The sequence below is a fragment of the Pezoporus flaviventris genome, unplaced genomic scaffold (assembly GCF_033815535.1).
Source record: "Pezoporus flaviventris isolate CSIRO_AGI_PZ_B2104156 unplaced genomic scaffold, CSIRO_AGI_Pfla_v1 ptg000007l, whole genome shotgun sequence".
Taxonomy (NCBI): domain Eukaryota; kingdom Metazoa; phylum Chordata; class Aves; order Psittaciformes; family Psittacidae; genus Pezoporus; species Pezoporus flaviventris.
The window spans coordinates 87,353,845-87,498,023 of record NW_026892555.1 but is presented as its reverse complement, the minus strand read 5'-3'; the positions used below and the strand labels follow the sequence as shown (position 1 = coordinate 87,498,023).

The following is a 144,179-nucleotide window of genomic DNA, read 5'->3' as shown; positions in this document are numbered from 1 at the left end:
GAAATGCAAACCCAACAATTTCTGTGCTTCCTCCCGCTTCCCCTGCGGGAAGGCAAACACAGCAGGCTGGTAGCAGGCACCAACACGCCTGTCCCTGACGAATTCGGGCACACGGTGAGGTACTGCAGAAAGCAAACCCAGTCATTCACCTGGGGGGCTTGAGCAAGATGTAGAAATGCATGGTGCAACTGGATCCTCTGCAACATTCAATTCCCCTCGCCTCGCTAACTGTTGAGTTTCCAGCTGTGTGGGATGAGCAGTTTGGTACACACACACTCACAGCTCCTCCGGCGTAATTAATTGGAACAATCAAACAAGTGTGAAATCCGTCGGTTTCGGGGTTCCCTGATGCTCACTTTGATGTCAGCTTTTCCTCTTGGATTTTCTTTTTATTTCTTTTTTAATGCTTGTCTTTAAAGTCTATAGCTGACTCTCTGAGTCACTTCCCAAGTGCTGGTGCTTGTGTATGACTGAATCCATCCCCACAAAACCAGGTCAGGTGTTTCAGCAGCAGTAGCCTGGGTAACACACTGAAGCACCCAGGGAGGTGTTTCCCAAGTAAAGTGGGGTATGCATCCCCTAGGGCTACTGCAGATGTTCTTCTAAAACAGCAGGTACTCCTTTGCCAGGAATTTTGTGAGAGGTGAGGGAAACCACCCTGCCAGGAGGAGGCAATCAGCTCTGCTCCCACCTCCTCTGATTTCCAGCACCACCAGACCTTCAAACTAACACAGCCATCAACCTTGTCTCATTAATGAGACCTCCCCTTCCTTCTCCCCATGCCTGCAGCCAGGTCTGGCACAGGCAAGCAGAAGGGCCTAGGCTCCAAGCTGCTGCACTGAGATGCACCTTGACATGGTGTGAGTCATGTCTTCAAGAGCTAAGGCTGCCATCCCAGCACAATAGACATGTGCCTGGCTCTAAAAGTGTAAAGCACATCATCTCCAAGGTCTGTAAAGTGATGTCCTGGCTCCATGCTGTCAGGAGGGCCCATTCAGAAGTGTCAGACACCCTGTGAAATGCCCTGTGATATGCCCTGTGATGACAGCTGCCAATACACATTTTTGGTTTACTATTAAGAGACTTCCTGGCATGAGGTTGGAGGACCTGTGTCGTCCTGTCTTTATACGCCTGGGTACCACTGACCATGCTGTTTCATAGTACCTTGGATCAGGCAGCTGGCTATACAGGTTGTCTGCATAGGGCTGACTGAGTGTTCCTTGAATTTCCATCCTTTCTGGTGCACCTCAGAGCATGCACAACCTCTGTGGGCAAGGACACTGGCAGAGGTGGGAGCGAAGATTGTGCTTGTCTGTAATCCTAAACATGTCCCAATAATCCCAGCCTATGACTCAGAGCTGGGGGGATGCAGAGGGTCAGTGTCACCCGCTCATCCACCACAGTGAGTCATTGCATTCCAAGAGAAAAGGAGCCTTAAAGCCTCACTCTGACCACTGTGAATGATGGCAACAGGACACATTGCCCAAAGTGTAGTAAATCAAAGGTGATTCTGTTATGCAATACATTACAATACCTGGTCCCTATAGTGTCTCACTTAACAGATGGCAGGAGCTGAGTCTGATTAAACAGGGTTTTCCCAATCACTTGCAGAGATAACTGAGAGGCAGGCAAAAGCGTAAAGTGACACATAGCCTGGAGTGCCTTCTGGATCTTTGTGGGTTTCTCCACAATTCAACGCGCTTTCCTTGATACAGCATTCAAACATAGATCAGATGAACTAGTTGGAGTGAGTTCATGGTCTTTCCTGTGCCTATCAAAGATGCTGCTGGACTCTCCACTGCTAGCTCTGACACTGACTCAGCCTCAAGCAGTGCTGCAAGCCTGCCTGCGCTTGATGCAGAAAACCTGGTGAAACCAGTAAGGCAGTAAAGACATTGATGCTCCCTTTTTCCCTGAAATTCCCATCACAGAAATAATCAGCCTGCAAATCTCTTATTCATGTAGGGTCTTAGAAAGTTGAAGTGGGTCACACACATCTGTGAGTAGCTGGGGGGAAGGGAGGAAGGGGGAAGGAGGACAGGCAAAGCAGATCTGCTTTGGCAACTCTGGGTGCTCAAAGATTGCAGATGAGGCAGATGAGCTTTTGGTTTTCTTCACAAGAAATCTTAATCCCTGATGGGGAATGGTACAGGCTCAAATGATGAGGCATCCGAATAATGTCCACAGAAGTAGTTACAACCTGAATGCTTTACAAGTTACTGAAATGCCTGCAAATCTCAAGAGTCGGGGGGTCTTTAGTGCTCTTTTTGATAATTCCGCTTGGGAGGCCAAACCTGGAGGCCCTACAGAAAACAGCACCAGTTAGGTCTCCAAGCCCAGCTCCCCAGCATCCAGGCTGCATCTCAGTAGAACACCTGATGGGGCATGGAAGCACAAGTAGGCACTGCCTGATTTTACCTGCGGTCTTGGTGTGAACTTGGCGTGTGCTAAGGAAGCCTAAAGGAAGACAGTGCAAGGGAGCTTTCAAGCCTTTTCTGACTCTGGCTCTGATTCAGCTGCAAATGGTCCAGGGATGCCCTTTCCAGATGTGGACTGACACCATGGCTGTCCAGGGAAGCTGGGGGAGGGAAGGGACAGGGGGCATGGTTATTCAGCTTAAAAATGAGGGGAGGTTTGTGAGGGTTCTGCAAGGTCTCCCTCCTGCAGGGAGCGTGTTTTTAGAGGTGCCTCTGGCTGTGGATTGCGAGTGGCTGGTCGGCACTGCGGTGAGCTGCTGCTGCCTCGCAAAGCCGCAGCGGCATTGTGAGGCTGCAGACGTGCAGAACAGCTCACGCCAAGGCTGTGCGCTCACAGGTGATCTCTTGGTCTGTACATTTTCCAGTGGAGCTGGCAGCAGCTCCTGCGGTGTGCATGCTTCGTTGGCTATCCAAAGAAGGAATGGGGCGGGCATTGATCCAGCTGAGGCGGTTTCAAGGAGGGAAGGCAGGAAGGAAAATTACCAACTTTGACATATGTAGCTCCCTGCAGGTCTCTCTTATTGTAGCCTGGCGGGATGTCAGGGTGCACAGACACGACCCAGAGCTGTAGCACCCTATGGCTGCTTTGCCTCCCTTCCCACCCCTTTCACACAGGCAGCAGTGACAAGCCCATTTTTGGCATACCAGGAAATCCTGGTTCTCGCTGTTATCAAGGAGGGAGAGCGCAGTTATACAACTTCGAGCTGCCATCAGTGGGACTCACAGGAGGGAGGGGGGGAATAGTTCGCTTGGAAAGGAATGCTGCAGTGTAGGGCAGTGGTTTTGACATGCTGGAGTGAAACTTGGCATAGGGGAACAGAGGGAATTCATTCGCCCAGTTGACGTGGCACTTGAGCAAGAGATTAAATGAAATGGCAGTGGAAATCTTGAAAGATCATAAGAGGCGGAAAGTTAGCATGAGGCATGTGTCTGCAGCCCTTAACACAGGTTTCATCATTCTGGGTGTCCGCAGCTTTCTAACAACTATTACTTATCTGACTCTCTCACCCTTTTTTCCTGCCAGCACACATGAGAAGCCAACTGTGTGCATAGTCCTACCCAGGACAGGGCCTCCAACTTGACAAGAAGAAATGAAGACCCAGGGTTCAGCGGCCTGAAGTGTTTGTCAGCCATCTGCGATGGCAGAAACCTACTTACTTTTCTGAGCATATTTATCTACTCCAGTGTGCCAGGAAGAACGTAGCGTGGCATAGCAGCCACGCACAACGATGGCAAATATTTGTTCCTGGTAAAAATTTGCTTGCCACATGTCTTCATTTGCAGTAGATCTCCTGTCTTAGAGCAGATGGGGAGGGGTCTGGAGTGTTCTGAAATGCCACTCATTAATGACTGAGACTTAAAGAGAGCACTTACGTGGAAAGGCTGGGAGAAATACACATGTGCACCAAGAAGCTTTAGGTGTACATTGGATTAACACCTTTCGTTCTCCCCCCCACTTTCCCAACAAGTCCCTGCCAAGGGCTTGACATCTAAACAAAACATGTTAAACCTTTGTCTTGGTAGATTATTTCTTCTGGGGCAAGTTCCCCATCGCTCTCTTTCACGGTGTGCTTTCAGCCGTTGTTTTTGCAGTCTGTCAGCACAACCTTGAGAAAAAGGACTTTGGCTGAGAGCTGAACACACAGTACCAGCTGTACTGATTTCCACCTCCTGGTATGTAGCAGTGGACTTTCACACTGTGCCTTCTTTGCCTCCCCCAGGCTGAAATCTCTCACCAAGGCTTCTGCTCTTCTGCGTGCCTGAATCAACTCAGCCACAAGAAGCATCAGGTTTAGGTTCTCGCAGCCCCACTGTTAGGATGGGAGCCTCTTGTCAGGGTGCAGACAGCCACGTGGGATGAGGGGCTGAAGGCATCAGAGGAATGCTGATGTTCCAACAAACTTTGGGATGAGCAAGGGAAGCTGGAATGCACAAGTGGATCAGGGAAGAGGAGGAAGTGAGCGGAAAAGGGAGACACCGTTTGATAGATGGCATGGAGAGCAAAAGGGCAGCGTGAAATCACGGAGGGGATGGGCAGGATCTGAAGAATAAGGCAATAAAAGATGAGGGAGTTTTATAAGTGTCTAACTCTCCTGGGAGCTAGTAAGAAATCACACATATCCCCCTCCATCGCTGACTTAGACTGTAATTTGAGAAGAAGAAAACCTCAAGAGATTTCAGTGACTACCTTTTTCTGTTGTGGAATCAGGTTCTTGCACTATGAGGTGTTTTTTTCTTCGCATTCCTCTGGTTATAGTGGTGAAGTAGATTAAAACCAAAAGCACCATATTTTGCACTTTGCCACATGCTTTGTTGCCTTGTCCTTTTCTCCTTTCTTCTGCTCTTGCATGGAGGGGCTCAAAGTCTTCTCAGACTTCTCCTCCTTAGCAGCAGTTTTACACTGACCTCATCACCTGCATAGGGCAGTGTTGTTACCTGGCAGTTATGATGCTCTTAAACAAGGGTTTATGAGAGACACAGGTCCTTTGTGTGAATAGAAGGAAACAGGATGAAGAAATTGAGTAATGCCAGAATAGCAGCATGCCTGTAACAAAGGCTTGGAAGGCTGATGAGGGAAGGGGGATGCTACAGCCTCCCCCTCAAACATTCTCTGGGCATTGGGACATGATCTGGAAAGTCCTCATTGTCCTAGTGTCACTCAGCTGTAAAGCCTCCTCATCCCATCATGTGGCCTGCAGATACTGGTGACCATCGACTTTTCTCACCTACTTTGCCTCTGCATGTCTCAGAAAAGGCTGTCAAACTGTATTTCTACCCTCTCTCCCCTCTTGCTACTGTTTGTCTTTCTAAAACGTACCGAGCACACCTATTTTCTTTGGCAGTGTGTTGATGAACTTCTATTTGTATCCCAGGGGACTTACAAGAATTAGGGTCAGCTTGACATGAGTGGTGTACTGTACAGAGATATTTACAGCTGCTTGCAATGCTTGTGTTGAGTATGAGACCAGAAGCAATTAGGATCCAGGCCAGTGCCTTCAGTGAATAATAGTCTTGGTTACTTGGAAATATCAGATGGCTTCAGCTTTATGCAGTTGCTATGAGGAAAAAAAGTTAGGTAAACAAAGAAAAAGAATAAGAGGAGGGAGTGGTGGTTTTTTATTGGCATAGTCAAGAAGGGCAGTCAAAAAGAGAGAAAGAAACTAGAAAACAATACCCTGGGTCTTCTCTTGCAGCCCACAGCACAGAACAAACATTTTCTTTGCGTGCCTTGATGTTCAGTATCCTTGTCCATGGGCACTTTTGGTTCCTGTCCCTCAGAGTGCCCCTGAAGGCCACTTTTGCTATTTGGGTGCTTCACTGTTAAGATTTGTTTCTAATGCCTAACATACTATCTCCATCACCTTGCTGTCCTGGGACCTTATCCCTCCACATCTCATAGCCTCCATGGCAGCTGACAGTACTCAAAAGCGTGTTCCTGGGATCAGCATTCAGCAGTTGTCTCTCTTTTGTGAGGTGTGTCTGAATAGTCCACTTGGCTTCCTCTGGGGAATTGAAGATGGGAGATCCTGAGATGGAAAGGGAGATTGTTTCTGGAGGTTTTATGGATCTGCTACACTGCCTGTTGCATAGATATCTTCCACTACTATAGATAATGGAGGAACACTTTCAGATTCCTGGAAATATTTTATCTTTCCTTGGATAAATAAGATAACCTGAGGGAACCAATCATGCCCTGTTTCTTGGTGCCTAGCTGTGCAAACAGGTGCTCAACCACCTTTGCCAGACTGGTCTCAGAGACTGCAGTCTTTTATACTTCTGACTGGCAGTGTGGGTCCTGCATGGACCCAGAAGCCGTGCAAGTAGCTCCTGTGAGTCAGGGTCCTCCATCTGGAGTTTGGAGCTCATCCCTCTTTTCTGGTGCAGTCTAGCCCTGAGCACAAAGGTGGGCACAAGCCTTCCTCAGCACACCGCTGTTCAGAAATAACGTGAGCCTGTTTTGCCACCCTGCAAGAAGACCTCTGAGAGCTCTGAGGTGAGGCAGGAATTATCCTCCTCACAGCTTGTTTTCCCTGCCTGCAGCAGGGGTTGCCTCCTCTCACAGCATTCCCCGCAGTGGCCTGTGTTTCTCTCTGGAGATGCAGCCAGTAATGAGATCAAGATGGTGGGACAGCCTTTTAGCAACCCTTTGGACTGCTGTAGCAAAGGAGGAGGGCTGTCAGTACACCCATCAGTGGGACAAGGTTGGGGTAGTCTTGCCTTCGAGCAGCGATGGAGCTGGTCCTTCCAGGGCACTGTACTCTTGCTTGTGATGACACCAAAAAAGCCTTGGCTCCTTGCAGGGTGCTGGCACACATGGCTCACTAGAGCACTGGCAAGTTTTTAAGCATTTGTCAGATGGGAACAGTGGTGGAGAAAAGAAAAGTGAAACCAGATGTTGTTCCTTACAGTTGCTTCATATTCATATGGGGGGGGGGAAGAGAGGCCATAAAAATGTCATAACCCTTGATCTCTGAGGCTCAGCATTACGCTCTGCAAAAGCCAGTGCTGTAAATCCGCATCTCTGCCTTGGCAGCAGTGGGTCCTGATGGGGAGATACCCTTGTGATAGCTGGGGGGAGGGTGGGCAGAGCCTTTGCGTTTTTTCAGCACAGACTGGAGGAAAAAGCCTTTGGAAGTCAGCACTAATAGGTTTCTTTTATGGAATCAGTTATTTTTTCAGATTTCTCTGGGGATGCATCAGTGCTGAGTCCTGAGGCTGACCGGCAGGCTTAGAAATTTGGGATGTGTCTGCACCGCAATCAATCTATCCTGCAGGCTGTGCCGATGGAGTGGAGTTAACTTTATCTTCCCCAGTCCAGGCTCGTCTGTCAGCACAGCCAGGGGAGCACAGTGCTGGGGTGAGGATTCATCAATGAAGAATTCACCTAACTTTCCTGGTGGGCTTCTACAGCCCTTGCTGCTCTGCACTGCTGCAGCTACACAGCTCCCTGTCACCTCGGCACCCAGCCTGGGTACCAGTGCAGTGCAGTGCAGTGCCAGCAGCTTTGTAGAAGCATTTCTGGTTGGAGGCTCTGGCTGGCACTACAGGAGAGCTGCTAGATGACTCCAGTCATCTCCTTTTATACATCAGTGAGGCTACTTGTTGTAGTCAGAAAGCAACCTTGAGGAGTGCCCAGCAGCCCCGTTCCAGGGAAATGTGCACTTGGGTGAATGCAGAGATGGAGAAGACGAAATGAAAGTTGTGTATACACATGCCTGGAGCCAAACAAGGATTTAAAAAGAAAGCAGCTAGGCCTTTTCTGCCCTGTGCAACAAGGACTGTGACAACCAGATATGTTTTCTTGATATTTTATGTTATTTCCTTGCTCAGTTTCTGCCTACACATCAGCAGCGAAGGAAGGCTTTCCCTAATCTGATGCAGACTGTGTAGGCCCGCATCTGCCTTGTAGGGGTTGAGGTGGGAGGTGGCTTTAGCTGCCAGCCCAGATTCTGAATCTGAATTTCCCTGCAAGGTCAAAAGTGACTAGGTTTAGCCCAATTTTTTGGGGGGTAAGCTGTGTTACCTCCCATAGGATTGCTGGGCTTGGCAATGTATAGTTACAGCACTACTTGCACTAATGGGTGAACAGGAACAAGAACAGTATGGAAGGTGGAGGGTGTATGAAGAGAGCAGTGGGCATGATCTCTGAAGATTTCATTTTGGATCTCAATTCAGCCAAAGACCCCTGTGGTTTCTGTAGTCAAATCATGTAAACCAGGTTTTGGAACCATCTGCACTTGGTAGTCTCTGCTGAGACTACCTGAGATTGCACACTGCTCAGGTGTTATGACAGCATAGCCCAATAGGTTGGGATAATTTTAAAAAGTATTCCTGTAAAATAATTTAATGGAAGGACTGCAACATGTTTTACTCACAAAGTGACCAGAAGTTTGTTCTCCTTGCAACAGGAATTGCAGACATTTTAACTCACTGCTTGATTTCTCCATCGTCACACCAAGTGATGGAAAGTTGGAGACACTTGCAAGCTGTCTGGCATTGTCATCATACTACTTCTGTGGACACTGGCACCCTGGGCATCCTAATGTGCTGCGGCTATCAAAAATAGATTATTCTGTACACAACTGTGCTTACACCAATTTGGTATTGACTGGGATGTTCTCAGACAGACGCAGTTCTTCTGGTCCTTCATCACTGCCCCAGTTTTCTAGACCTCTGTTTATCTCATGCCTCTCTTCTGGACTCTTTCCAGTTGGTTGGTGTTGATGTGTTGTGTCGAAAACCAGAGAGCAGTCCAGCTCCAGCCTGGATAGCCCTGGGTGGAAGGATTACTTCACTTGTCCCTAGGGCTTTTCTCCTGTTTATAGATCCAGCATGTTGTTTGCCTTTTTCCCAACGGTGTTGCCCTGTTGACTGACATTCAGCACATGACCCCGATCCTTCCCTGCAGAATGTGTACTGAGATGGTGGCATCTCCATCCTGGATCTGGGAACTGATGTATTTCTCCCACTGTATAGTTCCTAATGCTTGGCCTACTAAAAATCCACTTTGTGACCACTTCTTCAGTTTTCCTGTGGCTGATGGAAAAGAACTTTAATGATTGGTTCAGATGGTTGATTAATGCTCATCTGGGGAAGGCTGGCTTGGGTGATGAAGCAGTGGCAGGCTAGAGCACTGGGAGACAGAGGCAGATGTTACAGGCAAGACTGAAATGTAGTGGCTGATGTTACAGTTCTCAGTGGTGAGAATACTAGTTAGGTCTATCAAAAAATGGGTGTTGCTGACCAGCTTTAGAAGTAATTACAAAAGATTGCCTGGTTGTAGAAATGAACGTAAGAATGGTTTTGCATCTCTCTTAGAGTTAGGGAGTTAGTAATAGCCAGAGGGTGAGGATTTCATCTGCATACCTATTATCTCCTGGCATTTTGCAAAATGACTGAAAACTTCAGCCAGTTTGCGAAATGACTGGTTTCACAATACGAGAACATAACGTATGGCTACTGTGTCTGAAGCAGAGCAGTAACTCAACAGCACCTTTAGTCACTGAGAGATGAAACTTGTCTGAAGAGAGAGGAGTCTGCTCCCTCTGTCAGATGCCCCACTTGCAGCTGAGCACTTTGAAGGCATTAGAAAGGACAGAGTGGCCTTTACACTTCTGTTAACCTGGAAACTCCCCTAGTACTGCATGATTTTTGCTGTTGTCAAAGAACTCTTCCCCTTGCACCCAGCTGCTTCTCCCTGCTTCTTTTGCTTTAGTTCAGCACAGCAGAACTTCTCCAGCATTAAAAAACACTCCTTCTGCCATGCAAGTGTTGGGAGAGGAGGGTGACTGCTGGGCAACTGATGAGTTGGGGCAAAACGGTGTTGGGAAAGAGAGTACAATGTTCTTTTGCATTTATGGAAAGTGATATATTACTGTAGACCACAGTAATCCAGGGTCTGCTCTTAGCTACTTCACAATCAGCAAACAGGCCCCACTTGTGCTGCACCGACCATTTGTGCAGCTGTGGTAGGGCACGAGGATGTCAATTAATCTTGATTTGTGCTGTAGGATTACTTCATATGAGAGGAAATTTATCATCAGCTTTGGTTGCAGTGTATGTACATGGACATCATGCTACCTTTGCAGGGAAAGAACGGGCTTCTGCTGTGCCAGGAAAGCCACTGGTCCTTGCTGGAACTTCCTGGCAAATTCCTCCACTTCTCGGGATCCCAAATTCAGTCTAAAAGATGGAGCAATCAGCACACAGTACAAAACGTTTTGCAAACTTTGCCCAGTCTGTCCCTGTGTCACACCCATTTTAGGGAAAAGAAAATTAAGGCTTTTGCTCAGACACGTAAACAGTTGTAATGATTATCTGCAGGGAAGCTCAAACTGTGAGATGCAGGGTAAACAGAATCAGGTGCAGCCCTGGTTCTGCATCACTCACCACAAAGCCTGCTTAAGCCTCCACAAGATATAGGCAAGCACACCGTCCAAACCTAGACATTTCTTGTCTCTTGATATTCCTTCTGCCACTATCCTGAAGCAGAGAAAAATTAATTTACCTCCAAAACTGCAAGGCTCAGAGTAATAAATACAGAGCAAACCACAGATGTGGTATTCTTCTTACTGGCTTCTTTTGCAAGGTGATGTTTGTGCAGAAGAACGGAGCTCTTGTCTCCGAGGTGTGATGAAAAAACATGGAATCACCTGACTTGTGACAAAACCATGACACCTGCTGAACTGTTTGTCAGTCTGGTGCCCAAGTGTCCCTGTTCTCCTTTACCCAGCATATCAGTCCCTGTTGCATGAAGCCACGTTGCCATGTTCCCCAGGGACCAGGCTGCTCCGAAATGGGTGCAAGACAGCACATGCTAGCTGATGTACTCAGTACAGGTCAAAGCAGGGAAGAGCAGCAAGGACTTCAGCAAAAAACAGTTCAGGGACCTAGAGAACTGGCTGCCTGTGTGAGCTGGGGCTGAAGTCCTCGCTGCTATGCCTCTGCCGTACTTGCTCCCTGCCTGACCCCACTCGACTGCAGCTAGCTCAAGTATGCCAGCCATGCTGATTGTGGAGATCACTGTGTGCAAGCCAGAGGAGAAAATAGCTGGGCAGATGGTGCTATATTAAGGAGAGCATCTCAGAATTGTCTGCTGGGATTCTCCAGGGGCAAGGGACCATCTTGGCCTCACTTGCTCTCTGCCTTCCCAGTGCCTCCTCCTTTTCTACCCCTTTTCTCCCTCATAGACACTCCCTTGCTGAGGATGCTGTGGGGTGATGCATGACCCAAGGGGTGTTACCTCCAGCTGGAATCTGGGGGAAGACGAAACCTGGTTATACAAAACCTGTGCCACATGCATGCTCAAGCAAGCCGGAGGCCCCTCATTCCCATGCCCCGGTCCAGCTCCCTGCTCTGCCACAGGACCCAGGGCAGGACCAAAGAGGCAATTTTCTGCAGGGATGGGCTGGCACGGGTGAGGGAGTGCCCCCTAATCTTCCCTGTCAGCAATCAGCTTTTTTCTCTTCAGACTCCATGGGGGAAGGACTTGCAGCAGCATGTTTTTCATCTTCCTCTCCCAGCCTCATCTCCTCTCCTTTCCCCACTCCCACCACTCCCAGCCAGTACCAGCCCTGCTCCTCACCCTTGCCAGTTGTCTCTGCCTCCCTCCCAGCGCTCCCCTCCGGTTCCCAGCTAAGCTCCAGCGAGCAGGGCAGCAGGCAGGGGCCGGAGCGGAGGACAGGGACAAGACACAGCTGCCGGCTGCTCTTAGCAGCTCTGAGAGTGGCCCCTAGTGACCAGCAGCAGCGCGGGCTGGGCACGGGCGGCTGCATGGCAGGACGGGGGGCACTGATGTCCCCTCGGGAGGTCAGTGCACACTCACCCGGGGTCACTCTTTGTAAACAACCGAGAGCCATCCAGTATGGAAAACAAATGAGAGAAGAAAAACACTTGGGTTGATGATGCCATTGAAGGGCCTGAAGATTTGTGGCTTTGCACTATTACCCTTAAACTTTTTTGGTGGCACTAGGACTATTCCCTAGTGCAGAGAGGTCTCACAAGCGAGCTGGGCAGAAGTTCCCTTGCCCCATCCTCTCTCTTCCCCAGCTTTGCTGGAAAACAGAGTCCAGGTGTTATGTGACTTTTCCAGCCCTTCAAAACATCCTAATGGATAGTATGAAGACCGTAGCTGAAAGCACTTGGAACGGTCATCCTCCTTTATCTGTGCAGGCATCTGGTGTTTGGGGGGCTCAGAAAGGAACAGAGCTGCCTGGTCAGATGTGATATGAGCTCCAGTGCAGTATATCTGGGCTGTGCCTAGGATCCCTAGAAGGTCACCCCAGAAAAATGGGGTGCAGAGAAGCCCTGGAATTGCTCTAAATAATGAATGTTCAGGTTTCTACATGTACAGAGAGAAAACTGGCTCCCTTCACCAGTTACAGTCTGGAAGGATCAAAGATGGAAATACTGGGGTTGAATAGAGTAAGTGCCAAAAGGGATGCTGGAAGATGAAGAAGCACAGCAGCCGCACGGGAACAGTCATGCAGTCACTCAGAGACACTGGCATGTGGGACAGTGGCCATCATTTTCTCTTTATAGCACACATCTTACTTTGTTAGCTCTTCTGTTGTAAGAATAATTTTACTGCCTGTGAATGGTTTTTGTGACACACCTTTTCCACACAGCCCTTTCACAATGTTTTTTCCATATTAAACTTGACAGGTTTTTAAGTGCAAGATTGCCACAGAAAAAAGAATTTTGATCTTTTCTAGCTCTAAACATTTACAAAATCTTGTCCACAGCATTGCTCCCAAATAATTTCTCCTGGTTGTTAAAATATGATGCTTCTCTGTTTACATAATGTGCTTCTTCATATCACTGTTACCAAGTGCTATTTTGTCCCTGAACATCGTGGTCCTCTCAGGACCCAGTCTGTTATTTAAGATGACTCTGTGTCTGTGAGGAAAGAGGCAGGTGAGGTCGCTGGCTTCCTGGTGTAAAGTGCCTGTGCTTGAGAGGGGGAAATAGTAATTCTGTTGTAGAAAGCGATGTGACATGCCATCTGCACAATGCAGGGCAGTTATGGTCATTCACGTTCAAAAAAGATTGATTCACGCTGGAACAGGTGCAAAAAAAGGCAGCAGGAGGAGTAAGGCATCGAAGAGCTGAGGTTATAAAAGTAGACTAAAAGACCTTGGCTTATTTAGTCCAGCACCACGAAGGCTGAGAGAGGGATACGATCGCTCTCTATAAATACATCCTGGAGGTTAATGCTAAGGAGGAAGAGGAGCTATTTCAGTTAAAGGACAATGCTGACACAAAAGCAAATAGGCATCATAAACCTGGCATGCAGAAACCAAGGTGGGAAGTTAGATGTCAGGCCGAGGACAGGGTGAGAGCAAGGGTCTCAGGATGCACTGGTTTGGCTACCTGTGCATGCAGGCTGGGCATTCAGTGAGCTGTCTGATGCCTGAGGCTGGCACTGCCTTCCCTGGGCTTGCGGGGCTGTGGGACAGGCCACTACCACCCATGGCTGCCCCACTGCTGGGAGTGAGCAGTGCTGATCTCCACACAGAGATTTCACCAGCCCGTCAGTTACAATGGCCATAATAGCCTCAGTTTGCCTGCCTGGAGAGGGAAGAGGTTCCACTGGGACAGGGCGCACTGGCACCCACTTTACTTTGTTGTTGGGGGAGGAGAGGTTTCCTTGTAATGGCTTCCAAGGGGTATTTTGGGGTATGGAAGGAGGTGGCTGGCCCAACCTGCTGTTGTCTGTAGGGCCAGGGCCTGGGAGCACAGCCAGCTCCCCAGGGCTGGTGCTGCAGCAGTGCAGGACATCCCCATGAGGCCATGGACATTCTGTTCCTGGCACAGAGCGTGGTCTGCTGCTGGAGTTAGCCCATGGCTGGGAAGCTCTCTCTGGATGCTCTGTCACTTGAAATCCCTCGTATCATGTTGTGCTTCAAATCTCTGACTTGGGCTTAAGATCTCGCTGCCTAAAAATGTTGGCAATGAGTGTGCAGGAGTGAGCTGCTCTCGGTGATGTGAGCCAAGTGGCTGCTGGAATGACAGTCCAGTTTTATTTCCACCCCACACCATACGCTCTCTGAGAGACTTCACCTTCCCATCGGTGGGATGGAGAGGAGCTGCCAGTGGAACTGTGCCTCCTGCTGAAACACGCTTGGCCAGGGCAGGAGTCCTGCCTTTCCTACCTGGAAAGATGCTGCTGCTGGTTCTGGGAATGCTCTGCTGATCCAGTGCTCAGAGCACACACAACCTTCCGTGGCCAGGCCACCCACCTGGGGACCAGGTGACATAAAAAGCAATGGAGGCCATACCTAGCCAGTAGGGTTAGCCTTTGTTGCTCCTTGCAAAACAAATAACATTATGGTCACAAGTATCCCAGCTCATGTGTTTTTGGACTTCCCCACCTTTTCTATTTTCATTGCTCTCATTGCTTGAGGGCAGCCCATGGGATGAATATTTCACTCCAGACTTCCATTCAGCTGTAAAGTCAGGATGCTTGCCAGAAACGTAATTCTTTCTTATATCTCCAGGATAATAGCTGGGCAGGATGGCTGCTGGCTCATTCAGGGCGAGACATTACAACACTTTGATTCCTGGCATAGGATGGTATGTGGCTGTACTGCCTGTGGGTAGGTGCTTGGCTAACAGGGTTTCTTTACGGAGACACTTCTTTTCCTTTCTTTTTTTTTTTTTTTCCCCTATTGAATAACTTCTCTTGCTTTTCCCAGGGAGCTCTCCTGGTTGGAACATCCTGTATCAGAAAAGGGACCCGTCCAGGCGTGTGTTAGATACCTGCTGCCCTCTAATGGCTGCCTGTCCCCGCGAGCCTTGCTTGGGACAGCGCAGGTTTTGTGCATTCAGGGAAAGAAATCTGCTTAGCTCAGAGGTTTTTCCAGCGATTTCGTAGTATGAGACCAGTCTCTGGAGAGAGAGTGTGGAGAGATCTCTTCGTTACTTTTCACTCTATAACGTGCCTCTTCTTCTTCCCTGCACTCAGTGCGAACCCCATCATTTGCTCCTTGCCTCTGCCACATTCCACCCTGCTTTGATTCCTGTTGGTGAAGTACTTGCCATTCCTAACAGCTTTAGATGCAGTTTAGAAGATGGACAAAGAATAACAACAGCACAATCCTTGAACTCCATGAGCTTTCTGCAGACCATAGGAGACCTGCAGAACATAGTCAGAGAGACAGTGCTCTGGACTTCTCGTACACTTGGAGAGGGTTCAGACAGCATTATTTGTGAAATGCTTTGCTGTGGTAATGAAGACACATAGTGTCAGCTTCTGCTAGCTCACTACCAGACATGTGATAATGTCTGCTCTGTTCTGAGAAAGCTGTCGGTGCGCTGCCTGCCTTGTTGACTTAGAGGGATTGCATTTCTTACCAAGTGAGGACCATGCAGTTCCCTGCTGAACGACTTGCTGCTGCTTATCTGCAGGCAAGGTACTCTTGGGAGCATTTCCTGAACCAGTACAGGCTCCCTGGAAAGCCTGGTGCTCGTAGAGTGTTGGGGAATTTTCTCCCCAAAACCAAAATCTTTTAGACTGTATGGAAGTACATGGCTGTATTGGAGCAGCACAAGGGAAGCAGTAAGATATCTGGAAGGAATTTTGCAGATGAGTTAATAATGAGTATGAAGAATGGTACCGACACAGCCTGCATCTCTTTGCCAAGGAATCTAGCATCCTACTGAGGACTGGAGGCTGTAAGTGACAGGGGAAAATGGAAGATGAATTGCAGTTAAGCAGAAAAACAAGCACTCTGAGCCATCTTGCAGGAAAGTTCCAGGCTGAAACCTAACTTCATTCACAGCTTTCTCCCTCTTTTAACTACTTTAGATAATTTTGCTAACAATCTCAATGAGAACACAGGATCACAACTGTTGTTTCATCACAGTTAGCCAGCCTCGGTGAAACTTCAATGAAAACAGCAAGGCTGCAATCTTTGATGTTCCCTCTTCTATCCAGCCTGGACAGAATGATTTTTGTGCTTTATTTATGAAATGTATTTTAAATCTGAGTTTGTACATTCTGGAAGGTGGGGGGTGGAAGCCTGACTTCATTCAAATCAGTGGGAGTTTTGCTGTGATTTGCATGGGCCAGAATTTCATCCTTGTTTATGTAGTTTTGCAGCCAGGCTGAAGAACTATTAGGATGCCTGGGCCAGAAAAAGAAACCTTGGGCCAGAAAAAGAAACCTTGAATCGTAACACTGCATGCAAACCGTTGGGGTAAAACTGCTGGGAAAGTCCCAAGGAAATTGAACTGGCATAAAAGTCATGTGTTTAGCTGGCCATGTTTTATACGGGTTTTTTGTGCTCTCCATCTCCTCTCTCGCTGCCTGAGCTGCGAATGATGTGCTACAGAGCAACCTGATCTGCAGAGAGCTGCAATTCTGACACGTAGCCATCTGCGATGCCTTCACCGACGGGGGAATGACGGGTAGCTTTTCGAGATCAGATAATAGGAGGGTGCAAGACAACCAGAAGTCTGAACATACTTAGTAAGCAATGTTCCTGACTAATGTAGGCAGCAGTCAGTTTAATAGCAATCCACACTAGGTAGCCAAAGCGCTACGGGATGTGCTTGGATCAGGTTTGGGCATGCATCAGGTTAAAAAACTGCTCTGTTAGATGGATAGCTTTTTCTAAGCTGCCATTATAGGTCAGTGCAATATGCTGAACTAGGAACCACGTGTGAAAAGGATTTCTAGGTCACATCTCCGTGGCTATGAATTTGCACCCTTGGGGTTTTCGGGTGGTCTTTCTGTATCTAGTAGCACTCATCAGCTTCTAAATTCCCCAGTCTGTGTCTGTGCAGCAAAGAGCATGTGCAGCTGTTCATTTCATTAGACAAATCCTACACCTCATATTCCAGAATAACAGTCAACACACTTAAAATTTCTATTTTGGATAGAACAGCGAAACCAATAAATTGCAGTGTAGTTTTTCCCCCAGAAGCTGCACTTTAAAAATGGTTACATCTGCACAGCTTCTTCAGCTAAAACACTGGGATGCAAGGTGCCGTACAAAGGAACCCGAACATCCACACACATCTGTAACACATTAAAGTGGTTGTGTGAGTTTAAACTAATTTAGTTTAATATTGTACCACCCAAGTGTGGAGAGAAAATTTCACAGGTACCACCAAGGGCTGTGCTGGGCTGTTAAAACAGGCAACCCTTTAGGTAGAGCTTTGAGCTAAAAATAAGTCTCTCAGTCCAAGTGTCCACATAAGGTTGTGCTATGCTCTGTAGCTTATCTGGTAGCAGTGACTTCAGAGGAACTACACTGAAGAACGCAAGAAGAAAATTTGGTCCCAGGCTCTGATCTCACAATGTACTGTAGGCTGCGGAAGTGCATAAAGCAAACACTGATGCTCGTTTGGTCCAACACTGTCCCTTCTTTCCGCAGAATTTGTCTCAGATGAATGAGGATCCGGTCAAGTACAGACTAATCCTGGACCCAAATACGATGGCTGAGGAGTTGCTGGACTGGATCCTACAGGCCTTGTTTAAAACAAACCAAAACAGACAAACCCAACAGTCCTGCTGACACAAGGTGGATTTTTGCCTGAGGGAGACCCACCAGGTTTGACACTTGGTGAATGAAAAGGGAAATTGTTGGGATGACTTTCCTGTTTTCTTCAAATAAACACACCTGACACTCCTATCAAAAGCAGTGCTCTGCACAGAACCAGTTTGGCTTCCTCTTCTAGACAGGACCCACCAGAGAGAAATCAGTCAAATCTTGTCAAGATGCTGCTGGCTGTAATAAGCAGGATATAAGCTGGGCAAAGGGACAGCCCATGGTCCTTCCTTTGCCCCTACCGGTGGAAAAGGGATGGTTGAGATGTCCCTGCTGTTGTTCAGCTGTTGGTTAACAGAAGAAGCTGTTTTCCATTTGGTTTTGCGCTGGTTGAGCAGTCCTGTCTGCAGATGTATCGTGTTACATGCTGTTATGCAATCCCATCCTCTCTTGCAAACAATGACAGGAGCAACCTAAATCATGAAACATAAAGACTATAATTAAAGAGGGGAAAGTGCTTATTTTGCATTCAGATACCCACAGCCAATTCAGATTAGCTGAACTAGCAAATCGCTTGGCACAGGCTTAATGAGGATAACATTTGCACTGGACTACACGGTGGCTGTTTCACCCCACTGTTGGCCAAGACACTAGTGTAACCTGACTGGTGCTGCCATGGCTTGAACAGTTCTGTTCTTAACAGACAGTGAGATTTACACCAGGAACAGGAGGAGCCCTGCAGTTAAACCTGCCTCAGGTTCTCAAACCATTAGCATCTGAGGAAGCTCTGGGCCAGGATGATGCTTCAGGTCTGCTTCTTAGGATTGGAAGTTTACAGGTCTACAGATCTGACCACTATCTGCTCAGACTATGCTCTGTGTTTCCGTGCTGGGCTTATCCTCTTCACTGGTTGTGGGGTTCATGCATCCATGCAGCTTGCTATTGCAGTTGGCTATGAAAAGTGGAAACCACCTGCTAAGAACTTGAAAAGAGAGTGTGCAACTGTGGAAAGTCTCTGAAAGCTTTGGAAAGTGTTTCTGAATCCCCTACTCTCTCCCTCCCACTTCATAAGGAAAAAAGAAGCACAGTTTTTGAGATCTGATATTTCTTTCAGATTTTTCTTGCTGGAGGTCTTCCTTGGGGAATCCAGATTTGTAGCTTATGCAAGCATTACTGGAACAGCAGCTGTTTAATGTTAAACAAAGAGAGATTTTCATCCAACTGATTGCTAGATATTTAAGTTAAATAAGAATTAATTAAGAATAAAGGCCCCGCTTCCCTTTTAGCTTGCAACTTTAACTCTGGTGAACATCTCCAAGGGACTCAGTTGAGTTTTCTGGTTTGTGCCACAGTCATCAGGACTCCAGAAGTTTTAAGTAAGCTAAGAAAAACAAAGGTGAATGTTTTCATGTTGCTGCCTTTGGGAGTATGAAAACATATACACCTGCTGGATCTTCAGTTGACCCTAGGGATATCTAGCGGGGGAAGGAAAAGAGCTTAAGTTTAAAATGTAAAATATGGGGAAGATGAATCAGCACAATTTTGATGCTGGTCGCTCCACCTCCCTGTTTTAATGACGAATCTTCTCCTTTTTCCTGCTATAGTCATTCTCTGCACGTGGTAAGAATTCTTTTACAGATCACTGAATGCCAGAACTTATGCAAGTTATGCTGTTCCAGTATCAGTGACACCCACATCTTGCTAATTTATATTGGATATGAAGATAATTACCCATGACTTTGGGAAAGGAGGTCAACAGTTTAGTTTATGGAGAGTTCTGCAAAACACTGATGACAAAACACTGCAGCACCTTGTACCACTGGTTACATAGCAAACACTCTCTTGTCCCACTGCTGTCCAAACCTCTGCATTATCCCTTTCCACAGCCATCCCATCACAGCCAAAAGCTTGTCTATCTGAAGAGTCAGGCAGCTCTTCAAATGGGAAGACATTGCATGATATAGAATAACAGCTCTGTTTCTCCATATGCATACATTTTTCACAGTTAATCTCTCATTCCTTTGCCTCAGTCTCTGGGAGGAAAAGTTCAGGCATCTTAGCCTTGGAAATAGCTTTGTGTTGCCAGTTAGCTAAATTTGAGATGCAACAGGTTATTCCACAAAAGCATCATTCAGGCTAGGGACTGTGCTTACCAGGAAGGCACAATACTACATTTTACTGACTGAAGTATCAGTCAGACACAAGACACTGACTCTGCTGACACAGCACAGTGAGCCAGTTCTCCAGCTTATGGGTATCTATAGCCCAGCTTCGTCTCAGAACCTCACAACCAAAGATGTTTCTTTAACACCTCCCACCCCCACCTTGATTGCAGGAGTGTCATTGTTTTGTACATGATGGGGTAAGAAACTCAGCAGCCCTGAGCCAACCTAGCGCTGCTTCTGCTTGGCTTTGCTGTAGGCTTTGGGTGAGTACCAGGATGATTTTGCATACTAACAAGCCCTTAATTGCACTTGCATTTAGATGCCTCCTCTGGTTAGCTTAGCTGAGCTCACAGCATAAGTTTCATCACCTGCCTGAATGTATAGCAGGTGACCAGTCTCACATGCTGACAGAGAGGAGCTTATTTACAGCTGGGACCATTTCTAAGCTATAAGGCCCAACAGAGCCCGGACAGGTTTGTCTGAGGTGGGAGGTGTGGGGATTTATAAAATGGGGCTAATAGGGTTAATTCAGCACTCCCTTGCCTCTAAGATGCTTGCCTGCTTTTACTCAAGTGATGAAGCAGTCGCTGGTGCAACCCGCTATTTTAATCAGCTTTATATCTGGCCCTCCAGAAATCATGAGAGTTTGGACTTGGTTTTACAGTCAGCTTTAGTTTTTAGTTTAGGAAAGATGGAGGTGGAAGTTGATGGGTCTGTAAACACTGCTTGTAGTGCAGGTTCTGTCTTCTCCTTCATGAAGAGATAGGCTGACCAGATATGCCCTCCATCTGCAGGAGCAACTCTGAGTCTGAAGGTACTGTTATGAGGCAGTTTTTAAAGAAGTGTATTATTTGTTTTGAACTCTCTAAATATGCTCTTAAGATCATAGATAGTTGTCCTTTTTATTGCCTTTACTTAAAAAAGAAAAAGCTACTTTGGGACTACTTAGACCTAGATAGATGCTCACTATCAGAATTAGGCTCTGGGTGATGCTGCTGCAAGGAGCACAGGGAAAAACAGCTGCTTATGAACTATGAAAGAAAGGCTCTTTACCAGTCAGTGGTGTCACTCCTGGGAAAACTGTTTCCATGGATGGGCAGTGCCTCGTTGGATGGAGGAGCAGTTGGGTATTTGATACTTCTTCAGAAGTCATGTACTTATGAAGTCAGATGCTGACATCAAGTATTTGGTAACTTCAGAAGATGGAATTGTGGGTTATGTTGGTGTATTCTGCTTTTTCCTCTCTGTCTTCTCTCCTTCTGGACTACCAGTATGTTTTGTACTTTAATGATGCTAGAAACTTTTTCTCTTTTTTCAGCTTTCAGTGATTGGTCCAGTTCAAAGAGTTAATCTCTTCTACATATGTTAAATACAAAAGTTCTCTTCTGGCTCAAGTGCTGCTGTGCTGAAGCCTGTCCTTTCTTTTCTCTATTTTTTGGAATCAAATTTATGGTTGCCTCTCCACAGAGTATGAAAGTTTCTTTTTATTATTATTTTAAGTAAAAAACACAACTGCCGTGGTGTCCCACTTCCTGGATGACATTGGCAACTTTATGTGTGGCTACTGACATTTCAAGAGAACCATCTTATACAGGCAGCCTGCGTTTGGCTAAATTTAGCAAGTCACAGATCAAGTGGCAAGTATGTTCCACCCTGAAACCTATTTTAGGGAGGAACTCTGCACAGGCACCAAGAGGTTAAAAAGCTGTGTGGGGGAGAAGGGGAGGGAGACAAGAAGTAAAATATTTTGCAAGAATTGTTGCTATGTTCTGAGCTTCAGCTCTTGGACACTGGGCTCTGAATCACATTCACTGGGGAAACAGCTGCAGCTGTTTAAGATGCTACTGCTCTTCAGCTGTTTGTTACCTTCCTTTTGCAGGCTGTGGTCTGAGCACAAGCCCTCTCCCTTGGCAGCTTAGGCTTAAGGTACTGGCTCCTAACCTGAAGCAGCCAGAAGAATAAAACCCAGGCATGTACTGGGAAAGCACAGCAAGAGAGATGAGTTGGGCCTGGATAGTGTAAATGCAGCACTTTCAAACCCACTGCAGAAGCTTGCTGGGACTGCCTGAGAGTCCTGAGTGTACTCTGCTGTCCCAGATCACAAAAAATGTTTCTGCATAATCAGTTGTGAGTGGCTAGTTAAAATACTTTGGAAAATTGACTTGGCTACATCACAGAGAAACCATGGTGTGGACATGCTGGTTGGTAATTAATTGATGAGCGCTAACCAGATAAAAACCGGTTGTCAGCTCGCTTAAGTGCATTCATATGGGTTTGTGCCTGTTTAGCCAAAAGGGTTCAAACCCTGTTTGGTTCAACTGCTTCTACACACTTGTTTATTTACTCCTATAAAAGCACAAAGGAGATGTAATGCTGTCCCAGAACAGAGGTGTACCACTGCGTGCCCATCCTCTCCAAGCTGCCAGGGATGCCTGTGATGGACGATGCAAAGCAGACTGCCTCCCTGGGAGCCCTGCCAGTGGCTGACTCAAGGTGAAGTACCTCGGGGCTGGCTGTAATGGGTAAGGGCTGCACCCGGGCTGGTTGAGCAGCACACCTGGTGCTGTCTGCTCTGGCAACGACTTGGAAAGACGCTGGTGTTTGCTGGCATATCCCTGTGATGGTGTGCCTGCGGCTCACGGGCGCTCCAGCTGCAAGCAGGCCTGCGAGCTCACACAGCTTTGACATCTCATGTTGCCCCAGCCTGTGCGGGTGGGGAGGTGGCACAGCTGGCACAGCCCCTCTCCTTCCTCGTTGGAAGAGGGAGATGGATGAAACTAGGCTGGGGGCAGCTGAGTCACAGGCTGGCTCCTTGCTCACTCTTGGGGCAACTTCTTGCTTGATGATCCAGCGCTATGTTAGAAACAGGAAAGGGACGGTGAGTTCCCAGTGGGGATGCTGGTCTGGCATCCTGGAAGTGTCAGAGACTCCCAGCTGTGCTACTGGCCTCAGCTTCCCCTGGAAGCAAGATGGGTCTAATAACTACCGTATCATGAAATTCAAGCTCTGGAATATTGAACGTTACTTAAGGGAGCATTCATGGACTATCGCTTGTTTTGTGTTTCTATTAGCCACACTGGCACTTACTAGAATGGAAATAACCTGGGATCTAGGGATCCCACATAAGCTCTTTGTTGTGTAGTTTGCTGGCTTATTTTACTGAGCACAATCAATTGACAAAATAGTTGAGAGTCTTCTGTGTCAGCTGTTAGTGCAATGTAAGAATAAGCAGGATTAAGATTTTTTTTTTTTTTTAAAGCTTTTGTACCACAGTCATGGGGAAAAAACAAGATATTCCCTTTTGTATTAGGATGTGCTAAATGGGTCCTTATTGCTATTAAATCTTAACACAGAGGTTTTGACCAGCCCAGAAGGCATCCTGGCAATGAGGAAACTAACGCAGTAAGTGCTTCTAGTGCCCAAGTATTTAGGAGGGATGCTTTCTTAAGCATTCAGTACTCTTTCACAAAAGTCCTGAGAATGGTTGGTACTCGGCTGTAAAAGCATCTTATGCCTGCAAAACGAGGGAAGGCCATGTTTAGTTTTCTTCATATTCCTAAAGCTGGAGGAAGGAGGCGAAAATCCCTCCCTCCAAACCTGAAAGGAAGCATGCTTAATACCTCCCACTTTCCCCAATGGGAGAAGATTAAGTATTCATCAAGCCACAAGAAACTCCCTGAAAAAGACCAGAAACTCAATTTAATAATGATGTTTTTGCAAGCAGCCTTGAAATCTCGGCAAGAGAAGACAGAATTAAACCTCTTGAAAACACTGTTTTGACCTTACTTGAGGAAACACAGGTTAGAGTACAGTTTTCAGATCAGACTCATTGTTCCCCAGTTTCACTTCAGTGAAACTGAGCAGAAGTAGAAAGGGCCATTTCAGCCCCTCCTGGCAGGATGCAGCAGTGTTGAAGAGCAGAAAGCAATGCTTTAAGGCTGCTTGGGAAGAGAAGGAATTTAATTCCCACCTTAATGAGTAAAATGGGCTCTTTCCTAATGATTTCAGTGAGGGCTGCTGTAGACACTAGTAGACTGAAATCACAGACAGGCTAAACATTGCTGAAACTGGTGGTAGAGGGAGAATCTGTGGCCTTCCTCCTTGTTTATGGCAGGAGTAGGAAACAGGTAAGGTTGCCAAGGGTATTTGAAAGGTGGAAATACTGGAGCCCCTGCCTCAAACACACTTGCAACAGCAGCAAAGGCTTCAGCCATCTGAATACAAAAGGATTGAGAAGAAAATACAAAAGGATTGGGAAGAGCAGGGAAAAGTGATGATGTCCTTCTAGTGACAGAGTAAGGCTGTCCTAATGCCTACCAGCTGTTGAACCCATCCCCTTTCCTTTGTTCCTCCTTTCTGACTCCCAAGTTGGGAAGACACAAACAGACCCAGCACCTTCCCTGCAGTGATTTTTGTTTATTTATTTCCTCAGTAGGACCAGCTTGCTGTGGGATGGCAGGGATGGACGTACTGACCTGAGAGAGAAGCACAGCTGCAGATGGGTGTTGTGAGGAGGGAAGAGGCAGTGATCTGAGGGCAATTCTCGGGAGAAAAGGAATAAAAACCTGCTGAGTCTTGTGTTGGCAGCTGAAGCTGTTAATGACCTAGCTGTGGATGGGCAGCTATATTAATGCTTGGTGTTGACAGGTCTGCTAGTGCACCAGCCTCTTATTGGAGGTGGCTTGGGAGCAGGTACACATGCTTGGCTGTCCCCTCTGTAGTCATTTCCGGCAGAGGAGGGGTTGGTGGCCACAGCTGGCAGTGCCCTCAAGTCCTGTAGCAAGAATAGCCATGCTGCTGTTGAGGTTTGAAGAGGCTTTTCAAACAGAGTATGGATTTCAGTAGGTGACATGAGAATGCGAGCAAATACATTGCTTCACATTGTTTGATCTCTGCTGTGTTCATGGGGTGGGGAGTGAAAAAGAAAGGAATTCATGAATTCTTTGCAAGGGATGGAGGGAACAACACATTCAGCTACCAAATCCACTTGTAACGGAAATATACCACTCCCTACATTTTTGGCTGGCTGCTGGGGTCAGAAGGGATAACAGTAGCACTGTGCTGGGGTTAGTGTTGCTGTGGTTAATGACAAGGAAGCTCTGCCTAGTTAACATAGGCTAAAATAATATCTTGCTATGGACACGGATGATATTTAAGCCATTAAGACTTCAGTGATAAATATCTTGCATAGTGAAGTCCTAAGAAGGTGGCTTCGATAAAAATCAAGATGATTGCTTGATTGGAAACTTTCTGTTTTCCAAGCACTTGCACTGTGTTGGTGTACAACACTAGACTTCCCCAGCAAGGGGCCCAGCGGGGCAATTTGTAAGGCTTGTGGCTTGGTCCTTGTTGCCTGTCTTGGAGGGTCCTTCAAAGCAGGCAGCAGGCCACTCTCGCACTGCAGGTGACAGCAGAGGTAAGTAGCTGAGCACTGCAGCCCCATCTGTGTTTCATGATAGTCTTTTCCGTATCAGGAAGCCAGGTGTGAACTCTCTGTGGGAGAGAAGGGGCCACCAGGTCCTCAGGAAAGCTGGTAATTGGGTTAGTTTCCAGAAAAAGTGGTGCTTATGGGTAGCTCCTCTAATGAATCCCAGGAGCTTTTAGAAAGTGATGTGTACTGTTATCGCCAGCACAGAACCATTCTCTCCTGATGGTGTTGGTGGGAAGCAGGGTGGTACAGGTTTGAGTGAATGCCTGCAGCAAAGGCAATGTTTCTGAGAGGTGTTGAGCTGAGTGCATGTACACAAGTCAGCTCTGCCACCTGTGTGATGTGCTGTTCAGAAAAGATTAGGTGTGTGGTACTTGTGTGGTGAGAGGAACTTGTGGCCTGTCTCTAGCTGGAAACTTGGGTACCAGTGTCCCAGAGCTTGTAGCTTGCAATGCCTCATTTGCTGGTAGTTTCTGCAATTGTGGCAGAGAAGGGCCAAGTTTCAAGGAGGAAAAAGTGGTTATGAGAACTTCTAAATCGCTAAAAAAGGCACGGACACTGCAATCTTTGTTATGACTCATCTGGGCTGTTACTTGAAAAAGGCAGGCTGAGCAGTTGTGGACCTCCTTGCTCAAGGGAGCAGCATTCATTTGTGAACTTGCTGAAGCCCTGAAAACAGAATTGGTGTAGGTGAGCAGTTCCCATGCCGAGTCTCTAACCACTGATTTCCTTCCAGCCATGGACAGATGTGGCTTAGGGAGTAGCAGGTCATGGCTGACCAGTTTCTTACCACCTGCAACTTCCAGTGCTGCTGAACAAGTTTGAGAAGTAAAAATCCAGCAAAAAAAAGTTCTCATTGTCATCTTTCTCCTGCCAAAAACCAATGACATGGTTACAGGAATATCAGCAGTTCCCGGATGATGGGGCTTTGGGCTGCAACTCACGTGTTGCAAGTGGGGATTGTTTGTGAAGAAAGCTGGTGTCTGCAGTTGTAAGAGTGTGAGGTAATTTCAGGATGTTCTGGCAATGTTTTTCCTACTTTGAATTTTATTCCAGATTCACGCTCAGTCAGAGCACTGCTGTGAACTGCAGCAGCTTGTTCGGTCACCTCCCTTCAGTGAGCAAGCCATGCTGCTGTGGGGCCTTGCTGGGACATGAAAGTGCCGACAGATGAGTTCTGGGAAACCCCACAGCACTGCTGCCTCCTCCCTGGGGATTAGGAATACGCTGGGTCCCAGCAGAAAAGCGTATGTCTCCTCGGGTCAGCAAATCTTAGCGCAAACTGCTGAGGAGGGGAGGGCTGTGCTGTGGCTCTGTCCGGCAGCCCAGGCACTGGGGTGCTGCTGTCCCTGGCCGCTGCTGCTATTTGCTCAGGGAGCGGGAGTCGGGCCAGTAACGTGTCCCTTGATAAAGAGCTTCTGTTTGCCTGCTGGGTCAGAGCTAGGTAGGTGTTTTGCATTGGCGTCGTGCGTTCAGGGTGTAGGCTGTAAAAGATATTAAATAAGGGACTTTGAATGGGCTGGGTCCAGGTGCCAGAGGGTTAAATCGGAGCAGTCCCCGCAGTCGCTGAAGGGAAAAAGCTGTATAACATCACCTTACATCGAGTAAACATCTCCATCTTATCTAGCCAGCCTTTTAAAATCGATGCGAGTGAAACACTCGTGCAGTCAGAACATCATCTGTTTAAGGAGCTTTTATTTATTTCCAGCCTCGTTTTTGCACTGGTGTATCGTCATCCTCAAGGCAGTGAAAAAAGCTTACAGGGAGGAGGTAGGAGGGGGGAAAGGAGGCTGATGGCCAGGCTCAGTAGTTTAACAGTGCCACCTCCTGGATGGCCGTGAGCGGCAGGGATGTCCCGGTGTGCACTGACGTGTCCAACACTTACCAGTTACCAGCAGCAGCAGCAGCAGTAGTCGTGAAGCCGCACACTCAGACTTCTCGCCAGCCCCTGCACGGTGCGGGGCTGCAAAGGGGAAAATCAGCTGCAGTTTACAGCTCTTTAGTGCAGCCGCCAGGAGCAGCCTTTGGTGTGCAAAGGCTGACCCATGCAACGTTTTTCCACTTCATGCAGACACCACAAGTCTTTGGTGTTTTTCATCTGCACGGGATGAAAAGGAGTCCTGATCTCGCCTCCTCTGCCAGGGATGGGGGGCTCAGAACGTGAAGCTCTTTTGGTCTATAGAGGGGCAGATCAATTGTCCAAATGCTGACATTTAAATTTCATAATATGTTAATTAAAGGCAACAGTTATAAAGGTACTTTGAAATGAAAAGTCTCTTTTTATAGCACTGGTTTAAAGGTCTCTCCTTAGGAACAGGATGGGATTTCCTGGTGTGAATGGGTATCCATTGCCCCTGATCTATTAACACCAATTAGAGCAGGACATGGGTCACTGCACAGGGCAGCCCTGGTCTAGCCAGGCAGCAATGGATGCGGCGCAAATGCCTCCTGAGTCAGGATGGTGTGATGGCAGGATAGCTGTGTTCCTCCTCCAGCTGCAGAGCAAGGACTTGCCTGGGATCAAGAAGCTGGAGCTTAGGGTACTATTCAGAAGGCTGCCCCTAGGGAGGGCAGCAGAATAGGGTATCAGCTTTGGAGGAAAGGATTTCCCCAAAGGGTTGGGTTTGCAGCCTTGCCTTCACTGCCTGCACTTGAGTGTCCATGAAGCTGAGCAGGATCCAGGACTGCCTTGCACGTAGGTGTCAGTCCCACAGCAGTTCAGGCAGCTGTTAACCTCCTACCTTGTTTACCCCACTCTGGGCTATGGCACTCCTGCGACCCCAACACAGCCAGTTCAAGAAGCTAAACCTGCAGAAAGCACAAGGCAGAGGTGAGCAGCTTTCAGCTGGTGTGGCTCAGAGCAGGGTGAAGCTAGTGTGGGTGCGAGGAAGGGGATGGGAATGCACAGCTGAGGTGGCATGAGCACAGGCACAGCTCTAGTGGCCTCAGTGCTTTGCTTTGCCCTGCAGCTGTGGCAGGCCTTCAGTAGCAGGGTATACTTCTTAAGGCACATCAGCTGCTTCGTGTGCTCTCAAGAGCACTTGCAGAGGCTCAGGACATTACAGGCAGCATTTACCCTCTCTAAGCGAACAATTTATCTTTGTAGAGGTTCCAGTAATAGCATGGAGTGGTTTATTTTTTTCCAGCTCTAGATGGTAAAAATATAGTCACTTATGCAACCAGCTTTATAATCTTCCCTCTGTTGTACCTCTGGGGATTTATATCTGTATTTCATGGTGTTCCCCGTTCTCCTCGCTTTCATCTCATCCTACGGTGTTCCCTGTGGGTGTAGTTACTACTGAGGAAGCAGGGAGTGGCAGGCACATCTCGAAATGGTTGTGATGGAAAAACCTGGTAGTGTGGTAGTGCCTCCTGCATAGCACGTCAGCCTGTGGTGGGGCAATGCAGAAACCTCAGCAATGCTTTTGATGTGAGGAATGCTGTGTCCTGGGACATCAACTCTTCAGCTGGGCAGAAGGATCTGTGGTACGAACCAGACCAGAGAACTGAGCCTAAAATAAGTGAATAAAGCTACACTGCAAGTCCAGTGTGGTGAAACGACCAGGAATTGATTCAGCCGATTTTGCTACTGAAACCCCCATATCACCAAGATACAGCTTAGTAGTTTTGGACATTCTTCCAAAGAGCTCATGATGAGTATTCTTACTACCAGGCCTTTCTGCTGTGTGATCCCAGTCTGTCTGGAAGGCTCCTCCGTTCAGTCCATCCTATAGACACCACCCTTTACAGATGAAGTGCTTTGCTTTGTCTGCCTGCATCCCCTGCCACTGAGCAATCTTCAGACTTCACTATTTGTCTGTTAGCCCTGTCTCACGTGTGTTTGGGGCTTCATCCTGAGTGGAAGGAAAAATACAGAGAAAATTTGCAGAGAAAATCCCTCTCAGTCCTGGTGGTGATATCAGTTCTGCAAAGGTCTGCACAGGGATTATTTCAGTCAAGCCAACACAGAAAAAATTCCATGAATCATTGTCACAGGTGCACTAGACTGGTTTTTGCCACAGAATACTCTGGTGTGGTTAAGCCAGAGATAGCCAAGAGTTTACTTGAATCCAAGTTTCCTACACTGGCTGTACCTGGGGGTTGTGTCCACGCAGCTCTTTTGCTGGCCGGTGGGAGTAGTTTGTTACTGTAGACACTGCAGTAAGGGAGAACTGTGTGAGCAAGCAGCAGGGATTTAGAGGTGCAAAAATCCTGCAGTGTTGTTTGCTTGCCACCTTCTGCAATTGCAGTACCACAGTTCATTGTAGTAGTGGCTCTAGGCCTGTTTGTTTACTTGTATTCATCATCCACAAGGTACTGATGTATTTTTGAACTCTCATCTCTCTTGTTCTGTGTTTACCCTTGGAGATGTTGATGAAAGAATTAGGATTGGAAAAACATTGTGTATTCCTGATCTGGATCTGCAGTTCCCTAACATCCAGGGAGACCTTGAATTTCATGTTACTTTCCTGTTTCTTAGGGAACAAACCAAGCTATGAATAATAAATACAAGCTCTGGGGCAAAACTGCTTTCCATTCATAAAATTCAACAGTGAAGACTGAGTAGTAATTTCTTAGCCATGCAAAGCAATAGGAACTCCATGTTGGGACTAGAAAGCTACTGACAGCTTCTTCAGCTTTTGCTGTGACACAGTTAATACATTGGTTCAGCTTTGATTTTTTTTTTTATCTAGGTACAACAAAGGTGTCTCCAGCTAAATGATGCAGATTTGTATAGTTTCCAATGTGAGCAGTTTGAACTTGAAAAAAGAAAGGCAAAACAAAGTTCCCGTCCTTCTGTTGGCTTCTCTCTTGGCTTTCAGAATGGGAAATAGCTGGTGCATAACTTGAATAAATCAAGGAGAAACAGCAGATGAAAATTATGGCATTGTGTTTTGGGCTGAATTAAAAGCTATTGTGCAGCCACTGAAGTTTCTGCTTTGGTGATGATGGGATGAGAAATCAAATCGTAGGATGCCAGTAGCTTTCTGTGGTCCCAGTCCTGTAGCTGTTTGTCTTTCAGCATCTGAGCTGCCTTGTAGGAGGCCAGGCAGAGAGCCCTGCTGGGAGGGAGAGGGTGTTAACCACTGTCAGCACAGTGGTGCAAAGGTTGAGGAGGATCTCTGATTTGGGTGCTCTAGTAAAGAGCACCTCAAGCATTCAGTGCGGAAACTTGATTACGATTTGCTCCTGGAGCAGCCGGCTGTTTTTCAAGCTGATGTTTGTCAAGTGGTAGAAGGAGGTGAAGTTTTGCAAGGGGCAAGAGAGCATCCTGGATCAAAGTATTTGGTTTTTCAAGGTAAAGCTGCATAAAACTGGGGAGAAGCAAACTGGCAACAGTGAGGAATAATCTGTGCATTTTATCACACTGCTAACCCCAGCTGTAAAATTTACCATAGGAAAGCTAATAAAATGGGAGCCACACAGGCAAACAGAGGGCACGAGATTATCGGCAAACATTTATTTTGGCTCTGGCGGAGCCACTCTCCTGATCAAAGTGGTTGGAGTTTGAACCTCTTTTAAGTTGTTCCCTGCTCAGTCTGGGAGTGCCCTGCCCTTGCACTGATGGCATCAGTATCCTCTGTGCAGCTGAGTGGAAGAAGAAAAGTATCAGTAAGGAGAAGGAAAGTATGTGTGAGGCTGCTTTACTGCAGTGTGAGACAACAGTAGCTTATTTTAGCTTTGCCAGCTGCTGCCTGGTTTAGGAAAACAACCTAAGGCTTATTGTATAACTAGATAGTACAGGCATTATCCCAGGGCCAACAGGGAATGCTTTACCATCTTGCAGGCTCACGTCTAGCAGGCTCAGTAGCTCTGCAGCCCTTATCAACAAAACACCCCACTGGCAGAAATCACCTTGAGCCTCAGGCTTGGCCCTTCAGGAGCCTCTTCTCTGTCTGATCCCTTTGTTAAGGGCTGCCCTTCTCCCCCAGCTAGAGATGCTTGAATCCTTCTTGACAATTAGTCTCCTGGCTAAAATGAATTGCTCCTCTTGATCCTTGCGGGCTCCATGGTTGGTGTATGGTGGGGTGGGCTCACTTGGTGAATGTGGTGCTCTTGCTCAGTCTCACTGGGGAGATACTTAGAGAGCTTCTGGGAGGAGGTTACATGGGCAAGGAACACATGAGCATTATGGAGAGAGGCAGAGAGAGGAGAAAGATTTAAGGCCTCAGGAATGGGATGTTCTGTGCAAACATCTTGTGTCTTACCTTATATATTCAGAACAGAACAAATGCAGGTTTATTTTTGACTTTTCATGCTTTTTTTTCCTCACCATTTTTGTCTCTTCTGTATTGTTCTTTTTCGTACTCTGTGGCGTGATTGCTGTAGATGCCACTGTGCTTGAGCTCAAGGCTAGCTCCTAGTGTGTTTATATTAGAGAGGCAAGTGGGGAGCTGGGCTTAAATGTACCTGCTATACTGTGGCTCTCCTTGCTGGGTGAGGGTAGTGCTGAAGAACCACAGAATGTCCTTGCCTTGAAGGGGAGGCCAGGCTGAGCAGCAAGAGAAGAGATCAGACAGTAGGAAGTTAATCCTCTGGGTGCTGGTCTGCAGAGTATTGCTTCATAATACCCTTTTTACAATTCTTACTTTTAAATGGCTCTACATTACATAGCCAGAGCTAGGCTAGGGTACTTGTTTATGGGGGCCTCCCTGGAGGTGTGGGTATTGAGAGGAAGCTGGAAGGCTGGCAGAGCAATCCAATCAAGACATTCTCCTTGCCATCCCCCAGTGGACCATGTGTGACTTTTCTGTCCTCATATTTGCCACAGCCAGCTCCTCTGTGCTGTGTGAGGAAAGTACTGCATCCACCACATGAGGTCCAGGGAGGCTTTCCTATTCAAGGCTGGTTGGAGGCCGTGGCGGGGGCCACGTTAGTCTGAAAATTGCCCTCTGAAGGAGCCCCTTCCTACTGCTGCACAGAAGTAAGGGTATCAGCAGTGTACAGCACATAATGAAGCTGGCTGTGTGAGAGCTCGGTTTGTGGGTGGACCTTCATGCTGATCTTGGGGTGTGCTGGTGTAACAGAGTGGTGGGATATCTGTTAGTGTCTGGCGGTCTTGGACTTTGCTGAGATACAGAAGTCTCTGACTAGGTTGTGCATGACTTGGTAGAAACATTGTAGTAGCTGTTTTATCTCAGCTTTAACTGATTAGTGAGTGTATTTGTAGCATGCTGATCATTGTGTTTGCTTGAGCTCTATGAGAGCTCCTGGGGAGCAGACTCCCAGTCCCATCTGTCTTGCTCAAGCATTTGTTAGTCCTGGAAAAGTTAGTTCAGAATAATCCACTGAGAAGACTGGGGTCTATATTCTAGGCAGATTCTTCATCATAGACCATTGCATGAGAGCTTCAGTCTTTACCTTCCCAGTGTCCTCCGGGTCAAAAACTTGATTTTTGTTGGAATGACACCCTTTAGATGTTCCCCTTGCTCCCCTTTCTCATGCTGTAGAGCACCATTAAAAGGATAAAATGGAGCCACCCTCTGACTATTTTAGGGCTACACTGGAGAGTGCAGGGCATGGTGTATGAGAAATATAACTGATGAATCTTTATGGGAAAAAGTAGCATCTTTCAACATAACAGAAGTAACAGCATAAAGACACTTCCAGTTCAGATGATCTTGCCAATAAGGGCTGAAAGCCCAAAATCTGGCCATGGGGTTCATTTATGTCTCATCCCCCTGATTTCAAGGAGGGCTGGCTGGAAATGTGTGGATCCTTGTTTTAGCAAAACACAACTGTCTCCTTGCTCGGGCTGCAAATCCCTGGAGCATGTTGCTCTCGCCCTTGCACAGTTGAGCTATGTTCAGACCCTGGATGTTGCTACAGTGCCTTTACTAAGCATTTTTAGGCTACTTCAGAAAGACATCTGCAAAATAGATTTGAATTCTGGTATAATAGTATGAATACACCACAGACCTTCTGGGACAGCAAGGGATTCATTTAGTTGTGCTGGGATCAATGAAGATGAGCCCTGTTTTTATTGCTTGACCAGGCACAAAGGTGTCTGATTAGAAACAGGAATTCAAGGAAGAAACTGAGACATTTCTTAGGCTGAAGGGGCAGAGCCCTTTATACTTTAGAGAGCAAATAAGACCTGAGTGATTTTTGGACAACGAAGCTCCATGGCTCTGTAGTATGGCAAGCATACTTTTTCTCCTGCTATTTCCAGTTTAAGGCTTGGATTAAGATGGGTTTAAGATTTAGTCTTGGTTCTTCAGCTTAATTCCAAGACAAAAAGGGCAAGTAGCTTTTGTGATAGGAAGCTAAATGTTCAGCTGGTGCTGGGTGAAGCTCTGCAATATCTGTGTATGAGCTGGGCAGTGAAGAGTCAATGATGGAAGATCTTGAGGGTCAGAAGTCTGGTGCTTTAGAGATTAAATTCACATTTTCTGGGCAGCTGAGATCTCCTGAAGCAGTTTCTGCCACAGATGCTCTAGGGGAGCCCTTGCACCATGTGGAGGAGAAGGCTGGCTTGTTTGTTGTGGTGGGCCTGGGGGCTCATTGAGCTGTTGTCCAGGGCATAAGGAGCCTGGAAAATTTGGCTAAGTGGATCTTGACTACTATGGAATTGATTTCAAGTAGAAGTGCTTAAACTAGCATGGGTTTGTTTTTCGTCTGGCGAGTGTTTCATCAGATAACAGACCAAGAAGCTTGGTGGCAGGAATTTGGATTTTAGTCATGCTTTTGTTGTGTGGTTGCGGTGGAGCAGAGCTGAGCAAGTGGACACTTGTGCCTGTGCTGCTGTTGAATGCAGTTTTGTTAGCTTCTTCTCAAGGTATGGCTTTTCTGATACAACATGGGGAGAGGTGAGTCTGAAGAGCTACTGACCTAAGGAGAAAAACTGAGCTTGCTTACGTTTTGTGATGCTCTCATGAGTTATGAAGAGCTAAAACACGGCAATGGTGGTGACTTGGATGAGCTGCTTCCAAAACAGGGCGTAATGGAAATGGGCTGAAACAGCAGTATGTTAAACATGCTGTATCCCATTCTGTGGCACTTGCTGGTCCCTGTTCAACAGTGGTAAGCCTCCCTCATGTGAGTCAGGGCCTCATAGACTTGCTTGCCTTTGCTGGGATGGCAGGCGAGAATTTAGCTGCATGGAAGGGAAACGAGGGCCGCTCCCTTGCCACTAGCTGTTGGCTGCTCTGCGGTTTGGTCATCTGTGCAGCAGAGATGCTCTCGCTGCTCAGGAATTTGTTTGAACTGCAGCATGTGGGCGTGCAGGATGGAGGCCATGTGTCAGAGCTCCTGTGTGGCCAGCTGTGAGCCACAGATGCCTTAGTTGTACATGTTGAACCTCTCCCAGAGGAGGCATGCAGCCCAATGCTCACTACCATCCTTCACAAGCCTGTGCTCAGCTGCAGAACGCTCCTGTGGCTCTGATTCCTGCCCATACCTTTCCGGATTAGATCTCAACCCTACTCCTGATCCTCCCCCTACACTACAAGTCTCCCAAACAGGTGTCCATACTCTCCAGGCCAAAATCCTATTCGTATGTCCTGCCCTGTGCTTGGTTATCCACCTACCCATCAGTTATGCCAGCTGCAAAGGCTCCTGGAATGAGAGGGTTTGGGGATGTGCTGCACCTGGGAGTGTAATTAGTGTTTACTTCTCCTGGGGCTTCATGCTCAAAGCAAGGAACACTTTGTCCTCTGCTAGCATAAAATGTTTGTCAACATGTCTGATATTTCATATTGAACTGCTCATGTAGCTTGTTTCCCTCAATCTCTTCTCCCCTCCTGTTTTTCGCTACTCTAAGCTTTGGATAGATCTAGAACCATGAGGAAAAATAAGAAAATTTCTATTCATTATGAATTTATTGAGAAGCAAGAAGAGCACGTAACACATGGCAGAATGATTCACATGTCACTTAAAAGACATTAAAGAGTGAAATTCTGGGTAGACCCCAGAAGACTTGAGTGATGTGAATCTGGTAACAGGGCATGGATCACTGGGAAAAATCCATGTTCATACTATGTGGTCTTTGTTCTGTGGTATAACAAAATCTATACTAGTGGAAGCTCCAGACAGGCTCTGGAGAAGATTGAAGATGTTGAGTGCTGTAACTGCATGATATGTGATAAAAATGAAAGTCATCTTCAGCCTGTTAGAAATGATATCTCCATAATTTACTGAGGAAAAAAAGAGAAGTTTAGGCTCTTGCCTGTTCTGCCTCACGCTATTTTCATCCCAAGATGAGAATGTTGATATCGGATACTTTCTACTTGCAGCTGTATATATTGGAAGGAAAAAGTAGGCTACAGTGTGCATTTAGAGAGGAAAATTACCACTAGGGGGTCTAGTCACATCTTGAAAATAGTGAATTATGAAGAGGAATAGCATCCGAACCACCACGTGGGGATTATTTCCTTCAGAATCACAGTGGCATGCAAGCAGCTCACTCGGCTTGAATAGCTTTGGTAGCTCTCATGAAATCGGCTTGTTGCTAATAATAATCTAAATAATTTTTCACTGTAACATAGGCACAAGCGACAGTGTCTTGGTCTTCATTAGTCAGCTCTGCTGAAATAGCGTAATCTCCCTGTATGAGACAGACACAAAGCAAGAGATTAGTCCATCAATAGTTTATGACTGCTGCTGTTTCTGTGAGGGAGCCCTCTTCCTGGAAACAGAATAACACTTTCCCAATCCAGTTTCCCCAAAACATTTCCTGTCCAAATGTTTCAGAACTCGTAAAGGACTTGCCCATATTTTCTGCCAAAATAATGTCATCAGGGATGTCAATGCTGACAGCACAAGTTCAAAATTAAAACAGTGCAAGGGGAACAAAATGTTTTGATGCATAAAAATTCATTTCAGATCTGTGTAATTTTTCATGTTTCTTATGATCAAGCACAATACGGCCTGTGCTGTTTAGTAACTTAAGGGAAAGAGGTGTTCTGTCTGGCACTTCTCTTCCTTGGATCTTATTGTTCAGTGCGTACACTGTTATCAATATAACATTTATGAGCTTGGGGGATACGTGTGTATAGATGACTCAATCTGTAATGAATTCCTATATAATAAAACAAGAGGTAGTTTAATTTCAAATTGTGTAGTTAAAATTACTACTTGGGGAGAACATTTTATTGTTGCAGTGCAAAAAAATCTCAACTTGAAACTATGGCTTTTCTGTATTGGTCAAAACTGCTCTTTCCAGACACTTGGAGAAGTAGCAGCACTAGGCAGAGAAGGTAACAAAGCTTATTAAACTCCTGGAGAAGAGGTGAACTAGATGTCATTCCCTCTAGATTACTGGCACTGCAGCATTTCTTTCTGTTTTTTCTGGAGTATGGAGGGGAGCAAAACCTGAGGGAGAAGAGCTTGGCAGCAGTGGCCTTCTGGCTTTGAACCACAGAAAGCTCTTGCCCTGCTCAGAACTCTTCTGGTTGCGGAATGGAAAGAGACACAGTTCGAGTGAGTCAGGTTTTTTGGCATTTGCCTTTTACCATGGGATTTCTAAAGCAATAAGTGGCCTGTGTCCTGACAGAGAGGCTCAAATGTAACATCCAAATTTAAAGAGAGGCCCAATAGCAACATGCTCATGAGAATACAGCCTTGTAATTGCTGTGCAAACTGTGCAAATGCCCATCATGCTGCTCAGATGAGGCTGCTTTTCACAATGAGCAGAAGATGATTAATGCTTGGGATAACTCCTTATTGCTGGCATGGAAGGATTGTGTTATTTGCCTGACTGATTAATTAACAAAAAAGGTTTCCTATTCCCTTTCTCACAAATATGTTAATTCCCCAAAAGCTTCTAGTTTTATTCATGGAAGGGAGTTTATAATAACTCATTTCCATTGCTCATTAGTGATTTAGATTTTTTTTTTCTCCTCCAGAATAATTTTTTGCTCATGGGTAAAAATTGTTATTAAAAGAGGATTGTGAACAGTCTTAGAATTCCTGGCTCCAAGTTCAGCTAATTTACCCAGAACTGGAGTTTTATTGGTCTCTGTGGATGTTTCTAGGGATTTCTCTTGGTCTAAAGACCTATGCCTTTGTTTGTCTAAGGCCTTGGTATGTTAGCAAAGATGCTCTTGGACCATGATGCTGACCGATATGAGCTTGGGCACTCTGGTGTGAGAGATCAAAAGGTTTTGCTCAACACAGCATCTTTAGGCGTAGCCTTTAGGGAAGCAGGCTGGTAAGGGTAGGATAACAGCCTGCATGAGGGGCCCCAGCTCCCTGCGTGAAAGCTTTGGAAAGTGAAGGTTGTGGTTGCTATTATCACCAAGGAAGACTGAGACATATGAGAAAGTAGCTGTTATGAAAGGCTCAATCCACCCAAAAACCAGATATCCTTGTTATCACCTCTGCCAGCCTTGGCAAGCCAGGCTCTCTTGGACTTGATGTCCTTGTTCTATATCCTTGTTCTGATCCTGTTGTCTTTTCCTGCACCTGAACCAATCCAGTGCAGAGCAGGCCCCAGACCTCATGTCTGAGGTTCTGACATAGGTTTTATGTCTGCTGCTGAACTGAGAGCTCAAGCCGTGCTTCTCTTGTGGGAGTAAACCTAAGGAGTGTGTGACTGACCACCTGAACTGTGTGCATTTGCAGTAGTGGCTGTGATGCTTCCTTCACCATGTGCTCAGATACCTCGATGATCCAGATCTTGCCTTTTCCCCTTCAGTCTAGTCTCTTCAGGCATGTGGCTAAAAATTCTTTGTTATTTACTGGTCAAATATGGCTTCATGTTGTGCCCAGTTAAGAGATTCTGGTGCATTAAATGTTTTGAGACATCTCTGCTTTGCAGTGTGATTTGGTTGACCTTCTAGAAGAAGACTTAATTCAGCATGGAGAAGGCTGGTTGTAAAGACCTTCTGTAACGGATGGCCAGGAAATTCAGAGCAGTGACTAGAGTACTGCTCATTTTCTTACCTTCCTAAAAAATTATCTTATTATTTTAAGACTCTGTAAGTCTAGAGAAAGTGTTCCTGGCCTAATAAACTTGTACTTCCAATTGCAACCTAGAAGACCTCTGTCCCTGTATCTAACACCATATATGCTCAGTGGAACTCATACAATTACAACAGTTGAATAAATTACCTTCATAGCTAGTGAGGATGAATGAGCTTCTCCAAATTGTTCAGCCCACTAAGGAGTGAGCTGAATTGCAGCCTTGGTCTCTCAGGAGTCTCCTGGAGCTGCTGCTTTTCTTGCTATTTTAAGAGAAACAGAGGGGGAGCCTACTAAAGAACAGTATGGCTGCATGACTTAGTGCTGGCAGAGGGGACTGCTATCCTAAGAAAACCTGTCTATCTCTCCATAATGCTTTAAGCAAAGCCAATTTAATTTCATATTAAAAAGGATTAGTCATGTAAACACTATCAGATCCAGTGTGCAGTCTGGGGGAGCTTGGAATATGCTGATGTGATTGCTGGTAGTCCTCTGATTATACCTCATCCGGAAAGCCCCTCTGCTTGGGAGAACTTACCTGTGGGATTTCTTTGATGCCCAGTGTGACTGGTCCCTCATAGTAGAGGTGCTCTGAAAAGCAGAAATGGTGGTAGGTGGTTAGACATGCAGCACGTGAAGGAAACAAGCAGCTGATCGTAGATGCTTTTTTGTAATAGTGCTTCAAAGTGCTCCAGTGACAAGTGTTATGGAACTGCAAAGTGCTCTATAGAGCCTTGTAACAGCCCTCCTGAGGAAACATCAGGACGTGTGCTGCCTTATGGAGAAAGCAGGGCTGAGCCTGGGCTCAAGGAGAACCTGCAGCCCCTGAGTGGAGCAGGGAGCATAGCTTTGCCCAACCAGGTGGGTGTTCCCATGTCAGCATGAATCCCACAAATGAGGAAATGAAAGGGGAGGGGGAATTGCCAGAAATAAGTCCTTTAGCATGATCTATTAACCTCCTGCATCTGCAATAATGGAACGGTACTGTTTTGGTAACTTTAATTAAAAACAATTTGAGCTGAGTGTTTCTGTAGGTGTGGACTTCTGACTGCTTGCTGAACGTGACCATGAAGTAATAAAAACATGTCTGTCTCGCTGCTGAGGGAGCTTTCACCGATAAGTTATATGATGTGCTAAAGCCATCACAAGTTGTGTTGGTGACTGGAATAGAGCCCAGGAGCTCCAGCTTCCAATCCTCATCTCCCTAACAGCAAGGCGTGCTTGCTCTTTGCTGTGGAAGAAAGGGCAACTTTGGCATTAATGGACAGAATTAGCAAGCTGTTCTGCAGTTCCTCCTACTTTTTTTCATAGCTTACTGGGCTAAACTGTGCAGACTTGACTGAAAATAAAATTGGTAGATGTTACAGTATTTCAGAATTTCTTGCACAACTTGCCCTCCACAAGTTGTGGAAAAGTCTAAGAACTGTTTAAGGATTCTCTTTTGTAGGTGTCGTGGAACAGTCTTTACTTTGACAGTGACAGAGGAGTGTTTCATGTTTATATGACTATGTGCTGGCGTACTGATGCCTGTCGCTTCTAGAGAGTTGTTTTAGTCCAGTCTCGCTGTGCTGGTTTAAATTGTTTCATGTGAAAGAGTGGATAAAATGTTTGTAACAACATTTTTGTGTCATGTGGTCCATCCCACCGTGCAGTTGGTATTTGACTTGGAACAGAGTCCACAGAAAGTCTTCCTTACACATGCTATGAAATGTTAGTGCCTTGTAGCAAACATGTATGAAAGAATCATAACTGTAAGAAAGAAGCAGGAAAAGAATAGGAGAAACCTGAGACATCACCTATATTCTACACCTTTGCATTAATGATGAGTTTATTAAATGCTCTGATGATCCTGGGAGGTGGAGAAGATGCTGAACTTCTCTCAGTGCTGCCCTGAAAAACCTAATGCCAAAATGGAGAACAGAATGTTTTGGTTTGTAACTCTCAAACTGATCAGCTCTGCTGCAGTACTCGTTCCTCTCTGTGTCCCTGGCTATTTCACCTGTCCACCAAGAAGTCTTTTCAAAGAGCAGTCACCACTGCTGCTTGCTTCTGGGCATGAAGCAGAGCCCTGGAGTCTGACACATCTTCACTGCAGAGAGCAGTGACTCAAGAATTTTAAAAATACAGAGCAGCCCACTTCTCAGCTCACAACTTTAATAGAGTCTAAATGGGAGTTAAAGGCATTGCAAACTGCATGATCTGGGTGATGAGTGTCCTCCGTGGGACTTGAGCTGTATGTGTTGATGTGTGCTAAGCCATACTGTGAGCTGCCTCCTCAGGGTGGTGTGGACCATGCAATGTGTCCTCTCTTTCAGTAGAGAGCCTTCTTTGACTATTTCTCCTTCAATCAACTCTAAGTCTAGAAAATCCTGCATGGCAGCAGAGGAGAGTGGAGAGGACCCTGGGCTGTGAACAGTCACCCTTCCCCAAAGTCCTTCTCCACAGGGATGTGGGGAAAACTCTTGGATCATGCGGTTCATCAGACTCACCTACACCGTCAGAAAGCCATCCAGAATCTAAACATACAGATGCAGCATTCAAGCTCTGCAAAGCCTATATTTTAAAATGAAGTAGGAGTCGTCAGGCCATAAATTTGCTTCTGAAATGATGGCAATGCTAATCTCTCTCCTTGAGTGTAGGTAGAAGCTATTTTTCCCCCCTGTTTTGCTGTGACAAAGTAACAATTACATCAGAGCTAGATAGATGCAGTCTTGGGGCTCTGCTCCAGCCCTCTCTGGGAAGTCTTCCATAGTTTCCCTGATGTGTGGTAGCTATGCCTTTGCTCACTCATCAATGGAATTGCTCTCATGGGCTGTACTATCTTTTAGTGACTGCAGCATCTCTTCAAGGAGAAAAATCTGTGGGAGCTGGGACTGTTTAGCCTAAAGAACAGAAGGATTAGGGGAAAGCCTATCAATATGTACAAACACCTGAAGAGAGGATGTAAAGAGGACAGAGCCAGGCTCTTTCCAGTGGTGCCCAGTGACAGGACAAGAAGGAGTAGGCACAAATTGAAGCTCAGTAGGTTTCACCCTACTATAAGAGTAACTGAGCTCTGGCACAGGTTGCTCAGAGAGGATGTGGAGTGTCCACGCTTGGATGTATTAAAAAACCCCACCTGGACATGGTTCTGGGCAACCAGCTGTAGATGGTCCTGGGTGAAGTACGTGGGAGCTGGACTAAATGACCTTCAGAGAGACTTTTCAACCTTGCCTCAACAATGAAGGGGGCAGGGGAAGGACTATGCTGTTTTGAAAGTATGTCCCAAGGGGAAACCAAGGGCAGTTTTCATTTTCAGCTACTTGAGACTTGCCAGGAAACAATATGGATGCATAGATCTGCTGAATCTTATTCATATTCACTTCAGACCATGGCAACCTGCTCAGTACCTATGCTGGCTGCATCAGGCTTTTCAAAGCCTGTTCAATGTTCCTCTCACATGAGGATTTCTGCTATAATTCCAGAAGTGTAAACATCCTCCAAGGCTTTAAGGACTGTAGTTTATCACAGCATCTTTCATATACATTTTTATCCATGTAGTCATACATTTTTATAATCCTCCATTGAAAGAGGATGAACACATCTGCTGCAGTAAGTGCAACTGTCACAAACACTGAGCCAAGCTCATTGAAAAAATTCTGTGGTTTCTTTTTGGAGCAAACCCAGATGTAGCTGCAAAAAAATGTACAGACATTGGGAACAGCATAAAACATGAGTGAATTTTTCCAATTAAAAATTCTCATATGTCTTTATTAGTCTGTTGGTAAGTTATGATATCTGTCAAGCATGTTGTCATCAATGATAGGCTTTCAATCCACCTTCTATTTTCAGACCTTTTTATTAAAGACTTAACTGAAGCTGATTTCTGTAGAGCATGCTGGAAAATATTTCTAGTGTACCACTGTTTCAAGGTGATGATGTTGTATTTATTGTAACAGCTTTTCACTGTTGTTTCTGCCGAAAATAACTTCAGTCCCTTTCCCTGCAGGTGAGCAGGCCTCTAGTAGTTTCCAATCTGAAGCAGAGCTTTCAAATGTGTAAAAAAACTTACTGAGGATTACTTCAAGTTACTGGTTATCATTTATCGTGAAGATGCCTCTCATTCCTGACAAAACACCTATAATGAAATTCTCACTCCTCTTTCTCAAATCTTCCCTGCACTGAAAATTTTTATACGTTCTCACACTCTTGTACTATATAAAGGCCCTGTACATCTGCACCCACCTCTTCCTTTTTCTGTTTTAAATCTTTTTAGAACTTAAATGCTCCATGTTGGAGTTGTTCTAGGACACGATCTTGCACCCATGCAACTGACACAACTTCTCTGAGTTTAAGGCATGTAGGGATGATCCGAGTAACTGCCAGCTATATCTGTATAGATGAGTGAGAAAAATGTACATAAATACATAGCCAGGTGAGAAACATTCTCTCTCTTTTTACTGAGGAGGAAGAAATGAGATGAAAGGGATTGCATGTCAGCCCAAAGACCTGGTTTTGTGGTGTAGTGGCTTTCTCAGAAACATGTACCTGAACTCTCAATGTGATACCCAGTTCTGTAATTCATGTTATGTTCTTTACTTCTATTCACAAATGCTAGTTTAGAAACTTGCTCACTGTAGCACTTGCCAAAAGAGGCAATAATGCAAAGAATGGAGTTGGCAAGCACAGGGGGTGGTTCTCTATGGTTTGGGAGTATGCACAAGGAATTGTGCAAGTGCTCTGATGGTGCCTTTATCAGTGGAGCCTGAAAGAAAACTTGCGGACTTGCAAAGGATGCAGCTATCTTTTTGTCAGGAAGCTTTGTATAAGCCTGCAAGTTGTGGTTGGCACATTGCTAAATATTACCCTGCCAGGTCTTTTTCTCTGATTTTGGTGATTGTGTTGGGAAATCTGTTAGATCTTATGTAACCTTTTCCTTTGGAGGAAATGAGGAATAACCAGATCCTTCTACTAAAAAAAGAGAAAGACCTGAGTTCATGTTATACCTCAGAACTTAGCAGTTTTGCTGTTGCTCTAAAATGGGCAGCAGCCCATTTCCTTGCAACCTTTGAGCTAACAACTTTACAACAGGCATATAGCTCAAAGAAAAAGATCTTGGAATCCTATTTAGGAGTGCCAGATGTGAATTTTGTGTAACATAAATAGTAAATACTACATGGTTATGATGAACGTTAAACTTCCAGCTATATCAAGTCCCCTAAAGTATTTCCAGTCATGGCAAAAGTGTAGGATTATAGGAGAGCAAAGAAAAATAAAACAACCCCAAACACCAAAGACTCTTACATCCGGCTCTTAGAAGTCTCTTTTCCTTCCAAATTCTGCTCTGCTTGTCCACATGGCTGAGTGGACCAATAAAGCCTGTAGCAGAGCTATGTTCTGTCTCGCTTTGGGAAGGGGAGGAACAGGAAATACTTGGCCTCCTTGTGGAAGGCAAGCAAATGCTGTGTGGAACTATATTTAAACTTGGGTTAGGTCTGACCAGATGTTGGAAATGTTGCCCGTATTACATGGAAAAAGGGGCTCGGCATGAAAAGCTTCAGTTGAAAAGGCTATCTGCTCCACTGTACCTTTGCTAGGCTGCATACTTGGCCATTCACAATATTGTCCTTTCTGCATAGTTATTAGGTCAGATTTAGAGCTGTGCCAATATGGTCAAGTGTGGCTGTGCTGAACTGCCTCATATTGGCCTTCAGCTGATTTCTGTGTCCTAAAACATAGGTTAGAATCAAATGTCATGTAATTAAAAAATACCACATTTTGAGTTTGAACCTTAGTCTGAGAAAGTTTAGTTCTTTCCTGCTGTGGCTTAATTGCTAAATAAAAACAGCTACTGAACAAAAGGTCATGTATTAAAGTGTGCGGCAGAGGTCCTTGCACTAACTGAGGCATGCTTCTAAATGAAGATATATAGTATTATTTAAACCACCAACTATGGCTTTATATCATAATGTACCTCAATTAGTAGAAACAATCACCTGTCAGTTTAAGATTAAGGGACTTGGAAACCCCAGGAGGCTTTGGCTTTGTGGCTTAATGCGTGAATACCAGTTTGTGCTCAGCTCAGGACTGACTCTACTTCTCCTTAATGTATTCTCTAAAGGATGTTATTTAGTACTTCACCAGAATAAGACAGTTTTTCAGTAGGCCTGTGGGTGGTTTTTTCCCTCTTGTAACTCAATACACAATTGAAGAAATCTCTGAATTTAATTTTTTGTCTATCTGGCTTACAGGATTTACATAATTGGTTGCTCATGCAGCATTTCTCTATTATTCTCTGTGATATTTCTATGCTCTCTGAAATTTCTTAGTAATTTTCCAGGGGCTGTCTTAGCAGCAGTTCTGTGAATGGTTTTTAAACTCATAGCCCTTGCACATGAATTATTGCAGCACTATCAGGATGGAGATGCAAGTCAGTGAAGGGAAAGCAGAGCTTCTGAAACTAACTGATGCTCTAACAACTCTGAAACTTCCCTGAAGCTCTACCTCTTTATTTTAAAATCAGCCTAAAGAGATGATCATGATGTAAGAGGGGATTCAAAATAACCATTTAAGATACGTGGATATTACAGTCCAGAGGGATGACTATAGCTTTTCCAGACATACCATAACTACCTTTTCACTACCTGTGTCATGGCAGACAGGACCTCGATGTGCCCAGGTTCACATGGGACCAAAGATGCCTGCTTTTGGGGGCCAGCTAATACCACTGTAAACCAACTAGTGCAAGTCTGCATCAATTGGCAGTTTTACTGGCATGAACTGAAATCATCTGACTGCTGCATAGGCATGTGTTGAGCAGAAACAAGATGCAAACCATAGATAGTATAAAATAGTATTTTGATCCCAATATCCTTATTCAAGCATAATTTCTCCTAAAGTGAGTTAAGAACTGCCTTTAAGGACAGGAAGTGTTACTTGCTTAATAGTAAAGAACATGTTCAGAATGGCTTGTTTGTTTGCTCAGCCATTTATTTTCTAGAACTGGCTTTTATTTTTGTCATACTTCTTGCTCACATGACAACCATGTGGCTATAAATAGGGCTTATGAACCTCTGTGCTGTTGGATGGGGCCACATTACCACAGTTACTTTTTATGGACTTGAAATCCCATGTGCATGTAATATTCTGTGATTAAAAGAAAAGCAAGCAGGTTAGGGGAAAAAAACAGGTTCTGAAATTAAAATGTCTCTGTCCTACTGTGTTTCTGTCATCCATTAACATGCTGTTGAAGTAAACAGAACATTACGATGTATCGGTGAGTTCAACAGCACAGCGGGTGCATCCTGCTTGGAGTATTCAGTAGCCATCAAACACTTAGTGCTACCTAAATTACCTCCTTTCTTCTTTCCACAGAAAATAAGCTTAGAAAGACCCGGCTCACAAAGCGTCTCGGAGTAGGTTAAGACTGTCTTCCCATTTACGATGAGGTTAAGCTTGACATACAGTTCCTTGATGCTGTGTCCTACACACAAAACAGAAGGAGAGCTTGGAGAAAGTGCAAGGGTAAACAGGTTTAATACTTTATTTTTAAAGTTTGTATTCTTTTCCCCTGCTGTTTAAGCCGTTGAATGTCTTCACTAAGGACTCCTAATACATGGAAATCCATGCTTCAGGAACAGGTCCCTAAGTCCCTTAAGGTATATGGAGGGACATAATAGCATATATCTTTATTGTTAAATAAATGCACCCATGACCTTTCTCTAACTTTGAGACCAATTTGCATCATAAATCTAGTGACTTCACATCTAAATTTCTTACTCTAATTAGCAGAGGCACCATGTCCAGTGGACCCCTGGGAGCAGCCTGTGGCCTGTACCTGCTGCCTGGGAAAATAGCTCAAACCTGTGTTTGAGCCAAACCTGTGTCAGGGACCAGCATAGCAGCCTGGCAGTGATGGGAGCTTTCCTGCTTGTGCCTGGCTTCCTAACACAGATACCCAGTGAGGGTACTGGATTTAGAGGGAGATTCTGTAGTCTGAGTTGGTAAAGTATTTGCAAATGCCTGTAATGTGATTTTGCAGGCATGCTTAACTTTGCAGCCACCTGAAAACTGCTGCTCCTAGGCAAAAGGGCAGCATGTCTCACAGGAGGGAGACCTTTTGTATGCAAGGAAGCACTCCCAGTGCTAAAAGACACTTGGCATGTAAACTTACTTTCAGCACTAGGAGCATACAGCAGTGCTCTCATATTTATGCTCTGGTAGTAGAGGTTCTTGATGAGGCCAACAGGGTTGCAAAAAGGTGGCTTTCCTGTGCAAGGGTCACAAAGCAAGCTATGGCTAATACTAGCTTGCACACCCAGCCCATTATCTCAAATGCAGTTCTGCTTTTGACCTTTTACTGCTGATCAGTCAAGTGCTGAAGGGTATAATTTCAGCTAGCACAGGTGCCGAGCTGATGGCATGACTGTGTTGCCTCAGGCTAATGCTTCCCCAGCACTCTCCTAGCATCCTTCTCGCATGCCCAGGTGGGACAGAGAGATGTCTCCACCTTGCTCTGTGGGAGTTCCTTCAGTCTCCCACCTGCAAGGGTCAGCCCTGACAATTTAGTGAGCACTGCTGGTGCTGCCATGAGACTGTGGCTGCTGTAGCTGTCTCGTTCAGCAAGATGCTCCCCAGAAGATTTGGCTGTGAAGACAAGCTTTAGAGCACCCCCCACCTTGGGTATCCATATGTACTAATGAAGGGTAGGAGAGGAATAGAGGCTGAGGGCTGATATGACTTGGTTGGAGTGACATACATAGTCTAAGACCAAGCTGATATCAGAACTGACATTTCTGTAGCCCTGCACAGGTTTTGAAGCTTCTCAGACATGAAGCCCTTTCCTGTTTCATAGGAGGTTGTCACCCTTGCTTGCTTAATACCAGCACTCACACATGAGGTACATGTTTATGGTGTGAGAAAATACCAATTTACTTACTTAGCAAGATTGCAGCTCTGATGTTAAAGGTGTGGGTTGAGACATCAGAACAATGGTCAATGCTGAAAGCAAAATCTTGGTGGGGATCTGTTTGGACACAGAAATTTGCATTTTTAATGAGATACTGACTGTATAGAAGACAGCGATAAAATATGGAAGTATTGTAAATACCAGATTTCATATTCCTTAAAAATCTCCAAGATGTGCTCAAAGCTCCCATACCCCGTGCTTAATAACTACTTCTCTCCTTCCTGCCACTTCAATCTGAAGCATGTTCAGATGATAGCGTATATATGGCTAAAACCTACTGTGTGGTGAAAAAGAGCCAAGTTCAGGGAAGGCAAGTTCTCCGCAGTGGTGGATAGTTAGTACTCATTCAGCAGTGAAGACTTAGCACGTCTGCTCTTCCCGAGATCTTGGATCACTCTTCCTTCCACAGCACTGATGAGCAATTGGTTATGATGATGGGTTTTAATTCATTAGTATCGCAAGATGGCTTGGTGAGGCTGATTGCAAAACTGAATCCTGAAGTGGGATGAGAAGTCCAAGGATTAAAATAAAATGTGTAACTGAGATCCTGCAGTATTTCATGCTGGGTCCACCATCATGTGATATTTATAACCCAGGAAATATTCTACATTTCTTCTCCCTTTCTGAGAGACTGTAGTCAAAGGGAAGCCCTACAGCCCATGACTGATATGAATGTGGCTCTTACTAATTCCTACACTATCCATTTATCCACATCAAGCTCCAAAACTCTTGTACAAACAAAATTGCTTTCCCCTCACTTCTACCTTTTTCCTTGCTAGCCTTCATGAGTCTCTATGCTATGCCTGGAGGCTTGCTAAGGTGTCACTGTCTGGTGACAGGCAGCAGTGACAACTAACAGTTCTGCTCCCACAACCAAAGGCATGTGAAAGTGTTCCAGAACCATGGTTGGAGGAGAAGGATTTTGCCAGTTTGGAAACATATCATCCTGAGCTTTACGGCTTAAATTAGGCATAGGTTTGTCCCTCATGGTGGCTTTCCAGCCAGTCTGTGCATCCAACTTTCTTCTCTGTGGAAACCAGAGAAGAGACTGTGGCAAGTGCAGAAATAGCTGTAGTCTCCCCCATTTGCACGGACTTGGGAATAGAATTCTGGTTTTAAGTTATTGTTGCTTGAGGTAATCTTCTCGCTGAATAGAAAATAATAGGTTGGGAGAATTTTTCTTTGCTGTGGTGTAACTCGTCACGAATGTCTCTGTGACACTGGGGCTGACCTAGCATCTCTGTAGTCTGATCCTGTTTTTCCAGCAGTGCCCAACAGCTGTAGCACCTAGCAGAGAGCAGTCCTGGGTGACTTAGAGGGGAGCATGAAATAAAGTGCTGGGAGAAGCTGGGACTTTAAGCCAGGCTCTGCAGGCATATGGATTATCACTGTGGTCCAAAAGGAGCTCTTGAGTCTTAAGGTCTGTTAAATTAAAATCACTGTTTAAAGGAGGGAGATAAAAAGCACTGGTATTTTCCACAGCTGTGTCCCTTGATGGATTTTGTTCTTCACACCACTAAAGCAGCCTCTGCATCTGCATGATCTGTTTGGGACAAAGAGTTAGTGCCTGCAGTTGTTTATCTGCTCAAGTGTGACAAGAGTCAGAGGGTTGTCTTTCCTCCATTTCCATATTCTTGTCAGTTCTCGTTTTGTTATTGCAGCTTCAGAAGCTGTTGCAATCGGGTAGGAGAGCAGTTTCCTGCTCCAGATGGAAAGCATGTCAAACTTCTCTTTTCTCCTGGACCGTTACGCCTGCTTCCCCTCTGGTGTCTACCACCTCGCAGGGCTTGGTTTCTGCTTTCCTCTGGACTTCTGCAAGAGCCCCTCTTGTTTCTGTTTTGTGTGTGGTACAGTGATAAGCTCCAAGAAGCACTTGCTCAGATTCTGAGAAATTTGGGCATTGATGCCTACAAACAGTGCTGGTTGTCAATAACTGGTCAGGTCCATGATTTCCAAAGACAGCTATGGTCACAAATGGCACTGCATCATATACGATGCTTTTTCTCTTTTCAAAGAGACTAGACTGTGCTTTAGTCAACAAATTAAATCATGGTATTAGGGCGAGGAGTTCAATTTTTAGTTCATTGTCATCAATATCTGTTTGGATGGAAAGGGGATGCTCAAGAAACCAAGCTTCTCTGGAAAGCATGGGGTTCTTACAATGAACCTGACCTCTGGGTTGTTTTAGTTTGGATGTCTCATGCCTATTGCGTTTGGGGTTTTGTGTGTGTGGTATGTTTTGGGTTTCTTTTCTATGGATTGAGCTCTTTTGTCAGACGACATATTTCATGGTGCATTGTAGCCATGGGTGTTTTCTACTGCTAGTGATGCAGCGTAGGACTTTGGTGTATTCAGAGAAGTGTTGCCTGTTCCCCAGAGAGGAAGAGAGCGCGGAAGAACTTACATGAGAAATTACAGCAGAATTTGTGAATTAGAGCACTTGGATTTTGTGTTGTAACTCTGGTGCTGAGAAATGTAAACTTTTCCACTGGCAAAAGGAACACCAATTAATTTTCTGACCATCTCCCTGTGGAAATTCAGGCTATGACTTTGCAATCCAACATCTTAGATATTGTGATGTGTGTGGGGCCTCCTGCTGAAATCAATTGAAAGGATGGCAGTGTTGCTAAAGCAATGGTGCCAGGGGGTCTGGATTCTAAACAATGTAGGCAGAAAGGTTCCTGCAAAAAGGAAATTAAATAAAATAGTGATTTCTTTTTAACCATTTGATAAGTGAAGGTGTCTGTATATTCAGCTGTGCGCTGTGGACTAAGGTAGTGTGCCGTACCCATCTTTTGCTTTAAACGTTGAGGAGTCCCTTGTGTGGCAAAGGCAACTCGAGGCAACTGCCATTTTTGTTTCATCTCAGATACACAACTGTGAGTCATTGTGTGTCTCTTATGGAGGTTTAATACTTATTCTTCCTTGTTTGCCTCAATATGAATTGAGCTGGTTAGACTGGAAAAAAAATACATGTTATGTCTTTCACATGTGCAGAGCAATAACATTTACTGTTAAATCTCTAAAATACGTGGGGCTGCCCTTCAGCCTTCCTCTTCCCTGCAACGTTTCATAGTGCACAGTACTGTATGTTCCCAGACTTCCCTCCACCCACTCCCTTCAATCTGCTCCCTCTTCCATAATTAAAGCTAGAAACTCTTCAACTGGTTGCAGAGTTCTGCTTTTCCAGTTCGGCTTTGATATATCACCAACACTCACAATGTTGCTGGAAATTTTGCAAACATGCTGAGGTTTATCAGTGAAAAATCTGCTTGGGGGGGGGGGAAGGGAAAGGAAAGGGCATTTTTTTTGTCCTTGTGTTTCTAGTGAGAAGGGCTGGGGCTGCAACATAATGTTAGAGCTAACATGAAGGTGCCTGGGAGCAGTGTTTTGTCTCAAGTTTCTCTGTAGCCAGCTCTAAATCTTTCAGGTAACTGCTCTGAGAAAGAGGCTTTTGTAAATCATCGGTGAACTTTCAGATCTCTTAGACCTGTTATTTGAACTTGGTGCTGTGGCTGATGCTGAGCTTTCAACTGTATCTAGTGCTGAACGTACAGCTCCCACTGAAACTGGCTTCTGCAGTAGAGACCTGCTTTGTGAGATGTAAGTTTGGGACAATGCCTGGTATCTTGCCACGGATCGCCTCTTACATGGCATAGTGCCAGCTGACCCCATGCATCCCACCTCCCATTTCACCCTTACCCAAGTATCCTAATGAAGATTTATGGCTATGTTGGCTTGGTATGTGGTTCTCCTTGCACATGACCTGTGGTGGCACCATAGTGCAAGGCTTCAGCCTGGCTTACTATTGCGGAGTGCTCACAGCAATTAATTTGGATGGGCTTTTCTAAAAGACTGAGCAGATGTGTGTAGTACATCCTGAAAGCTCCAACAAATTCCTGAACATTTCTTCCTAGGGTTTCTTTTCCTGCTCTTGGCAGAAGGTTCATAGGTAACTTAGCTCAAACACATTTACAGTCATGTATCTAAGTGACCCTCCCAGCTTCAAGCCTTGTACCTTTGATGGAGATTATTACCCTGGTAACAGGAACAACAGATGGGAACACACATTGATGCCTCAGTTACTGCAGTTCTGGGTGCACCAGCTCAAGCTCCTGCTGAACGTGGATGTGCACCAAGCCACAGGACTGTGAGCTGGGGCTGCCTTCACACCCCACAGCCTTCTGTGCTCTGGGAGGTGATGTCCAGCAGGAAGATGAAGCAGGTAGCTGGAAACGATAGTGTGCTAACCCACAGGGAATATGTCCCTCAGAGCCTGAGCTGCTACATGACTAACTGGGCATTACAGAAACGGTATTACACGGGCAGATGGGAAGCATCTGTTACAGGAATTTTGCTGGGCTGGTGTACAACATCCTCTGTCTCTTATTCTTCTCTCTCCCTCCCCACACCTTGTTAACTATCCTCTACTGGCTTTACTCTCATCTGAATCTGCTTGAAAATCATGTGGTCTCCATATGAGCGTGAAAACCAGTGGTATGAGTTAAAGGAGCAATAAGCAGGGAAGCTTTGCCTGTAGGAGACCATATAAGTTAGTCCTGCAGTGTGAGAAGACTCTCCAAACTGGTAAGCTCTGGGTGTTTCAAAATAACACTTTTGGGAGAAAATAAGCCATAGAATTGAAGGTAATGACATAGCTGCACTTGGCTAGGGTCAAACAAGGATAGACTGGTGCTAGAGGAGCTGGAAATTAGAACAAGGAAGAAGCATATTTAGTAATTACCCAACACTTCTCACCTTCAAAGCTCTTAATAAAATTAAATCATTAGTCCTTATAACATTCAAGGTGATGAAAGGAGAGGGAAAGAATGAGGAACTGTTTGGTATCTCAGACTTCATGCATTCACTTAACAATTTCCTTTAATGTCTGTTTAAATAAATTAACCTGAATGCTCAAGGTTATATTTGACACTGGAATCTACTTATAAGGCACTGAGGAAGAAGCATCAGGTGAATTAGCAGTTTTCAGTTGTGCATCTAAATTTCACTGAGCACCTTCAGTTTAATGAACTTCCCTTTGGGCCTGCATTCACTATGCGCCATTCTGGGAAAAGCAGAGTGACTTGCTTTTAAGGTCACTCAAATTTTAAGACTCAAGTCACACAAATTTTAAGACTCATATTGGCTGTTCCTAGCTTCTCATGAGGATGCTTTATCTCAGGATGCTCACCTTGGATATGATCAGCTCCAGGCTTTTGCCTAGTTTAGAAAGACACTCTGACCTCCCTTGCAGGGGTCATGACATCTTTTATCTCCTGTACCTTTCTGGATTGATTAGGCAGTGTGGAGGTGGATGAATAGGAAGATTAGAGTTCACATATCCTTAATGTCCTGGGGGTACAGACTGTGAGAATTCCCCTTTCCCCTATCAACTTATAGTCTCTGAGGTCTGCTTAAACCTGAAGCTTTTGGAGATGTCCAATTGAGTGAATAACTCTGCTTCCTTTCTGATAAAACTTACACGGCTGTAGAGGGAAGCCTGAAGATTTGGTCTCGGTATCATCTATAAGCTAAAAAAAACCCAGAACACTAGCAGAATAAACTTAAAATATGGTTTAAAAAAGTATTTGTGCAATATTTAAATGATTTCCACTCTGCTCTCAAGGATATTGAACACTGGTAATGCAAAGGGCAATTATATGCTGCTTGGTCAGACTAGGGTATGGGCATTGCTGGCTGGTGTTTATGGCCCTAGTTTTGGAGCAAGACGACTCTAACATCTTGCAGAATTAGTTTAAAGAAAGGATGAAGATTTTGCCTCTTGCTATTCAAATAAAAGTCATTGCTGAGTATAGCCAGTGTCCAAATTTGCAGATATTCACTAACTCAGAAGGCCGATAGTTTCTCCAAACATGTTGCTGGGGCACTGACTGCAGTAGTAGGTACAGCGTGTGAGGAGCAGATATGTGATGGAGGGCTCAGCCTGTGAGCAAAGAGCATGAGGTGTGGCAGATGGAGAAGAGAGGAAGAGATTTTCCTGGAGCTACTGGTGGCCTGGACAAGGAGCTGTTCAGTGTGATGAGCTGGAGGAAGCCCTTGTAAAGACAGCAGGTCTGAGGGGCTCTCTGCAGATGGAGGGCTATGTCTGGGGATGAGTGCCACCAGCATGCACAAAACAGCCTTGCAGAAGGCTTGACCTCAGTCCCCTTGCCTTTTCCTGCCTGAACCATGTTTCTTGGCAGCAGGCTTGTTAGAGCTGTTTGCCAGGGCTCAAGGGGAGCCCCAGAGTCTGAAGGTTCATTGCTTTTGCCAGCAGTGGTATTTGGAAAGGGGGGTTTCTGTGCTTTGTGTGGTATGACAAATCTTTGTCTGAGCCTGTTTGAGAAGACAAAACTGAAAGATGCCAGCTTTGAGAGATAGCACATACAGATCTTTATTTGTGTTTGATAATCCTGATTTGTCCTAGTTAGCTTGAGAGAGACAGGCAGGCAGGGCAGGCTACAGCTACAGCAGTGTAGCAAGAAAATCCTGCATTAATTTGGGCCCAGCAGGGAGCGTATTAGAGATAGAAAGTCTTTGTTCTTCAGTTCTGTGGGTAAGTAAACACCATGCCCTACATGAGTAAGATGCATATAGTAACTGCCTGTATTCTTAATCAGATCTGTCTCTTCTCTCTATGTGTTGTGGGGATTTTGTTGCTTTTTGTTTAAAAAAAAAAATAATCATTCTTTATAGTGCTCTACTTGAGATAGATATTTTGGATATCAGTGCTTGCCAGTATGACTGGGGATTCATAACAGACTTGTACACTTGTGTCAGAAATAGAACCAAACATTGCTAGAAACTGCCCCGCTGTTAGACACATGCCATGCTCTGGGATAGCAGGCTTTACCACTGATTATACAGAACAGTAACAGCAGCATACAAATGGGCTAAATGTTCCCATTTTCCCAGGATGGGTTGAAATCCACCACAGGAGCATGGCAGTGCACTGTCATTGGAATGGCATGCTTGCTCTGCAGAGGAAACTAGCTGGGTTCCTGTCTGCCCGATCACAGCTGGATTATCTGACAGGAGCCATCCATCTTCAGCTGAAGAGGAACCTGGTGCATTGGATTAATTTGTGGTAGCTTTCAAGGTCCTGGCTTTTCACAGCTCAAAGTTCTCCTGAGTTTTAAAGTAGCATCTGGGACAGATCAAAGGCTTTGGATTTGGTATGTGGTGGTTCTGTACCATGGATTTGAATGTCTTGTCCCTGATGGTCATTGTTCCTCCCTAGTTTTAGGCTGCCTAAGCCTCCTTGAAGTCGGTGCAGTGACATGAGCACATAGTAATGTTAAAGTAGTTTTTGCATTTTTCTGAGGTGTGTTAATTATTCTTAAATTATTTGGGATATTTTTGCTGATGGATGTTAAATGGCTGCAAAAACCTGACACAGGCCTCTTTTCTTTGGTAAACTGTAAGCGTTGTAGGTTCCATTTTTGAGGCTTCGATGACAGCTCTAGATGAGATGATGTGGCATTGTCAAGGAGATCTAGCAATTTTTTCATATGATTACTCAGAAAGCTTTACATTGGAACACTTACAAGCAATTGTGGTTTGTTCTTGCTCCTGACTTTATGCAATGAATGTGCCTTTTGATAATTTCTACTTTATGAAATACAGGAGCTAATCTCAAGTTTTTATCAAAGTGTTAATGCAGCTGTGACTCACCTGTTTCATATATATTAGACTGCTCCCTCCATAAAGGCTCACATTCAGCATGCAGCAGCAAATGACAGTTCTGCCTTGCCCACAGTACTTCTGGACTGTAATGCAATATACATTTTTCTAGGTGTGCCTCTCCTATTTGTTTGTAAAGGGAAGAAGCAGGGGCCATTACTCCTCCTGCTTGTAATACCTTGGTGACTTAGTGGCCACAACAACTGAAGATGTGGCAGAAGTCATAGGTGGAAAATATATCTACTAGTTTAGATTTAGCATCTGGAGATAAGCAGGAGGGGCTGCCACACATAAACAACCCTGTTTTGCAGTCCACAATGCAGGACCTTCATTGATTTGGTGAAGAAATTGGCGCTATGAGAAAACCTCTGAGAAGTAAATTATATGGGAAAATTTAAAACATGGTGGGAAAAGTTCAGCCAAGGTTAATTCTCTCCACTACTAGTCTCAGTGAAAGCATTAATATTGATTTTGCTAAATGGTTCAAAGTCTAGATGCTGAACCTAATGTTTTTGCCATATTACCTTGGAGGTATGAAATTGTCTCCTTCTCCTCTTTACCATTTACATTTTAAAGCTTAATAAATACTCTCCCTTCTCTAAAAGAAGAGGTAAAATGAAATCAGAACCATCAGTAAGAAGTCACATAGGAAAAGAAGGTTTTAATCCTCTCTAGTGAATCAGAGAATGAAATAGATGAGGTAGTTTTAATTCATGGAGGGACCAAAATTTTAAAAGAAGATTTGTATGTGCACTCAGATCTATGGTACCTTCATTCTAATGATAGCTGCTGTTTGTTAGGATCTGGTGCTAGAAATATGTGTGTCAACATCTGGCCTTTCCCCTGGAGTAAGTGAGATATAGCAGATGAATTCTGCATCAAGGCTATGGCACTAAGATGGCTTGGACAGAGCAAGCAAACAGCATAAAAATGTTTTCAAGTGGAATTCTTAAGCTCTTTGATTGTTTGCCCATTAGTGATCTATGCAACAAAAGATCAGATGGCAGTTGATGTCGTGTGGCTTTAAATAATTTAGAAGCAGAAGCAATTGCTGGAGACTGCTTGAGGGAAATAAATAAGTTCAAGAGAAGCATCTGGCTCAATCTTTCTGCCAAAAAAAACCCAAAGAATAATGGAAAAAGAACCTTCTTTTACCAAGTGTCTAAGGAACATTTGCCTTGAAGAAGCACGAGGTGAGATTTTCTTTGCAGACATTTCTTTGCCAGCTGAAGCTATTGGATTACTTGTAACCTTTAAATAAAGGATATAAGTGTGTGACCAGGGAGAAAAAGGCCTAATAATATTGGTTGACATAGAAAACAAAGTGATATGCTGTAAAATTCGCGCTGCAATGATAACAATTTAGTGGGACTGTTTACAAGTTGGTATTGCTGATTGAGCAGGGATGGGTGTTACAGGTCTATTTTTTAAAAGAGGAACAAGAGGATTTTAAGATAAATAGAATATTTGATTTCTCAGTATGTAGGAAGAAGGATATGATGGGCTGAGTGTGTGCGTGTGGGGGGGGAGTAAGACTGCAGCTTTTCAGCATGGACAGACAGATCATCAGAAGATTGCAATCTAACCAGTTTCTACTTTTTCTTCTTTCATTTTTCAAGCACAAACAGTTCCCTCAAAGCAATGTTTAAAAGGAAGGTATCTATACTGTGGTATCTGACCAGAGCAAGTTCTGTACCATAATAACCTTGGCGACTTTAAGGTGCCATTTTAATGGAAAATCAAACCTGTGCTCACAAGTTTAAAGAAAAGCCACACAAATGAGAGTTTCTCTACCTGTAAGTGCAATCCAGTGCAAGCTCATACTGAAGTGGGCAGTGCTGCTCTCCTACTGTACCAATGTAGGGCAGAAAAAAGCTTTACAGAAATTACCCTGCTGGAAGCGTGACATAGAGCTATGCAAGCAGTCATTGAGCTCAGTGGATGTAAGTTGAGTCTTTCTTTGCTCTGCTTAGGAGGAGACATTGGCAAGTAAAAATAATTCTCTAGATGACCAGAGGGCCCTGCTTCTTTGTGTAGCAGAAGATGTTAAATAAAGCAAATTGTTACCCGTATCCCTAAACTTATTACATTTTTTAATCTGTGGATATGCAGATATAAAACTTGAAACTGGCTGCACTGTTTACATATTAGGTTCTGGAGTTTAATACAGATTGATTGCTCCTTCTGAAAGTTCACCTAATGGCTGTTAACCTTGCTTCAGATGGAAAAAGCAGAAAAAGCTATCGAAGTCAGACGTGAATTGGGAAATGTTTGTCTGATAGTAAAAAATCCCGTGTCTGAACAGTGTTTTATAAAGCCCAACGAGTATTGCTCAAGATGTCATCTTCAAATACTACTAGCTTGATTCTCCTGAAGATCTCCCCAAAATTCCTTGTTATTTACTCTCACACAGAAGACAAAGTCATTAATGGTTGTTGCTCTCCAGACCCTTTCTAAGAACCTTTCTAAGAACCTTCTGCTGTATCAGTAACCTTTTCTGCACTGTCAAGAAACATACAGTTTCAAGCACCAGGTACTGCTGAAATCTGAGGTCCTAATCTAAAAGTAAAGTTTATTAATCACTGAGCATGCTGGTTTGGGTTTGCTGGTCAAAACAAAAACAGACGTTCTGAAATGCTGATTTTATGTAGGCCCAACTAACATTTCAAGAAAGAGCTGTAAAAATAGTTGGAAAATAGTTTCCATGTGTCTGCAGCAGCAATCACCTGCTTTAGCCTATGAAGAGGGCCCCGTTTGAACACTATATTGGGAGAATGTTTTCACAGCTAATTAAGACAATTAGGCTTACATGAATAGCAGGTAGAATAATAGAAGCAGGTGCTGGTAGACACATAGAGGAGTTACAATTTGTAGTCTCTGAGTGCATTGCACTTTGCACTTTGAGATGGATGCCTGACACTCAAATAACAGTAGAATCTGCTTGGGGCATTTTGCTGCCTCTGCCTTTCCGCCCTTCCCTTCTCAGACAATTGCCTCTTAAAATGTAGCTGGAAAGATCAAAAGTGTTATTACTGTAAAAAATCACTGTGAAATTAAAAGGGATAGGAATCAGCCATTTGTGTAGCAGGTTCTTTTCATGTCTCTGCATAGACTTGCCAATTATGGTTCTCTCTTCTCAGTCAGAGATGTCAACCTGTGTTGCTTTTATCTTGGGACCCCTGCCCAGGTTTCTAAAGTGATTTATGGTCATTTGAGATCTTCCTTCATTTTTGTCACTTCTTCCTTGGAGGAAGAGCGGCGCTGATGGGAAATGTCTTGCTATTTATGGACTGTCTCGGTGTTATGTCTCCTGTGGTTGTATAAAGGAGGCAGCATAGTGTCTATTTGCTTCACTTTTAGACCAAACTTCTTTCATCCTGAGTTTCTCCCCATGGATTTGCTGCTGAGAATTTTTGTCTGATTTTTTTCAGATTACTTTGGGTTTTTTACAAGTGCATTGTATTGATTACTAGCATTTTGTTTAGCCCTTTCTTTTGATGCATACTTTGGTGTCCTTGTTACTGAATGCTTAGTCTGACATGTCTGGGTGGGACAGATCTATAGGATCCAGAACATGGACTGAGGCTGGGGTCTTGATGCATGCCTGTATCTTACGCGCTATAGGGGCAGGATGCAGCTAGAGCAAGTGCTTGTAACAGGGAACTGGGACTTGCTCCTGGCTAAGTATGGAATGTGCTTTATCTGTCTCTCTTCAGTTATCCACCTAAGCTTCTCTGATACATTTATCACAGTTATATTGGCTCATATTTTTGGCTTTAGTCAGATTTTTACTGCATTATAGGAGAGGATCTGATAAACTGCAAACTAAAAATGAACACTTAGTTCCTTTTTAAGTGCTCAGACTGATCTATTAATCTGTTGATAGAGGGCATTCAGCTCCAGAAATAAAGTTGTCAAGTACTTGGCAAAAATTCTCTCAACTTCCTTAAATTTTACTTGATTCAACCCTGATTCACTGATACCAGTTTATAGTAACTCTCTATGGAGTTACTATAGAGCCTATCAGAGGTGAAATCCTGACCCTCTTGGATCCAACAGGAAATCCTTTACCCAAGATTTCATCCTAGATACCTCACTGTGGCCACTTGTATTCCCAAAAATATGTCATCCTCTGGCATCTTCAGTGAGTAGGAAATACCATGGGGATTTCTGAGCCTGGAGGCAAATGAGGAGCAGTCTTCCCCGAAATAGCTAGAGAGTATGGTCAGTTGCCTAGCACTGACTCTGTGCTTGCTGACATTGCAAAGTTGTCATGAGGTTTGTTGGCAAAGGGTCTTGTTAAACCTAGGCATTAGCCTGTCTGTCCTCTCCTGGGTTAAGAACAATAGGTGGGACACCACCTACCCATAGCTGAAGAATGAAGCTATGTTCTGCCCACCTACTTGTGGCTTACAGTGAAATGATGTGGGGACAAAGCTTCCCCATTCCTGAAAAGGTGATCTGCACCTTTGGCAATATTGTGAGCTTGCCAGGAGGCTCAGTAAGATCAATGCCTTCTCTGAAGGGAATGAGAGTAGTGTATGCAGATTTATCCTCCCAACCTGTAGAGTTTTTGGGCTCAGCCCAAAACACCTTGTATTTTTCTGCTTTCTGGAAGCTACCAGACTATGAGCTGCATCAGCAGAGATGCAGATGGTACATCCTGGTCTGATGCTGCAGGTGTGGTAGCCTCTAGAAAAAGGTAGGGCAGAACACTAACAGAAGCTGGGAGTGTTGACACAACTGAACCTGCCAGAGCTGTAAGGGAGTCAGGAATCTGATTTAATTCTTGCATTATTTCCATGTCTGTGTAATCTTATCTCCTATAGCTTTGCCCGGGAGAACAGAAATCTTCTTTCATTGTTGGGCCCTGACCTGCACGATCTCTGGCTTGTGCTTCTGAAGCTGTGAATTCCTCCTGAATGAACGTACGTTTTAACTTTCTGCATGTGGCAAATCAGAATAAGTGACACACAAGCTCTAAACAAATGCATTTTGTTAGCTAGGTCACTGGTGTGCATGGTAAGAAGCAATGCCTGATTGACACGTGCCCAGCAGATAAATTTCATCATCATTTGAATTGACTCAAGCTGTAGCTTGTGCCTCTGTGTCAAGGCATCTCATGTTAACTGAGACCTTCTGTTCAGGGAACAGAATTAACTTATGCAATGAATTCTTACTAAAATAAAGGTAATAATGAAACGTGTATTCAATATCTAATTAAATATTTTCCTAATGCAATATACCTATTTATAATACGTGAAGCCTGACTTTAGTCTCCTGGGAGCAGGCCAGTAAAGAAAGCCATTACAAATATTTATTTGCTTCTCTTGTCCCTCACCGGCTTTATTTTAATGGGTGTGCAAAACCGCATGAAATCTACCAGCGAGAAAAAGCCCCCTGGGAAATCCTTTGTATCAGGATGAATTGGAAAAACAAACTCTAGGGTGCTCAATTGCTATGAATCGCTTTTCACATCACGTGCAGAAAATGAATGAGTCGTCTGTGAATCTAATTCCCTTTGTCCCAGTTGTAAAGCAGATCAGCACAATAGGAAAGGCACAAGGCCAGCAAAGCAAGAGGTGGAAAGCAAGCACCATTCAGTGAATTTATTTTCAGTCATTCCAGTGCCACTTCCTCCTTTTCTTCTCTACAGATTCAAAGAAGAAACAAAACCCTATGGTCCCTGGGAAATGCCTCTGTTAAGTGCTGCTGCTGAAGTCTCACTAAGCACAGTGGCAATGGTGGAGAACATGAATTTCTCCCACTGTCATGCTGGGTCCCTTGTCACTCCAAGTAGGAGGACAGAGAGCATATCACCACAGCCTTGCTGCACATCAGGAAATCAATAGATCAGTGCATTGAAGAATCTGTTTCATCCTGGGGCAAAAAGAAAGATAAAGATCCAGGGTCTTCCTCTTTTTATTTGACCTAACTTTGAGATCAAAATCGTAGTCATCTCTTTCACACAAACTGGATTTTTGACAGCTGTTTATTATTCTGAATTAGGTTACATTATTTTCTCTTTATTATCTCCTATATAAATGCAGTTAGATTTGTGTGTGTGTCAACCAAGCCAGCTGTATTTGAAAGATTAAAAATATTCTAGCCGCGAAACCCAGTGCTCATTTGGGAGCATAGCCCTTCCGTTCACTGCCTGGATTACAACCATCTCTCACTGCATAAGAACAACTTTGTTGCCCAGCTAAAAGGAAAATGGAAATTTAAAAAATCTCACCACAGCTTTTGTAATATATTTCCAAGTTGTCCTCTTTGCAGACTGTGTGCGTAGGCCATTCTGTGCTGGCACTGATGTAAAGCAGGACTAAGATGAGAACAAGAACATTTGATATCTTCATGGTGGTGGTGGTAGTTTGTAGGATTATTTGTCTGTCTCTTGCTAACCCTCTGTGGAGGGAGGTGTTCCTTCCTTTTTCTAAGAGAGACAGGAGTTACAACATTCGTGCCTGCAGAAGGGTTAAGTGAGCCAATGCAGCCGTACTACAGCATGGTATAAACAAGAGGCTAATCAGAATTGGGAGGTGCTATTTCCGTGTGTTTAGACTTCCGCTTTCTGCTTCATGTTAGTTTAAACTAATGACAAATGAGCCAATCATACCTACTTACTGCACAGCATAGCTGTTCCTCTGTGCCTGCTGGAACAATGCAGCAAACTGTTTAGTTTTTCTCTTGCTGCCAGTTTCTTCTCTTGAAGTCAAAGCATCTGGGTCAAAGCTTCAGACAGGCTTAATTTGCCCTTCTGGCTGCAAAACACTGCAATCCAAATCACCCCATCTTAATCACACAAAGTCAGACCAAATTTTGCAAGATGGACACTTTGGTTTCTATGCTCTTCTCAGTAACAAGTGTGTCTGCTAGAGAGAATGGAGGTGTGCCTGATAAAGCTGACACCAAAAAAAGCAACTCTTGAAACTTTCAGGAATGAATCCTTTCCGCTTGACTATGCTAAATAACACATTTACTTTCATCTTGTTCAATTATTTCTGTTTAACAGTACAATCAGGTAAACCTAGACTTAATTTTTTCCCTTTGGTCTTCCTGGTTATTTAACTGCCCACTATTGACACTGTGTGTTTATTTGCACTAGCTTTTTCAAAGCTGTGCCTTATGCAGCAGTCAGTGGCTATTGCAGACATCAGGGGATGATCAGTAAGGAAAGGAAGAAAGGTTGCTTCACCTCCAGTAAACTTCTTCTGTTCAGTTTAAGACCCTGGGTTGGAACAGAATTTCAAACTGCAGTTGCCAAAAAGGTCTTTTCTGGACATAGCACCAACTGGAAAAAAGCTTTAAGCTAAATTCAGCCCTAGAGCAAATATCTGCAATAGTTTTTTTCTGAGTTGGAGGCGAGGAGAAATTGGCTTCAACAGAGCCAATGACAGATTTGGATAAAAGATCATTTTGGCCATCTCAGCCTTTCTTGACCTGAAGGGTGCGAGTATCACTTCCTCTGCCACTGAGTAAAACTGAAGAGGGGAAAGCCTTTAAATACTTTAGCAAGCAAGAAAGCACCCAACAAGAGAATTACAAAATAATGCTAAACATTAGAGCTGTTCCTCAGGCAAAATACTGGCCTGAATGAAGGTAATCCCTTAGAGTAAAGAAGGGGCCAAGGTCTCAGCCATGATGTATTAAATTTAAAAGCCAATTCAATGCAGTTCAGGAGACCTTGCTTAGAATAATGAGGCTCAGGCCTGCTTTGTGGTTTGGATACTATCGTAATAGTAAATTATATGTCCAGGGCCTGGGTGAGAATGCAGGCAACTGTCCTTAGGCAAGGAACATATACAAGTCAGGTAAAGAGATTTGGGTTACAGATCTGTCTGATTTGACTGGACTTCGGTTGTACCCATGATTCTATGATAGTTGATGAAAACAAGCACAATTGCAAAGGCAATTATAAGGAGAGACAAGTCTAGTTTACTTTAATACATTTAAACTGTAATCACATAAAGTGAAAGTCTCTTCCTGCTAAGATCTACAAAGAGAGTGAAAATTTGATGAAGCAATTTATTACAAAATGCAAAGTACTTCAGATCAGGACTGTGGGAATACAACCTCCAGATTTTTTTTTAGGAATGACATCACCAAGGTCTTTCATTTAAAATATCAGCTTAATGCTCAATAACAATGAACAAAGTAAATCAAATGATAGGGCAAATGCTTCAAAGAGACGCCCACTGGGGATCACTAAATAAACAAATCTAATCAGACTCAGAACCTCTCCTGAGATGAAGATCATCGGAAGCTGGGAAAATAAGCAGGAGAAATACCATACATACTTGCCCTGCTCTTTCTCTTCTCTGCTTGTCCACACTGCTGGGAACAGGTTACTGGGTTAAATGAGGCCTTAATCTGGACTGGAATGGTTTACCTTGACACCTGGTAAACTCAGGTTTACCTGGGCTTGTTCTTTACTTTCCCTTTGCCTACCCATCCTGTTGGAACAGTGTTGCTGATGCTCATGGATTTCAAAGTGCTGACTCAAAGCTGGTTTTCGTCTTTGCAGAAGCTCTGTGGTAGCTGCTCTGCAGATATCCAGTAGTCTGTGCCTTGCCTTGCAGAAATTTCAGTCTAAGCACAAGTAGCCTGGGAAAGTGAAGCAGCTCTGGATTTCTGGAAGACACATTCCCCTTCTTCACTGGAAGCAGGATGGTTGGGGTAGATCTAGTGGAAACCAAATATGACTTTGTAGATGATGAGCTCAGGAGCTCTGCTATACACAGGCAAGTGCCTGCACTATTTTCCCGTCTGCTACATAGACTCTTTTGCTCTTTTGAGACAGCTACTTTATCCGTTCTTTTGGCAGTGCTCCTGATACTGATTCAAAATGACAAGTCATAAGATTTCTTTGTGAGTGCGAGGCTGGAAAGTGTGTCTCCAGTAGTTTTTAGGTAGCCAGTGTTCTGAGGGGAAACAGCCATGACAGCTAATGTTTTGGAAAGCCATGCTGTCTCTTCTGCTTTGTCCCACCATGTTGTTCTCAGTGGGAAGGGAATTTTACTTTGACTGGTTCAAGTTTACAACATGTACTCCAGACACTGTTTCACCATTTCGTTCCCTGCGTAATCCTTGTATCTCCTAGAAAGAGCTTTATTACCAACTCCATCTGTTCTGAGAACTGCTTTCCCTTCAAACAGCCGAAGCCTGTGGGCTGAGAAACCACATCTAAACGAAGTGGTATCAGTGCTGGCAGTGGGAATTCTGTTTTGGCAGGTTGCTTAGCTGGCCAACAAGAGTGTTTCTTTATCTGTCTTATTGAAGGATTTGACCATGGAGATAAGCAGCTGAAAAATGCATATAAAAAAGAAGTTACTTACTTAAGGAAGGGCAGTGGCTTTGTATATCTAGAGCATTCTTCCCCTTATTTGGATGCTTATGCAGTATTAGAGTGAGAAGCCTCTTGTTCCTTATCAAGAAGATTATTATATCTGTAATATAATTGGAAAGAGTAAAAGATACAAAGATAGCAAACTAGTAAGGAAATAAATCATACATCAATATCTGTAACATCTTGGGTTGGCTGATACAAGATTGCTGAAATAACTGTATCGGCAAATAACACACTCCCACCACCCCATCCCCAAGTAGATGTTTTGTGCTCACAGCATCCTTGCTCTTGAACTGTTTTAATTACTCCCTGGGTTCCCTGCAGAGGTTTAGCTAGTCACGAGGCTCAGTGTTCCAGCAGGGCCTCTCGCCTGAATGCATACAACTGCACCTACACTATGATTTTTGCCAAAATAGTTAAGGGTATGTTGTTTTTCCAATGCTCCTAGCCAAGTAATTGTGTCTTGCAAAACTTTTTCAAACATAGACCTGGATAGTGCTTTACCTCATCTCAGCAATGGGGTTTCCTCTTAGAAGTTTCTTTTATTTAAAGGTTTGGGTTGGTTTTTTTTTTCCCCTCTTTTGCACAAGTCCATTTTAAGGTGAGTCCTAATCAAAGTTCAAGTTCACTTTTTCAAGCCAAAACTTACTTTTTCTTGCCTTTGGTGTCTTTGTGTACACCCGTGTCATACAATGAAATGTTTCCACAGGGAAAGCTTCACATTAAAACCTTACCTGATTTCTCTTCCTTTTTCTTGCAATTCTCTCTGAACAAAAGCCGCCTGCTTCATATTTCTCAACAGGGTCTCCTGCTAGTGAAAGACAGTAAGCGGAAATTTCTTAGCAGACAGATGAGACTTTTCAAAGGAGATAACTTCACTCTCCAGAAAAGTCAACTTTTCCTACTGTGCTTTTAATAGTGTATTTAATATTTCAGTTAAAACCAACAAGGCCTAGAAATGCAATGTAAGGTTATGTGTTGTCACCACCCCTTTCCAGCGCACCTGAGAGAAGATGAGTTTTGTTTTATGAGATTTCCATAGTGCTTGGGGGTTTTGGAGTGCTGTGCTGTCAGCAGCGTGCTTGAGGGGCTCATGCACTGTGTAAGCAGGAGCAGAGACCAGGGGGCTATGAGCCCCTGAGGCTTCTCTTCCATGGGGTGGAAGGTTTCTGGGACCTACCAACCCAGTTGGCTGCCAATGCAGCCTTGTCTCCTGCAAATACTCCAGGACCAAACCAAGAGCTGGGGCTGAAACTGCTGCAAAGTGACAAAGTTTAGTGCAAACAGGACTTGCTGTTTCGTGCTTTTTCCGAGTCCTGTAAAGCTGAGCTTTCCTGAGCCCAGGCATGGTCTCAGCACAAGCCCTTTGTGGCTGTAGGGTTGAATTGTTGTTCCTCAGGAGAATCTGCTCCTTGTGAAACACTGGTGCTGTTTGTATGTAGCATGAGCCTACGTGATCTTATACAGGTCAGGTTTTAATTTGACACCTTGAATAGTAGCAGACTACTATGTTAGAGACCTTGCTAATTTTAATTGCTCTTTTTAAAATTAAAGCTTTCAGGAAAAGGGAGGAGTGAGTGGAAAGAAGAAAATGTGGGACAAGTTTGTTCTGATGCTCTCTAAAGAGGATAGCCATACTTGTGATGTGGCTAAGGTGACATATGTCTGTGTACAGGGTGAGTGACTGAGAGTTTGGAATGTTATTCTTGGACAAGCGTTGCTGCATTTGTCGACTCATCCGCAGTGTGCACCTTTGAATAAGGGAATGGAAAGGAAGAAAGCAGACTTAGCACCACTTAGAGCAGAGGAAATGATACATGTGCACATTTATTTGTGGTTTGCATTACAGGTTTATGATGGAAATGTATGTGAGCCTAAGGCTGAAAAGAATTTCTGGCCTTGGAATCATGTGGTCTCTCAAATCATAGTAAGGGTGGAAGTGACAAAATGAGCTTTGGTTCAAAGAGAAAAGCATTCATCTGCTTCTGCGTTTCCCCTCCTCTGTTTCACCAACTGATCTCAGTATCTGTGCAGAGTTATTACTGTGGCAGACAGGTTTTGAGGTGGGTGGGAATTTTCTAGTGAACACTGTTCTTCTCAGAAAATACCACTTCACAGAGTCCAAAGCTTCTTTGGAAGTGCTGGTACAACATGGTGGGAATGTGCATGCCAGCAGGGGAGTTTTCTCAGGCCCAGGAGCAAGGTCTGCAGTTAGCAGAAAGCTCCCTTTCCAGAGTAAGGAACCCTGGATAGGTTGAGGGACTTTTACTTCTTGGGAGGCTGGAATTCAAAGCAGGGACTTGACGTCTGGGCTAACAGCCACTGAGGTGCCATGGAGGTTGCCTCCTTTTGTTCAGATGAAGCTCAGAATGGGAGAAGCTTTGAAACCTCGAGCTTCAAAGGGATGAGAAAGGGTGTTTCATGCTGCTGTGCTGTCCCTTCAGCGAACGGCCTCTCAGTGCATGGCAGCAGGAGCAATATGGGGAGGAACTGCTTTGTTAAGCAACCTTTAATTAGCTAAGGAAACAGCCTCTGGCTTAGCATGAACTTGGCAGGTCTCATTATATCAGGAATCAATCTCTCCTGGGTTACTTCATGGCTGCTCTTGTGAGCAGCTCTTTGACCAGGCAATATGTTTAAATCGGTCTTAAATCAGGATCACGGTGGATCAATGGCCTCTATTAAAACCCTGTCGCCCTACTGGATGGACTGAATTTGTTTGCCAACACTGCAGTGCGGGTTTGCAACTTTGGATCAATGCAGATTGGTGTTGGGTAGGCAGTAAGGAGCAGCACACCAGGACAGTTAAACTGAGGCATGGTGTTGGCTTTTGTAACTGGTGAAAATGGGTGTTTCTCCATCCTAGCTAACGGAGTTTTCTGTCCATGAGGAAGTGATTCTGTAGAATAAATTTAGTTTGCTGCCTGAGAAATGCTCAGTGGTGTGTTTGCTCTCTTTTCATAATACCCCCTCTGACCTTGTAATGGAGCAGAGTCAGCAAAGGACTTTAATAAGTTAATGTTTGATGTAAGGAACAGAGTTTCTGGCCCTACAGACAAATTCTATTTACAGGTGACTCAACAGGGCAAGAATTGATATTGAGTATCTATAGCCAAATGTACACAGTGGAATGATGTGAAATTTCGTAGTCGCGTAAGTAGTGTTTTAGGAAACTTGGCAACTCTAGCAGGGTTTTGGATTGAATAATAATCCACAAGCAGGGATAAACATAAGAAATAGCTGCCCTTGTTCTATTGGATCACCTAGCACTGATAGTCTTTCTCTCCTGAAATGATCCAGTTGACTTCCAGACATGAAATCTTTAAAAATGTTATAACTATCATACACTGGCAGGTACGTAAAGAAGTGTCTGTTCACTGAGAATGCTGTAGAAGGGAGAGCAGCTCCAAGTAGAGGCCTCTTACCAGCAACAGATGTTGTGAACAAGCAGCTTGGCCCTTCCATGCAGGAAAGTAGGGCTTAAATTAGACAAGAATTTTGTATTTAATCAACCATCTTTGCTATTTGCTCCCTTTTGGTATTTGAACATTCCCTAACCTATATTTGCTCACATCTGTCTGACTACTGGGTGGTGAGATTGGATTTGTTTGGATGCAAGGGAAAACGGAGGTGGAGGAACTACAGCTGAAGGAGGACTAAACTGGTTTCTGATGGATTTTAGGAGTGAATTGCAGACTGGTCAGCCTACTGCTAGAAAGTTGTCTAATGCAAATGAATTTCATAACTGCCACTGACGTTCTCTCAGCTACATTCTTCCAGCAGAAGCATATCTGCTAAGGGAGTTTGCAGTTGCTCCTAGTGAAGCTATTCCTGAGTTTATCCTGCTGCTTTTAGACTGTAGAAACACAGGGTGTCCCCTTGTCATCAGCACAATGCCAGCAATGAGAACACAGAGGGATCAGTGTCTTGGTGGCTTGTGCTGTTGTTTGGAATACTGCTTTGATGGAAGGTATTGCTTCCTCCGTGTTGAGTGTTCTTGTAATTGTGCAGGGAAGAGCTTGGCTGCTACAACTGAATCTAAACCTGACAGGAGGGAGTAGAGCGTGCTACAGGCTTCTCCTCCTAGGTGGCGGAAAGGACCTGCTACATCCATGCTTTCCTCAGGGGACAGAGCTGCTAGAGGGATGGCTTCAGTCAAGGTGTGTGGGGCTCAGACTTGCTGAAATCAGAGTCCTCTGCTCAGTTTCCTGAGGGCAGCCAGTGCAGTGAGCTGTTCTCCACCCTGCTGCATCAGCCAGGCACTCCAGCAGGAACAGGTTGGTGTGGATTGCATCTGATGTGAGGGTGGGATAGAGCTGAGTGCAATCTGTGATGGGAATTTGCCAACAAGGCAGCAGTTATAGATATGGGATTATATGTGTGGAGGGCCATTACCACTTCTCTAATGTTTCTAAAGAGAATGACAGGAGCCATTTTAGGATGAGACTGCCACTGCTCTGTGTCCAGGGTGGGACAGCAGGGATCCTTCTTTAGTGGCATGAGAAGATGAAGATGTCCAGAAGCAAACAATCGTAATGTGTGCAATACCCCTGGTTGCTGCTGAGACAAAACAGAGAGAAAAGCAGCATCTCTGGTCCAGGTCCTGGCCTGATATCACATTACAGTGGTAACAATGCTATTGTGCCTCTTTGGGAAGCCAAACTTGCTTTCTGTAATAGTCCATGTTTCTAGGGATGGGGCAAGTGATATACTAAGGTAGGCTGCTTTTTCTCAATGGATATTCAGAGAGCATCATCTGGGAGAGCTTCCAGCTCATTCTAGCTTCTGTTTCCTTACTAGAAGTCAGTATGGATCAGAGCCACAAGGTACTTCTAGTATGCAGATTGCCAGAGATCTAAAATTAATGTATGGACCTTCTTGTCCCAAGAGACCGATGTGGCTATCAATAGCTCTCTTCAGAAAAGCCAGATAGATGTATCTGGTTTTGCATGATCGCTTTCCTTCCAGGTAGGCAAATACAGGCTGAGTTAGCAAGGATGTGACAGTTTGGACTAGCTAAGCCCAATTTGGATGTTACTGAGATGAAAAAAATGGATTTTTTTTTTTTTTGAGTTTCCTCTGGCAGAGAAAAGTTTCACTTGCAGTCTTGGTCAAAGCCTGTCTGAATCTGCTTCCTAGCAGAAACGTGCTCATGTTTCCTCCCAGTTCTGCTGCAGTCTCTTCCAGAGGATTGGTGCTGGTGGGAAGGAGCAATCGCATTGGTTTTAAGGACTCGGTTTGCTGTGAGCACCCCAGCCTGAGCTCTGTGCCGGCTGGAAAGAATGACGTGAGGAAATAGGATCGCAGAGCCTGGGGAGAAGCTTTGCAGACCACCTGGTCTTCAAATTCCTGGCACTGCTCAAACTTGTCTCTGTAGGAAATCCATGTTCCAAGTCAAGCTCAGGTCACATGAGAAAATGAATTTGGCAGGAATATCATGAGTCCCTACCGATCTGCCAACAAATCCACCCCAAGCATCTTGCTCCATGGCTCTATGCTTAGAATAGAGCAGCACAACTGACAGCCCAGGATAGAAAAAATGTACTTACAGAAGTGCCTGGAGGTGTCTTCTGCAGGCTTTCCCATGAACCAATGCTGCTGCAAGCTGACTTTCCTTAGCACTGTGCTCTTCTTTTACAGAAGAATAAAAGGCAAGGGCTGAGGAAGGGCTTGAAATCAAGGAGAATGAAGGTGGCAGTAAAAAAGACATTCCTTCTTCTTAGTTTTCTGTATTCCTACTATCCTAGGAAGACTTCGGTTCTCCTGGGTGCTGTTTATTTGCCCCAGAAATGTACAAATGTAGTGACAATTCATACTTCTGTGCCCACCTGACCTCCTCTGACATCATTAGTAGCAACTGGTGAGATGTTGCCGTGTGCATTTAAGTGCCGTTTTGTGCATTGTTTTTCCCAAACTATCTCTGCTTCAGAGCAAGGTGCATAAAAAAAAAAGACAAATTCAAAATTACTTTGGCACAATTATAGTAGAAACAAGCAGCTATTGAGCTTAATGCAGATGCCATGATGGGAAATATAACCTCATTTCCTCTTCTTTTTTAGTTTTGTGTTAGGTGCTCTGTTATCATCCTTATGCAGGATGTTCAGAAATGTTATTGCATTGAGCATATCTGGGAATTGGGAGTCAACTTTATTACAGAAGGCAGAGATTTTTGAGATGGGCTGTCAACAGCTTGCAATGCTATAACATCCCTTCTAGGTGACTGAATGATGCCCCTTGTTACAGAAGTGCCCCTTGGGGTGGTATAACTAGAAACACGGGACTTTGTTTGGGACACAAAGTTTTGAAAATGAGAGGCCTGAAATCAGATGTGTAAATCAACCCCTTTATATGCAGAAGCACAGACATAACTGTGGAAGGTCCTGATTTTGGGGGTTGCTGCTCTCAGATCTAACTGTGGGCAGCAACTCTGAGCTGTGGTGTTTCCTAAAGGAACTGAGTAACCATGCATTTGAATAGTTTTCCTTTAAATTAGTGAACATGACTGTATATGTGTTTATTTGCATATTTGTTTCTGTATCTTACATAAATATAAGACACATAAATATTCAACTTCCATAAGTTAAAATATGTATAAACAAATAAATATACATAAACACGCAGCTAAACATAATTATTTGTATGCATTTCTATTTAAATGGTCTGCTAGGAGATTATTAGAAATACCTAATTATTCACTGGAGTGGAGAACACCCTTAAGGGAAATATTCTAAAATCCAGGTATGAGGATTTTATAATGAGAGAAAAGCAATTGAGACAGCTGCCACGGGTCCCTCCCTTGGTAGTCATGCCAATAGTATGGGTATAGTAGATGCTGCAGCACTGTGGGTGAAACTGTATTTTATTTTCCTTCTGATTGTCTCATCCAATGTTTTCCTGTCTTTATGAGGATAGGTAAGGGTGGCAGGCAGGCTTCTGAGCGCAGAGGTTGTGACACGCCTGAGGTCTGGAGGCTGGGAGCTGAGTTCTCATCTGTTATCTTTGTGTGTTGGGACTGTATCTGCTATGTGACTCTCAGGGGATGGAAGGGGCTCTGCCTCATTAGCGGAAATACTTCTGCTCCTAGTTTGCACTAACCAAATATGCGAGCAGCAAAAGAAGGCAGCAAAGATGCCGAAGGATCCAAGTTATTTCAAAGGCAGTCATTGGTGAAATATCACCTGCTTGAGGCCGAACAAGGCACCCTCCTCTTCTCTATACAGGCAGGAAGAGATGGACGCCGGCAATGGCTGAAAGGGGGGTTGTACACGGGGAGTAGTTTTCAAGGTGAAAATATTGATTTGCCAGTGCTCCCGAAATTTGAAGGTGCCGAGGGAGGGAAGGAAGACTTGTATTCTGCTTAGACAGGCTCTCTGGATGCCAGAGCAGGTAGCCTGTTAACAAGTCAGTTAGACTACCTGATTAAAGCTGATATATATATGGACAAGACATTGAGGACTTGCATTGCAGGGGGGACGGAGCACATTGGAAGTTTTCCCTTTAGGCTTTTCCTGGATGTGCCTCTCTGCCCCTGAAGATTTCTTTTACGGTTTTGGACTCGGATTTTCCCAGGAGGGGCTGTGGGCCGACCCTGCTTTTAAGGTTGGTAGAGGAGAGTGGAGGGATGGCCGGGTCCGGCAGGAGCTGTCCTGGATGGCTCCGCACATTCATTTCCAGGCGAGCCACCTGATGGTGCTGTTTGTTCAAGTTCCTGGCCGCGGTGGGCCCTCCTAGCCTGCAGAGCTGTGGACCTGCACGTAGATCTGCCTTATCACAGGGCGTTTAATTAATAAATAAACGATAAAAGAAGGTCTGCATCGCCCACCTGGCTCTGGCAGTGGGAGCTCACCTCTCTGTGAGACCCCAGAGCAACAAGAGGTGGGCGTGTTAAGCTCTATTTCAGAGGAGCGCCTTGGAAAAGGTCTGGGAGAGGCCAGGCCTGGGTTCCTCTTCCCTTTGTGGAGGCTGACGACAGCTTGCTAGGTTTTCCTCGTTTATTTTGTATTCTCCTCACAGTTTCCATTGTGGAGCTTTCCCGTGCGAGGATTAACCATCACAAGCGGTGCAGTGCAGCGCTGGCAACCTCCCTGGAAATCACGCGTCCTGAATAATGATGAGAGCTGAAAGCAGGACAGAAAATCCACCCTTCTGCTCCCTACAGCAGCACTGGGTAACACCACCCCAAACAGAGCAGCGCTTGGTTATACCCATCCCCACAGCCTGTCCCCCTTGCAAACTTGGCTCCCTTTTTGCAGGGGCTCACATCAAAACATGCAGGCAAGGCAAGAGATGCACACTGCGGGGATGCTCCCACCCAGCATCAGATGCCTGTTGGGAGGGCAGGGCTCCCCATTTGCTCTGGAAGGCATAGGCTTGTGTTTGCCGCCTCAGGGACAAAGCCCCTCAGTTAAGGGCAAGTGGTGTGGTGCTTTGCAGCTTAGGTGCAGGGCATGGGGGTGACTAGTGAGAACAACCAGAGCCAACATGTGGGGGGGAACAAAACAGCTCACCCTCCTGCCTTGCCTGGGTCATTTTCTGGTTGTGACAGAAGGCAGTGAGTAAAACAGCCCAGGTTGCCACGCTCGCTCCCGTCACAGACAGCACAGCCAGTGGGTCCCCCTGAAGTGAACAGGCTGGTTCCTTATTGTCAGGATGATGAGTCCAGCTAGATATCTTTCTGTTTGTGTTTGCTGCTTGTCTGTGCTGACAAAACATGCGTAGTTTCTAGCTCCCTCACTTCTGCTGGCTGCTCTTCCATTTTAATGCAAGGCACTTCGTCAGAGGTCATTTACTCAGTATGTTGCTGGGCCATTTACAAATATGAGCTGATGAATATTTCATCGTCATTCACCAGGAATTCTGTTCAAGTGTAGAGCTTCATGGCAGTGAGTCAGTACATGATGCACTCAACTTGAAATTGTTTCCTTGCTGCATCTCTCATTAGACGTGCTAATTGCTGATGTTGGGGAGGTTAAGTTGGTGAAAGGGAAAGGAATGCATATATGTGTTGATTCAGTAATACTGTTTAACTCACCTTGATTCTACTTAGATATCCCTGGAATCAGCGCTGCTCGGAGGAGAGGCTCTTTCGGTGAAATAAATAGCAAGAGCAGCCATCTTTCCTCATTCATTCTAAGAGCAATAGCCAGGCTGGCTTTCCTTCCTGCAGTGACACACCTCCTGGAGGGAGGCTCTGCTGGACTCAGCGACTCCCTCGTAAGTGCCAGGGAGAGTGACTACTTGCAGCAGAGTAGGTGGTGAGACCGATTTATCTCGATGCAGAACATCCTGGTGTAAGCAGGGCACAGCGTGCAGAGGATGTGTGCTGGTGTTAATGCCTCCTTGAGACTCCAAAGAGCCTGGAGCAATAGTTCTGCAGAGGGAGACCCAAGCCATTTGTCTTGTATTCCCATGGTAATTCATGGAATTAGCATCATTAGGTATTTTATTGTTCAAGACAGAGGCTGGGACAGAGTACCAGGGTGGGCAGCCTGGGTCTATAATGGAAGTTTACCCAGGAGCTGCCAGCTGAGAGGGAGGATGTTGCTGTACCATGGCAATGGTGTGGCAGCAGAAAGTTCCAGCTGGATGGCTCAGATGTGTTGGTGGCAGTGGCTCCCACTTCACCTGCTGACAGGGGAAAAGCCAGTGGGAAGGTGTTCTCCTGTTAGGGTGTTGTTTGTGCCCCTGTAAACCAGTTTGTATGGATTTCTGGGCTATGCATCTTTCATGGTGGATGTCATCTCACTCTGATAACTAGTGCTATTGAGAACGTTAGGGCACACTGCGTTTCACTAGTGAGAAAATAATCCAGCTGAAGAGGTCCTGTAACTTTCTTCAGCCCTCTCCCTTGGTAGTGCTGGAGTCAAGCTCTAGGGGTCTGCCAGTAGCAAATGTTATTGTGACTGTGTCAGACAGAGAAAAGGGAAAGAAAGTCACATACTTGGAAGTTATCTTTCCTTGCATGCTCAGAAGCTTCTGTCTGCTGCCCCAACCAGTGTGATGGGCTGCAAAATGTGACTGTTCCTCATTCACTGCTGGTAGGTAGTATGGTGCTTCCGAATGAGAGCAAAGGAGAGAAGCTGTGAATGTATCGAGTAGCTGTGTAGGAAGTAGAGGGTCATCTTGATATGCAGAGGCGAAAAGTTGGCAGTTTGGAAGTAGGTTCCACAACTCTTCTGAAGAAGAAGAGATAGGCTCCTCTTCTTTTCACTTTTCCCTCTCAGCTTGGTCTGTATTACATGGTTCACACAGCTCTTGATACTGCAGTTCGTCTGGCACGGCATGTGCTTATGCAGCTGGCCATCCCATGCTGTGCTATGGTAAGGTCCTGCAAACTTGGTTGGGTGCCCTGCTTTGAGTGAAACTCTTGCCATACACCATGCAGAACAGAGACAGGATCTGGAAACTGGGCAGATGTGGACTCTGCATAGTGATCCCCAGTCTGCAGGATTTTTGGGACCAAGCAGGAGTTTTGTGCTGGTGGCAGTCTAGTCATGCTGTTCAAGGGGGTCTGGTGTGAACTCATGGTACCTGAGCTGGCCCTCAGCACCAAACTACCTGGAATGAGTTTTAATCTGATCCATGGGGTTTTTACTCTGGGGTATTTTTTGTTTTGTTTAGAAGTCTCTGCCAAGTCTCTATAGGATGGACAGTCCACCACTGCGATATTCAAGTCTGTCTGTGCCTCGGTGTGTGTGTGTGTACATATATATATATATGCTATGTTTTCTCTTATTGCATGTTTTGATGTAGTTTTGGAAAGCAACCAGGAAAGGTCTGGTTATCCTAAGTGCAATGTCATAGCTGTCCTTTGGTTTCTGGGGTTTTCTCCCCCCAGAAAGGGCCTAAACTCAGTGAGGACAGTGAACATTGCTGTAGAAGAAGGGTTAGGCTGGTCTGGACTTATTGTGACTGGAAAAATCTTTGTCTATCAGAAGCTTCACTAATATGTCTGCTTCACGAATATCCAACTGCTTTAAACTCCTCTGTGCTTCATGTCTACTTCTGAGTAGGTTTTGGAAGGTTTTTTGTTTGTCCTTTGTTTTTTTCTTCTTTAAACCTTGCTCAGGTCGTCATGGTTTTTTGGGCTGGTACTCTGTGATACAGAGTGCTTACTGTAAACTGTTGAAGGGCTGGCCAGCTTGTAAAAGGAGGATATAGTTTGGAAGTTAGCGTATGGGAACTTGATGCCAATATTCATGAAATGCAATAAAAGCAGGCAGTGTAAAAAAAAATGTGAGGGCATCCTAGACCCCATCATAGCCTTTATTGGGCTTTTTAGTAGATTTAAAAAAAAATATGACTGGATTTGAGTGTTTATAATGAGGCCGATTCTGTAGCCAGATCTTACAAAACCTGTAGATCTTTAAAATGTAATTAATAACTTTTTGTAGAATGATACTTCTTTTCTGTGGGGGTGCAGGCGTATGTGGGTGGTTACTGAGAATACATGGTACTCGAATCACTTCTTGCTGTCTCTTTTCTACTCTCTCTTTCTGATACACACAGATATTATGGGCCAAAATTTGCCACTTCTGTCATCCCAGAAATAAATAGGACTAGTCATAGGGCAAAACATGACTTACTACAAATACAAGTGACAGAAATTCTACCTGAAGAAGGAACAAATATGGTCATTTTTAATAACACTTCGTTGGTTTCCAAAGTGGAAAGCAAGGGAATGAACTTGTATTATGCTCTAGGAGAAGAAAGAAGTAATATCATGCTAGAGAAACTTGGTGTAGGGAGGGCAATTACAATGGAAATTGCTATTTGAGGCAGAGTGTCTAAATTTTGATTCAGGGTAGGTTTTCTCAGCAGCACAGCTGACATTTCCCAGTTTTCACACTGTGATTTTACAGTACTTCAGCCATGAGCTAAGTCAGTCCAGATATTGCACAAAAAAGTAAATATAGGAGATTTTAGTTTTTTACTTAAAAAGTAGATGCTGCATCTGTCCATGTCCTCCATTATTCAGTTTTCTCTCCAGATATGGATGCTGTGTGCTCTGTCAGTCCATCTGCCAGCTAATGTCTTTGCTTGTCCATCTCTTAAGAAAGCCTGGAAAGAATAAAATAACCAGTGCTACAAAATATGTTTCAAACCTTAGTGTAAACTGGCTTGAGTCCTTCTGCTGTTCTTGGCTGTTTCCAAGGCAGTGGTTGGGCAGGCAGGAGTGATAGTAAGAATCCCAAAGAAACATGGTGGGGGGATTCCCTCTGATTCTCTTCCTGTTACCAACTCATACAGACTTCTTGGCTACTTTCATCTCTGTCAGCCCTGCGTTTGGTGATACTGAAGACCAACTGCAAACTGAGCTGTGTTAGCAGGATCTCGTCCATCAGGTCAAGGGAGGTGGTTATATTCCTTTGTGGCACTTCTTGTGTGGCCATGGCTGGTGTTCTGTGCCCAGTTCTGAGTCTCTAGCACAGGAAGGATATTGGCAAGTTGGAGTGACTCTACTAAGAGGTGTTAGGCAGGTGGATCATATGACATACAAGGAGAAGCAGAGGAAGGACAAGAGACAACAAACACAAGTCACAGAATGAGAAATTTCAGCTAGATATAAGGAAGAAAATCTTTATAAACAAGGTAGTCAAACATTGGAGGAAGCTGTCCAGAAACACTGTGGGATCTCATCTTTGGAGGTATTCAGCTTTGCAAATAGAAGTAGGTGACCTCTAGAGGTCCTTTTGTACCTAAATTATTCTGTGGTTCCATGATTTTGTGCAAGAATTTGAGCAAGTATCTTACACAACCTGTACTGCCTTTGTAATGCACTAGAAAGGCTTCCAAGTAAGCATCTCTGTGCTCCATGTGCAGCTTTGCCACAACTTTGTAGGCTGCCAGTGTACACTGAAATTTGCATTCTCCTGCATGTGAAAATGGCTGTTAGACCCATCTCCAGTTGAAAAAAATCTGCTTTAACAAAGAGCCTGAAATGGTAGAAAATACACCTGAGAACTTCAGCCCAGTGCTTTCCAGGTATTTCCTGTGCTCCTCAACAAATTCTCATGGAAAGCTGTTTCCTCTGGCAAGTCTTACTCAGGGACCTGTGAGGTGAGGGTTCTTCTCTCTTTTCACCAACAGATGTCATTGAACTCTCTCCTCTTTCTCCCCTTCTTCCCCCTTCCCCACAAAGCTTTAGGCCACCAGGCTTTAGCAGACTGAGCAAAACCATTACGTCAACATTTAAAATGAAACAGAGAACTTGGCTGCGGTCTCAAGGTTGAAATGCGGATCCATGCTTTGGGTCGGCCAAATACTGTTTAGTCTGTACCAATGTATCTGAACAGGACACAGGGGAAATAGAAATTTTTCTTTAAGTTTTGGAAAAAATCTCATCTCTTATTCCATAGGAGAAAAAAAAAAATAGAAGACTGTTTATCCACAAGTCTTCCACATTTTCACAGGATCATAGGATAATTGAGGTTGGAATTAACCTTGTGAAATCTGTAGTCCCAACTCTTGCTCAAAGTAGGATAGGCAGTGAGGTTAGACTAGGTTACTCCAGATTACTTAGTTAGATCCTTAAAACCTTCAAGGGCAAAAAACTGCACAACCTCTTTGGGCTAAGACTCTTTCAAAGAGGTCAGTTCTTGCAGATTTTCTGGAAAAAGCCCTCGGTAAGCTGAAGCCCTAGTTCCAAGGAGTATGTTGCCTTGTCAGCAGAGAACTGTGAGCAATCTGACTACAGCTTGAGGAAGTCATTAAAATGTCCTCCAGCTTTCCCTTTGTAAAGTGGATCCGGTAGCACTGGAGGTGCCAGAAAGACTGTACACTAGTTCAAGTTGCAGCTGAGCTTCAATGCAATCCCAAGCGCTGGCACCCTCCTTGTCTTCAGCCCTGGAACTCATACAGTTCTGAGCAAAGTCACACTGGCCTTAAAATCCAGAGCTGAACATGGAGGGTTTTTTTGTTAATCTGGTGGGAATGAGAGAAGCAATTGCTGAAATTGCTCTTGTTAGCAGTCAGTAAAGTACCAAACTGCAAGATTTCTGTTTGAGATCTCATCCAGTGATATGTTAAATTTGCACCTTCTTTCAGAAGCTGCCGTGAGCTGGGAACATTACAGCATATGCCAGTTTAGCAGAAAGCCGCCACAAGTTACTGAGTTTGACCCAGGAGTTTCTGGTCGAAAGATTAAGGCCTGTGCTCTGTAGAAAGCCACACAACTGCCAGGTTTTGGATCAGCAAAGTCCCTGAGCACTGCCTAAGCACTTGCAAAGTTCTCCTTGGCAAGCTTTTTGTGGTCCCAGTGTTAGGGCTGTTTTCATGAGTTTTCATGAGTGAATGGATGTGTGATGAGAGTGTAGAAGAACAGTCTGTCTAGCTCTGTCTGAGCTAACACCAGTTACAGAAGTTTTTTTGAGGCATCTGCTCCAAACACTGACAAAGACCACCTAGTTTTTTTTTTTATAAGATGGATAAAGAAGCAGGAAACTTTTTGCTGTGTCCTTTTCTGTGGACCTGAACTTGATGAAGCACCCTTTCTGGGTCAGCTTCAGCTAGACAGATGGATTTCTGGTGTCTATCTTGATACCCAATGCCACAAAAATATAATAAAAAATTTAATAATTCCTTCTTAATACAGCCCTCCTGTGTCCCTGCTCAGAATAGTCAAGGTCACCAAGTGCTGTTCAAAGGCACGGGAACAGTAAAAGCTGTGCTCTGAATGCTTTCATATACCATGTTTTGTTAAGCTCATAGGTTGCTTTCAAGGACTCCCCGTGACAGCAAATAATAGTAATCTTAATCTGACGTACTCAAATAGCTTCCTTGTTAACTGGGCAAGTACAAGAAACAGCTTGTTGGAACTGATGCACGTTTCCTTTTGATAATGCTGCCCTCCACCAGCCTATTAATAGTAGAAGCAAAGTTTAATCAACAGCTTTCCTACAGCCCTTGTCCCTTTCTGGTCTGTATCTGAGCTCAGGCATGGTGGCTTTCTTTCATTTGTCGATTGCCATAGAGGTCTCTTTGTGTTGTAGAAATGGATGGAGAGCTATTGTTTGTGTTTTGGAATCAGCTAAAGAGATAAATATGTAATACAATCCCTAGCCTGCTGAGTTTACTTCGCTCGGAGTAAAAATCATCAGAAGCGTGTAAATGACACAAACTCCAAATTTAGGTACCAAATTCCATTGATAGTTAACAAGATGTAGACTACCAGGTTTTTTCCAGGATGCTGTACTCAAATGTAGATATTCCCCCCACGCTCTAGTCACAGGACACTGCAGACAAGCTTAGACTTGTTTTCCACAAGGCACAAAGTACTCTTCAGCAGTCATTTAATTTTGTAACGTAGACTTTATTTTTTCTGATTTTCTGATCTTTCCATTTCAAACTGTGCTGCTACGTATCCTTCACAGTTCTGCATGTTGTTCCATGTAGAGGCCAAATCCTTATGAGAGAGATCCATCTGCAGTCACTGATCCCCAGATAGCTCCCTGTAAGATTCATGCAACTTAGTGCATCCATGGTCATATTTTCCTCCTGTTCTGACAACATTCCCACTTTTTACCCTGAGCTCCAAGTTGCAAGGATATTTGCTATTTGTATGCATGCTGGCCCTACTTTTAACTCAGTTTTGTATTGCGTTTTTTATTACCTTTTGCAGATAATCTGCAAGCAAAGTTGCACTTGATAATGACCAGGTAAAACCTTCATTCTACTGAGTAGCGATAGGCCTTTATTTATGGTTTCACATGCAGAGAGCTGTGTTTTAGAAGCAGCAATTTCCACAATAAGTTTTTCCATGTTGACACTGCAAGTAACAATTGATAAAGTTTGGAGACCAGGTCTCTGCCTATAAATACACTCAATGAATCTTTCTTAGCCTCTTCTCAGGTCTTGTAACTTAAACTATGTGGTGAGATCCAGCCACTGAGGATTTATGAAGCTTGGGTAATGGCAATTTATTGACTTCAGTGTTTTTGCTCATTTACAAAGACAGTCAGCTGAAGGAGAAGCATTCATACTTTATTACTCTTCCCTGAACAGTGACATTTTTATTTCTTAAGAATTGTTTTTCTTTTTAATTTAAAGGCAAAACACAATTTTCCTTAATTTGATGCATAACAGAAGATTGGCTTGAGATGCTTTGAATTCTGTTTCTAATAATGACAAAATTCACTGCCAATCTTACTTTCTAATAACATTAGGATTAAAAGTTGAAAAACACACTGCTCAAGGAGAGTAAAAGTCACAGCTGAGATGTTGTCGTTACTCTTTTTTTTCTACAATAAAATAGATATTTTTGCCCGCTCTTTCACAGATCATCCTTATTTCAGTGGATGCTCTGCTGTTACCAATAACTTAAGAAAATAATAGCAACTGTTATGATAATAGCAGAACTAATTAAACTGGATGTCTGTGAGTTTGTGTCCTAAACTGTACACCAGTGCGAAACTGGCAGCTCTGGCAAGAGCAAACGCCAGTGATGCTAGTCTGCCACTGAATACATATGGGTTTGGCTGTCTGAGGTTAGCTGAAATATATAGTGGCTGAGTTTTGCCTACTTTCCCTTAATGGAAAGTACTAATTTTGGTCTTTCTTCCCTCTCCAGCTGCCAGATCCCTGAAACTTATAAAAACATAATTATCTGTGAGACTGCAGCCCTTCTATCAAATTTGGTTAAAATTAGCTAAGGAGAAAATTCACTAAAGGGAGCTGACAGACAGGAATCAGGCCAAAAATACACCAGCCATCATGTCAGTTATGTGTGTCATGGGTAGCTGTTAATTTAATACTCGTTTCTCCCGGACCAGCTTGTGAAGATAGCTACCCCCATGTCCAGGAAGTGTGATTCTTCTGCGCCTGTTTCAGTGAAGAGCTACTCAGAAATGTTTGGATCCATCCCCTCCAGGCTCTGCTCAGTGCTGTGTCATTGCATGCTCTTGAATGGGACTCAGCAGCCTGAGGTTTTCCATTCCTTATGGATTTGGGGTCATACCAGACAGCACAAGGCAGATGGGGATGTCCCACAGGATCTCTTCTGGCTAAAGGCTTTAGGTAAAAGCAGCAGCAAGGCTGTAACAATATATGACCCTTCTCCAGGGGAAGACCTTGGCCCTCAAGAGCCAAGGACAGAGCACCAACCCTCTGTCTACAGGTTGATGTTGCCGTGTTGTTATGGCCAGAAATAACTTTTCGCTTTAGATCAGAGCTAACACAGCGAGACACAGTCCAGCTTTTATGTTTTAAGCCTGTGTGCAGTACGATACATTCAAGTGTGTGGTAAGAGCTGTGTTCAAGGTACAACACTCATTTGTGTTTGGCATTGTCACCCAATAGCATAATATCACACACAGGTTCTGAAGAGCTAGTTCTCTAGCATGAGGGGTTTACAAATTCTAGGCTCTACTGCTGCAGAACACCCATATGCCTGGATGTGATTTTGTGCCTGAGAGCACTTCTGTTGAAATCTCTAGTCATATTCATCTATGCTCATTTAAGCTGCATAAGGTTGTCCTGGGGTCTTTTTGCGAGGTATATTTAACATTCTATATCTGCAAGGGTACCACAGCCACTGTTCTGCTCATATAGAGGAGATAGTGTGATACCTGCCTTTTCAAGGTGTCCTGCATTGTTGAAGACTAAAAAAAGTATCTCTCCATTGTACAGTGCAATTTGGTGAAGAGATATTAGAGAGAGCTCTAAACTAGTTAGCAGTAAATACTGTAAGCAATATAGCTGCATTAGCACAGAACTCAGCTGGGTAAATTAGCATTGTGCAGCGTAGACATATCCTAAATTTCTGGTATGGTTTCCTCAGTGGCACTTTTTCAAACCACAGCTAGAAAATAAAATAGGATTTTTTTCCCACCCTTCCAAAGCGCTGTGCTGGGAAAGCCTGCATACATTTTTCATTATCTCACTATCTCCTTTTTTTAAATAAATTCTAACCTGACTGCTTCATTTTATTTCATTTTATTTTTTTGCTTTTATTGGGGACATCCTCTCATTCATCTGAGCCTGGTCCACTGTAACCAAAGCTGTTTCAGGTGGGGCACTGAAGATACTACTTCTGCATTATGACAGCTATTGTTTCAGTTCTCTCGTGACGTCATGATGGAAGGCTAGACATGATCAGAAAAGGAACGGTGATCTAATATCATTATGTCTCTATATAAATCTATGCAGTTCTGATCATCTCAAATAGGATGCAGTAGGACTTGGAAATGTTCAGAAAAGGGCAAGGAGAAGGATAGATGCTGTAGCTTATATATCATGAGACTAAGTCACATTCTTCAGTCAAGGAAAAAAATGTGACTGTGGGGAGGCATTTGAGGGGTGCCATAGAGGTCAGTTGTGAGCAGCATGGAGAAAGTGAGTAATGAACTGCTATGGGCTGCCATAATGCAGTAAAACCTGGTGAAATTCGCTGTTTGAAATTGAAACTCAAGGTTTTCAAGGAAGAACTCTCCCCACAGTGCTTGATAAGCAGTGGAACTCATTGCCACAAAGTGTGAGCAAGACTAAATGTTTAAAAAGGAGTTAAAATGATGACATGGATGAAGGTAATCACCTTGACAGTAGTTCAGCAATGATTTAGGGTTTTAGCATTTGGAAATCAGGAAAGTAAGGATGGGTTATTCCTCTCAAAAGGAGAATAAGACATTATTTTCCTTTGTCCTTCTAGGAGTAGGTGCTGGCATCACTGGGTAACCCACTAGATTATTCAAGGTATTGAGCTCTCTCTACCTGTGACAGTAAAACTACCATTTTACACAGTGTAAGTTCTTAAGCTAAGGCTTTGAAGAGCAAGGGAGAAATACACAAAACGCTACTGGCTGTGAGGTGTATTTGCTCACTCAGTCTCCCAGGGGGAGAACAGCATCACAACCGTTGTTTGAAAAGACTGTAAGAACATGCTGTGGTGTGTCAGAGATAGGTGCCTATCTTGACATACCTCCCCTGCATCCCACATTCAGGAGCTTCGGGAATTCCTGAGGTTAAAGTTACATCAGGATTGCTCTGCTTATTGAATTACAGTGGCTATTTTGGACCCCTGTAAACAAAGGCAAGGGGAAAATGAGATACGGCCAAGATCATTACATATGAGGCTTCAGTTCTGCAACTGTTTAAACATCCTGTAAAAGGCTGTCTTTCAAGCAACTGCTGAGGAAAAATGTGTTTTTGTAAGGAGAGTCTTGGTTTATAGAGAATGGACCACATTCAATATTTGTTGAAGTCTTATATAGCTAATTTTTCTTAACAGGTTGTAGTTTTCCTTGGCATTTGTTTAATGGCTACATGGTTATTTTCTTCTTCCTGGCTTCACCATCACAAGAATTTCATGAACAAATGGAGTGAAAATCGCAAACTTCTTGGCAATTTTCCATCCTGTGAATTGGTATGAGAAAATTTTAGGTTTATGATTGATATATGGATTTTTGAGTTGATTTCGTGGTTGGGACAGTAAATACAAAGGTTCTGGAATCAGATAATTTCGGCCTATCTGAATGATTAGCAGAAACTGGACCACAGGCAGTAAAATACAGATTTTCAATACAGACTCTAGAGCTGGCTAATAAGATAGCATGACTGACATAAGAAATCTGATCCATGATCTTGGTTATGTGCGAGCAGTCAAAAATAGTGTTATTTTTGCTGGAAGAGTTTGTTCTGTCTCTGCCTTTATACCTGGCAGAGAAGCAGTAACTCTGAGGCACAAATCAGGAACTCCTACACACAGCCCTTGATTGCTTCTTTTTCAACTCACCATGCAATTGCCATATGTGAATCTAGCAAGTGACACTTCCTAAAGTAAAGCACTATCACTTTCCTAAAAGTACAAGCTTAAATAGACAGTATGTTTGTGTAAATGAAATCAATACCAAGTCCAGAATATTAAGAAAGATGGACTTCTAATATGACAAGTGCTCTCTGCTAATAACAAATAGTAGTTACCGATACTGGTGGAAAAAGAATTTGGATGTCACAGAAACCTGGATTCCTGTGTGCGCAGGAAATAAAACCTAGTGAATGCAGGGTATATTGAAATGCTTCTGTGGTGGTCAAGTTTTCCCCATCCTTTCATTTTCATCCTCTGCCTGTTCCGTTTACTAAGATAGTCCACATTTAGATCAGGGCAAAGCAGTAGATAATCACATCTGATCCTTCACTGTGTGCAGCTTTTCCAGTATTTGAAGACCTATCTTTCATGATTCTCTGAGCATCCCAGCACTATGCATGCAACATATATAGAGACTGTTTGCAGATAGTATAAAAAAAATGTGAGGATGCTTGGGAAATGTCTTAGTCTCCTCACCATGGAAAATACAGTGCTTCTTCAGAAAAGATCCAGCATGCACAGGCACTGCAGGGGTGAGTAAGATGGATGCTGTTCTGCTTCTCCAAAGCACCAATAGGTAAATTACAAAGGGCAGAATCTTCATTATGGTGATTTAGGAGGCATAAAGAGACACAACTTGATTTGTGGATCCCAAGTGGAGTTTTCAAGGTTGACAATTAATCATAGGAAATCGACTTGTAAACTGAATCTGACAGAGGGTCATGGAGAGAAAATTAAATTTGGAATCACTAGTGCAATTTTTCTAGTTACTTGTGAGAAAAGTGTGGAACTGTTATTGCAGATACCTTTCTGCTCTCCTTCTGTGCTTTTCTCTTGCTGTCCCACAAAAAATCAAGCCTTTCTTTGGGGACTTAAGTATTTAACTTCTTAATCTTGTAATTAGAAGTAACAAGACAGTTGGATGACATTTTACAACAGGAAAACCATTGAGTCAGCCTCTTGTAACTACACAACAGTTAAAATCCCCATATGACTAACCTCTAATTCCCAGCAGTCTACTGCAAATGAAATAATATATTGAACTGTGCTACTTTAATATCCCAAATAAAGCTCCCACATGGCTTCCAGTCCGGTTCAGAGCCTGGTTATCCTAATACCAGTGATGTTTATATAGATCACAGACTGCATTAAATAAAACTCTCCCTATAAATGTTTGTGGGAGATTATATTAAGATAAACAGTCTATGAATTCTTCTTAGAAATGCAGGGTGCTTGGCCTCTTGTGAAATGGTGTTTAGGAAGATTAAGCCACAACAGTACTTCCGAAAATGTATCTTTGCACTTCCACAACTGAAGGACTAATCTGAAAAAAGAAGATTCCTTTGCCTATGCTGATTTTCAGCCTCTTCCTTTCAAACTTGCATGCAAAGGGCCCTTTGGGAAGCAGCTTGTTTGCTTTGCTCTCCAGATACAAGTTCCCAGGCCCAGGAGATCTCATTTACTCTATTCCTTTCCAACTAGCTGCTCACAGGTGATATTTGGAGATGTATGATATTTGTACTGTTTCACAGTTTCTCTGTTAGCTTTCAAAGTGACGGGATGGTTTCTGAGTTGCAGGCAAATTCAAACAGAGAATCAAGACTTTGCATTTGTAAAGAAGTTATGGTCCATGCTTATTTTTAATAGCACCCAATGCAAAGGTGACGAGAAAGCTGCTTCTGGGCTTCCTGGGGGTTGCAAATTATTAAAGGGCAGCTCTTCTGCACAGCAGAGGAGCTTTCTTCTGTGTGAGGGAGCAACGCGTGGCTCCTCTGCCTGCTTTTAGGGGGACAGGCAGCACCTCTGGCAGGAGCTGTGGCAGGGCTGGCGTCCTCCAGGCCCTCATATGCAGAGAGGTTTGGGGATGGATGCAGACTCTCAGACATAAAGGTGTTTGAGGATGAGGCCCTGGCTGGGGGAGGCTGAGTGAGCAGTAGGAGGCTGGTACATGGTAAATGTAGATTCTGCTGTATGGCTGACTTGCTATATCAAGAAGGCTGACCCTTTCCTTTACTCACCTTACAAAGAAGGGCAGTGATACAATGGCAGTATATTCTGGCTCTGTAACATATACTGTGTTTTCAAAAATGGCTTATATCTTGACTAGCAGATGTGTTTCACTTAAACTGCAGTTTCAACACTTTGTAAAAAAACCTGGGGTGTTAGCAATTACTGTGCTGAGGAAGCTTCCAGCATGCAGTCAGAGCTGCCCTGAATGAGACAACATTAGGCCTTGCATATGTTTCTCTTCACTTAGCAAACACTGCGACTTGAAGGATGACCTGTGCCGATGGATTTTCATGTTATTTTTATTGTGAACACACAAAAGGAGACCTCAGAAGCGCTGCGTGATGTACAGCCTGTATGATTGCTGTCAGCGATATGTTCCCAGTACCCGACGTGGGAAAGGGAAATGCAAATGCAACATTTGTCTTGTCAGAAGAGGCTCTGAACTGCCGGGATTGAAGGGACAGGCTGAGGCTGCTCTCAGGATCAGATCTCTTCTCTATCCATGCAGCGAAGAGCAGGATCTGCCTTTGCACTTCTTGACTGTTGGTACAAATCTGTGGTGCCTGCTCACCAGCTGGTGACATGAGATGGTGGCTCTGGCCCCTTCCCGGGGGGGAGACCCTGCATACAATTAATCAACACTGAAAACTTGGCACCTTTCAGCGGAGAAGCTAAAAAGACACCGGCTCTAAGTCCAACTCCCCTCTGCTGTGATCCCTTTGCATCGGGCTGATTCCAAGGGGAACACACAGCATTGACCACTGCGCCGCAGCTGCTCCAAGCTGCAGTAACATGCTGCTTCAGGGTTGTCAGTCCAGCAGCTGTCACAGTCCCTACGTGGATGCAGACTCTTAAAAAAAGTTGGAAAATGTCAGGGGTTTTATCCAAGTGACCTGCCCCTGCTGTGCAGACCAGACTTGATGCACAGCACAGAAGTGCAGGTAAGATTATGCAAATAATCATTCAGCACACACAAGTACTTTTGATGAGTTTAATGATGAGAGGGAATTTATTTTTAGGACATATGTTCTTTTCTGATGCCTATGCACATGCCTGCACGCCCCAGGCTTTCATCTCCTGACCCTCTGATATATCTGGCATAGCAGCAGGGTATTCATTCACTCCTCCACTTTGGGCTGCTATTTTAGCATTTTTGTCTTAGCACCCCACCCGATTACAGTACCCAGCTGGAACTGCGTTGTCTCTTGTGAGCTGTTTTGCCACCACAGTTCTATAGTGAACAAGGCAGGCAGCAGGACTATCACCTCTTCTCACATCAGATGTAAAAGGACAGATCCCAGTTTAATAGCAATTGTAGTTAAATGCTGAGAGAATGGAGAGGTACCTGCAGAAAGAAAGGAAAAACTCTGAAGGCTGAAGTGACAAACATTTTGATTTTAGCTCTCTGTGTCTTTTCAGGTTTTACTTTGATTTTGTCACTCACACATTTTTCTGAGACCATTTATGCTGCCAGTGAAGATCCAACTTGATCTTTTTCTTGGAAGTAAATATAGTCTAGTTTGACAACACTGGTCAGATGTTCCTAGTTAGAAGGGGAATGGAAGAGAAGAATTCTTTTTTCTTATATAAAACAAGCTTTGGTATCCCCTACCCTCTGGCTTTTTTAGCAGCTAATAGGGCTTAGAGCAGGAATAAATTAATTGGCGTGAATATGTTCTTGGAAGAATAGTACAAGAGGTCTCCCAAGATCTGAAGTTAGTTTTCACGTGGTAGTGTTTTACTGCCTGTGCATCTAGTGTGTTTTGTGGGACATCAAGACTTAGGTCTGTGTGCATATTTCTACTGCCTAGACTCAAAGACAACAATCACAATTTTGTCCTTCACTTAGACTTCCAGATATTGCTTCTGATTTCATTGCAATTGAAGCTTAGGGACCAAGTGTACTGCTTACTGACCTCATGCTATAGCTGCAAGTAGTACAGCTTCTTCTCTGCACCTCCACAGGGTGCTCATGTGAAGAGATGCATTTCCACTCTTACCTGCTGCTTTCCCTACCCTCAAGGGCAGGGATCTCTCACCTTCCTGCTGCCTCTTTTCCCTCCAAAACCAAGGGCTGTCTATATATCTGGTGCTGACGGGTTGTTCTAGATTGTCTACAAAGCTTGTGAAGTTAACAAGTGGAAAGAAGCTATCAAGCTTTATGCATTTATTTTGACTGCGTAACATGGACATCTGCAGCCATGCTCTTTCTTATGACTTTCATATTTCTATTTTTAAAAAGTAAGATTCTGATATTGGTGATAACAAAGAAGAGTTTGATCAACATAAAAAATCTGAAGACAAATCTCCTCCAAATTCATAATTGTTTAAAAAACTGTTCTATTTCTAAAGCAGTCTGATGAGGAACTGAGTCATTAATTTTGTATGCTAATGACTGGTGAGCACTGGTGAGAAGGCTGGGTATACACCCCTATGAATCAGATGTGGCTGAGTTTAATACTGATCAGAAGATCTAGAAATGTTAAGAAAAGCAGATGCACATTTGAGTTTCATTGTAGGAGACCCCACGACTGTGCTATTGAGAAGCTTTTCAGCTAACGAAGTGTGTGGGACATTTCCATGGTGTCTAGCCAAACATGTAAAATACTGCATGAAAGTGTAAGGTAAAGATAGATAAAGACCAAGAAGTTGTTAGTCTTGTATCTGCACTCCCTGGGCACCTGAAAGGTAGGTGGGAGATCCCTTTTGTTCTTGCCTATGGCTGTATCTCAGGTAAGATATATGCCTAAACAGCTGTTTCTGGTATTTTTGAGCATTGCTTTCTAAATTTCTTTTTTCAGTTTGCCCATGCTTTTTTACCCAATTCTTGGCAAGCACATGGGGCCTCAAAGACATGTAAAGTAAAAAAACTTCAAGTTTTTCATCATTTTTCTGCTAAATCTCGATAGAGAACACCACAAGGAATTCATAGAATCATAGAATAGTTAGGGTTGGAAAGGACCTTAAGGTCATCTAGTTCCAACCCCCCTGCTGTGGGCAGGGACACCCTATGCTAAATCATATCACCCAAGGCCTCGTCCAACCTGGTCTTCAGCACTGCCAGGGATGGAGCATTCACAACCTCCCTGGGCAGCCCATTCCAGTGCCTCACCACCCTAACAGGAAAGAATTTCCTCCTTATATCCAACCTAAACTTCCCCTGTTTAAGTTTTAACCCATTACCCCTTGTCCTGTCACTACAGTCTCTAATGAAGAATCCCTCCCCAGCATCCCTATAGCCCCCCTTCAGATACTGGAAGGCTGCTAGGAGGTCTCCACGCAGCCTTCTCTTCTCCAGGCTGAACAGCCCCAACTTCCTCAGCCTGTCTTCATATGGGAGGTGCTCCAGTCCCCTGATCATCCTCGTGGCCCTCCTCTGGACTTGTTCCAACAGTTCCATGTCCTTTTTATGTTGAGGACACCAGAACTGCACACAATACTCCAGGTGAGGTCTCACAAGAGCAGAGTAGAGGGGCAGGATCACCTCCTTCGACCTGCTGGTCACGCTTCTTTTGATGCAGCCCAGGATACGGTTGGCTTTCTGGGCTGCAAGCGCCCACTGAAGCCTGCTCATGTTCATTTTCTCATCAAGCAACATCCCCAGGTCCTTCTCCGCAGGGCTGCTCTGAATCTCTTCTCTGCCCAACCTGTAGCTGTGCCTGGGATTGCTCCGACCCAGGTGTAGGACCTTGGACTTGCCATTGTTAAACTTCATGAGGTTGGCATCAGCCCACCTCACAAGCGTGTCAAGGTCCCTCTGGATGGCATTCCTTCCCTCCAGCGTATCAACCGAACCACACAGCTTGGTGTCATCGGCAAACTTGCTGAGGGTGCACTCAATCCCACTGTCCATGTCAGTGACAAAGATGTTAAACAAGACCGGTCCCAACACCGACCCCTGAGGGACACCACTCGTTACTGGTCTCCAGCCGGACATTGAGCCATTGACCACAACTCTTTGTGTGCGGCCATCCAGCCAGTTCTTTATCCACCGAGTGGTCCATCCATCAAATTGATGTCTCTCCAATTTAGAGACAAGGATGTCGTGTGGGACAGTGTCAAATGCTTTACACAAGTCCAGGTAGATGACATCAACTGATCTACCCCTGTCCATCAGTTCTGTAGCCCCATCATAGAAGGCCACCCAATTGGTCAGGCAGGATTTCCCCTTAGTGAAGCCATGCTGGCTGTCACCAAGCACCTTGTTGATTTTCATGTGCCTTAGCATGCCATCCAGGAGAATCTGCTCCAAGATTTTGCCAGGCACAGAGGTCAGACTGACTGGTCTGTAATTCCCTGGGTCATCCATTTTCCCCTTCTTGAAAATGGGGGTTATATTTCCCTTTTTCCAGTCGTCGGGAACTTCACCTGACTGCCATGATTTCTCAAATATGATGGCCAGCGGCTTCACAACTTCATTCGCCAGCTCCTTCAGGACCCGCGGATGGATCTCATCAGGTCCCATGGACTTGTGCACGTTCAGATTTTTAAGATGGTCTCGAACCAGATCCTCTCCTACAGTGGGCGCAAGGTCTTCATTCTCACAGTCCCTGTGTCTGCCTTCCAAGACTTGGGTGGTTTGGTCAGAGCCTTTGCCAGTGAAGACCAAGGCAAAGAAGTCATTCAGAACCTCAGCCTTCTCCAAATCCCGTGTAGCCAGTTCTCCCGAGAGCTTCCTGAGGGGCCCTACATTCTCCCTAGTCTGTTTTTTTATTTGCTATGTACTTGTAAAATCCCTTCCTGTTAATACCTCTAGCTAAGTTTAATTCTAACTGGGTCTTAGCTTTCCTAACCTGGTCCCTAGCTTCTCGGACAACATCCCTGTACTCTTCCCAGGCTGCCTGTCCTTGCTTCCACTCATTATAAGCCTCTTTTTTCCTTTGAATTTTCCTCAGCAGCTCCTTATCCATCCAAGGAGGTCTCCTGGCCCTCCTGCTGCACTTCCTTCTAGTTGAGATGCAACACTCCTGAGCTTGTAGCAGGTCATCCTTGAATATCAACCAAGAGTCTTGGGCCCCCCTTCCCTCTAGGGCTGTATCCCATGGAACCTTACTAAGCAGGTTCCTGAAGAGGCCAAAGTCTGCTCTTTTGAAGTCCAGCACAGTGAGCTTGCTGCACGCTCTTCTCACTGTCCTGAGGATATGAAATTCGAGCATCTCATGATCGCTGCATCCAAGGCTGCCCTGGAGCATAACATTTCCAACGAGCCCTTCCCTGTTGGAGCACACGAGGTCAAGCATGGCACCTCTCCTTGTCAGCTCCTCTATTACTTGCATATGGAAGTTGTCTTCTACACAATCAAGGAACCTCCTGGATTGCTTGTGCCGGGCCGTACCGTCCTTCCAGCAGATGCCATCTTGTTAAGTCTTTCCTTCAACCCATTTGCTGTTTCCTGATATACTCAGTGAAGAACTACTATGAAGCATCTGATCACATCAAAGTGTTTTTTCCAGCAATATTCATGCAAAGGATCCTGAGCACAGATAAGTTGCCTGATTTTCTGTGCTAAGATTAACAGTGTGGAATAGCAGCCACTCCACAGTAGAAGATTCTTTTGCATTTTTCCCACGTTTTCCCATGTATCTTTGAAATGTCGACAGTCATACTTTTGAACATGATGAGAGACAACAGATGTTGTGAGATGTTTGAGATAAGCACTATTAGAAGCAGTAACCTACCTGGGTGTGAATGAACCGTACGTAGTTTCCACAAAGTAGTTTGTCCTTAATTTTAGGGTAAATCTTGCAGTGTGGATATAATATGGAGGATACTTTCTTCAGACTGATGGACTTAATACTACCTTTATGCTAATGTATGGATTAAGGTCTCGGTCAAGGGCCTCCAGAATCTTCCAGCATGCAAAGACTAGGTCAAGTGCAGGGCAGAGAGTTGGAAACCCTGGAGGGGGATCCACTATGGTAAGTCTGGCAAAATAAAAGCAGAAAAATAGCTTCTTTTGGAGATCGTGTGCTTGTAAGGAGTGGTGGGAGTTTTATGTTATCTCCTACCTACATTCCCAGGCAGAAGGCTGAGCATGCAGTACTTTTTTGCAATCTGTTCTCCTGCTTGAGAATGGTCTTGACAGAGATGCCATATGCACAGCATTGTATTAGAAATCGGTTTAATTATCTCTCATGGCAATATTAGGGCAGTAGATGTGGCAGTTGCAAGAAAAACAGTAAAATCGGTGCACATGGAATCTCATTTCAGTGGATGTTCCTATTCCGCTGCTGCTTCTGCTGCTGGAAGGAAGGTGGCTGTGAGATAACGCAGACTGTGCAGCAGTCTGTCAGCTACCTTTCTTCATTAACTTTGACGGCAATAAAACACAGCTTTTTAAAACAAAGTTCAAGTAGCCAGAGCTCTCTGTGGAAATTAATTTCCTCTGGAAGCTAGTTTCACGTAACTCATCACCTACTTCACTGAACATTATTCAGCCCTGTTGCTGGTGACAGAAGTGCTTGACAGAGCTGCTGAAACTAGGTCATGTGGTGGATAAAATATAGTCTGCTTTCCCAGGCTGTTTTTAGCGTGGACCTCCTGAGGATCACAGTAAATAATATATACCTGAAGGCCACTGGGGGCACTTTGTGCAGTGTTTGGTCCATGAGAGGAAGAGACCATTAATGATATAAACCCATGAAACAGGTTTGCAGGGAGAAACTTTTGGCTGCCTGTCTCTGTTTCTGAGCTGTTACTGTGATAATTTTTTCCCCTAAGTATGGGTAAGTTCATACTGTTGGATGATGCAGTTTCTACCCTCACAGGCCTGATTCCCAGGTTCGGGATGACTATTGAGGACTTCATTGGTGTGGTGGTAATAGTCATTGATCGTCTGTGCTTCAGCAGTCAGACTGAGAAGAGGAGCCCTGAGGGCACTGCCCTTGTTTAAGAACCCAGCTATGCTTGATTACAGGGGTGTAGATGTTTGGCTGTGGGAGCATTAGTTGCTGCCAGAAGAGCCATTTCATGTCTGCCCCAGAGGAAAAGGCTATGGGCCATGTGGAAGTTAATGTCTTTAAGAAGTCTTTATTAAAAGTGCAAAGTAGTGCTGTTAAAGGCTTTTTAAAAGTCGTGTCCTTTACTTGAAAAGAAACCTGCAAAGAACTAAAACAAAAAAAAATCTGTGATCTATTTTTGTGATGTATAATGACCTATTCCTTTCTCTTCCCTTTCCCTTTCCCTTTTCTATGCCTCCCTCAAAAGGTTAGGAGTTTTCCCAGTTATTTTTTAACAGCTTGTTTTCCACCCTGTAAAATGCTGGATTTCAGTGCTTCCCTCACTGGAAGAACCAAGGCACTGAATCATTAATAAGGCTATCCTTTGTGCCAAATGTTTGTTTGTGATTAATGTTAAGCAGATTTAATGAATAAAAATAAAAAATAAAAAAGGTTTAAAAATAACATCTCTCCTAAAATACACATCCTGCAATTTTCTTCCCCCAAAAATGTATGTTTGGACAACTCTATTCACACGTTTTTCTTTTTTCTGTCAAAGTGCACTCCAAAGAATTTTTACCCTTCCTTTCTCATCACTCTGCTTGGATGCCTTCATAGTGATGGGAGGCAACATCTGAGTGATCCCAAAGGTGAAGTTGCATGTTATGGCTGAGTCTTACAAACAACTTACATCTGCTGAGAGGGAGAGATCCTCTTCCTCCTTGTCCTCCCTACCCCTGCTCTTGCTCTCAGTCTTGTGCTGACTCTGCAGCTCGTAAAACTTTTTACTCAACCGATTTCGCCCCTATACTGGCAGAAAATAAATTGCTTTTTCTGAGATAATTTGCTGCTGGATTACTGGGTTGTATCAATTCTCAGTTGCTCCCAGCAAGCACTAGAGCTGGTGGAAGGTAAGCAAGAGAGCATGTCTAAGAGTGATATGGGGAGTGTAGTACTTCCCCTTTTCAACAGTGGCAGCAAAATGTTGGGTGGGTTCAGGTGGCCTGTGCTGCTTCTCCACTGAGGCAGTCACTCATCACTTAAGCCATCATAACTCACGATATGCAAACTCTCAGCCTGTCTCAGGAATGCAAAGTGGATGGACACAGAAATACTGTCCTGAACGTTCAGGTGAGATGAGTGTTTCTGCTGTTTCTCAAGCCACATTTCACCAGGATGAGGACTGCTCTTACAGCAGCTGCTCTCTAGTAGCAGTGTATCTCCTTGGTATGGATGGGAGTATTTCTTTACGGCATTTCTCAGGGTACAGAGAGATGTGGATTTGGTCCTTGCAGATAGCAATTGGTCTGTGGTTAGCCTTGAGGTGATGATAGTCAGAGGAAAAAATGAAGAAGAGGGTCTACCCACATTGGAAGTGGAAATTGGATTAGTAAATACAAATGGGAAAGGACTGTGGAGGTATGAAAGGCAATGCCAGTGGATCAGCTCCCAATAATCTCATCATGCTGACAGCATTTCATCCCCATTGCGTAGGAGTTACATCAGTGTGTTTCCCTGTTACCTCAATACAGGCAAGCAAGGAAGCAGGGATCCCTCCTGGGAAACGACACCTTTGTTAGGCTTCCATCTCAGTGCTACACAAAAGAAAAAAGCAGGAAGGGCTTTAATAGCAAAATAGAGAGCCCCAGCAGTCTGAGCAGCATAAACATTATGTTGGTAGATGGGCACTCTTGCCTTTAATAGAAGCCTGTTTAAATTTCGAAGTGGTGCACGTATTCATGAGGGCTTTTACTGTGTGGGTTCTGATTTTCATGTGGGTTTTGAATGTGTGGGAGAAGCTAATGCATTAAGGACTGCTCATGAATCTCCTGTATTTCCAGTCTTCCCCCTGGGAGCTGTTGATGGTCATTTTATCTTTCTTACATGACTTTTGAAATCGTAAAAAAAAAAAAAAAAGGAAATAAGGCAATGTTTTTCTGGTTGCTTCCCAGTGAGATATCTTGCAAAGAAATACCAGGGCTGAAAATGAGAAGTAGAACGTAAATTCCAAACAGCTTAGATTCAAACCCACAGCTGGGATCCTCAGAAGTTATTTTTACCTAAGTCGCAAATAAAATTAAATCCCTGGGAAAGTAAAAAAAAAAAAATAGCAGAAATAAATGACAATTTTTCTATCGTGATTTGGGGTAAGAGGGCTGAAACAGTTGTGCTGATGCACAATATATTTAGCGATATGACTGGCTTCCAGATGGGAGGTGGGGAACGGTATTAATGAATTACGGGTCTGATGAAAGGTCATTTTTTTTCCCCTATCGCATAGACTTCAAATCAGTCAGTGTGTCTCACTTACTCTTTCTTCAAATGAAAATGCTGTGTATTCGAAAATCTCTTTTCCCTGGTGTTTTGCAGCTAAAGGAATTTCTAATTTGCTTTAAACCTTATTATAGGTATGAAGAAAAGTTTAGTTGTATGGAGAAAATGCTTCTCACTTTGAAGATCTCATTTGAAAGGCTGATAAAGAAATGCCCTGAAATTAAAGATATTCTCAGGTTCAGAGAACAAAGGGGGGAAGCACACAGACCCAAGAAAGAAAGGTAAGCAACTTGTCTACCAGAGAAATTGCCTTGAACTGAAATTATTTCCCCAGAGATAATTTGGTCTTATGAGTCAAATTGTCACTAAACAAAGAGCTAAATCAAGAGCAGCAGATTGATTTTTCTTCCAGTGTCTTTCCTCCATTTTTTCCCTAATTAAAAAGTGAAGAAGGATGTGATAAATTCAGTTGGTTTTTTTTCCTCACTCTTCTTCCTTGAAGAACCTCTTCACTGTATGCATTTTACTAGCGGATTGGAATGAAAGTCCCTAGGTTAAATTTTCAGAGATGAGCACCAATTTAGTTGGAAAAGTGGAAAAGCAATGGTTTTGCAAATAGTGAGCATCTGCATCCTCTGCCTATCATTACAGAAAGTTGTATGTCCCGCACCTATGAGAAAAGAGTCACATATACCAATGTATATGTGAGTAAGCACATATACATATATTGTGGTTTTGGATTCAGTGATCCAGTCAAACACATGCAGAAATTCATGGTGGGGAAGGGAAATGGAAAGTTACAAAAACAAAAAAGAGGAGTTCAGGTCTCTTTGTTCTCAACAAAAGTTTGTATGTGTGCCTTGCAATCATCTGTTTCCTCTCCCGAAGCATGCATGCATAGAGACTACATGTTTCTTCCTGCTTTTTGGTCTTGCACAGCTTTTCTTCACTGCTCCTGGACACTTTAAGCGCTTTGCACAACGTTTCCCTTTTGGCTTCTCATTTTCCCATATCTGATGCCAGCATTTCTCACCAGGTTCCTTCTCTGTTCTTCATTTGTTAAATTAACAGTTTCTCTGCTGAGTTGTATTTTTGTCTTCCCCCCACCCCAGGAGAAAGGATAACAAGGGTGCACAAAGCACATCCAAGTGTTGCTTGCATGTTTGGAGACAAGAAAAGCAAGATGCCAGCTCTAAGGGAAAGCTCAGGGTTTGTGCTGTGTAATTTATGTTTAATGCTGCTGCAGAATCTGTTTTTTGTGTCTGGCTCTTCAAAGATGTAACTTCTGTGACATGTTTTGCAGCTCCTCTTGTGCGTGAGAGAGTAAAGGACACTTTGACTCACTTGAGATCTCTCGAAATGCTAAAAAAAGAAAGGGAAGAAAAAAGTACAAGAAAAGACACTCATGGAACTGCTGAGGTGATGTAACAAGGTGTCTTTTCATGTGTATCCTTTATTTTCCCTTCTATCTCATCAAAAGTAAACAAACTAATTCTATGAAGGATAAAAGCTGTAATGTCTCCATGCCATGTTTCTGTGTTCTGGGCTTTTCTCATGGGTTAGCACTTCAGCTATAATGAGCTTTGAGGTTTGGTGGAAGCAGAGGCAGCAACTATTTACACATAAAATGGTAGAAGACAGTGCCTTTTTCTTGGTGAAGGCATGTTATTCTCACTTTGAGTCACAATGAAATCTTTTCAGTCAGTCATATGGCCCCTTAAAACACCTGAAAATGGGGCGTTTGATTCGGGTTCACTGAGACCTGATTTAATTTTTCTGGGTGCATGGGGAGGGTAGGTGGTGCTGTCAAGAGGGCTCTTCTGCATCTCAGGAGCTGGACTCAGTCTGTTTGTAGCCACATGCCATGAAAAACAAAAGAGAAAAATTTAGGGTACATCTCCCTTGCACTCTGATGCTTACTCCAATTATGAGTTTAATTCAGTGTGTCTCTGTTCACAGCCAAAATAATATGGCCTGAGGTCCCTGCCTGAAGCCCTTTGCAGTATAGTACTGACTTGGCGATTTCCTCCTGTGACTACTAGTTAAAAGAAAACACCCTAAGCCTTAATCCATCCTCTGTTGGGTTTATTCCATTTTGAGATTATCCTGAGTGTAAATGGTAGTTAGTCATGAGGAGTCTGAACAATATGAGAGAGAGTTGGTTACCTCCTACTTCATATGGTTAGATTTTATGTGGCAAAGTCCTGAAACTGAAATTCTGTCATCTTGCAAGCACATAGCACAGACCCTGGCATCACAGGCTCCGTAACTGCTCCATGTGCGAAGAAGAGTTCACTCCTTGTTCATGGCCCTTGTAAAGCAACTTGCAAAGAGTGACAGTGAGTTCTAAGTATAATATTCTTACATGTCTGCCATGGAAAGGGCTGCCTCCTGAAACTGGCTTTTAAAGGTCTAAGTCACTCTGATCTGACCTTCCTAGTTATTTGCAAGCACAGTTTGACATTTGGATAATTAAGAGCATAATTTATGGCTGAAAAGGGAGTGCAGTTTTGGTTTGTTTTATTTTTTTTCCTGGGATCTGACCCAAAATGTAGATAGGTCATACTAATAGGAATCCTTGCGTCTCTTTCTTGACTTCAGTAAACTCACCCTGAATAAGGTCATAAAACTTATAGTCTTGGCTCTGAAAGATAGCAGGTATGGACAATCTCTACTGAAGTGAGTAGATACTGTTGTAGTCAGGGTGCTTCAGGATAGTCTCAAAGAGGTCCCCACTATCCTTTCTTCTACATGAAGACAATGCTTGTATTAATTATTTCTATGGGCAGAAATATTTTCTTTGTGGTTGGTACTATGGTTATACTTTAGCAAGATAACCCATACAGTTCCTGTGAAACCACTATCTTACTGACACAATATCCACTGTGATGAATAATAAGGGTGGTCTGAATCTGAAACGGCTTGACAGGTCTACTTTATTGGTCATGGCATGGACACACAGCTGGGATGGGGGGATCATCTGAGCATGCAATGGGAGCACAACAGTGCAAGCAAACAAGCACCTTTGTCAAAAGAAGACAGGTTCCTGGAGAGAGCTTTCCACCTGCAGAAAGCCACCTTTTGCTGTGTTTCATAAGTTTCCATGTTTTCTATAAGTTTCCTGGTCTACAGAATAAATGCACAAAACTAGTTGTGCTGTCAAAGTTTTTTTCTAAATGTACAGTGTTAGCTAATGCCTAATGGAGAGGCCTCTCAAACCAGCTCTATAGTGTGCTGCAATCTGCTTATGAAAGGGAACTCAGAACTAGTTCTTATATTAGAAATATTCTCTAAAGCTTGTAGTACCAGACCTTGCTTGGGTATGACCTTGTGCTTTTTTAGAGCCACATTTTCCAAACCTCACATCTGTTGCGTAAAAGATGTACTTGAACACCCAGATAGTTTACTGTATGCCCACAGATCAGAAGCACATTTCTGTCACCATCTTAAACACAGTAGCTGTGATATTCCTGAGATCCAGTAAATTTCCTTCAAAGATATGTAGGAAGATTTCTTGGTTTACATTAGATGGCATAAAAAGCCCCATAATGTACAATGCTCTGTTTTGTGAGATAGCTTTAGGGGTGCTGTTATTTCACATATTTCCAATGATGCAACTGGTTCCCCTTTCTGAGTATTACGGTGAGGAGCAGGTCTTGTAACATTTGCCAACACAGTTTCTGTTTTCTCACTAGGATCGTTTCAAGTGAAGGAAAAACGGGCTGGTTTAGGAGGATGGGGTGTTCTCTGCCACTCCTGAGGCGGAAAAGTTCCTACCTTTTGTAAGTGCAGGGATTTTTTGTAACTAGTTTGAAGTCTTCTATTGACATGTCAGTGCATAAGGATTAAAATGGAAAAAAAAAGGGACGAGAATGAACTTTCTTGGCAGTACCCAGTAAAGCTACAAGGCCTTCTTGCCACTCTGTGCTTTGCTTCATGGGACCCAACCCTTTACTTGAACTGCTGAACAAAGATGATCAGGTCAAATGAAGATCTGGCTTATATCTCTGCAAAAAGCCGTTTGTTTTGCAGGCACATTGAATATCTAGGCCTCAGCTGAAGGCTATTTTGAAGCATGATGGTGTGGGGAAAGTACAATAGCTTCTTTTTCTTTCTTTTTTCCTTTTTTTCTTTTGTGGTTTTTTTTTTTTTTTCCACTTCTTGGTTTTCTCATCACCTAATTGCATGAAAAAACATGCAACCAGCTAAGCAGTATTGAATGCTTTTTAGCCTCTAGAACTGAAAACATTCTATGTAATTAATGGTTTGTTTTAGGACCACAGGAAACTACTTGTCACTATCCATTAATGAGCACTTTGCTAGCTGTTGCATCTTCAGAAAAAATAGATCATGAAGCAGAAAACTCCACCTTCCAGAGTGCAATTTTATCCCCCTGGTCAAACTAATACTATGCACAAACCACCATTTTCATTATCAGTGCTTGGTATTTTTTCCCAGTCTCATTAAAACTTGCCAGAATAAGAAAAAATGAGCTAAATCCACAGTAAGCTCATTCTGTCTACAAGAAGAGAGGCTGTTGCTCCTCACAATGGTGGCTGAGTCAAGGCTGGACCCTATTCATTGCAGAAGGTGGAATAACTGCCCTGGTGTATCAGTAGGCATCTGCGGTGCAGGATGGGTTATTTGTCCTAGATTGTATGGGGAAAAAGTGGTAGAGAAGACAGAGAGGCCAAGACACTGACCCTCGTTCACAATCTGGGCATGTAGGCAACATGGCAGCAACCTCATCCCTGCCCAATAGGCATGTCTGGCTGCAACAGCAATAAAAATAATGTAACAGTGAGATTTAGGATCTTCTTTCTCACTGTGGTGTCTTAGATTGTATTCAGTCACATTCACCAAGATAATTGCCCTGAACTTATGTGCTGATGGCATGTTAATGTGCAAGAGTGGAGCTGACATCTTCAGGTCGATGATTAAAAGAGAAAACCTCCCTTCCCATCTTGAAAAAAGTGTGAAAGACTATTTTCAACGGCGCAATGGAATATCTATCTACAGGTTGAATTGGCATCTGTTTGGATTCAAGGCTTTTTGGCTGTACAAGCTGATTGTTTTGCTCATTCTCACAGTAATCAGACCAGTGTGTCAGACTTGATATGTAAACTCCATAGAGAGGAGATTCGGGAATTGCTTTGTTGGGGAAAAAAATGGAGCCATTGCTTGCAGATAAACTATTTATTTTTAAAAATTGGAAAAAATCCCTTTTTGTTTATTTGCTACTCTGAAATAATTGATGTTTTTCTGTTTTCCAGAGCTATTTTCTGACAAGCAAATAGCAATTTATTTTTATGTGGGATAAATCCTTCCTGTGTGCTTCCCACTCTGTGAAATGGGGCTGGAGGAAAATATGCCCTTTTCCATTAAAATACTAGTGACTGAATCAAAGCATGATTCAAGTGGGCACTGTTCTAAGCAATAATATCAAAGTTGTCACAATTGTGTGGGGGCTTTAATGTTCTGGATGGTACTTGCAATTAGTCTGCAGATCCATGAGTCAAGGCAACTGTTGAAATCTCTCAAACATTAGGTGGGGCCCAAATGACTTATTTTTCGAGGTGCTAATAGAGTCATTTGAAGGTATAGCAGAACTGACTGAAAAACAGGGCCCACTGGGAGCATAGGTGATGTAGGTTGTTGCCTTGGGCAGCAGCAGCCTGCCAAGGGCACAGCAAAATGGTCATGTCTTCATTGTTTGCTTTACCTCTGCCTGCACCCAGGGAAATCAGGTTTGCTGCCGCTGCCAGGACAGGGAGTGTGAGACTGAGACCAGCTGCCTTTAGTGGTCACTGCTCTTGCCTGGCAATTTACCTTCTGACAGCAGGAGCTGCCTGAGATGAGATGCATAGGGTCATGATTTAAGGGGATGCTTTTTCCCAGTAAACATACAGATAATCCTTACCAACTGTGATGGCTTGTTCAAATCTTGCAAGACTTGTAGCCTCTATGAGCATGGGTAGAGTCTCTGATATGTTCCTGCTTATAGGCCTGTGGCAGCTCAGCTGGAGGCAGTAACCCTCCTCATCCTCCTCTGTCCTCTGAGCTGAGTTTTGTATGAGTGCCTGGTGTTCCCATGACTGGGATGTGGCGATACAGTTTGGAGCTCTGACAGCTCTGCAGTACGGGCAGGATGGTTATATTTTCCAGCACATGGTGGATGTTGTCAGTACATTTTATAGTGAATTTCAAAGTGAAAATAAAGTAATTTTATTACAGTACATAAAACTCATGTAATGTGAAGAAAACTTCATTAAAAGGCCTGCAAAGATGTGACCCTGACATTCTGGAGTCAGTGTTGCTTGTGACTGGACAGACTCCTTATTGCTTTGACCCTCTCTGTCCATGCTGATTAATCTTGGTAGTTAAGACAACCATTTGACTCCCCTTTACAAAATTGTTGTGTCTTCCATGATCTGCCACAGCACTGGAACTGCGCAGCAAGCGAGTTAGAATCATAGAATGGTTTGGGTTGAAAGGGACCTTTTAAGGCCTCATCTAGTTCCAACCCCCTGCCAAGGCCAAGGACACCTTCCGCTAGACCAGGTTGATCAAAACCCCACCCAGCTTGGCTTTGAACACTGTCAGGGATGGAGCATTTACCACTTCTTTGGGCGGCCTGTGCCAATGCCTCACCACCCTCACGGTAAAGAACTTCTTCCTAATTTCTTCCCTTAGGGAAACCTCCCTGTGATTTCTGGAGACAGAGCCCTGTGCATATCATAAGCATCAGGTCAGAGTGGCTTTCTGGAGGATGCGTTCAACTTTCACCATCTAATTTCATGACTTCTTTCTTCAGTAAGGACTCTTAGTGAAACAGTACAGTCCCAGCAGTGTACTCACAGTCTGAAGCAGATTGCTAAACAGAAGTGGGCAGATGTTCCATCTGGAAAGGTGACATTTTCTGGTAATCCTCACCCAGTGCCTGCACATTCTCTTCAGGCAGTTGTATTAGAACCAGGTGTGGATACACAAGTATTGAATAGTTTCAGGAACAGAATGGAAAGATTTTCTTTGAAAGCCAGAAATAATTTTGCCATTGGCTGTAGGATGGATGTCGTTACTTCTGAAAGCGGCAGTGCAGGGCACTGTAACTGGCTTGGAACAAACATCCCAGGCAAGGCTTGCTCAGGTAATCTTTCTAAACACTTCCTCCCTTTTTTCCTCATAATTAAAGAAGTATTTGTACAGGGGAATATGTTGACCATTTTTAACCCAGATTCCTCTTACTAATGTCACAACAGTCAACTGATACTGCCATAGTGGTATTGCTGGCAGAAAGGGGTGGCAGAGTAGCAGAGAATGGCAAATACAGGGTTGTAAGTGAATTTCTTCTAGTAGATATAAAAGGTAAAAGTTTCTCCTTTGCTGTTCTGAAAGAGTATTCTTCAGCAATCTTACGCATCTTTATTTAGAGATATTTTGTATCATTGCATATTACTAGTTTATTGTGGCTGACCAAGTGAGCTCTCATCAGCCAGCTGAGCTGTGGCTACTGAACCCATACCTTCTTGTAACCTGTCCCAGCTGCTTAGGAGAACATTAGCACAAACTGTTCCCTGGCTGTCTTCAGTATATTAAGTCTCGTATGTGGCATTTTGGTTATGAAGAAAAAAATCCAGGTCACTGGAGCTTTTTGTTGATTGTGGTGAGATTTCAGATGTAACTGCTGTTTACTGGTACTGCAGTAATGAGTGAGGCAGTATATGTTTTTAGCTACATACATTATTGTTTTACATAAATGGGAGCATATTTGATTTTGGGATTATGGTATGTGGGGTGGGTTCATACTTACTTTAAATGTGCAACCTTTTTATTGTAGGAAGTATCTGATTGAAAGTGGTCCCTCAAAAAAGGTGGTGCCTTTTCTGAAAAAGCCCATATATCTCTGATGGATGTGCACATTGCCTGAAAACTCTTTGGACTGCTGCAGATTGATACTTGATCGATCCTAGGAGTGGCCTAGATGACTGTAGCATCAAAGAAGCTTCAGTACCTGGTGGTGAACTTTAAGTCAAAGTGCTGCTTAAAATGAAAATCAGATTTCAAATTGTATATTCCTGGCAAATAAGTTGCAAGTTACTGCCTTATTGCAGAGAAGTGTACTCTCAGTAATTCTAAGGCAGTTATCACTGTTATTTAGGCACTGGTACTGCCACTGCATTGCCTTATGGCAGCAGGAGCAAACAACTGAATGGTGAATATTTAATGAAAAGTCTGACATATATCTACAGTGAATCATTTGCTACAGAATTGTAAATAAAACAGTATTTTTAATTCGCTGCCTAGGGCTATTTGAGTGTACCAGGTATGAGTTATGTCCACAGGTCAGAAAAGCTAAGGTTAGAGTAGCCTGGGCTGCAAATTTGGCATCATATAAATATATATTGTTAACTGCCGGCAGTAGAAGTTGTCTGGGTCAATTTTCAACATAGGGTTGTGTCTCTGTGTGTGTGGTGTTGCCTGTGAAACAAAAGCTGAATGTTTAGATACACCTTATTTAAATTCATCCATCCAAACCCCTGATTTGTCTCACCATCCTTTCCCTCAGATGTGTGTGTGAGTTTCCATTAAGACAGTCTTCAAGTAGGGGTCACACTCACTTTGGACTTCTCACCTCAGTCAAGGCGGTTGGTGCTTTTTCATTTCCTTTTATTTTCCTTTACGTTACTCCATCCTCTGAACCCCACACTGAATACAAACTTCCTTCAGGGACTGCAAATGCTCTGATCATAGTTTCTCTGTTGTTCATGTACACGGGTGGATTTCTCCCCTCAGCTAGCACTCCACTGAAGTGAAGTGGTGTTAGCTCCATCTCATATGTGAGCCTCTGAGATGCAAATGTTAAAGCTGTTACTGCCTGATATGCCCACTCATTTTGGATTCTGTATCTGGGATACAGGGGGTGGGGAAGACCAGGGTACTTGACATTTTATTCCTCTATTTGCCTTTAAAGCATAGCTTCCACTGACCTTCAGTGGGAGGTGGGAATTTGTTATCCGTGTACCAGATGTCCCAAAATGGACACCTGGGAAATGAAACATGGGTACATTTAGGATGCTGGCTTAGGAAAGAACTCTGTGATGCAAGAAAGCTGTGCCCCAGGGAAGGGTGAAAATCTTGTTTTCTAGGGTGACACAGAATACCCAGTACTACAAACTCACCCTTCTAAGGCAATTTGAGAGACAGCTCAATCTGGCTGTCAAAACTGCTGATGGAATTACAGCTTGTCCCCAGCTCAGGTGTTTTAGTTGTGCCCGTCCCTCTGATGTTGACAGTGTGGGCACTTCTTACTGTCAGCCCTCCCTCCACTGCTGAGTTTGAGGGTGAGGACCTCTGGGCCTGACAAGGGAAGATTCTCTTCAAAACCTACAGAATTTCCGTATCTTCCCTGTGGGCTCCTTTCACAGCCCCAGAGGTTCCCACCCACAAGATTTGGCACATAGGTGTTTTTTCCTTCCTGCTTTGCCACACACTCCTAATGGTCTTGCAAGAGGGGACAAGAAGAGGGGCTCTTGCTCTACACTAGGAAGCCTTCAGCTGCTCTGTGGCTATTCAGGAAGGCAGTCTCTGACACATTGCATTTGTACATCCACCTTATTCTCCAGGTTTAACTTTAAAGGGAAGCATCACACATCTCCCAACTTCTGTGACTGTGAATCCTGTCAGAACAGAGACCACTTTAACATGCCCCTCTTTGCATCTAAAGAATTCATGCTATACATTGAAGGAGATTGGAAACTGTGGGAAAATACTATATAATTAGATGTTGGATTCTGGAGTATACAATCCATGGGAAAGAATTAGGGTTTGCATAGGCATCTCCCAGAGGCTAGCATTTGCAACACTTCATTTCTTTGAACTGAGGAAAATGGACTATGTGCCTGGTCTTTCTGAAAGGGAGGGAACTGACCTCTGCAAGCTGCCTGAAAATGAGTCTTTGATTTATTTTTTTTTCTCTCTGTGCTTATGTGATTTCTTAAGACTGAGTTTATTGCTGAACTTGAGCACCTTCCTTGACAAGTAGCCTCACAAGTTCAAAGCAATGTGCTACAAAACAGAACTAGTATGAAGATCAGTATCTGGCCAGACAGGCTGTTTCAAGTGCTGTAGCAAAATAGCAAGAAAATAAGTGTATGTGAGACCAGAAGGCCATTTATCCTACTAGCAAATCTCATATGTGCTCACTCAAGCTTACTGTGACGTACCCTGGGGACTCAGTCTAGTGAGAGAAACATTAAACTTTGGCATTAACGGAATGGACCATGTAAGTTGATTGGCAAAAATAAGGCATATTGTCAGGGAACAGAGATGCCTGTTTAAAGTATGTTAGGAGAAGAGGAACCAGGAGAGATTCAGAAGACATAACTTCAGAATAGTCTAGCGGGTGGGAAAATCTCCAAAGATTATCAAATCCTCCTATTTCAGTAGAAAGTTGGTTGGCAAAATAAGGCTGCTTCATCATAAATATTGCAGGCAAAAATAATAAAACCTCTTGCTTCAGCTTCAGTTTTCTAGGAATAGGCATTGTTTCCTTCTGAGATTCTCTGTTATAAGAAATGTTGATTTAAAGAAACTGCGCAGAAGCAAGCAAACAGTAAATTTCTCAGAAATGTTTCCATTCTGTTTTTCCAAATGTTGTAGGCATCTAAAAATCTGAGATTTTTCTGTGAGACAGGATAAAAACGGAGCTGAAGATCAGTTTGGCTTTTTGGCAAACTGTATATATTGATGGGGCCAAAGAGTGAGAATAACTTGGTATCATACCAGCCAGGGCTCTTAGCAGGGAACAGGCACCTGGTTTAAATATGTTAGGAGAAGAGGAACCAGGAGAAATTCAAAAGCCAGAACTTCAAAATAGTCTAGCAAGTGGGAAAGTCTCTAAAGATTGTCACATCCTGCTCCTATTTCAATAAGAAGGAGAACCCTGCTCTTCAGCGTCCCTGATGAATACCTTAATCGTGGAACTAGTGGAAAACAGAGACTTCCCTAGCCCACTGACTTGGTGTGAAAAGGTCCCCTTCCCCACTTCCCTTATGCTTTGATTCATATAGTAAGTCTGATCCCAGACTGATTTCCTTTTCCTTTCCCTTGAATTTCCATTCTTTCTGAAGGAGATACATCCCAATGTAGTTGACTATCACTTCCTCAAACTGCTGACGCAAGTCATTGCAGCATGGATCCCTGCAGGGCTTGCTGAGCCTTGAGGGGTTGGTATTAAGAGAGTCAGCCAGAGCTGCTTTAGAGAATGCTGCCTTTGAGCTGTTAGTGCTTCAGCTCTCAGCCTGACAGAGAAACAAAATGGAAATCAGTCAGGAGCATGAACCAAAGTGGAGGTGCTCCTGGTACCAGTGGAAGAGGCAACCCAGGTGCCTTTGCAGAGGATTATGGATGTCAGCTTTTGTGTTTCCTTGGTGAATGAGTCACTGTGGCTGTGCATCTTCCTTTTTTAAACATTCATAACAGCATTTTTTTCCATGTTCATATGACTACTTCCAAATACTAACTTCAGATACATCCATGTGGACTTTTGCAAACCTGTCTGAGCCCTCTCTGCTTTCCTAGATAGAAGCCAGCTTTGACCCAGCAGACATTTAACCTTGTTAGTGCGGTCCAAAACTTGGCCTGATCTCTCTGTCAGAGTTTAAAAGCTCAAGATCAGATTTTTCTGGCTGGCTTTCCATTATAATAGTGGTCTTTTGGGCAGATGGATCAAAATAGAGGCAGACAGAGCTTTAGTTACTTGCAAAGTAAGTATGACTTTATCCTATGAATTTGAAGTATAAGAAACAACAAACTTAAATAGCATGGCAGTTCCTGACTTCATTTTTCATTGCTTCTCCTATTCTGGGGAAGCTGCTACCTTGTCAAAATACGATATGTACAAGAGAAAATCCCAAAAGGAAAGTCAAATGACATATGGGACATTCCCATCATGTTGAATTTTGTGGCGCAAAATGGAACTCTGAGACACCATGTACTAGAGATCAGGCCATTGTGCATAACCTTAATTTGAACTTTTTCGTTGCCAGTTTTGTTGTGTCAGTCAGTGTTTGAGTGCTCTGCTGAGTTGGCACTGCCGGAAGCAGGTTGTTCCTTATCAAGTGCTGGCAGGAAATGTTACACCAGAAGGGTGGACACAGAGACCCTGGCTTCTGGGCATTTGCAATGGGAGATAATTTCCTGAGTGTCATGAGACAGTGTGGTTTGTTCATCATGTAAAAAAGCCCAGCTCTTGGGGTATTTTCCTCTGATTGCTAAGTCCACTGCAGAAGAGTAAAAAGATATGATACTTAAAAATAGGATATATCCTGAACTGTTGCAGATGCCATCTGTTCTCAAAGAAACAACTGGCAGAAAAAAATAACCTTGGGTTGAAACCTTGCATGAAGTTGCCATTTAAAATAAGCGGGGTTGGCTTTGTTATTTTTATTTTTTGGAGGTGTAGGAAAAGGGCTGTTTGATGGCAACTGACAGAAAACAGAAATGTGGAACTAGAATGCATGTATTACAGACATGGAGAAAAGTCGTGTTGTGAAGACCTGTTAAATAGCAAACTCGGAGGTCAAAAATCACACTGATACTGAAAAGGACCCATCATGTACTGTTTTAAATGAGCTCATGCAGAAGACTGCAGTAAGATGTCTGCCCACTACCAGAAGGTGGTTTCTAGGGAAAATGTCTGCCTTACTAGTCATAAGCAAGTAAGATCTAATTTTCTAGTTGGGCTCGGTTCTCTGGTGAAAAGCATGGCTTCCTTACCCATTCAAATTTCATCCAGTCTGTCAGCGAGGGGTGGATCAGTAGCCATGGGAATACTGACTCCATCCCCGTATTCTGTTCCCTCATATCACACCCAGAGCCTATGGAACATGAGCAAAGTCTTTTTGGGCTTTGGCTTTGACCTAGCAGTCAGCACTGACTCTTCTGGCTCTGTTGGGGTGTGATTACATGATTGAAAAGAATTGAGTTTTCACACAGTGACAAGTTGCTGTTCCCCAAAGAGCTGCAGTCACTAGCCATGCCATCTGCCCCAAGTCTGACGAAAAATCCCAAGAGACCATTAGTGGACTTGGTCACTTGTGCAGTTTTGGATACCCTTCTGAGAAGTCAAGTGGGATACCTTTATCATATTCCCATGATTTTCTTTGGTATTGGTACAGTCTGAAGGTGAACAACCAGTTACTGAGCTGAGGAGCAACCCACTTGCCTCCTTTTACATGAGCTGTTGTCTTCAGAGCATCTGTGGGCTACATGCAGGTGTAGTAGCATGTGAAATTGGCATGCCACAGTTGAGAGTCTTATACAGGTTAAAGTTCTGAAAATGGCATGCCTGCATTTCAGTGTATTTACTCCTGTTCTACACTAATGTGAAAAGCAGCAGACTTTTATCCAAGACATGTACCAAGAAACTGTATGCAAAGTAAAGAGAATGAAGACGGCATGGTGTTCTCTCAAACAAGAGAGTCATGTTCCAAGGGAGTGTCCTAATCCTGTCAACCTCACTGTTTTTGCTAATCCCAAGTGGCACAGCGTGGTGAGGTAAGACAAGGGGGTTTTAAAGAATAGGCTTGATAGTGATATTTCTGATTCTGTTCTTTTTTTGCATCTCTCAGCCCAGGAATAGCTGCAGTGATGTAATGTTGCTATTTAGATTTTTTCAAAGCATGTTTTGAGTTTGGTGTCTGTAGGATTGATAATTTTACTTTGGAAATGAGTGCACCTAAGGTAAAAGGCTGTGTGCATGCATTTTCAGGCTCTGTCAGTCTACCTGAATTTGATCTGCCATACTTCCAATCCTCTTATCTCCAGTCTGAACATCAGAAGATTTGAATGATACTAGCTTGTGCTCACCTTTGTGACAAGCAGCTGAAGGATGGGACAAATCTACTGAACACATTGTCTGCTGTGCAGGGCAATAAAGCAATAATCTGTTTGCCAGTGCTATGAGCTAGTAGACCTAACTCCTGAGATTAAGACCTTTCGGTATTTGCCTCACAGAATGAGAGATTCTCTTGTGATGTGTTGCCACAGCATGTTTCTGGAGGTAGACCGTAACGTGCTGCAGCAAAACCTGGCTGCATTGCCCTGCAGTAGAGTGAAAAACCACTGCTGCCTCGAGGGTAAAACTCCATGGAAGCATGAGGAGTGATGTGCCTGGAATACTTCACAGTGGGTGGGAGAGCAAGATTCTGATTTCATAAGTGACAACATGACAAAACCCTCAGTTTTGTAGGAACTGTTTCTCCACCGGCCCCCGAAGTATTTTCATACTGAAACAGTGCATCTTACTTACCAGCCCAAGGAGAGAGGTAACACTGAGCCCTGTTTAAGACAAAATATACCGTTCTTGCAACACAGCTCATATTTCTAGATTTGAGCCTTGCATGTGGGTCAACTATAGATAATGTTTTAATAATCTAGCAATATTTCAAAACCACTCTGCTTTTGTTTACAAGCTTTTCCATTCCTTGGCAATGACAGTCTTGATCTCCCATGGCAGACTTTCGATATCTCTGAAGTTGAAGTAAAACCTTGTGTACTCGGAAATATTAGATCAGCCTTTTATTCTTCCTCCTAGCTGTCAAGCTTAATGCATTTTTTAAAGCATTCTGCTTCTTTAAGATACAGCTAAAGTTGTGGGTAGCGAGTATGTAACAGTGTGCATATATTTACTGTACATGTATGTGTTCATGAGAGGCCTGAACTGGAAACTCAGTAAATTTAATAGAAGTTTAGCCCTGCTCCCAGGTTTAGATCTAATTGTGAAGTTTGTAGTTTTGTGGATTTTTATAATGGGTTAAATGAAAACTCAGTTTTTAGGCAATACTACATTTTGGCCCAAAATTTATGAGTTGGTTTGCAGTACATTCCCACTGTGGGCTTCTATGTCTGTATCCTATCACGTTCTCTTCTGTGACTTCCACCTCATATTTGCCATGCTGCCTAATATTTAAATTAGTTCATTAGATACGTCCTTGTTTTAAAAATATAAACTGCATTTTTCAGGCTATGGACCAACATGTTAAAAACCATCTGTGATATCAATTGCTCAACTTATGCTCTCAGAGAAGCCTGTTTTACTTAAGGCAAGTGCTCTGCACTTACAGAAAATGAAGACGGTCATTAAGTACTTCAATTTGCTTTTGAATATTTCAGCTGAGAGTGTATCATTATAGCTTGTATTATATCTAACCCTGTGGGCTCTATTGTTAATGTGACAGGGTCAAGTTCTGTCATTCATTCTAGTTATTTGTGAGCCCGAATGTGGAGTTAGGTGACTGATTTTGAACACATAACCTTGAATACAGGTTCTGAAGTGGTGAGTAACAACTCGAAGAAATTCCACAGCTGGATGCTTAGGCAAAATGTCCCTTTGGCAGTTCAGGTTAATGTGATTACCAGGAGAGGCTTCTTTTTCCTGAAGCATTTATTCCAGATATGCTTTGCTCTCACCTGCTTGGCTGACTGCAATCCATCCTTGCTCTTCTGTATATAAATAAGCTGAATTGTTAGATAGCAAAGTAGGAATTCTCTTCTGCTATCAGAATGGTCTTTAAAGAGCATAAGAATATTTCTGACTATAACAAAATGTATATTTCTAGGTTGTATTTGGTAAGCCACACTGGTATGGCCATGCTGTTGGTTATCTAAAATTGTTTCATTGTAAAATGCAGCAGAACTGACGTAGAAGTGAAGGGGGAAATGCATGTCACACAAAAATTCTGTATTTACAAAGTGACCTTCAGCACTGCAGGGGCATTTTAGAGAGGAACATTAAGGCTGATAAACCTTAGTTGTAAAGCTCTTAAGAATTTTAGTCCTTTAAAACATATTTGATGATCAGTATCTTATGCCATGTGGGAAGAAAAAAGGACTCCTCAACACAACAACTTCAGATAAAAAATCTCTGATGCTTTCTTATTTCATGCTCATTCTGTCCTCATTCACTGGAAGTCACGGGCATCTTGATTTAAGCACTGAAATAGGCAAGTTTTCTGCAGGTCAGTGGGCATTTCTACTCTGTCATTTAGCTCAGAGAGAACAAAAAAAACATACGCCATCACCGCCCACGCCTGGGCTGTGAGTTTTTTAGACTAATGCTTAGATTTAACCCTTGAATAATGTAACCCCACATTCAGGTTCTTCAGTTGTGTCTTCTTTTTTCTCCCCAGAATTTGAGGATTTCAAACTTCTTGAAGAATTCCAAATAGTTTGGAATGGTTGGAGCAGAAGTAATTGCTTCTATTGCATAAATAAATTTCGGCTGACAGCCACACCTTCTCTGCACACACTCTGAAAGCTCTGTATATTCCCTACTGCTCCAAATCCAGCCAGCATGGGGCATGGACAGTGAAAAGTTTGAGCCTATGATAGTCTGTGTACAAGTGCTCTTCTGCATTTCCCAGTTAACACTGTGGCTTGTGTCTGTCTTGCAAAGCTGCTGTCAGCCACTCAAAGTGGCCCATTCTTCCAGTAAAGATTTTAGTTGCCCAGAAGATGTCTTTTGTTGTCAACTGTGGCGTATTGCAACTCTGAAGAATTCCAGTATCTTTGTGCAAGACTGTATTGGCAATTACAATTTGTGTAAGACATTGAATCATCCTGTCCAAACCATCTTTGGGCATGTACAGACTTGGCTGTTCACTGAACTTTGCTCAGCCACCTATTTCCACCAGTTCCTTCCTCAGGTCATGGCTTTGGTCAAGCAAGACTCCAGGCTCACTTCTGTGCTTCTAGTTTTTCCTAGAAATGCCTGTACCCACACTGGATTAGTTTGTTGTCAGCATTCTCTGATTTGTTGTTAGTGCCTTGTTAAGTGAGACACCAGCAGTTTTGGGGCCAGTTTGCTGATGGAGTACAAAAATTAACACATTAATATGAAGCAGCTCTATGCCAGGACTGGGATGGTCCCCACACTTCAAGTTAATGTAGTTGGTTTGTATTTTTATAGAAACGTACGTTGAAAGTTTTCACGAGCCTTACTTGGTTTAGTTCTTACTTGCTACATTTTTTTTTGTGTTTTGGTTTTGGATCACCTTAAAATTTCTCTTTTCATACTAAGTTCCCAGCTTGGCTAAACATGTGAGTGTATCAGCATCCATAATAAAATACAAAGACCTCATTAACACACCTTTCTTTATAAAATAGTTGGGATTGTGAAATTCTGATTGTATAGTTGGTGGATGAGTTACCAAGATAGCAAAGTTTCCTCAGAATGAAGGTCTGCTGCTCTGCCTAGCTGATTAGCTTTCCCATTTCGTGACCACATGGTTACAGCTGGAATTAAAAAGCTAAAGAAAAAATTTACTCCTTCATTTAGCAAGAGCTTGTGGCCAAATTTAATCACCTGGAGCCAGTGACACTGCAGAAGCGCAGAACATTGTTGCTGATAACACTCTCAAATTTGTAGCCATTATCACACTAGCCAAGCATGCAGAAATGGTAGAATTGTGTTAAGTAATATTCTGCTCACTGAGAGAAATGTCTGACCAGAAACACAAAACCCCCTTGTATTGGCTGATGAAGTTGATCGAGGTGCCCAGAAGCAAATGAGATTCTGAAACTGTCACCTTACTAAAGCAAAGAAAAAACCATAATGCTGGGGCTCGATTCATGCTTAGCTATGCTTTACCTGAACAGCTATTTCTGTTCTTACTTTATTTTATGCTAGAAAAGCAGTTTCTGGATAAAGATCTTAAGTTTTCAAACAAAACTTTCTTTTCCAATAAAAGTCTGTGTCCTTCGAAATTTTTTTAAATACAAATATATTTTAAAAAATGTACAAAATACTTTTCTTAAATCAGCTTTCTTCACTTTCAAATATGAATAAAGAAAACAATAGGTTTTGACGAATAGATGTGAATAGGGCACTCAGCCGGAGTGTTGAGTTTGGGGTGAATATGGCCCATTTCAATAAATGCGTAAGAAAAGGGTTATTACACTCAGCTCTGAACCAGGAAATAACGTCCTTGCAGTGACCCCCCTTTCTTTTCAGCCTGTCATCTACAGTTTCAGATGGTAGCAATGATTCTAGTATTTCTTACTGAGAAATGGGGACATTAATATTCTCACAAAGAACTCACAACAGTGACTCTAAATTACATGGCACTCTGCAAACAGAGCAGAAGGTGTTTCCATTGTTGGGCAGTTTAACACAGGGCCTTCATCCCGTACTGTATTATCCATGTTTCACCTCATTTTGAGTAATATCATTGTGTCGAATAACAGTGTTGTGGAAGCTATAGCACATTTCCTCCTGCAGAGAGAGCTGCCAAGAGTGCCTGTCCATGCAGGTGAGCTGTCCTTCATGGTCTGTGGCTTATCCTGTGTGAGAGCAACGAGACATAAGGTCTGGACTGAAATCTTCAATTTTCCTGGTGATTTATCTCCTTGTAGGTAAATCTTGGTTTTTAATGAGATTTATGAGGATTAACTCTTTCTTAGCCTTTAAAATATCTGTCTGCTTTATCGTCTTTACTGACAGTGATGTCAGGTTTGGAGAAGTTTCTTTTGCTTCAACTGGGGCCATTGTTTCGGGTGTGAGATTTTTTTTTGAGTATGGGATTTTTTCTAGATAACCAGAGTATCAGATTGAACATTTTGTGGCCATTAGAGAAGGACCCTGTCGAACAGCCTGCGTTCAATGTGAGGGGAGGACAGTATGTTCAGCTGGCATGTCTGTTTTACAGGGGACCCTCCTAGGAGTTGTTCCTCCTAACAGTGGTAAATAGCAATAACTGTTACTTACTCAGGACAGATGAAGACAAATTTACATAATGACAGTACATTCAGCTGGAGCCAAGTCATTAAGTGGTTCTTAAATTCATATTACAGTCTAAACTTTTGGAAGTTTCCGAGTAATTGTTCAATGAAGATGCAAGACAACAAATGTAATTTTTAATTGTTGAATTTTAAATGTTTTTTTCCCATGTTTTATGTCTCTTGACACTTATTTAGACTAAGGTTTTTAATAGCTTTTCTTTTTACAGCTGTTAAAATAGACCAATTCAGTGTTTATCAAGATGTCTCAGTCCAGATTTTAGCATACTGCTGTTGGCAGGTAGAAGTACAATTTTTTCACATGCTTTAAGTACAGGGGTTTCTCTGCGGGCAGTTTTTCTACACATTCTTGGAAAAGCTGTGACACAACTGTGTTGCTTGGTTACCTGGTTACTGCAGGCATGGACTAGTGACTAGTGGAGAGGGTGGAGGAGGCTACATTCTTGGGTGCTGTCCCATCCTTGGCATGCGGTTCCAGGAATCAGTACTAGCCTTTGCTAGAACAGTACTCATCTTTGAGGTGGGGGACCAAAATGCATGTGGAAATAGAGGTACCAAAGTGCTAGGTTAGGGGGAAACAACCCTCAGAGAAATGGAGGAGTTGGTGGAGTTGGTGGAGCACTGCGTATATTCTTGAGAAGCTCTGCAGGGTTGGGACCTTCCCCACTGTTACTTCTGTATTTCCAAGACCATCCCCATGGGGAAAGGGATGAGGTCTGAATGATGATGTAACTCAGCATTGTTACTGGTTTGATTCCCACCTGAACACTGCCTGTGAAATACTACATCTTCTTGACAATAAATCAGCTGCTGCCTGAAACCTTTGAGTTTGAGGTAAAGGGAAACCTAGAAGTTGTGTGTGTACTTGCACAAGTAAGAGAAGGGCTGGTGGATAATCACAGTCTGTGTGATAAAATGAGTTAAAAAAATACTACTGCAGAGTCTGATTTAGAACAGATCTGACATGTCTTTCAAGTAGGATATTGGGGTGACAGGTAGTTTGGCCACAAATATTTTCTCACTGATATTCTGGATCAGGTGCATTGGTTAATCATGAATGAGAACCAGAAAACATTGTTTAGAAGATCATATGTGTACTTAGAGGAAGAGAGCCAGAGTCTCTACCACCTTAGGACAACAGCTTTATTTTGAAGTTACCTAAGTACGGCTCTGTGCCAACCTGAAACATGAGTCTCTTTTGGCTAATATTACAGAATATTTCCCTTCTGAGGGCAAAATGATGGCTATATGGTTTGGTTTTATGAAGGAAAAGTTGGTAGTTTTAATAGATGGGTATGCTTGTTACAACGCAACTTGTATGTCAGTGAGAACTTGAAAGCACTTACCTTTCTTAACTTTTACATGGTCCTGAGACAAGGGAAAAAAGAATTCTATCAAGCATTTTCATAGCTCTCAGATTGGAAGTCAGTAATGCTCCTATCTTTATTTGGTGTGACATAATGCTATAAAGCCATTCCAGCTTTGAGTGTAAAAATGAGGAGCCTGAGACCCGTGCTTTACCATTTGTCTCCCTGGCAGGGCAGGGCTAGGTTTCCCTGTGCTCTGGAAGGATGCTCACAGAATGATTTTCACAGCCTTGCTGCAGTGTTCTGTCTCTGCTGGCAGAGCAACATGTTGCCACAGGTCTGAGTATTTCCACGCACACTTTGTTTCTCAGCCTGTGCATTCATTTATGCATGCAGAGGAACTGTGGCCAAATGCTGTGCACGAGGTGGACATGGCGGTTCGCTGGGAGACCATGGAGCAAGGCGAGCAGGAGCCTGGGCATGGCTCTGACTGCATGCCAAAAAGTCAAGCTTCTCTTGAATTTAGGTGTGCGGCTAATAAATTAATAGTGCCTAGAAAGCAGCTCTGTGGAAAGGGACCTGGGGGTCCTGGTGGCCAGCACACTCAATATGAGTGAACAGGGTGCAGCTGTGGCAAAGAAAGCCAACAGAATGCTGAGTTGCATCAACAAGGGCATCAACAGCAGAGATAAAGAAGTCATCATCCCGCTCAGTGCTTGTCAGGAATACTGTGTTCAGTTTTTGTTCCTGCTATGCGAAAAGATGCAGACAGGCTGGAGAGGGCCCAGAGATGGGCCACAAAGATGATCAAATGACAGGGAAGCCTGTCGAATGAGGAGAGGCTGAGAGATCTGGATTTGTATAGCCTTGAGAAAAGAAGGCTCAAGGGAGACCTATCTAAAGTTTTTAAAAGGTGGCTACAAAGAAGATGGAGACTCCCTTTTTACAAGGAGTCACATGGAAAAGATGAGGCATAATAGGCATACATTACTCCTGGGGAGATTCCAATTGGACACAGGAAGAAAATTTTTTACAATGAGAACAATCAGCCATTGTAATAATCTCCCCAGGGAAGTGGTGGATTACTCAATATTGGACACTTCTAAGATTCAGCTGGATAGGGTACCGAGTCATCTTGTCTGCACTGTGCTTTTGCGAAGAAAGATTGAACCAATGATCTTTGAGGTCCCTTCCAACCTTGTGACAATCAGCGATCAGTTTCCTTCATTACCTTACTTTTCACCTTTCAGTCTTTGGCTGTGCTGTGTGCTGCATGCTGCTGGTATCAAGGACCATGAGTAAAGTGGAGGTCAGTCTCTCAGCTACTTGTAGTTTAAATGCAGGATGGAGAGAGAGAGAATTGTATCTTTTGAAATACCTTAGCTGCTTCATGGGCAGGCTGCCTGAAATCTGGGAATTTACCTTGCTAAACATACACGGAATGTGGCACTTAGCTTAAAATGAAGACTCCTCTTTCTCCTCCCCTGGAAACCTCTTCAAATCTCAGCACACCCACACACTGAAGGTCGGGCTCATTTGATGTGTACCCAAGATCTCCCTGGGTGGTACAACACCCTGCCTCTGCACAGCTTTCCTCTTAATCTGCTGTGCTGGGCTTTTTTTTGCAGTTTCTCAGAAGCACTTTACACTATTTCTGTGAGAAAAAGGGTGAATTCTTAAAAACTATGTACTGCCTGTCTTTCTAAACAAACATGGGGTTTGTCTTAATGTGAATCTGTAGCCTTTGCTGAAGTATTTGTTGATATGCTAGACATACAAAACCAAAGATTTTTCTCTATGAAACATTCTGTCTTCTAACTCTTACTCTTATGGTAAGCCTCAAGTCCTGCTCAAATTCCCATTTTGGTTATCCAGCCCACTTTCAGCATAATGCTGAAATAGAGTGAAGGCAAATTATGTTATAGCTGTCATAATGAAGACTGCTATTAGCACAGTAATAATGGGATGATTCCTAGTTGGTGGAGTCAATACATTCAGGGCTGAATTATAGTATCTCTTGATAATACTTTTGGTAATCTCATATGAATAGCTTGCATAAAGAGTTCTGGCCATAACTGGAATGTGAGTTAGTTCCAGGGGATGAGAGATGTGAAGATGGATTGCAGCGCTTCTGGAACAAGTTAGAGGCAAATGCCCTGTACATGTTCCAAAGCAGACTTTTGCAATCCCAGCATTTACTGACCTGTGAAGGCAGATAACAATTACTATCCTTCTCAAGATCTTGTTCCACCATGGCAGTGTATCTCTAAGTAGTACAAACCATGGAAGGTCTAAGTATATCTCCAAACAATTATCATGCAGCATTGCTCTATCAAATAGCCACTATTCAATGGTGTCTAGTTTCTAATTCAAGTCTCAGATCTTTTAAAGATCTTGGCACCATTGAAGATGAAGGGTATAAATCATTTTGAGAGAAGCAGATTTAAAGTAGAGACATTTTCTCTGAGGAGACAAATTTAGAAACGCATTTATTGCCATTTATCAATTTTACATCTGAGATGCCTCAGCATATCCTGTTCAATTTTCTCGTCTTGTATGAAGTCTAAAAAGAGTATTTCTTGCTTTTCCAGAAAATTGTAACTAGCTAGGGAAGCACCATTAGGTCAGTTCTTAGACTGATAATAAGATAATAGCCCAAAGTCCCAATGCTGACCACTGAAATGCTTCTTCGAACACCTCTTTTGAATAGTGCTGGCTGTAATGGCAGTAACAATCCCACTTGGAGGTCCACGTGAGGAAAATATGTTTATGTAATAGGTCAGGTTGGTGTTCTCTTTCTCACATCTCATGTAAATACGTATTAAACCGGTAGTCAAGGGGTGAATTTATTAATATGGTTTGTTACTAAGAGCCTCCAGGTGATTCATACAAATGGTGCTTGTTAAGTCGAGCCTTGTAGGGAGAGGTCTTTGGCTGAGCAGATAATATTGTGTTAATGGAAACAGTCATCTCTAAAGAAATTGCATCTCTTGGCACTTTAGTGAAGAAAATAACAGGCTTCAAAGATTAGGCAAAAAATGCAACCGTCACAATTTGCAAGAAAGCATTGCTTAATATCACAGTGCTGTGCAGATGGAGAAAAATTACTGCGATGGTTGGTTGAAAGAAAAAAAACCCAGACCTCTATCACCTCTTGTGATCGATAGTCATTTTTATAAAATCTCAGGTAGAAAAGTTGTTTAGCTCTAAGAGCTGTAAGAAAGCAAGCAGGTGGTGAAAGGAGGTGGCCAGGGTTTTGGAATTCTGTGGAAACACTTGTGTCTTAAATAATAATTTTGAAGCACCATTTGTCAAGTCCTCTTAGGCAGCACCCCACTACTGACTCAATAAATGTATTACTGGTGCTGCTATGCCTCTCCAGAGCACAGGTACCTTTGTGCACGTCTGTTTTGGGTGTTGACTGTGCAACATTAACCACAGCTGTAGCCATAATAGGCTTTCCACAACTCTAACTAGCACCATGCGATTCAAAAGGCATATTAGTCTTTTTTCAGAAGCCATTGTGCTTCCAAGAGCAAACGTAGCCCTTGTCTGAAAGGTTGAGCTCAGCTAGGTTACATGTGGGACTAGGTGTTACTGGTGCTAGCATAGGCAGAAAGTCTCCATACCTTCTCATATCCTCCTTCTTAACCTCTCATACCACCTGTACCCTGGCTTCTGACTAGGTAGCTTTCTTTGTGACTCTGTTTCCTTAACTTAGATTCTAAATTTTTGGCAGATTCCAGGTATTTTCCTGAAGTGCCTTCGTTAATATAGTATGTCACTTCTTTCCTTCTTTTTTTTTAATTAAAAAGAGAAGAGGTTATTTTGAAATGTTTTCTTTGGTATATCATCATGTATTTGTATTGAGAATAGGTAAAAAAAAAGACTTTCTTAAAAAAATTTTGAATTTGAAAAATTATTTTAAATGACATTTTCCCTCGCTGTTTCCCTGCTCAATCCTCTTTATACATACATGCATACATACATATGAAAATAAGAAATGGAAAAATAAGCTTCATTTGAAGGAACGATGCCTATTCAAAAGGATCTCTAAATAGGAACTGGTAAAAAGGAGAATTTCACTTCATTAGTTTGAGTTCTGTTTCCGAGAAAGCAAAAGGAAATTTTTCTATATTTTAGAAGTTTTTGCGAAAGCTTGTTTATACTAATTCTGAAGAACCGGGTAATGCTAATTTGGCAATATTTCTGGAAAATTGAGCAGTTGAAGGGATAAAAATGTTTGCCATGTTTGGTTTTTTACTGTTACTTTGCATAGAGATTGCTATATAAAATTCAGTTACCTTCAAAAGGCCTCACAATCATTATCAATTGCTCAACTACTGTTATATTAATAATTTATTTTGCAAAAGTTGTTTATTATCCAATATCTTACCTAAATAGTACCTGGTCTTATTAGAAAACCGAGCAAAACAGAGATACAAAATTTATAACCCGGGCTTCTTAGGAACTGAAATATTAATTCCACAGGGAATTCTGTTATTTCTAATGCATTTGTTTGAACTTCAAAAGAAAAGCTAAATATTATGTATTTCTTGGAAAAACAAAAATTGCTTGGATTTCAGGTAAAGGGTATGAAGATATTTAGATATGACATCCTTTTTTTTTTTTTTTACTGTGTTTTTATTCATTCTACATGCATTTACTTTTAAGTTATACCAAGATATCAGTAACATTACATGTATGGTAATGGAATGTCCTAAATTAGGCTCTTTGAAACCCAAACTGTGTATTCACTTCTTCAGTGTGCTTTTTTTTCAGGATGAGGGTTTACGGACACAGCCTGGATTGGGACTTGATCTCACAGGAATCAGGGGTGTGAAAAGGATTTTCTGCAGACTAATGACATCAGAGAATAATGTGTGGCTTGTAACAGAGCAGCAAGCAGATAGCCATTGCCCTGAAGATCAGGAAGGAATTTCTGACACACTCATGGACTCAAAATGTGAGATTTAAAATGGCATGTTCATCCTGAAGCAAGAGAGAGATGCTTCAGTAGTGGGCTAAAGAAATACTCCTACTTTTCCTGCTTTAGAGTACCTGTAAATCAGCACTTCCTTATTTCTATGTGTCTTTTGAAATTTCTCTGTTCAGAGCATACAGTGGCTGGAAAATCACAGGAGTGCCTGAAACCCTCCAGAGGAGAGTGAGTGGTTCAAAGGATCTTCTTAGACACTGATGGGAAATGGAGAGCCACACTTCAGGTGTAATCTGGAGAGGAGTTTGCTGCCAGCAACACGTCCTTTGAGGTAGTTGCAGCTCAAAAGATGGCTGAAATGAGCAGAGCTGGAGTTTGACTGGAAGACAAGAAAAAGAGTAGCTCAGGTCAGTTAATCTACCTCATTGCATGTGGGGGATCTATGATATAACGCTGTCTCTGCCTGCTCTGAAATAGTGTAATTGAAGGGATACAGTCTTCAAATGTATCCTTGCCTGAATGGTAGCTGTTAGGGCTTGCTAGACACTACTGATGTAGGACTCTGGGAAACTGCCCGAGAGAAACATTGGAAGTGGTGAGAGAAATACTCATGTAGTAGCTTGTAGGGCTCACAAAAGGAGTCTTTGGGGAGGAATAGGAAAAGTATGGAGACATTTCATATGAATCATGAAGATTAAGCTCTTCAAAGGTATGAAACATCTTCTGTACAAGCAGCAGCTGAAGATAGTTGGACTCTTCATCCTGTCAGTGGTGGAGTGCCATGAGAGAGACTGATAAAATTATGAGTCTGAGCTGCTTGGTGACTTGAAGGTGACTTCCAATTTTGCTGTTATTCTTAGTCAATATTTAGACACCCCAAAACCTGAGCAAACCTCCTGTGCTTTAAACACAGATTTCTTGATGTGTCTCAGACACAGCTGAGGATGCTCATTTTTGCAGACATAAGAGGGGATGCAGGAAGCAGAAATACTCAAAACTAAATGGATAATGGAGCTTGGAATAAGAAGCATTCAAAGGGGTGAACTGAAATCATGGGCAACACGCTCACCATCACCTCTCCATTCTGAAGAGAATTTCAATGCCAAAGTGGTGACATTTCAGTACTATGCTGATATGATCAAAATAAAGAGAGAAAACTGTAACTATTGGAAGAGGAACTATTAAGGAAGAGGTTTTAAAAAAAAAACAAACCTGGCAAACATCTCTCTCTTTCTTGGAAATGATCCCCACTTTCATCACACACACACTCTCACACCTATCCACAGTCTCCTTCCCCCACATCCTAAAGGGCAAAGCGCTCAATGAATGATGAAGAAATTAAGCAGTCAGTCCAGCTGCACAAGAGGATATCAGCTGATGTCAAAGTTCTTGTTTGGCATCCCAGTAAGGGTAGAGGGCTGGTGCACTTCTGGAAGATACCTCTGTGTTTTCCCTTTAACCGGCCCTGAGCTCTGAGAACTCTTGTGTAATTGCTCATTTCACAGATCTGTAGCTATACCAGAAAATTTTGTTGCCCTGAGGTCAAGATTCAGTTGCGTTGTGTCATCACTGAAGCCTGTTCTGATTTCTGGCTCTGGCAGGCTGGCTACCTGGCTTCAATGAAGGTGATCTCTGTGAACTCCAGTCCAAACCTGAAGATACAAGCAAAAAATTCACAGTGGTGAAGTTGGATCATTTGAATGCAAATCTGAACATTGTAAATAGATGCCTGTAGTTTCACCCACAGATTTTGGAAATGTGATAGGAATTTCCAATAAAATTTCATCTTATTCATAATGGTTGCTGCTGTGCTAACTAGATTTACAGTGGATCTGCTGGATTTGTTGATCCCTTGAGCAATAAACCTTGCAGTTAGAAACAAGGAAAAAGCAGAAGTATTCTAATGGAATTTCCACTTAGAAAATTTCATTTGACCGTAAGCCAGGGAGACATGCACAGCTACAGGGAACCTGATCTTACGAACTTCTCCCATTCGCTACCATTTGCTACTGCTGATTTTCCTGACCTTGCATCTCACTAAATAACCTGCCTTGGGCAACATTTCAGTTCTCTTTTTGGTGCTGTATTTGAGGTCTCTTCTGGGCATTACAGTCCTACTGAAGGGCTGGCTGTGTGAGAAGCAACTGAAGAATGTCTGTCTGTGTCCCTGGAGCTGTCGAGTTCCCTGTAGTTTTTCCTTGGTGGCCCCAATTAGGGGGTATGACAGCTGGTTTTTTTCCTCATGTGTGCAGCAAGGTCTTGCAGACTTATGGAATAGGCAGCATCCACTGAGATAGGAAGGTGACTGCCTTTCTTTGGGTGCTCTGCTCAGGGTGCCCTGAGCTCCTGAGGCACCATGAGCAGTACTATCACCTAGGCATTTCTCAGGAGGACTCTGAAAGAGAAACCAAGCCATGGCCACTGTGTGTTTAGTTACCAGCTGTGCATTTGTATGTGATCTGTATGGAAAGAGTATTGATGCTGGAGCTGGAGTACTTTTATCCTGTGGGTGTATGTGCATGCAAACATGATCAGTCACTCAGGGACTGCATGGTGCTGTAGCTGGTGTAGGATTTTGTGTATTACTTGGGCTGTGGTTTTGCCAGTTGTACAGTTTATAAGCTACATGGATTTTCCTAGAACATAACTCAGTAGAAGTAATTGAGAACTATTTTAGACAGATTTGGAAAATACGTAGGAACTTGTTTTATCTGTTTATAAAGACAAATGCTTTAGTTAGAAGTCCTAATTTTTGGAGTTAAAAAGTGACCATAAAATCCCAGAAAAAGTTAAGTAACCACATGGTACTAAATTGAAGCCTCAAGATTTTGACTAAGTCCTTTCTGCTCCCTGCAAGACCTGAAATTCCCCTGTATCCTTTGTCACAGAGCACTTATTTTGGTGTTGGTAGAATGGGAGAAGAGGAAACTGAAAAAACTACCAATTATTTGGCTTTAGGGTAGGCAGTTCATTTAGAGCAAAAAGGGGGGAAACTTTACTACGTTGATTTATAAACTGCTATTACTTGGATTTACCTGTAGAACTGTGAAGTGTTATCCTATAAATCACAGAGAGATGGATGACTAGACAGAGGAGAGGGGAAGCCACAGGATTGATTCAGGTATTAAAAACCTGCAATTTGTTGTGTTGTGATCACAGCTAAGGGTATGGACATCATTTTCACATGGTAGCAAGGATCATGTAATATACAACGAAAGAGTTCAATTCTGCAAGGGACTGTTACTGGCTATTTTCCTCTCTGGTTTACAAACATTTGCCCAAGAAGTGGAAGTAAAGCTCTATGAGGTGAATTCCTTTTATCTGCAGGAAAATATTTTAAGAAAATATGTTTGGGGCAAAGGCTGTTCTAAATCTCACTGAGTTACTTTCTTCTTTAGTGAGATGACTTGATTATCTTCCTGGGTTTTTTTATCAATAGAGTGGTTGAAGATGGTATGAATTTGTTCTGGCAAAGCTCAGAGCAATACATTGAGTTCTCTCTTTTTTATTTTTATTTAATTTCATATAGGCTGTGTCTTTTCCAGGGTTAGCAATTTCCTCCACAACCTTTTTGTCTAGGAGTCTTTAAAACTGTTGTGAATTTGTCTCTCACAACTTAGTATTGATGTTGTGACTTGGAATGAAAGCTCCTGGAGAGGGTAAGATGAGGTGTCCAGCCTTTATTTGCTGTGCATCCTTTTTTAGCCTATAAGACTCAGCTCTCATAAATTATGTGGATTCAGGATTGAGGCCAGCCTATCAGGAAAGCTGTAACCTTCCTGCACCTCCTTATCACCTCAAAGAACACTCAGGAGGAGACACAGGTAGAGCATGTGACCTAGTTTTTGCTGCCTTTTGGTGAAAAGTGTGTGTCTGACTGCTATATCTAAGTTCATAATACTTTTTTTTCATTAAATAATACTCTGAATTGTGTTACAGAAAATCCCTTTTTCTGATGCCCACTTGTATATCTCCCAGATGGAAAACTTTCTGTTGCAGTATTCATGTGACAAATTGAAATGTTTTACAGAAAAATGTATTGGCTCTATTGACAATTTCATTTCAGATATATTCCATTCATTTATGTAAAAGTCAAAAACATAATGACTTTATCCAAACAGTCCTTTTGGGCTTTCAAAAAAAAAACCATTCAAATGAAATATTTATAGAGGATTTTGTTTCATGAAATATTTGGAATTTTTGACTTTGAAAAGTTGTTTAAAAAGTTTTGTGGTGGTTTCTTTTGGTTGGTTGGTTTTGTGTTTTGTTTTGTTCTTCCTTGAACGAAATCTAGGCCTTCGGACAAAATGTAAGCCTTGAGAGCTTTTGTGGGGGGTTTCATCATGAAGAGCAACTCTGTAGTTTTCAGAGGTTGCCCTGCATGTAAGCAGATGTCAGAAACTGGCAAGTATTTGCCCATGACCTTCCTAGCTAAACCTCAGGCTGGGCTTCTTCCTGTGTTTCTGAAACGGACTCTGTTGGAAGAAGAGCCACGGGGCTCTGCTTCTCTTCCTGTTTTTATCTCCTACTGGTTTTGTCATGAGGATCCTTTTGTGTGAGGATCTTCCATGCAGATACCACTGCCTTGCTATACCTTGCTGTCTCAGGAAGATCAGGACAGGTCTCAGATGCAGGATGCTGCTCATCCTGTGCCTTGGATAATGCACAGTCAATTTAGAGGCTGCACATCTTCATTGACAGCAAGTCCTACTTATAAACACAAAAGAATTAAATCTGAGAACCAGCACAAGAATGACCAAAGAATATAGCTTCATCCATGTGAGAACCTGTGTTGGCTAGACAAGCTGATGAGTTTTTAAATTAATTAAATAAGTGCAGGTAATGATTGTTATATTTTAGCTTCTGAAGACAATAAAGGTAAGAACAAAGTGCAAGAATCAACAGTTTTAAAATATTTATAGTCTAAAAGAGCACAGCCATTTGTGTGCTTAAAGGAACTGGAAACTTGTATGTTTGCTGATATTCCAAGTATCCCTCTGAGGATGTAAAATGCTTAACTGGAATAGACCCTGATCCTTGGCTCTCACTGAATTCACTGGAAGCAGGTTTGGGTTTTTGATCTGGAACAATATGCAAGATGGGCTTTTAAGCTGGGGATAAATGGACTATTCATGAATTTCTTAGTTTCTCTTCTTTTTCTTTCCCTATCCAACCCCCCCGACAGACTCTCCCTCCAACTCTTTGACAATATTATGAGCCCACTAAGGGCTGGTTCTCTTTCAAGTCTTCTAGTAAACGCAAGGATTTCTCACTAGAAATCCTCTTCCATGGCTGTCTTTCACAGTTGATCACATGCAGCAGTAGGAAATGCCTCACTCTTCTAGGTCAAGTGGGCTCCCATCGTTCTCACACATGTGGCCAGGCTCTGCCCTTTGCTTTATCGTTGCTTTCCGCAGCACATCAGTGAGGTTCACAAGGGCAACCTTTCTTTCTTCACTTTATGAGTGGTAGCGTGATTCTACTAAAGACCACGTATGGTATCTCAGCCTGGCATTTGTTCATCATTTCAGCACTTATTCTTTCCCTGGCAGTATGGGTAGTCTGACAACATATTTTGGTGGTCTGTCATACAGACTCTTTTTCATGTTTGCTCAGTGGGCTAGACAGTAATTGGTTTGTTTGGGGTTTGTCTCAACAACCAGAAGAAGATATTTTGAACAGTATTTTGGACAATGTCTGCCTGAAATGCTGTACAAATTGGCAAGGAGAACTGAGAGACTTGAAATAACTTTTAACTCTATTATCAGGTCATATCCAAAACTGAAAGAATATCTGTTTAGAAATCAGGAGAAGAGGTTGAATTCTTTTGTGTTTTAAATTAGGACTTGCTGTCAATAAAGTTATGCAGCCTCTAACTTGATTGTGCATTTCTTAGGTCAGTCTCATAAGGAAGGACATAAAGGAAAAATGAGACTATAGATGTGGGCATCAGTAAAGTCTTCAAGATTCCCATTTACATTCCTAGTAAAAATAGACTCCTAATGATAATGGGAAGAGAGAGAAGAATTGAGGCAAAGAGGAAAGTATATATGTGAACATTAAGGAGAATCAGGCTCAAGAAAAGGTGAATTTGTTAATTTACAAAGGAGGCAATCTTTTCACTGAATAATGATATTTTTGTTGTTGTTGTTGTTTTGAAGATTGGGGTGGGAAGATCAATCTAGATTTATCTCTTTTTATTAATGTTATGTTTTGTAAGCATATATAAAGATTTAGTTCTTAAAATTGGCATTCTGTATTACTTGGGAAATAATTAAGAAAGGATTCCCTGCATACAGAAAACACTTTCCAAAATCAAGGTTCACTTGGCAAGGAGAGGGAATCAACTGGTGCTGTAATGACTTCCTGATTCTGAAAAAAAATTGGAAGGACATGGTGAGCAAAGAAAGAAATATTCATACATCCAAGGTGTCCTTGAGGAAAACAAGGCTTCTAAGGCTTAGAAGATAAAGCAGCAAGCTCTGAGGCTCACAGGGGTAGAAATTAATGGCTAACAGAAAAAGAATTTAAAGGCTTCAGTCATTAGTAGTTTCAAAGGAACAGTTTCCTTTGTTTTCCTTGCCTTAAATGGAGGCTGAGGATCCTGGAGAACTAGGTTTAACCTAGAAGTTTGAAAGAAACATTTTTGGCTTTGACCCAAATGATAACCTAACATTGAGCCTAGTGTTGCACAGAAATGAAATCAGCTCCACAGATCAGTGCTGAACATGCCCTTTATGGTCTTGACAACCTCCTGGGGACACCAGAAATTACCATTCCCACCCCTCAGCTTGAAGATGGTAGTGTAAAGGAGAGGACATCTGGGTTTCCGAAGGAGTGAACCTTTCCATCAGTCAGTTGGTGTCTGTCTTTCAAATCTTTATTATTCATGCTCAAAGAGTGGCACTGCCAAACTGTAGCTATCTAAATGTTCAGCTTCTCATCTAAAAGCATGTTGCCCAATCTCCTGCTCTCCAAATACAGTGAGCTGAGCAACCCTCTGGATTCATCTCTCTTCATTTACTGCAGAGAAATCATAGACAACTGATTTGATTTAGGCTATATCAAATTCCTAGGTGGCTATGGTGAGAGGAGAATTATCCAGCCCTAGCTTGCTGGGTCTCGGTCTGAGTATGTGACAAAGAAAGCAAAAAAAAAAAGAGGGTGCCAGTGAAAATGGGTGTCCTGGGTTCAGATAAATAGACATAAAGATGACAGATCCTTACTTCAGGCTGTGTAAGGTAAAATGTCATGTGTGGATGTGGCTGGGTTAATGTCATTTGCTGTGATAGCACTGCCTGCTGAAGCTTGACTATCCCAGAGGACAGGGTGTAAGAGCTAGTCAAAGGGCTAGCAGAATCAGCAAAGTCAGAGAAGGAAATGGGTCCAGCCTTCCTGAAGAAGCCTTATTCCAGAAGGGAAGTTTAGGCATGTTCAGCTGAGGGGAACCATGTTTTTGTTTTGTATTAGTCCTAAAATGACTTCATGAAAGAGAGAGACAAGATATCAAAGATAAATTCAGGGTAATGCGGTGTTGGGATCTGGGTCATTGTGCTGAGGTCCAAAGAGCTGAACAGCCCTAGGAGAAAGCAGTGGTCTCTGGCTCCAAGATCCTACTCTCTTCACAGGGATTCCAATATGAAGGGAAGACAGTATTTCTCCCTGGGGTAAGCAAAATTTGGCTAACCAAGCACCTTGATGCTCCCTTAATTTGTGCATTGTTTTGCGGGTTTTTTGTTTGCCTATGACCTCTTCAGACAGTTACCACCTGGAACGTGTTGTGCTTGCCATTTCATTCACCTTTCCATGGAGGTGGAAGGTGTGCAAAGCCTGTTGAAAAATACATTCATTCAGGAGCTCTAGGTAACACTTGTGAGTTCTTTGATCATTATTTGAATTTCTGAATTTATCTACTCTTGCACCCAATCTGCAAACTGAGAGGAGTGTCTATAATTCTCAACCAGGGAGGTGGGGTAGCCACAAGATTTTCACAGGGTTCACACCATACCGAAACAGGTCAGTGGGAGGCTATGCTGGGGATGTCTAGCAGTTTCCTTTCTAATTTGGAAACAGCCCCTCAGTATATCTGATTGCTCTGGTCCTAAGCTGTTACCTTGGAACTGAGATGGCTGGTGATCCAACATCAGCTGCATCTATATGAGTGGAAAAAGTAGACGAGGGTGGTTTAAGCATAGTGATCCCTGAGTGCTAATGTAAAGAGAGCTAATATAAAGAGAAACATATTTGGCAGCATTACAAGTCAGGCACTTTGAGGATTTCAAAATTTTGTCCTTTTTTATAACAATAATAAATTTGTCAGTTATGTGGACAAATATTTTGAGAAATGAATGTCTTTTACTGCATTCAGAGCCATTGCTCCACATCCAGTGAGATGATGGCCAATAAAACTGAGCTGGGAGGTTTGAGTTCTGCATTGCTAAAGCCTTCATTGTGTACGGGTTTAGAAAATGTACACATGTGCCAGAGTGTCTCATTGTTCTTTTGCTGTTTTATTATTTCATCAGTATGAAGTGGTTCTGATTCCAGCTATGAAATGCAAGTTTAGCTTATATTGATCCTGCTGTCCATGTATAGGTCCTTAGCAGCTTTGCAGGATGCTGTTAAGAGCAATTAGGTTTTATTTGCAGCCGAACCATACTGTGCTCTGCTCCCTATTGAAACAAAATTGCATCTCAGTCCAAATGTACTTGCTTTGTTTTTTATGTTTTGTTCATTTTCATTATAGAGGGGCATAGTTGAGATCCCCCCATTCTTTTGAAAGCTTAGAGGGGGTCAAAAGCCAATCTATTTCAATGTACTTGGGCATCCCAAGGCAGGGAATGTGGCTTTGCGGTTCCCAAAACCGCATTGTTAAATGGCTGTCTCTGCTGTGGGTTCATAGTATAGCATCCACAGTCTGACCAGACTACTCTTGTCTTTATGGATTTTTAGATATTTAGGCCAGATTCTTCATTTGCTGTTAGGCTGAAGCTCACCGTTACATGTTGTAGCTCCCAGGATAACTCAGATTTCCATTACATTTTTGACAAATCCAGTAACTCCTTGTTTGTCAAAAGTTTATTGTTTGTCAGGCTGGCAAAAACTTAGGAGTTCTCTAAACAGATTCAATTTTCAGCACTCAAGGAAACTTCTCCCTCTCATGAGAAGTTAGCATCTGAATTTGTGGGCATGTCACAGTACCAGTCCAGTTGTTGGTTCTTTAAATGTTATAAATCCAATTCACAACATCACCACTTCCCATGTAGTGTCTTTTTTTCCCTAACTGGTGTGCAGCTTAAAAAATGATGTATATGCTACACCCTTTGTCAGATGCTTGGAGGGATGACGTTACAGACACAATGACTTCAAACAGCACTGAAATACTGCAGCCTTTAGGTTTGGATATGTGAGGTCTTTTTGTAGTGAGACCAAAGCTATGCTAGGAAAAACTTAACACCTCAGGCTGAAACAAAGTTAATAGACAAGGGCATGTGCTTGCATAAAAACACTACCCAGGTATATCATAGAATATTTTAAAATACAAGAACGATGTGGTACCAAAGAAATGAATGAAGGGATCATTGGTTAAATGTAAACCAGGCAATGCTCTAGCAACAGCAAAGGTCTTACAAAATGCTAGGAGAACTACTGCACCATCACTGATATATCTCATCAGATCCAAACTGAACTCCTTGAGGGACTGTGCCATGTATTTTTTCAGCGCAGATAGACAAATGCCTGGTGAAATGATAGTTATAAACAGCATTGTGCCTTTGCAGGGAAGACTTGGGCACACAGCACATTAAGACCTTACCATTTAAAACACTATGCTGGCAGAATGGTGACAGGACAGTTGGACATGGGCTGGTTCCCGCCATGCTCTGCTCCAAAGGACACCTTTCTGGGAGGTCAGCAATGTATTGGTTGTGGGTCCTCTCCTTGAGTAAGGAAAGTTCAGTGCCGACAGTACATCAGCCAGAGGACCAAAAAATGGAAATTGTTATTCTCCACTACTACTTCCCTACCTCTGACACCTTGTCTGTAGTGCATAGTTTTAGTGCAGTACTGTCCCATGCATCTGTCTAGGGTTGTGTAATGGGTGTGCTGTACCGAAAGAGTGTAGGGAGATTTCCTGTTCCCCCTAGTAGGTCACAGCACAGACATACCACTAGGAAAACTGTTCCTGAAGTCATCTGGCCAGATTTTGTTGCTGGTCATATACATTTGGAGGAATGCCACAGTCTTCAGTACTATCCATTGGATTGTACAGGCGAGGGGGGGGGGGGGGAGAATCAGACCCTTCTTTTTTTTTAAGGAGTCAGAAGCAATTGCAGTCATTCATAACTGTTATAAGACCTGCCTCAAAAAGTCTGTCACGAATGCCAGGGGACCATGGCACTTGTTTCTTTTTAGACTAGACTCTGACACTACAGCTAACCTAACAGAAAGATCCCCAGGAGTGTTTGTAGACATAGTGGCCACACAATGCAGAGTGCTGGTGCCACAGGTACCATTCAGATATGGTTCAAATGTGAAAAGACTGTGAGGTTGGAAATGGCAATGACAACTTTTTTGCTAGAGCAGATATTACCTGTATCTCAAGTCCTACGACTAACTTGATAGAAATGTAGTCTTCTGCCCAGATCCAGCCCAGATCAAACTTGTCTTGTTGAACAGTCTGCTGGTGGAGAGACCCAGTTGCTGTGACACCCTGGTGTGAGACCGTTTTACCCCTCTCCTCCCGGTATCAAACATCCTAGTTTTATATCACATGCAACAGATGGTACAATAGAAAGACAGAGCTGTTGGTTCTCTGCCTGTCACCTGAAAGCTGTCTGTCTGGCCTAGAAGTAGCTTCTCAAAGATAGGCTTCCTGCTTTTCTCATGGTCAGACCATGCTACAGAGAAAGGGTTTATTAAAACATGAACAGGAGAGAAGCAGGAGGGTCCTCGGGAGCCTGGGATGGGGTAACTTTCCCTTGAAATAGTGCGATTAGGTTGTGTTAGGATTGGACTCTGTCATGGAAAATTAGCCCTGAAGACAACTTTGAGAGATCATTAAAGCATCTTTCCATCTGAAGGAAAGTGCAGCTATAATGACATAATCCTTAACAGAGGTGTATATAACTCCTCCTTAAAGGCTTGAAGTTGAGGCCTCAAAGATTAAATAAGCATTAGCAAGCTGCAGCAATGAGCAGCTGTGATTACTAGAATTAAGCCTGTATTCTAAGGAGCTGGAACAATTAATCATCATTTTAAAATATCAATGTGTAGGCTAATTAGCCAAGCCACAAAGCTAATTCAAAATTAAGCTCTGGAGAAAGGTGAGACAGTAACTATCCTGTTCTTGCTATTTTTATTTTCCCCTCCTTCAAAACTGAGCTCGCCCTGTGTCTTTTATGATACCAAATTGACTAAAGATACATAACATCTTAACACCTTTTGGTAGTGGGGAAGGAGGAGGATTACAGTCAGAAATGAAGGCATTCAGCCTCGTTTTAACTGCAAGTTTCCTTCTGCCTTATTTCACATGGGGTGGAGGTGAGCAGGTGGTGTGTGGTAAGGCAGTAACTAGTTAAGACTCTCTAACTTCTTACCTGCCTTGACTTAGAAGCCGTTAAGCTCCCCTCTGTGGGTTTGCAAAAACTGCTGCCAAAAATCTGTATTTATTACTAACTTGAGTTTATTTAGTGTAAGTATCTGGCCAACAGGTTTTGTCTCTTTTGTGCTTACTATAGCCTTCTTTTAGCAGCCTCTCCTTCCAAAATTGCTGAGGGATGTATGAAGAAAATTATCTGTGAACTGTAGTCTTGACTTCAGAATTGGGTCATGAGTTACTGTCTGAGAATTGGTCCTTAAAACTAAACTGTCAGCAGGAATCATTGAAATTTCTAGGAGATACACTGTTAGAAAATTCAGCTTGTTTTTACCTGCACAACTTCTTGTCAAGCTCTGTGAGGATTTGATTCCAAGCCCAGTACAGCTAAAGGAGATGACTGTACTTCAGGAAGGCTGGGATTTGGACATAAGTTAGGCTTGCTTTATAGCACAAACGTAATTCTATCACATACCTTCATCTCTCATATTTCGCTCTAGAGCCAAAGTATTTAAGGCCACAGGATTTTGAGCTGAGTGCATCTTTTACAGATATAAATCCCTTTTCTAAAACAGGAAAAAGAGAAGTATACTGTGACTGATAGCTCAATCTGAGCTCTGCATCTAAGCAAAACCCCAGTCCGCGTGTAAGGCAGGAAGTGAATTGCAGAGCTTCAGAAATAGCACAGAAACCTACATTCTGCTTGCAAATGCACTGTTCATAGCTCCCGCAGGGGCTGTAGCTCAGCCCCGTGCAACAAAGGCAGCAATCCGGGTGTGGAATAACACGTAAAAAACTGTGTTATGATATACACTCACAATAAGGCTGCCTTACAGCAAGCAGGAAATCTTCTAATTGCTTGGAGTATGTGTTGGAAGGTTGCCTTAATGCAGAGAGTTTGCATGGGAATGTTGCTGAGTGTGGCAAGAGCGGGATGTAGAAGGATTAGCCTGGTCCCATGAACCTTCAGTTCAGTCAGGCCTAGTTCATGCTAAGGGGAAGTGAGCCAAAATCCAGCACCTTTGGCTGAGCACGGGAAGCAAGACGTGGCATTTATGGCTAATTAAAGGGGTCAAAAGTAGTTCTGGGCAGGTTGGGCTCCATCCCTCAGTCTATTTTGCTTTGGTTTCTTTCTCTTACAGTGGAACTGGGCTTAAATTACAGTGGGTGTGTGGAGTGAAGTCTGACTCTCTTAAAATGACCCAGAAAAGAGGTTCAGCTGACCCTGTATGCTTTTTCCCAGTTTCCAGGGCTTCCACTTCCTTTCTTTGCAGAATTGTGTTATTTCTAAGGTACAGCGTGAGCAGGAACACAGGTGTATACAATGCATATAAATGCATGCCTGCAGATTACTTTGGTAGTGGTGACATCACAGTATGTGATAGGGCATGGAAAGGGTCAAGATGAAAACAAACCAGCTGTCAAATCCTGACATCCCATGTCAGTGCTAAATCAAGAACACAAGCTGGATTGTGCCTTGTATGACCTGGTGAGGGAATTGGCATGGAGCACTGACATGCTGGCTGCAACTATGGGAGGCCTGCTGGCATTGTGCAGATGAACACAAGCACACCCTTCCTCTTCAGCCACTGTGTAGAATCCCAGGCATCCCCAAAGTATCGTGCAAGGTACAGCTACATGTGTGTCATCCATGTCTGGTGCATTGCTTCTAGGGGTCAGTGGGAAAGCTGAGTCCAAGTGTCCTCACCAGGCTGTTGACAATTGGAAAAGACTGGAGAGGTGTTAGGAAGACGTGTTCTAATTCCACCAGTGAGGCACAGGTTGTTTTTTTTTTGCACCTCTGACGTCATTTGCTGCCTCAACAGGCTGCTGAATCTACCAGCATCTATTCAGGGAGTGTTAAGACCACAGGGGATTGAACTGCTTTTTTGAAAGGCATGAGTTTCTAGCACTTACTGAAAACTTGTGGATGAAATCAGAAAAATCCTGACATTTCTAGAGAAGCAGTTAGAAAGAAGAGACATAGGCACATGCATGCTGTTGTATTCTGTCATCATGTTTACTGTAGTTCATAATAAATGTGTGTGTGTGAATACACATCTGTTTGTTAAGTACTTCCTCTACTTATGATCCTAGGAGTTTTCTTGTTAAAAATCAAGAAAATATTTTATTTCATATCACCTGTATTTGCAATCCCATTGCAAGAGAAAGTTTTGTAGTAGCTTCTGTTAGTGCATCTCAAGAACAAATATGTGAATATGGTTTATTCAAATATACCAAGCACATTTGGTTACAATGATGGAAACTGCAAAACCTTTTAGAATGTCACTTTTTATTTGCCTGAATGGAAAGTAAACAAGCCCCTTGTTCACTCCCACCTCAAACAATAAGAATCTGGAAATTGTTTTAAATGCTGGAAAACACTCATAGGAGATACAAAATGGAGAAACAGGATTGTCAACTTTCCTGAATGATTAATCCTGGATTTTAAACTAGACAAACAAAATTTCATCTCAGACAATAATTTTCAGAAAATCATGACTAAATGAGAGGACAGCTTTCCACCGGCCCAGTTGAGTTTTTATTTTCATCTGTACAGCATGGTACCCTTTTTCTGTGATTAATCCCAGGGAAGAACTTGGTATGAGGCAGGTTACAGGGAAACAGTCAAATGAAAGCAGTTTTGCATCTTTTAAAACACAGCTATACAAAGTGAAGGAGGCAAGCACAGGATATTTGGTGGCTGGACTTCTACCCCCACCAGCATACAATGGCAGAGCTTAGATTTGGGCTGGGGGAGTGGGTGCTACCACCCTTACTTTGATAGAGCCATGCAAGAACGTCTACATCCCAGACTACAAATGGGAATAACTTGTCATCAGCCACTTCCATTGGTAGGAGAAGGTTTGTACTTCTTTTCTTACTGTGCATAATAGTTTTCCCTGCCAACAGCTTCATTGATCAAGGTTTAAATGCAGGCAGGGAGCTGACATTTGCTGTCCTCTCCCCAGAAAGATAAATGCTGGCTCTGCAACCTCATGAATGAAGGGAAAAAATGAAATCACCTTGCTCCCTTCTGCAGAGCAGTCATTAACCTCGCTAACAAGGAAGGAGGTGCTTTTTTTAAGCCACATGCCTGAGGGATTATACATGCAATTACTCTTTATGTCAGCATTGATGTTTCTGAATAAGCATGTGCCCTCCTGAAAACATATCCCAGGCAAGCAGAGGTTCTGACTATGCAGATTTAGACCAACAGAATGGAGGAGAACATAGGTTACAAAATAAAGGCCAAGCAGCCCTGTTTATGATAAAGGAATATCTATATGTTTTCATTTGTAAAAATGAAATTCAATTTCCATTGAATTTCAATGAATATACATACATACATACATATAATATTGCATTAAAACCAAAAGCCTATTCACCAGTACTTTAATATTGTGCCTTAATAATATAACACTTTCCAGAGCCAGTCATGACTTTAAGCCAGATCATGGCTAAAAATATTAAGGAAAGGATCACCACAGCAACAGTCACATTTCTCCCCTTCTGCAGAAGAAATGGAAAAACACTCAAACTTTGCCAACCTGAATAAATTATCCAGATTATCAGATCTGTAAGGAAAGCTGTGTGTAATCAGCTCTTTGTACTTGGGTGCCAGTGAGAGTATGCACGCGTGTGCAGCCCGTTAAATACATATGTCAAAGGGGACAGCTATGAAAATACGCCCAAGAGAATTACAAATTACCATGGTTGTACCTTACTTGACCAGCAGATATCATGTGCAGCGTGGTGCTCACTGCAGCACTGGGGGCTTCCCATCCAGCTGCCAGACTGGGCTCACCTGCCCCTGGGGGCCTGGAGATGGGATGGAGGACACTCTCTTGCTCCTGCTTCAGTGTGAAGCCAGGAAACGGCTAATATGCTCATCCTGATTCAGAAGTGCAGACTCACTCTTAATTCAGGCTGGCAGTTGTTTTTGTGTTGGTCACAGTTTGCTTTGCCAAAGAAAATTGTCTCATTATCCAGGAAGGGAAAAACAGGGTAAAAGTGGGGAGGGGGGCAGAAGAAATGTTGTCACTGCTTGGCTTTACCCACCTTGTGCAGGCATCTTCACTGGAAGACTCCTTTTACCAAGCTTCCTATATAGTCAACAAAGAGAAGCTGGATTTTTTAGAGGCAAAACCCAAGGAAAGGACGTGACACAGGATAGTGGTAATGATGTCAAGATCTTTAGCAAATTCAGAATGCATCAACGACTTTAAAGCTGAGTTAGGGAAGCCCAAAAGCACGTGGCTTTTGAGCACAGGAATTCAAGGTAAAGCTTGGAGTGCAAAAGCTGTGTGCTTCCATTCCTGGCTTTCTTGCTATTAGGAAGAACACTTGTTCAGCTCTTTGTTGGTCTGGTACTAAATTCTGGATTGTCAGCCAGCTGCCATTGCTTTCTAGCTTGGATTTCTAGCTAGAAACAGCCTTCAGTTTTTCTGGGATCACACATTTTAAACAAACAGAGTGTGACTGGTCTGTGTCTTTAGCCTTTTGTTCTTTCCAGGCTCATAGATGTTTCGCTAAGGAGGTTCATGCTCCTGCTGAAAAAAATTCAGCCTATTCATAGAAGACTTGCTTTTTTTTCTTAGTTTTCTTTCTAAGCCAGTGCATACTGGGCACAGTTAGATGAGCTAAGTAATCCCAGTGGTATCCTGGCCCCAACTGGAGCATCTACCAAATGATGGGTCCAGCATATACTGTAATGTTGGTGCAGACTGAATTCCTGTAATGACCCATACCTGATGGTAATGTGCCTGAAAAATGGCTAAGATGACTGCTGTCAGAAGCGTATGGGGCTTTCTCCTGACTTGCAGTACATGCTCTTCAGGGTCTTTGGGTGCCAGTGGCAGAGGTGTACATGAAAAGCAGGAAGTTTGTTTGATCACAGCTGCAGAGCCTCTCTTGCTTTCACTGTCACTACGTCCACCTTATTGTAAAGAACAGTTTAGGGCAAAATTGGTTGCTTTGCAATATTGTACTTTTCTTTCTTCCTTTCTTTCTTTCTTTTTTTTTTTTTTTAATTTGAAGGATGCTATGGGCCCATCTACCCCTTGCTCTCTTTCCTGTCCTTTCGTATTTGCCACCTTGCTGTGCCCACTGTGGTTGCAAGGCTGGCAGCCTGCTGAACTGCAGAGTCTTGCCACATGGCATGTGCTTTTGGGCAGGGTTTTGTGCTGGCTGACAGTGACGCTGAACCATTGCAGTGGGGAAAAGCTAACAGCAGCAGCTGGAGTTAGTGAATCCTACATCACACAGGAACAGGGATGGAAATCCAAGAGCTCAGGGGGGTTTTATGGAGGTCTGTGGCAGCCTTGATGTGTGAGTGACTGGGGGAAATGAAAGCACATCTGGATGGGCTGAGGAATACATACACACTGGAGGTTTTTTTCTGTGCTATATTTAATTCGATGCTTGTGCATTAGGGTTCCCCCCCCCCCCCCCCCCCCATCCCTTTTTAAAGTCTGTTTGCTTTTCTGGGTAAGGAAAGACATGAGTAGTGCATATGGTTAGATGAATGCCTACTATGATTCTGTTATTGTGTGCTGGAACTTTAAAAATAAAGTGTTCCCTAGGCTGTAGTCTAGGAGGGGTTGCTATGCATCAATGCAAGATGGCCCTTACAGTGAGTTACACGCTTGTTTTTCTCTCATGTAGTTGTTGTTTCTCTCCTTGCTTGTTTGATTTAATTTGAAATAAATCTGTTCTTGTTGTAGGTGATTTTGATTTAGGTGTTCAGGAAATGGAACAGGATTAGGTCTGTGGAAGACATCACTGAGGAAATCCTACAAGAACAACATGCTGCTTCACCCACCATCAAATGAAAGCCAGGCCTGCTCAGGATGTCTCCTCTGTACCACCCTGACCTACCTGTTAGGAGAACAGATTCCGAATTAAATGAAAATCCACACTGATTTTCCTTCAAACTCCCTCCATCCAAACTAAGGGACCTTATATTATACCCAACAGTCTGCTCTAGAAAGTTGAATAGATTTTTGGCTGCAAACCTCCTATCTGTATACCTGATAATGTAATAATATCTAAGAAGCTACCAATTTCTTTAATCCAGATCTACTGGATGAAAGTCTCAAATATCAGGGTTATATCTAGACCAGCTGCTGGTCAGATGCTTGTACTGTGTCTGTATTTTTGTCACAGAATCAGCTTGCTTGCATTATAGTTTGGGAATAAGAGACTCAGAAGCCTCTAAGCTGAACTCAGCCTCACAGAGTGCCTTCCTGAGGGACTGTTTTATTCTCCTTGTTGTACCTTTCTGTCAAATGTGATGGGAAATCAATGATGAATAGGAGATCCCTAATCTCCATGGATACTTGTCCCTGCATGGTGTCAAAATCTGAATTGGATGTTTAGTTTCTCATATTTCACATGCAACTAATTTACTTAGGAAGGGAATGGGAAAGGAGGAGGCTATTTGGGGTTGAAATAAAAAATGAGAGAAAGAAAATTTAGCAGTGGTTCTCAGCTGGAGCTGCTGGAAGGCCTCCAGAATCCTGTCCCATGTCTGCAATCCCTGAGCTTGTCATCCGCTCTCATGCTTTGTTCTGTGCTCACAGTAGGGTCTCAGGGGAACACAGCTGCTGCAGCTGCTTGTAGACCAAAAGGTGACCTTTTGAGTAGCTGAGGAACGATGCATTATTTAGTGCATTCCTGGCTAAAATGGAAATGAAATGATTTCGTGAGCAGACTGATTTGTTTGTCCTTCCACTTGGATGCATCCTCATTGCATCATACAGTAGTATAGCGTGCACACCACACTTCATGGTTCCTTCTGGGTAAAGGTTTTGGTGAGGCAGGTATTGCACTTTGAAAAACACTGATTGTTAACTAGAAAGACCCTACTACCCAGATGTAATAAACTTTGGTGTAGAGGTGCTAAGTTTTCAAAAACTGACTTCTATTTAAATAACATGTAGGAGTGACAGCTTCCTGGTGAAGTATATTCCTCTAGATTATCAGCTGATACTGGTATGTACCATAACCAGCTGTTATTTCAACACAAAGTATTTTACTTCTTTCAATTAATCAAAAGTCTCTTGGAAGGTGCCATAGCAAGACATTCATTACCTGGATGTTTAATGAATAGAATATTTGTTATTTGCATAAACAAGAGGCTTCAGCAACTGCCTCCCAGTCATCTGTGATAGCCAGGTACTTAGACACTCTGCATATCTGTTGGGTGAAGGTGGGGAGGCAGATGGGAGCAATTTTTCAGAATGTCTAACTAGGTTTCCTATGTGGTCTTTCAGACAGAGATTCAAAGAACCTGAAGCTGGAGCATACCTCTCCTGCTGACTGGGAATGAAGACTGCGGTATACTCTGCTGCAGGTCCATCTGCTCTTGAACTTTATAAATACATTTAAAAAGATTTATCTCGTAGGGTTTTCCTTTGAAGTTTCCAACACCATTTATGAAGGCTTGAAAATGACATTATTCACGTATTTCAGATGGAGAGCTGAATTGTCAAGGTAACAACTGATTTGAGAATGGAAAGTTTTGCAGAAAGACAAGCACATGGAGGGACCTGGGGGAAGATCCAGTGCTTACCAGGGATTTTACTGAGCTCAACAAGCCCTGACACATAGGAAGGAAAAGAAATCTGCACAAATGAAGAGGAGCCCAGCAGACCATGTTATCTCACTGGAGAACCCAGTGGTAAAAATTCTCCATAAAAATGATAGGTACCTGCTTCTATGGGTTTATTAGTAAAGGATTAGATGAGGTAAGGCAAGTAAACAGGGATTCCATAAATCATAGAATCATAGAATGGTTTGGGTTGGAAGGGACCTTAAGGATCATCTAGTTCCAAGCCCCCTGCCATAGGCTGGGACACCTTCCACTAGACCAGGTTGCTCAAAGCTCCATCCAACCTCGCCTTGAGCACTGCCATGGATGGGACAGACATAACTTCCCTGGGCAACCTGTTCCAATGTCTCACCGCCCTGACAGTAGAGAACTTCTTCCAGTGTTTGGCATTGTCTTAATTGTTACAACACACAACACAGGATGACAAAAAATTACCTTTCTACTCAGAAGATAAAATGCCTTTAAAAAGAAAGGAATGAAACACAGCTCTATGGTTTCTAGGATCCCTGTTAATTAAAATGGACATGACTGGAGAAGCACAAACGCTTGAGCAGCTTTCACGACATTTCTCTGGCATATTCTTAATGACTCTGAGCCCTAATTTCCAACTATGGCGTCTGCTCATCCTATTGCAGCACCCTTCAAACCAGTATCTGCTGCAGGATCCAACAGATGTGGTCTGAGAGAAGAGCTGAGCACAAGCTGGTAAGCATTCACTGCAGGGAGTTATAAGTGCTGTGGGATTTAGTCAAACAGCAAAGTACAAGCTTCTACTATGACTCATCTAGTGTAAAACTAGTGCTAAGTATTGTACATAATTAAGACAACATTATTACAGTGAGATAGCACTTCTTTTTTTGGCATGGTTAAAGTCTTGAAAAGGTGTAATGTTTTCAGCCTTCAGAGCTGTGAAGAAGATGAAGAGTTCTGATGGGAGTTCATTCTAAAAAATATCATGACTACAGTGAGTTTAGATCATAATTTGCGTTATTCCTGAAGCTCTGCATGTGTATTTCAGTCATCTTCATGGAAGGTTGTGGTTTTGCTGAAAATAAACACAACCTTAAAGTAGCATTCATTAGATAAGACATGCAACAACAGCGTTTCTAGGCATTCCAAGGGTTTTCTGATTTTTATCTCCAGAAATCACTTATTTTACTTTGAGTCACATTCTTAAAGAGGCACTACTGCTATTTCAAATAATGGACACAAGAAATGACATTTACCATTGTATGCAATAGAAAATGTTGGCAACAGTGGTGTTAGCTATAGATTCAACATTTGAACATGATTGTCAGCAGGTATGGAACAGAAGTATTAGGTAGGCTATGGCCTTACCTATGAGAAAAGTTAAACAAATGGGTCATTACAACTTCCCCCAAATTTTTATTTCAGATATCAGAAAATCAACTTTGCTTTTTATAAATGCATGCTCTTGATTAGAATTTATTGTAGTATAATGCAAAAAAAATCAGCTAATTGGTTGCTCAAAAGTAATTTATTCAAGGTTACTTGTTTCTCATTATTCTGAACTAGTAACTGGCTTTTATGGTGTTATGATACTGTTTCTGGTCATTCATTAGCTGTCTGACTTGAAAGCAAGAGGTGGGAAAGCAGACTGCGAGATGGTGACATGGAACTTTTTAAGCAACAGGACTTTGGACGAGCCCATTTCTATCCATGTATTCCATTGAATGCTTTTGATGCATGTTTATGCTCTCACTTGAAAATACATTGGCTACTTCTTCAAGCTAATGTTACTGCCAATTTCCTTATCGTTTCCTAACATGCTGCTTGTACCCCATTTTCATGCACATCTCCAGGGAATTATCCAAGTTACAGGGACTGCAGAGTTTCAGGAGGAATCCCAGACAAACAAGGCTCTTGGGTCAAGACACCTGAGCCACGGCCAGTGAGTCCCTTCTTTTTGTGTGAGTTGAACAAACTGTAATTTTTTACAAGTCTGAAGATTAAAAATTCCAAGGGCCTTTCTGAGAAAATGATCATTTAATATAAGAGATAGATTGATCAATTCCCGTTTTCTTTGCACTGCTGTTTTCCAGATGAGTTTCCAATTTATTAGTGAAGTAGTAAGTGCTCCCCTAGCAACAAACCATTGATGTTTTGAAAGAAAATCAAAAGCTGTACAAGGTTGTTAAAAAAAAAAGGCTTGAAAGCAAAAGAGTGAAAGATCATACCATTCTTAAGAGGCTGCAAGATCTTGTGAAGATTAGAGTTGAGAGTGATGGGCCAGAGAGAGACCAAGGAGCCAAGGAGAAGATATCTGCCTGCAGAGTTTTGCCCTAGCATGCCTTCTTTCAGGCTCACAGCCTAAAACTTTATAGTGGTTGACCTGTTAGGGGCACACAACCAGGGTGGGAGAGGATGGATAAGTGTCAAATGGAGAGGGCATCTCTTGTCTGTGGTTATTACCTTGAACTTTGTATAACTTTGACAGAATGTACACAGCCTCTGGGCATGTGAGACAAATACTGCGCATGCCTGTTCTTTGTAATATAGGGTTTTAACGTTAGCCGAGGAGCCAGGGACCTTACTGTGAGTGCTGGAGTTATCCTGGTGCAGTCTCAGCTGATCTGATTTATCTTTACTCCAACCACGAGCTCAATACAACCACAAAGGGAAAAGTATTTGTATTCCACTGTGCACATTGACAGTAATATTGTGGATACAGCAAAGCACTATAGAAAGAAACAGGTATATGGAGCATTTAGAAGGCCTTAATTTTGGCTTACGGTCTTTTTCAAACCACGCTGCAAAAGGTTATAGTGGGAATAGCAAAGGAAAGAACTTGCAGACTTCACAAAAATCAAAGCATACAGCTTGTGGTGGGTGGGTATATTTGGCACACATCTGTGATTATGAAATTACTTTTAAATTGCTTTTGAACTTCATCTGGATAATGATTCATCCTTTCAATTTCCTTTCTCCCTCCAGAACATCCACTATTAACAAACCAACCAGTTGTGATGTTTTACAATCCATATTTGAACCTACTTCTCAAAACATTGCACACTTCCTTAAATAAGCAATTACTCAGCTCATATGCACAAAGATAAGGTCAGTCTTGGGACTTAAAGATGGCTCAACAACCCAGTTTGGCAGCCATCCTTGAAAGAAGTCGAGAAGCAGTTGCTCTAGACTTGTTAAGCTGCAACATCATGTTGCAGAAGTGCAACATCAACAGGCAGCTTCAGTGTTTCTGTACAAACAGATACAGTACAGCCTTGATTTGATTGAGCTAAGACTGTTACAGGATTCAGGCATATGCCTAAAGATGGAATTACTTACAGGACTGAAGTTAAGATCTGCTTGAGTGTTTTGTTGTGTATGGGCCTACACACTACATCTGTGTTTGTATTAAGATGAAAATCTGTTCTACAAGACATTCTAGTGTTTTAAAATGTATTTTTTGTTCTGAACTGGAACAGGAAGTTTTACCCTGATATGAAATTTAGGAAATCTTTAATTCCAGAAATCTTGTAATTGAGTGTACTTGAAACATGGTGTGTCAGTAATGTTGAAACGCTTTGTGGTATTAAGATTGAAACATTGCATGTCCACATATGTTACTAAATTAATTAGAACCAACTGTGAACTAAGCATGCTGGGACTGCCTGGGTTGTGTATTACCCACACCCCAGCTGCAGGAAGAGCTCTGGTCTGATCTAGCTTCTTGGCTGAGGTGTAATGCTCCATGAACACTGCTGTTCAGCCTACCACTAACACAAGGATATTCATCTGTGTATGATGTAGAGCTGGACCTGCTAAACCCTGCTCAGCCCAAATGGCTTTATGTAGGGATGTTTCAAGTGTATTTTACTAGGTTTTCGGCATGAGTCCTTCAGGGATGCTGGGCACAGACTCTGTGCTCGTGCTTGTAGGTGGTTTGTGTCTTCCTGGGTTTATCGATTCTGGCCTTGATGTATCCAAGACAACTCCTTGCTGTCCAGGAGCCATGGTAATTTGGACACAGCACAAATGGATGACCCTGCTTGTATGTGATGCTGTGTGTGACAAGTGAGCCCCTCTGGACCTGTGGGATGCAACTTTGCAGCAGCCAGTCTTGGTGCAGGACTGGGCTGCAGCTACTTAAACTCAAGCTAGGTCTTTGCAGAGACTTTAAGGTTCCCTTCCCTGAGTTTCCCAAGCCTGTCCTGCCATAAACATCGCAGCTCGGCTTCTCTTTTACTCTTCCTGTAAGAAACTAGGACATCCCTCTGTACACAACCAACTGAATGCTTTGGATTCAGATGTCAGTAAGAATGGGAGTGGGAACCTGGATTGCATGTTCATAACAGGCAGTACAGTTACTTTCTTATTTTGCTGCAGTTGCTACACACACAGTTGTATTTCTGCCTGAGGAAGCAAAAAGCCTTCACAGAAGAGTACAAAAAAAAAAAAGCATGTGTTTCCCCAAGTCTGAACTCATGAGCTTGTATGTGCTTTACTGTAACCTGACTCTTCTTATAAGAAATATATTTTGCATAATTGGCAGTGGCAGCCACATATTCTGAGAGAAAAACTGTGTATAACCTGTATCATTGATAATGACTTGCAGAAGAACCTTCCATAAAAGTAAAGGATAATTTAGCACTTGAAAGCCAGGCCTCAAAACAAAAATAAAATGTTTTTCGTTTTCTGTGCCTAGGCTAGGATTCATCTCACCTCACTGTAGACACTGGCAGCATAGACACATATGGTAGGACCCATCACCAAGCTCTCTTTGCAGTCAATACAGGGAACAGGCATTTTTTAGGCCATGATTCATCTGACCTATTTACATGTCTGCTGTAGGAGGAGATGAATCACTGCCTAGACTAGATCTGTGCGGAGGATAAAGGGAGCCTAAGATGGCTAGCTCAGATGTAGATGCATATACAGATCTACAGTCTGAATTTAGGCTTGCAGTTTGGAACAACAATTTTTCAAAGAGTT

The 144,179-nt window shown here is 43.2% G+C and overlaps 1 protein-coding gene and 1 long non-coding RNA gene across 3 annotated transcripts; one reads left to right on the top strand and one right to left on the bottom strand.

The window, feature by feature from the left end:
• Positions 1-34,868: 34,868 nt before the first annotated feature.
• On the bottom strand, positions 34,869-61,111 carry LY86 (lymphocyte antigen 86). The gene is made up of 5 exons (XM_061449402.1): positions 60,838-61,111; positions 46,887-46,973; positions 45,303-45,431; positions 38,508-38,560; positions 34,869-35,612 (listed from the first exon to the last, which is right to left on the bottom strand). The coding sequence occupies exons 1-5, from the start codon at positions 60,956-60,958 to the stop codon at positions 35,517-35,519; spliced, it is 486 nt and encodes a 161-aa protein (XP_061305386.1). The 5' UTR covers positions 60,959-61,111; the 3' UTR covers positions 34,869-35,516.
• Positions 50,909-134,860, top strand: LOC133267252 (uncharacterized). Of its 2 annotated transcripts, XR_009742688.1 has the most exons (5): positions 71,072-71,823; positions 95,103-95,249; positions 96,272-96,387; positions 103,535-103,613; positions 134,581-134,860. It is a non-coding gene; the product is annotated as an uncharacterized LOC133267252 (long non-coding RNA). The 2 variants fall into 2 exon arrangements; XR_009742687.1 differs by lacking the exons at positions 71,072-71,823; positions 103,535-103,613; positions 134,581-134,860 and adding exons at positions 50,909-51,141; positions 111,159-112,136.
• Positions 134,861-144,179: the final 9,319 nt, after the last annotated feature.

Coding starts and splice junctions, on each gene's coding strand:
- LY86 (XM_061449402.1), bottom strand. CDS start 60,958: ATGAAGATATCAAATGTTCTTGTTCTCATCTTAGTCCTGCTTTACATC. Junction 45,432..46,886: donor CAGAGCTGCAATCTTGCTAA/GTAAGTAAATTG, acceptor TTTTGTGTGTAG/GACACAGCATCAAGGAACTG. Junction 38,561..45,302: donor CTGTGGAAAGAAGAAAGGAG/GTAATTTAGGTA, acceptor TCTGCTTTTCAG/AGCACCTCTACTATGAGGGA.